The sequence below is a fragment of the Staurois parvus genome, unplaced genomic scaffold (genome assembly GCF_062004578.1).
Source record: "Staurois parvus isolate SC_StPar_1 unplaced genomic scaffold, SC_StPar_1.0 ptg003214l, whole genome shotgun sequence".
In the NCBI taxonomy this organism is placed as follows: domain Eukaryota; kingdom Metazoa; phylum Chordata; class Amphibia; order Anura; family Ranidae; genus Staurois; species Staurois parvus.
In genome coordinates, this window is record NW_028321010.1 from 1 (window position 1) to 104,149 (window position 104,149).

The 104,149-nt window shown below is 51.9% G+C and overlaps 1 protein-coding gene across 3 annotated transcripts; it reads left to right on the forward strand.

Annotated features, from left to right (window-relative positions):
• The first annotated feature begins 2,879 nt into the window (after positions 1-2,879).
• LOC149428474 (serine/threonine-protein kinase LMTK1-like) lies at positions 2,880-75,147 on the forward strand. 3 transcript variants are annotated; one of them, XM_089667363.1, is made up of 11 exons: positions 2,880-2,999; positions 9,726-9,844; positions 13,322-13,409; positions 14,995-15,128; positions 22,715-22,799; positions 25,730-25,851; positions 48,924-49,073; positions 53,606-56,465; positions 61,441-61,546; positions 64,347-64,586; positions 74,402-75,147. In XM_089667363.1, the coding sequence occupies exons 1-11, from the start codon at positions 2,886-2,888 to the stop codon at positions 74,428-74,430; spliced, it is 4,047 nt and encodes a 1,348-aa protein (XP_089523489.1). In that variant the 5' UTR covers positions 2,880-2,885; the 3' UTR covers positions 74,431-75,147. The 3 variants fall into 3 exon arrangements, with proteins under 3 accessions (XP_089523489.1, XP_089523488.1, XP_089523490.1); XM_089667362.1 differs by having other exon boundaries at positions 74,399-75,145; XM_089667364.1 differs by lacking the exons at positions 2,880-2,999; positions 9,726-9,844; positions 13,322-13,409; positions 14,995-15,128 and having other exon boundaries at positions 21,210-22,799; positions 74,399-75,145.
• The last annotated feature ends 29,002 nt before the right edge of the window (positions 75,148-104,149 follow it).

Below are 104,149 nucleotides of genomic sequence, written 5' to 3' on the forward strand. Positions count from 1 at the left end.
GGTGCGGTTCCTGATCACGTGATTGGTAGGGAATGCGGTGCGGTTCCTGATCACATGTGATTGGTAGGGAATGCGGTGCGGTTCCTGATCACATGTGATTCGTAGGGAATGCGGTGCGGTTCCTGATCACATGTGATCGGTAGGGAATGCGGTTCCTGATCACATGTGATCTGCACGGAATGCGGTGCGGTTCCTGATCACATGTGATTGGTAGGGAATGCGGTGCGGTTCCTGATCATATGTGATTGGCAGGGAATGCGGTGCGGTTCCTGTGTGAATCACATGTGATCTGCAGGGAATGTGGTGCGGTTCCTGATCACATGTGATTGGTAGAAAATGCAGTGCGGTTCCTGATCACGTGATTGGCAGGGAATGCGGTGCGGTTCCTAATCACATGTGATTGGCAGGGAATGCGGTGCAGTTCCTGGTCACCTGTGATTGGCAGGGAATGCGGTTCCTGATCACGTGTGATGTGCAGGGAATGCGGTGCGGTTCCTGGTCACGTGTGATTGGCAGGGAATGTGGTGCGGTTCCTGATCACGTGTGATGTGCAGGGAATGCGGTGTGGTTCCTGGTCACGTGTGATTGGCAGGGAATGCGGTGCGGTTCCTGGTCACGTGTGATTGGCAGGGAATGTGGGGCGGTTCCTGTGTGAATCACATGGGATGTGCAGGGAATGTGGTGTGGTTCCTGGTCACGTGTGATTGGCAGGGAATGCGGTGCGGTTCCTGGTCACGTGTGATTGGCAGGGAATGTGGTGCGGTTCCTAATCACGTGTGATGTGCAGGGAATGCGGTGTGGTTCCTGGTCACGTGTGATTGGCAGGGAATGCGGGGCGGTTCCTGTGTGAATCACATGGGATGTGCAGGGAATGTGGTGTGGTTCCTGGTCACGTGTGATTGGCAGGGAATGCGGTGCGGTTCCTGGTCACGTGTGATTGGCAGGGAATGTGGTGCGGTTCCTGGTCACGTGTGATTGGCAGGGAATGCGGTGCGGTTCCTGGTCACGTGTGATTGGCAGGGAATGCGGTGCGGTTCCTGGTCACGTGTGATTGGCAGGGAATGTGGTGCGGTTTCTGTGTGAATCACGTGATCTGCAGGGAATGCGGTGCGGTTCCTGATCACACGTGATATACCGCACTGCATGTATGTGAACACGGGCTGAATGTTTTGTTACAGAAAATCTGCGCTCAGCAAACTTCTGCTCTAATATCTGTGACAATACAAATGTAGAATTGCCGCCATTTTATTCTCCAGGGTCTGGGCTTGCAGAACACAGATCATGTGAGGGGGGGGGGGACAGATCATGTGAGGGGGGGACATATCATGTGGGGGGGGGGACAGATCATGGGGCAGGAGGGACAGATCATGTGGTTGGGGGCAGATCATGGGGGGGGGGACAGATCATGGGGCAGGAGGGACAGATCATGTGGGGGGGGGACAGATCATGGGGCGGGGGGGACAGATCATGGGGCAGGATGAACAGATCATGTGGGGGGGGGCAGATCATGGGGTGGGGGGGGACAGATCATGGGGTGGGGCAGATTGTGGGGCAGGAGGGACAGATCATGTGGGGGGGAACAGATCATGGGGTGGGGGTATAAAGATCATGGGGTGGGGGGGGACAGATCACGTGGGGGGGGAACAGATCATGGGCTGGGGGGAGACAGATCATGTGGGGGGGGGAGACAGATCATGTGTGGGGTTGACAGATCATGGGACAGGGGGGACAGATCATGGGGTGGGGGGGGGGACAGATTATGGGGCAGGAGGGACAGATCATGGGGTGGGGGGGGGACAGATTATGGGGCAGGAGGGACAGATCATGTGGGGGGGACAGATTATGGGGCAGGAGGGACAGATCATGTGGGGGGGACAGATCATGGGGTGGGGGGGGGACAGATTATGGGGCAGGAGGGACAGATCATGTGGGGGGGACAGATCATGGGGTGGGGGGGACAGATCATGTGGGGGGGACAGATCATGGGGTGGGGGGGGACAGATCATGTGGGGGGGACAGATCATGGGGTGGGGGGGGGCAGATTATGGGGCAGGAGGGACAGATCATGTGGGGGGGACAGATTATGGGGCAGGAGGGACAGATCATGGGGTGGGGGGGGACAGATTATGGGGCAGGAGGGACAGATCATGGGGTGGGGGGGGGACAGATTATGGGGCAGGAGGGACAGATTATGTGGGGGGGACAGATTATGGGGCAGGAGGGACAGATCATGTGGGGGGGACAGATCATGGGGTGGGGGGGGGACAGATTATGGGGCAGGAGGGACAGATCATGTGGGGGGGACAGATCATGGGGTGGGGGGGACAGATCATGTGGGGGGGACAGATCATGGGGTGGGGGGGGACAGATCATGTGGGGGGGACAGATCATGGGGTGGGGGGGGGGCAGATTATGGGGCAGGAGGGACAGATCATGTGGGGGGGACAGATTATGGGGCAGGAGGGACAGATCATGTGGGGGGGGACAGATCATGGGGTGGGGGGATACAGATCATGTGGGGGGGTACAGATCATGGGGTGGGGGGGACGGATCATGGGGTGGGGGGATACAGATCATGTGGGGGGGTACAGATCATGGGGTGGGGGGGACGGATCATGGGGCGGGGGGGACTAATTTTCATGCCTAAAATGATTTTTTTTTAAAATGCAAAAATATCTGCGGCAGGGAAAGGGTTGGAGAGTTCCCATGGCATGGAGAAGGGAAGTCCAGAGAAGGGGGTCAGCACAGGAGAAGTCCTGAATGGTGGGAGTGTAGTAAGGTGTATAGAGGGGGGGTAAGGAGATGGGGGGCAGAGACAGTCTGGGGGGCGGAGACAGTCTGGGGGGGAGGGACTGGCGGAGTGTGAGAAGGAGGCGGAGGCAACAATGTATCATCCTTTGTACTTTTCTTTTCCCGCAGTGCAACTTCTTAAATCCACCGACCTGGGAAGACAGAGCCTGCTGTACCTGAAGGAGATTGGCCGGGGCTGGTTTGGCAAGGTGAGTGCGGCGCCTCCCTGCTGGTGATTCACAGTATTGCAGGCAGTTCTGATAAGACCGATACTATTCTCTGTGTTGTAACAAGAGGAAAAGTAAGGTTCCGCCTCATATGTGTCATGTATGTTGTATGTTGTATGGTCCAATGACACTTTCCTGCGATTGTCCCTTTTCATGAAGCGTCCGGCTAAAACGAATCTAAACTGTAATACACAGAAATACAATCATTATTTTATATGTGCGTTTATATTGTTGTAAAAGATACAGGCGGACCTCGGGGTACCAACACCGCGGTGAAACGTCATTACAGGTGGACCTCGGGGTACCAACGCCGCGGTGAAACGTCATTACAGGCAGACCTCGGGGTACCAACACCGCGGTGAAACGTCATTACAGGCGGACCTCGGGGTACCAACGCCTCTATAAACGTCATTACAGGCGGCCCTCGGGGTACCAACGCCTCTATAAACGTCATTACAGGCGGACCTCGGGGTACCAACGCCGCGGTGAAACGTCATTACAGGCGGACCTCGGGGTACCAACGCCTCTATAAACGTCATTACAGGCGGACCTCGGGGTACCAACGCCTCTATAAACGTCATTACAGGCGGACCTCGGGGTACCAACGCCTCTATAAACGTCATTACAGGCGGACCTCGGGGTACCAACGCCTCTATAAACGTCATTACAGGCGGACCTCGGGGTACCAACACCGCGGTGAAACGTCATTACAGGCGGACCTCGGGGTACCAACGCCTCTATAAACGTCATTACAGGCGGCCCTCGGGGTACCAACGCCTCTATAAACGTCATTACAGGCGGACCTCGGGGTACCAACGCCGCGGTGAAACGTCATTACAGGCGGACCTCGGGGTACCAACGCCGCGGTGAAACGTCATTACAGGCGGACCTCGGGGTACCAACGCCTCTATAAACGTCATTACAGGCAGACCTCGGGGTACCAACGCCTCTATAAACGTCATTACAGGCGGACCTCGGGGTACCAACGCCTCTATAAACGTCATTACAGGCGGACCTCGGGGTACCAACGCCTCTATAAACGTCATTACAGGCGGACCTCGGGGTACCAACGCCTCTATAAACGTCATTACAGGCGGACCTCGGGGTACCAACGCCTCTATAAACGTCATTACAGGCGGACCTCGGGGTACCAACGCCGCGGTGAAACGTCATTACAGGCGGACCTCGGGGTACCAACGCCTCTATAAACGTCATTACAGGCGGCCCTCGGGGTACCAACGCCTCTATAAATGTCATTACAGGCGGACCTCGGGGTACCAACGCCTCTATAAACGTCATTACAGGCGGACCTCGGGGTACCAACGCCTCTATAAACGTCATTACAGGCGGACCTCGGGGTACCAACGCCTCTATAAACGTCATTACAGGCGGACCTCGGGGTACCAACGCCTCTATAAACGTCATTACAGGCGGACCTCGGGGTACCAACGCCTCTATAAACGTCATTACAGGCGGACCTCGGGGTACCAACGCCTCTATAAACGTCATTAGAGGCGGACCTCGGGGTACCAACGCCGTGGTGAAACGTCATTACAGGCGGACCTCGGGGTACCAACGCCTCTATAAACATTACAGGTGGACCTCGGGGTACCAACGCCTCTATAAACGTCATTACAGGCGGACCTCGGGGTACCAACGCCTCTATACACATTACAGGTGGACCTCGGGGTACCAACGCCTCTATAAACGTCATTACAGGCGGACCTCGGGGTACCAACGCCTCTATAAACGTCATTACAGGCGGACCTCGGGGTACCAACGCCTCTATAAACGTCATTACAGGCGGACCTCGGGGTACCAACGCCTCTATAAATGTCATTACAGGCGGACCTCGGGGTACCAACGCCTCTATAAACGTCATTAGAGGCGGACCTCGTGGTACCAACGCCTCTATAAATGTCATTACAGGCGGACCTCGGGGTACCAACGCCTCTATAAACGTCATTACAGGCGGACCTCGGGGTACCAACGCCTCTATAAACGTCATTACAGGCGGACCTCGGGGTACCAACGCCTCTATAAACGTCATTACAGGCGGACCTCGGGGTACCAACGCCTCTATAAACGTCATTACAGGCGGACCTCGGGTTACCAACGCCTCTATAAACGTCATTAGAGGCGGACCTCGGGGTACCAACGCCTCTATAAACATTACAGGTGGACCTCGGGGTACCAACGCCTCTATAAACGTCATTAGAGGCGGACCTCGGGGTACCAACGCCTCTATAAACATTACAGGCGGACCTCGGGGTACCAACGCCTCTATACACATTACAGGTGGACCTCGGGGTACCAACGCCTCTATAAACGTCATTACAGGCAGACCTCGGGGTACCAACGCCGCGGTGAAACGTCATTAGAGGCGGACCTCGGGGTACCAACGCCGCGGTGAAACGTCATTACAGGCGGACCTCGGGGTACCAACGCCTCTATAAACGTCATTACAGGCGGACCTCGGGGTACCAACGCCTCTATCAACGTCATTACAGGCGGACCTCGGGGTACCAACGCCTCTATAAACATTACAGGCGGACCTCGGGGTACCAACGCCTCTATAAACGTCATTACAGGCAGACCTCGGGGTACCAACGCCTCTATAAACGTCATTACAGGCGGACCTCGGGGTACCAACGCCTCTATAAACCTCATTACAGGCGGACCTCGGGGTACCAACGCCTCTATAAACCTCATTACAGGCGGACCTCGGGGTACCAACGCCTCTATAAACGTCATTACAGGCGGACCTCAGGGTAATGACGTTTCACTGCGGCGTTGGTACCCCAAGGTCCGCCTGTAATGACGTTTCACCGCGGCGTTGGTACCCCGAGGTCCGCCTGTAATGACGTTTATAGAGGCGTTGGTACCCCGAGGTCCGCCTGTAATGACGTTTATAGAGGCGTTGGTACCCCGCGGTCCGCCTGTAATGATGTTTATAGAGGCGTTGGTACCCCGCGGTAAGCCTGTAATGACGTTTATAGAGGCGTTGGTACCCCGAGGTCCGCCTGTAATGACGTTTATAGAGGCGTTGGTACCCCGAGGGCCGCCTGTAATGACGTTTATAGAGGCGTTGGTACCCCGAGGTCCGCCTGTAATGACGTTTATAGAGGCGTTGGTACCCCGAGGTCCGCCTGTAATGACATTTATAGAGGCGTTGGTACCCCGAGGTCCGCCTGTAATGACGTTTATAGAGGCGTTGGTACCCCGAGGTCCGCCTGTAATGACGTTTATAGAGGCGTTGGTACCCCGCGGTCCGCCTGTAATGATGTTTATAGAGGCGTTGGTACCCCGCGGTAAGCCTGTAATGACGTTTATAGAGGCGTTGGTACCCCGAGGTCCGCCTGTAATGACGTTTATAGAGGCGTTGGTACCCCGAGGTCCGCCTGTAATGACGTTTATAGAGGAGTTGGTACCCCGAGGTCCGCCTGTAATGACGTTTATAGAGGCGTTGGTACCCCGAGGTCCGCCTGTAATGACGTTTATAGAGGCGTTGGTAACCCGAGGTCCGCCTGTAATGACGTTTATAGAGGCGTTGGTACCCCGAGGGCCGCCTGTAATGACGTTTATAGAGGCGTTGGTACCCCGAGGTCCGCCTGTAATGACGTTTCACCGCGGCGTTGGTACCCCGAGGTCCGCCTGTAATGACGTTTATAGAGGCGTTGGTACCCTGAGGTCCGCCTGTAATGACGTTTATAGAGGCGTTGGTACCCCGAGGTCCGCCTGTAATGACGTTTCACTGCGGCGTTGGTACCCTGAGGTCCGCCTGTAATGACGTTTATAGAGGCGTTGGTACCCCGAGGTCCGCCTGTAATGACGTTTATAGAGGCGTTGGTACCCCGAGGTCCGCCTGTAATGACGTTTCACCGCGGCGTTGGTACCCCGAGGTCCGCCTGTAATGACGTTTATAGAGGCGTTGGTACCCCGAGGTGCGCCTGTAATGACGTTTATAGAGGCGTTGGTACCCCGAGGTGCACCTGTAATGACGTTTATAGAGGCGTTGGTACCCCGAGGTGCGCCTGTAATGACGTTTATAGAGGCGTTGGTACCCCGAGGTGCGCCTGTAATGACGTTTATAGAGGCGTTGGTACCCCGAGGTGCACCTGTAATGACGTTTATAGAGGCGTTGGTACCCCGAGGTGCGCCTGTAATGACGTTTATAGAGGCGTTGGTACCCCGAGGTCCGCCTGTAATGACGTTTATAGAGGCGTTGGTACCCCGAGGTCCGCCTGTAATGACGTTTATAGAGGCGTTGGTACCCCGAGGTCCGCCTGTAATGACGTTTATAGAGGCGTTGGTACCCCGAGGTCCGCCTGTAATGACGTTTATAGAGGCGTTGGTACCCCGAGGTCCGCCTCTAATGACGTTTATAGAGGCGTTGGTACCCCGAGGTCTGCCTGTAATGACTTTTCTCCTCCGGATTACAGATCCGGTCTGTTTTGTGGGCCGGCGCTCCCCCGCGCCGAGGAGAAAGCACATCCGCCGCTGTTGTACCCTCACATTAGTATTTGCTGTGACTTTTACCTGCCCAGAAGAAGTCATTTCATCCAATTAAAGGGGCGGCTCCACCAATACTGGCGATTCGGTTATAGGTGGAATCTCAGGAGGGAGGGGCAGAGTCACTTTTTATAGTTTTTTTCTTTTTTTTGGAATTCGGTGAGATCTCCTTATAGGACCTCGTGGACGCCGGACGTTATAAGTCGCCAGTAGCGTTAGTTGTAGAATGCGGCAATAAAAAGGTTTTTTTTAGTGTTTTTTCATTAACCTTTTTCAACATTTTTTTGTGTTTTTCAGCATTTGCATTTATTAGTGAAGTTATACTCCCACAAAATCTTCCGGCTCAAAAAGCTCATGAACTCCGGAGAGCTGCGTTTTTTTGCGTTTATCAGCATTAGAGCATTTTTACAGCTAAAAAACTCCTCTTGAAACTCGCTAGTTCCAGGATTTTCCAGCCAGAAAACGCTGATTAAAGCTCATGTGCGCATGGACACCGAGGAGAACGTGCCGGGGGGGGGGGTTACTGGCTGTAAAAATGTCCCATGTGCATGAGGACTAAGAGTTCTTGTCTATATATACACTATATTACCCCAAGTATTGCCCCTGCCCTCCATATCATGTGATTCAGGTGTTCCAATCCCCTCCATATCATGTGATTCAGGTGTTCCAATCCCCTCCATATCATGTGATTCAGGTGTTCCAATCCCCTCCATATCATGTGATTCAGGTGTTCCAATCCCCTCCATATCATGTGATTCAGGTGTTCCAATCCCCTCCCAATCATGTGATTCCAGTGTTCCAATTCCCTCCATATCATGTGATTCAGGTGCTCCAATCCCCTCCCAATCATGTGATTCAGGTGTTCCAATCCCCGCCATATCATGTGATTCAGGTGTTCCAATCCCCTCCATATCAGGTGATTCAGGTGTTCCAATCCCCTCCATATCATGTGATTCAGGTGTTCCAATCCCCTCCCAATCATGTGATTCAGGTGTTCCAATCCCCTCCCAATCATGTGATTCAGGTGTTCCAATCCCCACCATATCATGTGATTCAGGTGTTCCAATCCCCTCCCAATCATGTGTTTCAGGTGTTCCAATCCCCTCCATATCATGTGATTCAGGTGTTCCAATCCCCTCCCAATCATGTGATTCAGGTGTTCCAATCCCCTCCCAATCATGTGATTCAGGTGTTCCAATCCCCTCCATATCATGTGATTCAGGTGTTCCAATCCCCTCCCAATCATGTGATTCAGATGTTCCAATCCCCTCCCAATCATGTGATTCAGGTGTTCCAATCCCCACCATATCATGTGATTCAGGTGTTCCAATCCCCTCCCAATCATGTGTTTCAGGTGTTCCAATCCCCTCCATATCATGTGATTCAGGTGTTCCAATCCCCTCCCAATCATGTGATTCAGGTGTTCCAATCCCCTCCCAATCATGTGATTCAGGTGTTCCAATCCCCTCCATATCATGTGATTCAGGTGTTCCAATCCCCTCCCAATCATGTGATTCAGGTGTTCCAATCCCCTCCATATCATGTGATTCAGGTGTTCCAATCCCCTCCATGGACACAGGTGTATACAATCAAGCCCCTAGGCATGCAGACGGCTTCTACAAACATTGGTGAAAGAATGGGTCGCTCTCAGGAGCTCAGTGACTCCAAGCGTGGTCCCGTGATAGGTGGCCACCTGGGCAATAAGTCCATCCGTGACATTTCCTGGCTACTAAATATTCCACGCTCAACTGTTAGTGGGATTATAACAAAGTGGAAGCCACTGGGAGTACATTGTACAGGTGCCCCCCCCCCCTTGTTTCTGGGAGTACATTGTACAGGTGCCCCCCCCCCCCTTGTTTCTGGGAGTACATTGTACAGGTGCCCCCCCCCTTGTTTCTGGGAGTACATTGTACAGGTGCCCCCCCCTTGTTTCTGGGAGTACATTGTACAGGTGCCCCCCCCCCCCTTGTTTCTGGGAGTACATTGTACAGGTGTCCCCCCCCCCCTTGTTTCTGGGAGTACATTGTACAGGTGCACCCCTAACCTTTTTAGGTTGAGAGAAGAGGTTCCGATAAGCCCCGCCCACAGACCCCCACAAGCACCAGGCCAGGGTTGTGGGTAGGGGGCCCTTTGGATGACTTCTCTTTCTTTGTAAATCTTTCTGTTGAACCCCTTCTGTGTCTTCCCGCTGCGCAGGTCCTGCTGGGGGAGGTGAATTCGGGGCTCGCCAGCACGCAGGTGGTGGTGAAGGAGCTGAAGGTCAGCGCCAGCGTCCAGGAGCAGATGCTGTTCTTAGAGGAGACTCAGCCCTACCGGTGAGTGCGCTGTAGTTTTTTTCCCCATAATCCCCTGCGGCCTCCTTTTTTTTGGCATCCTCTGACGGCGGCCTGTAGCTGCGTTTGGCCTGACCTGTCTTCTGTAACTCGCTGTAATCTCGTAAAGCCGATTGTGATGATTGAGGAGGCGGTCGGGGCTGGGGCCGGGGTCGGGGCTGGGGTCGGGGCTGGTGTCGGAGTCGGTGTCGGGATCGGGGCTGGTGTCGGGGCTGGGGTCGGGGCTGGTGTCGGTGTCGGGATCGGGGCTGGTGTCGGGGCTGGGGTCGGGGCTGGTGTCGGAGTCGGTGTCGGGATCGGGGCTGGTGTTGGGGCTGGGGCCGGGGTCGGGGCTGGGGTCGGGGCTGGTGTCGGAGTCGGTGTCGGAATCGGGGCTGGTGTCTGGGTCGGAGCTGGTGTCGGGGCTGGGGCGGGGGTCGGGGTCGCTGTCCTGCCTCCTTTTACTCCCAGAAGTCCTCCCAGAAGTCATTTGGGGGTGTTGGGTGGAGTCCTCTCCTCCATATGGACTGCTCTGGCCAGATGGGCTTTTCAGATGAGCTATTGTTGTCACCTCTCCATGTATTCCTGTGCAGGACCTGTAGGGGGCAGCAGGAGTTCTGTGTCAGGAATGGACGTCCTATAGAAATGCGCCGTTGGCTCCATTTACAGAGCTTCAAGGAGAGGTCTGTAACTGGAGCCAATCGTCTCTTTTCACAGCCGTCTTGTGTGGTAACGAGCGTGAAAATTGCGATTGTCACGCCGTCCAACACGCCATACCGCCGGGCCGCGCCATTCATCAGGAGGAGCCTCTAGAGAAAGGAAATGCTTCACTGGCACTTGAGCTGCAGAGAGTCACCCGACTCCTCTCAGCAGCATCAGAACCCCGTCCTACTGCTTTCCTATTTTGATAAAAATTGCCCGGGGCTCCGCCCTGCTGTGAACGGCCAATTAAAATCCGCTTGTAACATTGTAATAAAAATCGCGGTCTCTGTTGCCCACATTTGGGACTTTGGGGCTGCAAGGCGTCTCCAGGTCACATGTCTCTGTGAAGTGCAGCCCCCCCTACACTGCGGGCCCCCCCCCTACACTGCGGGCCCCCCCCCTACACTGTGGGCCCCCCCCCTACACTGCGGGCCCCCCCCTACACTGCGGGCCCCCCCCACTCTACTCATAGAAAAGTCGGCTGTAGACGTCTTGTGATCGCAGGCCACAGGGGCATCCTGGCAAATACATGGTGAAGATATGGAGAAGAAGCTGGTGACAACACTGAGGGCAGAGTGAGGCTGGTGACAACACTGAGGGCAGAGTGAGGCTGGTGACAACACTGAGGGCAGAGTGAGGCTGGTGACAACACTGAGGGCAGAGTGAGGCTGGTGACAACACTGAGGGCAGAGTGAGGCTGGTGACAACACCGAGGGCAGAGTGAGGCTGGTGACAACACCGAGGGCAGAGTGAGGCTGGTGACAACACCGAGGGCAGAGTGAGGCTGGTGACAACACTGAGGGCAGAGTGAGGCTGGTGACAACACTGAGGGCAGAGTGAGGCTGGTGACAACACTGAGGGCAGAGTGAGGCTGGTGACAACACTGAGGGCAGAGTGAGGCTGGTGACAACACTGAGGGCAGAGTGAGGCTGGTGACAACACTGAGGGCAGAGTGAGGCTGGTGACAACACGGAGGGCAGGTTCCTGACACTCCACATAGTTTAGAAGAAAAGCCGCATACCAGACAGCGCGTCGCGTCACCTCCCTCCGCCGCGCCGCCACGTGCTTATAAGGCTGCAGGTTACAGAAATCAGAGACAGGTAAAGGTGGGGATTCCCTTCTCTGATGTGTCACTGACTGGAAACAACAACTGGCAGAGCAACAGGCAGCAAGCACAACCCACCTACCTACTCATTATGAGGGGTTCCCACCATCCCTGTGCAGAGTTCCCGGGTCTGTACACCCACTGTGCCCATTATGAGGGGTTCCCACCATCCCTGTGCAGAGTTCCCGAGTCTGTACACCCACTGTGCCCATTATGAGGGGTTCCCACCATCCCTGTGCAGAGTTCCCGAGTCTGTACCCCCGCTGTGCCCATTATGAGGGGTTCCCACCATCCCTGTGCTGAGTTCCCGGGTCTGTACACCCGCTGTGCCCATTATGAGGGGTTCCCACCATCCCTGTGCTGAGTTCCCGGGTCTGTACACCCACTGTGCCCATTATGAGGGGTTCCCACCATCCCTGTGCAGAGTTCCCGAGTCTGTACCCCCGCTGTGCCCATTATGAGGGGTTCCCACCATCCCTGTGCTGAGTTCCCGGGTCTGTACACCCGCTGTGCCCATTATGAGGGGTTCCCACCATCCCTGTGCAGAGTTCCCGAGTCTGTACCCCCGCTGTGCCCATTATGAGGGGTTCCCACCATCCCTGTGCTGAGTTCCCGGGTCTGTACACCCGCTGTGCCCATTATGAGGGGTTCCCACCATCCCTGTGCTGAGTTCCCGGGTCTGTACACCCACTGTGCCCATTATGAGGGGTTCCCACCATCCCTGTGCAGAGTTCCCGAGTCTGTACCCCCGCTGTGCCCATTATGAGGGGTTCCCATCATCCCTGTGCTGAGTTCCCGGGTCTGTACGCCTGCTGTGCCGATTATGATGGGTTCCCACCATCCCTGTGCTGAGTTCCTGGGTCTGTACGCCTACTGTGCCCATGAGGGGTTCCCATCATCCCTGTGCTGAGTTCCCGGGTCTGTACGCCTGCTGTGCCCATTATGAGGGGTTCCCACCATCCCTGTGCTGAGTTCCTGGGTCTGTACACCCGCTGTGCCCATTATAAGGGGTTCCCACCATCCCTGTGCCCATTATGAGGGGTTCCCACCATCCCTGTGCTGAGTTCCTGGGTCTGTACACCCGCTGTGCCCATTATGAGGGGTTCCCATCATCCCTGTGCTGCGTTCCCGGGTCTGTACACCTGCTGTGCCCATTATAAGGGGTTCCCACCATCCCTGTGCCCATTATGAGGGGTTCCCACCATCCCTGTGCTGAGTTCCTGGGTCTGTACACCCGCTGTGCCCATTATGAGGGGTTCCCACCATCCCTGTGCAGAGTTCCTGGGTCTGTACGCCTGCTGTGTCCATTATGAGGGGTTCCCACCATCCCTGTGCCCATTATGAGGGGTTCCCACCATCCCTGTGCTGAGTTCCCGGGACTCCAGGTAGAGTCAGATGTTGCAGTTGGGAGATCTTGCTGTTGGAGGCTGTGCGGCTCCATCTATAAGATGTCACTTTTGGGGGGAGTTCTCCTTTAATTCCCTGTAGGGGGAGCGGTTCCCACATATCGGTGCGTTTTGCAGCCATTCACATTACAAGTGGTGAATAGATGGGCGCCGTTGGCGTGGCGTGCTCAGCGCTCCGTTGCACAGAGTGGGAGTGGCGTTTGGTGATGTGAATGAGCCCCAATTATTGGTCACATGACATACATTGTATCTTTTCTCCGCCCCCAGAGTCCTCCAGCACCCCAACCTTCTTCAGTGCCTGGCGCAGTGTACGGAGATCACCCCCTACCTCCTGGTCATGGAGTTCTGCCCCCTGGTAAGTGGCGAGCACCCATTGGTGAAGAGACACAGGCGCCAATACATTCACGCCTTCCCCTGAACCCGAGCTCCGCCCACTCGTCTCATATATTGATCGCAGTGCTCCTAGGGTTAGACCCGCCAGTGCTGTGCCTTAAAGGGACAGTAACCCAATTGTTGTCAGGTTGTGGCCATTGATGATGATTTGGCACCATTTTTTATTTTCTGCTCAGAAAGTGGACTGAGCTTCTGAGATCCGGACCCCCGCCATGCCTGACCCTGCAGCTTTCCGATCCCCTGCCCCCGCCATGCTGGACCCTGGAGCTCTCTGATCCCTTGCCCCCGCCGTGCCGGACCCTGCAGCTTTCCGATCCCCTGCCCCCGCCATGCTGGACCCTGGAGCTCTCTGATCCCTTGCCCCCGCCATGCCTGACCCTGCAGCTTTCCGATCCCTTGCCCCCGCCATGCCTGACCCTGCAGCTTTCCGATCCCCTGCCCCCGCCATGTCGGACCCTGGAGCTCTCTGATCCCCTGCCCCCGCCGTGCCGGACCCTGCAGCTCTCTGATCCCCTGCCCCCACTATGCCGGACCCTGCAGCTGTCCGATCCCCTGCCCCCACCATGCCGGACCCTGCAGCTCTCCAATTGCCTGCCCCTGTCATGCCAGACCCTGCAGCTCTCTGATCTCCTGCCCCCGCTGTGCCGGACCCTGTAGCTCTCTGATCGCCTGCCCCCGCCGTGCCGGACCCTGCAGCTCTCTGATCACCTGCCCCTGCCGTGCTGGACCCTGCAGCTCTCCGATAACCTGGACCCTGCAGCTCTCCGATCCCCTGCCCCCGCCATGCCAGACCCTGCAGTTCTCTATTTGCTTGCCCCCCGTCATGCCAGACCCTGCAGCTCTCCGATCCCCTGCTGGACCCTGCAGCTCTCTGATTGCCTGCCCCCGCCGTGCCGGACCTTGCAGCTCTCTGATCGCCTGCCCCTGCCATGCCGGACCCTGCAGCTCTCTGATCGCCTGCCCCTGCCATGCCGGACCCTGCAGCTCTCTGATCCCCTGCCCCCACCGTGCTGAACCCTGCAGCTTTCCAATCCCCTGCCCCCACCGTGCTGAACCCTGCAGCTTTCTGATCCCCTGCCCCTGCCTTGCTGGACACTGCAGCTTTCTTATCCCCTGCCCCCGCCATGCCAGACCCTGCAGCTCTCTGATCACCTGCCCCCGCCATGCCAGACCCTGCGGCTCTCCGATCCCCTGCCCCCGCCGTGCCGGATCCTGCAGCTCTCTGATCACCTGCCCCCGCCATGCCAGACCCTGCGGCTCTCCGATCCCCTGCCCCCGCCGTGCCGGACCCTGCAGCTCTCTGATCGCCTGCCCCCGCTGTGCCGGACCCTGCAGCTCTCTGATCGCCTGCCCCCGCCGTGCCGGACCCTGCAGCTCTCTGATCTCCTGCCCCTGCCGTGCCGGACCCTGCGGCTCTCCGATCCCCTGCCCCCGCCGTGCCGGACCCTGCAGCTCTCTGATTGCCTGCCCCCGCCGTGCCGGACCCTGCAGCTCTCTGATCACCTGCCACACCCTCCATAGACTGATAGCACTGTTCTTATTTCCAGGGGGACCTGAAGGGATATCTGCAGAGCTGCGCGTCCTCCGAGTCCACAGTGCCGGACCCCCTGACCCTGCAGAGGATAGGCTGCGAGGTGTGCTGTGGGCTGCTGCACCTCCACAAGAATAACTACACACACAGGTCAGAGAGGCGATGCGATGCGAGGCGATGCGAGGCTTGGGCCGGGGCAGGAAGAAAATTGTATTTTTATATTAAAAATGATGTTCATGGTTACCTCCACCCCACGGGATTTGATATTGATGCCTTTTTATTACACCTTTTATTTTTTATTTCCTGTGTTTTCTTCTCAATTTTTGCATCTTCCTTTTCTTTTGCCCTTTCCCACTTTTAAGTGTTTTTTTTTACTGTTAATTTTTTTTTGTAAATAATTTTCACATAATGATTATTAGTTTATGCATTTATTATTACTTGGTATTTTTTTCTTCTCCTTTTTTTGCTTTTTTTTTTCCTACCACTGCACTTTTTCAATTATCCCTTCTGTTTCCTCATGTATGTTTTTTTTTATGCCTTTCATACTTTTACAGTAATTCATAATAATTCATTATATTTTCCCCTTTCTCATTTATTTATTTATTTACTTATTTCTTATTTATTGTTTTATATACATAGGGAGGATTCTCTGTATTTTTATTTATTATTTTATATATTATATTTTTTAAATATTGTATAATATATATATATACAGTGGGGATGGAAAGTTTGGGCCCCCCAGCTACAAATGTGTATTAATGTGCATAAAGAAGCCGAGGAAAGATGGAAAAATCTCCAAAAGGCATCAAATTACAGATTAGACATTCTTATAATATGTCAACAAAAGTTAGATTTTATTTCCATCATTTACACTTTCAAAATAACAGAAAACGAAAAAATGGCGTCTGCAAAAGTTTGGGCCCCCTGCAGAGTTAATATCTTGTACTGCCCCCTTTGGCAAGTATCACGGCTTGTAAACGCTTTTTGTAGCCAGCCAAGAGTCTTTCAATTCTTGTTTGAGGTATCTTTGCCCATTCTTCCTTACAAAAGTCTTCCAGTTCTTTGAGATTTCTGGGCTGTCTGTCACGCACGGCTCTTTTAGGGTCTATCCATAGATTTTCAATGATGTTGAGGTCAGGAGATTGTGAAGGCAAAACCTTCAGATTACGCCTCTTGATGTAATCCCCCGTGGATTTCCAGGTGTGTTTAGGATCATTATCCATTTGTAGAAGCCATCCTCTCTTTAACTTCAGCTTTTTCACAGATGGCATCAAGTTACCATCCAAAATTTGCTGAAATTTTATTGAATCCATTTTTCCTTCTACTCGTGAGATGTTCCCTGTGCCACTGGCTGCAACACAACCCCAAAGCATGATTGATCCAACCCCATGCTTAACAGTTGGACAGACGTTCCTTTCATTAAATTCTGTGCTCCTTCTTCTCCAAACGTACCTTTGCTCATTCCGGCCAAAAAGTTCAATTTTAACCTCATCGGTCCACAGAAATTGTTTCCAAAATGCATCAGGCTTGTCTATATGTTCATTTGCAAAGTTCAAACGATGATTTTTGTGGTGAGGACGTAGAAGATGTTTTCTTCTGATGACTCTTCCATGAAGACCATATTTGTACAAGTATCTCTTTATAGTGGAATAGTGACCACAACTCCAGTGTCTGCCAGATCTTTCTGGAGGGATCGTGCCGTCAAACGTGGGTTTGGAATTGTTTTTCTCACAATCCTGCGAGCTGTTCTGTCTGATATTTTTCTTGGTCTTCCAGATCTTGCTTTAACTTCCACTGTTCCTGATGACTGCCATTTCTTAATGACATTCCGAACAGAGGATATTGACATCTGAAAACGCTTTGCTATCTTCTTATAGCCTTCTCCAGCTTTGTGAGCGTCAACTATTTTCAGTTTCAGTTTTCTAGACAACTGCCTAGAAGAAGCCATGGTGCTGATTGTTGGGGCAAGGTCAGATGAGTCGGGGCATTTAAAACCTTTGAGATTGACATCACCTGGTCTTCCCAGACGATGATTGAGAACAATCCATGACACTGGCAGGTCTCAGCTTGGCAAAGGGGGCAGTGCATGCTATAAATTCTGCAGGGGGCCCAAACTTCTGCAGACGCCATTTTTTTGTTTTCTGTTATTTTGAAAGTGTAAATGATGGAAATAAAATCTAACTTTTGTTGACATATTATAAGAATGTCTAATCTGTAATTTGATGCCTTTTGGAGATTTTTCCATCTTTCCTTGGCTTCTTTATGCACATTAATACACATTTTTAGCTGGGGGGCCCAAACTTTCCATCCCCACTGTATATATAAATAAAAAAAAAATTTTCTTATAAGTATAAACAAATACTATTGTTGTTTTTATCATTTATATATAATTTATATAATAATATATGCTTACTATTATATAAAGTATTTGTATATATTTTAATATGTTTATATTTATAATTATATATATATACACATACATACATATTTTTTCTTTTTTTACTTATTAGTATACACAGATACTATGATTATTATTTTATAACTTTTTGAATACAATTATTATTATTTGCTTTAGTTTTTTGCTTGTTAGTACAAAGAAATAGCTTTTTTTTCATACTCCTTTTTTCCTTCGTTTATTCTCTTCTTTCTCCATCCTTTTTAATTCTCCCTTCTTCTTTTTCCTTTTTTTAACTTTTTCATGACTCATGATTTTTTTTTAAAGATTCTTTTGCTTTTACATAACATTTTTTAAAATTGCATTTTTTTTCTTTTACATAACTTCTTTTGCATTACAATGTTTAAATTTTTTTTCCCTTTTATCTTTTTTTTTTTTTTTTTTTATAATTTTTTTTTAATGTTCATGCAATTTATAAAAGATCCCAAACTTTATTTTCTCTTCCGAAACCCAACACCCCTGACCCCTTCCCCGCCGCTATCATAGATCTCTGGTATTGTTGGGTTGCATTGGGATTTGTTTTCCTCTCTTTTCCTTTTCCCCCTCGTTCCCTCGTATATTTCTTCGTGGTATCAGGCACGCTCCCAGGACAGCCGGCGTTCCCCGGCACATCTCTGGACGCCTCTCTCGGTTTGTCCCCTGGAACAATATCCTGATGCTGACTGAGTAGGACATGCAGGCTCCAGCATCAGTGATTTTGTTGCAGGCGGCACTCCTGGCCGCCCGGACCCCGATGTGACTCTTTCTCCTGGCCGCCCGGACCCCGATGTGACTCTTTCTCCTGGCTGCCCGGACCCCGATGAGACTCTTTCTCCTGGCCGCCTGGACCCAATGTGACTCTTTCTCCTGGCCGCCTGGACCCCAATGTGACTCTTTCTCCTGGCTGCCCGGACCCCGATGAGACTCTTTCTCCTGGCCGCCTGGACCCAATGTGACTCTTTCTCCTGGCCGCCTGGACCCCAATGTGACTCTTTCTCCTGGCCGCCTGGACCCCGATGTGACTCTTTCTCCTGGCCGCCTGGACCCCGATGTGACTCTTTCTCCTGGCCGCCTGGACCCTGATGTGACTCTTTCTCCTGGCCGCCTGGACCCCAATGTGACTCTTTCTCCTGGCCGCCCGGACCCCGATGTGACTCTTTCTCCTGGCCGCCTGGACCCCGATGTGACTCTTTCTCCTGGCCGCCTGGACCCTGATGTGACTCTTTCTCCTGGCCGCCTGGACCCTGATGTGACTTTCTCCTGGCCACCCGGACCCCGATGTGACTCTTTCTCTTGGCCGCCCGGACCCCGATGTGACTCTTTCTCCTGGCCGCCCGGACCCCGATGTGACTCTTTCTCCTGGTCTCTATTATTACCGAGTGACATCAGAGTTGTAATCGGCTTATTAGCCCCCGAAGCCCTAATACCTCTTCCACACGGACAGAAGAGCCGCACTTTCATGGAGTAGGAGGAGATATTTTCTGCTGATGAAATAACTCATCAACTCTCGTCATTTCCTCCTCAAAGGGGAGAAGATGGGAAAAGTTATTCTATATGGCAACCAATGTGATGGAGGTCAGAGGTCTCCAGAGAAGGGTCCTGGTAATCCTCCATCACCCAATGACATTGGAGACAATTGAGCTCTTCCAGCCTTGTGGTAACAGTTTGGTGAAGACCCTTTTCTGTTCCCCCATGACTGTCCCCCGTGTACAAAGCCAGCTCCATAAAGACATGGATGACCAGTTTGGTGAAGACCCTTTTCTGTTCCCCCCCATGACTGTCCTCTGTGTACAAAGCCGGCTTCATAAAGACATGGATGACCAGTTTGGTGAAGACCCTTTTCTGTTACCCCATGACTGTCCCCTGTGTACAAAGCCAGCTCCATAAAGACATGGAGGACCAGTTTGGTGAAGACCCTTTTCTGTTCCCCCCCATGACTGTCCTCTGTGTACAAAGCCGGCTCCATAAAGACATGGATGACCAGTTTGGTGAAGACCCTTTTCTGTTCCCCCATGACTGTCCCCTGTGTAGAAAGCCAGCTCCATAAAGACATGGATGACCAGTTTGGTGTGGAGGAACTCCAGTGTCCTGTGCAGAACCCTGACCTCAACCCTACTGAACATTTTTGGGAAGGAACACCGATGGTGAGCCAGGTCTTCACTACCTGACCTCTCAAATGAGCACAATTGCCCACAGACAGCCTCCAATATCTTGCAAAAAAGCCTTCTTAGAAGGGTGGAGGATGTTGGAAGCAAAGGGGGGGGGTGGAGCTTCATATTTATAGCCACACAGGAGTTCAAGTCCATATTAAATGACCATGGGGGATAACTCTGTATTAATGGCCACAAGTGCACAAGTCCATATTAATGGCCATGGTGGACCAAGTCCATATTAATGGCTATAGTAGGCCAGGTCCATGTTAATGGCCATGGTGGGACAGGTCCATGTTAATGGCCATGGTGGGACAGGTCCATGTTAATGGCAATGGAGGACCAGGTCCATGTTAATGGCCATGGTGGGCCAAGTCCATGTTAATGGCCATGGTGGGCCAAGTCCATGTTAAAGGCCATAGTGGGCCAGGTTCATGTTAAAGACCATGGTGGGCCAGGTCCATGTTAATGACCATGGTGGGCAAGGTCCTTGTTAATGACCATGGTGGGCCAGGTCCATATTAATGACCACGGGGGGAGGGGGTCAAGTCCATATTAGTGGCCATGGGGGTCCAAATCCATATTAATGGCCACAGAGAGAGCAGGGCAACTCCATATTACAGGCCCTGTCTTTGGAATAAGATGCCAACAAGCCGAGATACGTGTGATGCCCAAGTATCCACCTACTTTTGGTCTTATAGAGTATATTCTTTTAGCCACTTTGGCGGAATGAGCACAAATTTCCACCAACACCCTCCAAAATCTTCTGGAGATCGTACCGAGAAGAGTGGAGGGCGTTCTAACCACAAAGCGGACATGGGCAGAAGAAATCAGGAGCCAAACAATCAGTTCAGAAGTCCATATATCCTTTATTCTTGGAAATAAAGTCCCAACCACTGGAAAATCAATAGCCAATGCATTTCAGGGGCTACAGAATCCCCCTTCACCAGAACTTGGGTTTGGTTACTGGAATTCCAATATGGACTGTGATTACAAAGAACCTTCTGGATGGATATGTAGAACATGGGCCAATTTGCAGAGTTCAATGGCTGTATTATAGCTTCGCTGGACGTATTTCCTCAAATAGCTAGAAAGTGGTACAAGCCCATGGTTTAGGAATGGGATGGTCAGCAAACCCATATAGGTGTGATGGTCAGCTGTCCACAAACCTCTATCTAAGGTCTTCCATACCTTCTCATCAGGTGGTATCTGAGGGAGCCGTAGCATATTGTGTTTTCTGACTATAGGCACAGCAACGTTGATATGCCCATTCCCTTGAATTCAGTGCAGGTCTATGTCACGGCCAGGGTTCCGTACAGGACACTTGGGTTCCTCAACACCAAACTGGTCCTCCATGTCTTTATGGAGCTGGCTTTGTACACGGGGGACAGTCATGGGGGAACAGAAAAGGGTCTTCACCAAACTGGTCATCCATGTCTTTATGGAGCTGGCTTTGTACACAGAGGACAGTCATGGGGGGACAGAAAAGGGTCTTCACCAAACTGTTACATCAAGGCTGGAAGAGCACAATTGTCTCCAATGTCTGTGCATGATGGAGGATTACCAGGATTCTTCTCTGGAGACACCTGACCTCCATCATTTGGTGGTGGTGGTGGGGGGGGGGGGGGGCTTTTCACATACTTTTGAATGTACAGTTTGTGTGATGTTCAGGTGTTGACCAAATTTTGGCCATATTGTGTATTTGGGGAATTGGGGTTCGCTGGCTTTATCTCGTGCACCGAGCCATCCTCATGCTACATCAACAAAGTCTCCATTGCCCATAAAGCACCCAACAATATGATGGTTACCTCATCCAGCATTTGAGGACCTCATGCGGGCACCTGATGCCAACTGATCTTGGGCAGGAAATTGTGTTCATTCTTTCCTCCTAAGACAAGCCACCAGCAGATATTGGTTTCCTCTTTACCTCTCCATAGCCTAAACATGGAGACACGGCCCAGCCCAGCGTGCATGGTCCTGGAGCCACTGACAGAGATACATCCCAGGGGGAACTGTACCTGTACATCCTTGCACCCTAGACCCTCTGATGGTCCAGTATCTGAAAGCACAGTCCCAGCCTTCCAAGCCCCGCCCTTTGTAATTCTCCTAGAGCCGGGGTCTCCAAACTTTCTAAACAAGGGGCAAGTTTACTGTCCTTCAGACTTTAGGGGGGCTGTACTGTGCCCAGTGGGAGTAAACAATGCCTGATCTTTGGTATTACGGCGAGAAATAGTTGGTGTTAGTGGGAGGAATAGTGCCCCATCATTGGTGTCAGTGGGAGGAATAGTGCCCCATCATTGGTGTCAGTAGGAGGAATAGTGCCCCATCATTGGTATCAGTGGGAGGAATAGTGCCCCATCATTGGTGTCAGTGGGAGGAATAGTGCCCCATCATTGGTGTCAGTAGGAGGAATAGTGCCCCATCATTGGTGTCAGTAGGAGGAATAGTACCCCATCATTGGTGTCAGTGGGAGGAATAGTACCCCATCATTGGTGTCAGTAGGAGGAATAGTGCCCCATCATTGGTGTCAGTAGGAGGAATAGTGCCCCATCATTGGTGTCAGTGGGAGGAATAGTGCCCCATCGTTGGTGTCAGTGGCAGGAATAATACCTCAAGGGCTGGATAAAGGCAAGTAAAGGGCCGCAGTTTGGAGACCAGTGTCCTAGAGTGAGGTTGCACAGTGATGTGATGGAAGCTCCGCCCCCTGGGAGGCACCATGTAAAGCCTGCTGAAGTGCTCAGACTACAAATAGATGGAATGGACTTCACGTATCTATGTAATGCTTCTCAGTGATCTAAAATGGAAAATACAGAACTTTGTCACTAGATGGCGATGCGTATCATAAATAATTCAGATACTTAGCGCCATCTATTGGCCGCCGACATTTTAAATCATTGAAAAACATTCGACCAGCGCAGGGAATAGCAGAAGAGCGTTTGTTTTTCACGCAGACAGAATGAGGGAACGAGACTTTCTCTGGCCAAATCGCTTTGTAGATTTTTCTGTATAAATTCTTCTCTGCGATTTCAGTGGATTTCCGTGAATTGCGTTCACCTGGTTGCCTGCACTGCCTGAGGGTCTCCTGTGTGGCGGGGCATGCGGTGCAGCTCGGTATCAACTTCTCATTGTCTTTTCTTCCTTCCAATACTCAGTGACCTCGCTCTGCGGAACTGCCTGCTGACTGCCGACATGACGGTGAAGATCGGTGACTACGGGGTGGCCCATTCCAAATATCGGGTAAGCAGCAGCCAGCGGTCACCAAGCCAGAGGCAAGTCCAATGCGGCTGCACCGGAGCTAAAGGATGGTGGCTGCTCTGGGTAGTGTGCCTTGCCTCGCTGCCTTAGACCCCGGTCACGACTTGGCATGCGATTTGCATGCCATGCGACTTGAGACACGCACCCTGTTGTCTGCAATTACAGCGGTCGTATCGATGCGATTCTGACTCGGTAGGAGCCGCACCGATTTCTAAAGCAGCGCATGGAACGATCTTCGGTGCGATTTGCACAGATCTCTGTGTCAGACGTCTTGCAAATCTCCCCTGAAATCAGAATCTCCTCCGACTTCACTGTAATGTCAGGATCGATGTGACCGGGGATCGATGTGACCGGGGATCGATGTGATTGGGGATCGATGTGACCGGGGATCGATGTGATTGGGGATCGGTGTGATCGGGGATCGATGTGATTGGGGATCGGTGTGATTGGGGATCGGTGTGATTGGGGATCGATGTGATTGGGGATCGGTGTGATTGGGGATCGATGTGATTGGGGATCGGTGTGATTGGGGATCGGTGTGATCGGGGATCGGTATGACTGGGGATCGGTGTGATTGGGGATTGGTGTGATCGGGGATCGGTGTGACTGGGGATCGGTGTGACTGGGGATCGGTGTGATTGGGGATCGGTGTGATTGGGGATCGGTGTGATTGGGGATCGGTGTGATTGGGGATCGGTGTGATTGGGGATCGGTATGACTGGGGATCGGTGTGATTGGGGATCGGTGTGATCGGGGATCGGTATGACTGGGGATCGGTGTGATTGGGGATTGGTGTGATCGGGGATCGGTGTGACTGGGGATCGGTGTGATTGGGGATCGGTGTGATTGGGGATCGATGTGACCGGGGATCGATGTGACCGGGGATCGGTGTGATTGGGGATCGGTGTGATTGGGGATCGGTGTGATTGGGGATCGGTGTAATTGGGGATCGGTATGACTGGGGATCGGTGTGATTGGGGATCGGTGTGATCGGGGATCGGTATGACTGGGGATCGGTGTGATTGGGGATTGGTGTGATCGGGGATCGGTGTGACTGGGGATCGGTGTGATTGGGGATCGGTGTGATTGGGGATCGATGTGACCGGGGATCGGTGTGACCGGGGATCGGTGTGACCGGGGATCGGTGTGATTGGGGATCGGTGTGATTGGGGATCGGTGTGATTGGGGATCGGTGTGATCGGGGATCGGTGTGACCGGGGATCGATGTGACCGGGGATCGATGTGACCGGGGATCGGTGTGATTGGGGATCGGTGTGATCGGGGATCGGTGTGACCGGGGATCGATGTGACCGGGGATCGATGTGACCGGGGATCGGTGTGATTGGGGATCGGTGTGATTGGGGATCGGTGTGACTGGGGATCGGTATGATCGAGTGATAAACATCGCATGGTTTTGTGTGGATTGGACCTCGCGGCACGGCGCGGTTTTCAGGGATTTTTGACCTTTTTAATCTTGCATTAAGTATCGCGGAATCATTTATTTATTTTCGTGAACCGGACATTTTGTTAGCGCGGGCGGGAATTTCTGCAAATGAGTCATGTGACCGTGTTAGCGCATGTGGTGACCTTTAGTGAATTGACCGCGAAGTGCCCCCAGAAAACGTATAAAAAACAAGTGTAAGGCGGCTTCACACCGAGGAGACAAACAATTCCCTGTGTATGTGAATGTACATCCGTGTATGTGAATGTACATCTGTGTATGTGAATGTACATCCGTGTATGTGAATGTATATCCGTGTATGTGAATGTACATCCGTGTATGTGAATGTGTATCCGTGTATGTGAATGTATATCCGTGTATGTGAATGTATATCCGTGTATGTGAATGTGTATCCGTGTATGTGAATGTGTATCCCTGTATGTGAATGTACATCCGTGTATGTGAATGTATATCCGTGTATGTGAATGTACATCCGTGTATGTGAATGTATATCTCTGTATGTTGTCACACGGAGGCGTTGCGCTTGCGGTGTAAAATCTCCGTCTTGCAGCATCTTTGGAACATGTTTGGGGAGTCAAGAAAATCCCTCTTCCTATGAAATCAATGAGAAGCGTCTGAGAAGCAGTTATGTTGCAATTTTAAGTCACATGTCCTTTAACAAACGCAGTAAAATGCAGTAAAAAGGGCTGTGCGTCTTTACGGCGTCTTTGTGGCGTCTCTGCGGCGTCTTTACGGCGTCTTTGTGGCGTCTCTGCGGCGTCTTTACGGCGGCTCTGTGGCGTCTCTGCGGCGTCTTTACGGCGGCTTTGTGGCGTCTCTGCAGCGTCTTTACGGCGTCTTGTGGCGTCCTTACGGCGTCTTGTGGCGTCTCTGCAGCGTCTTTACGGCGTCTTGTGGCGTCCTTACGGCGTCTTGTGGCGTCTCTGCAGCGTCTTTACGGCGTCTTGTGGCGTCCTTACGGCGTCTTGTGGCGTCTCTGCATTGTCTTTGCAGCGGATGAGTGTGGAAGTAGCCTTAGCGATTTGCAGCCTCAGAGTGCGGTTAGGCCCCTCGCCGTCCTCCCGCAGACAGCCGCACGCGCCCCACCCCGTCGTCAGACGTTCCTGTTTCCATGCCGCACGCCTCTCGTCGTGTTTTCCGTAACCAAACACCCCAGAGCTGCGCCAGCTTGTCCCCGGCTTGTGGCGGCTGAGGCACCAAGCTGGCCATATGAAGGGAGGGGAGGGGATGTTCCATCACAGAGCACGTCTCTGCCCCAAAGGGGAGGAGGGGACTCTGCTGTAACCTCTGTCAGGGTGAGTCAGACGTCGGCTGATCCTCCAGGAGGAGGAGGTTGGTTGGTTGGTGGGGGGGGGGGAGGAGGAGGTTGGTTGGGGGGGGACTGCTGAGTCGGAAGCAGCACAGGAAGGATTGTCGCTCTTGTCTGAGTCCCTGTGTTTGTTCCTTGCAGGAGGACTACCTGGTGACGTCCGACCAACTGTGGGTCCCTCTGCGCTGGATCGCGCCGGAGCTGATTGATGAAGTACATGGGAACCTCCTGGTGGTGGACCAGACCAAGACCAGCAACATCTGGTAGGACGGCCGGCTGCCTTGTTTGTCGCGGGTTCTCCCCATCCATGAGCTGGGTGGAGCCCGGAGACAAGCGTGCTTTTCTGTCCGCGGGCGCCGCCGGCTCGCCTGGCTTTCCGCCCCTTCTGCCTCCGGTATCCGGGGAATTTCAAGGATACGTCCCTGAAATGTTCATTTCACGCTTGATAAATCCCAATCCCAACCAATGTTAGGAAAGTAGAGGGATCTGCTCATGGCGGCCTTCTGCGATTGGCCGGAATCCACGCATTTGTAGCTTTGGTTTACTTGAGGTGATTGTAGCCGTATTGGTGCGCTTGGGACGGAAACAATTCAGTTCTGACGGGATACTTTTTATATTTGCACTAACATGCAATTTTGAGGACAAGCTTTCGGGTTCCCCTTCTTCAGGGTCCCAGCAGGACTTCTTCACAAAGTTTTATGTTAGGGGAGAAAAAAACAGAAAAAAAACAAAACAGAAAGAAACACACAAATGTGCACAACAATGGCCATAAAACTAGAGTTGGACTAGAGGCCAGGGGCGGACTGGCCATATGGAAACTCGGGCGCTGCCCGGGGTCAGTAGGGGGCCCCGTGAGATGCCCCTGGTACCTTTTTCATAGCCTTTTTTGAGTTTGGGCAAGGACACAGGGGCCCCATGATCCCCTATGGCCCGGGGGCCCCATGAGTTGTCAGTCTGCCCCTGGATAAGACACAGCAAAAAAAAGTATCACATCAGTACTCAATTGTTTCTGTAGCTTTCTTTTAGAAACAATGGCGTTCTGTCCGGGATACTTCTTCATACAATTTCCAGGACCATCTTTCAGGGTCTGTCCCCCTCTTCAGGGTCTGTCCCCCTCTTCAGGGTCTGTCCCCTTCTTCAGGGTCTGTCCCCTTCTTCAGGGTCTGTCCCCCTCTTCAGGGTCTGTCCCCCTCTTCAGGGTCTGTCCCCCTCTTCAGGGTCTGTTCCCTTCTTCAGGGTCTGTCCCCTTCTTCAGGGTCTGTCTCCCTCTTCAGGGTCTGTCCCCCTCTTCAGGGTCTGTCCCCCTCTTCAGGGTCTGTTCCCCTCTTCAGGGTCTGTCCCCTTCTTCAGGGTCTGTCCCCCTCTTCAGGGTCTGTGCCCTTCTTCAGGGTCTGTCTCCCTCTTCAGGGTCTGTCCCCTTCTTCAGGGTCTGTCCCCCTCTTCAGGGTCTGTCCCCTTCTTCAGGGTCTGTCCCCTTCTTCAGGGTCTGTCTCCCTCTTCAGGGTCTGTCCCCTTCTTCAGGGTCTGTCCCCCTCTTCAGGGTCTGTCCCCTTCTTCAGGGTCTGTCCCCCTCTTCAGGGTCTGTCCCCCTCTTCAGGGTCTGTCCCCTTCTTCAGGGTCTGTCCCCTTCTTCAGGGTCTGTCTCCCTCTTCAGGGTCTGTCTCCCTCTTCAGGGTCTGTCCCCTTCTTCAGGGTCTGTCCCCCTCTTCAGGGTCTGCCCCCTTCTTCAGGGTCTGTCCCCTTCTTCAGGGTCTGTCTCCCTCTTCAGGGTCTGTCCCCCTCTTCAGGGTCTGTCTCCCTCTTCAGGGTCTGTCCCCCTCTTCAGGGTCTGTCCCCCTCTTCAGGGTCTGTCCCCTTCTTCAGGGTCTGTCCCCCTCTTCAGGGTCTGTCCCCCTCTTCAGGGTCTGTCCCCCTCTTCAGGGTCTGTCCCCTTCTTCAGGGTCTGTCTCCCTCTTCAGGGTCTGTCTCCCTCTTCAGGGTCTGTCCCCTTCTTCAGGGTCTGTCCCCCTCTTCAGAATCTGTCCCCCTCTTCAGGGTCTGTCCCCCTCTTCAGGGTCTGTCCCCCTCTTCAGGGTCTGTCCCCTTCTTCAGGGTCTGTCCCCCTCTTCAGGGTCTGTCCCCCTCTTCAGGGTCTGTCCCCCTCTTCAGGGTCTGTCCCCTTCTTCAGGGTCTGTCCCCCTCTTCAGGGTCTGTCCCCCTCTTCAGGGTCTGTTCCCTTCTTCAGGGTCTGTTCCCTTCTTCAGGGTCTGTTCCCTTCTTCAGGGTCTGTCCCCCTCTTCAGGGTCTGTCCCCTTCTTCAGGGTCTGTCCCCCTCTTCAGGGTCTGTCCCCTTCTTCAGGGTCTGTCCCCCTCTTCAGGGTCTGTCCCCCTCTTCAGGGTGTCCCCCTCTTCAGAATCTGTCCCCCTCTTCAGGGTCTGTCCCCCTCTTCAGGGTCTGTCCCCTTCTTCAGGGTCTGTCCCCCTCTTCAGGGTCTGTCCCCCTCTTCAGGGTCTGTCCCCTTCTTCAGGGTCTGTCCCCTTCTTCAGGGTCTGTCCCCCTTTTCAGGGTCCAAGAAAACAAAACAAGTACCCCGGACCGGACGCCATCATTTCTATCACACTAATGCGGCTATAATCACCTACTTTGTTATTTTGTTTCTACTTTTAAATGTTACTTTTTGTATTGTTTGTTTGTTTGTTTGTTTGTTTGCCAAAACAAAACAAATGTTGCCTGTGGTAAAGGAGCAGCCGATGTTGTTTCAGTGGCCTCCGGTGAGCTCGGGGGTGTCAGAGCCCCCCCGCGGTAGAATAAAAAGGGTTTCGGAATCCGTTTTGGTGAATTTGCCGCCATGTATTGCTGAGATCTGACAGTTTAGGTTCGCGGCGTTCAGCTACAGTGTTGAGTTCTAAGTATCTGTCTGCTGTAGTTGGCAACATGCTAAAACTGTTTCCAGGGACAAATTGCTGCGGAATTGAGGCACCGAAGCAGCGGAGTCTCCGGCGACCGCGACTCGCCACCATCGCGCCGTATTTTACAAAATCGATTACAAGAATATTTTGTTGTGATTCCTTTTCTAGTAGAGCGGAACACAACCGGGTTCAGCCCGGGTTCACATGTATGTGGTGAACATGTGATCCGACTCGGCACATTGCGCCGGGATTTCAGGGAGCCGTTAACTTAAAACACAAAGCCGTTGCGGTTCGCATGAACGGGGTGCGATTATCATGCGGTGCGGAAATCACACAGCAACCGCTGCAAATTCGGCACCACATTGGTGTGATTCCAGGTTTAAAGGGGCAAAGCGCTTTCATCCCGTGTTCACATACATGCGGTGCGGTAAATCCCATGTGATTCAAAAAAGAACTGCACTGCATTCCCTGCATCACATGCGACTTGTGTGCGGTGCAATGGGAGTCGTACATTTTGTATGGCCCTAATCACACTAGAATCGGATCGCACGGGTACTCACACCTATGAGATCCGGGTACTCACACCTATGTGATCCGGGTACTCACACCTATGCGATCCGGGTACTCACACCTATGCGATCCGGGTACTCACACCTATGCGATCCGGGTACTCACACCTTTGTGATCCGGGTACTCACACCTATGAGATCCGGGTACTCACATCTTTGTGATCCGGGTACTCACACCTTTGTGATCGGGGTACTCGCACCTATGAAATCCGGGTACTCACACCTTTGTGATCCGGGTACTCACACCTTTGTGATCCGGGTACTCACACCTATGTGATCCGGGTACTCACACCTATGCGATCCGGGTACTCACACCTATGTGATCCGGGTACTCACACCTATGTGATCCGGGTACTCACACCTATGCGATCCGGGTACTCACACCTATGTGATCCGGGTACTCACACCTTTGAGATCCGGGTACTCACACCTATGAGATCCGGGTACTCACACCTATGCGATCCGGGTACTCACACCTATGCGATCCGGGTACTCACACCTATGCGATCCGGGTACTCACACCTATGCGATCCGGGTACTCACACCTTTGTGATCCGGGTACTCACACCTATGTGATCCGGGTACTCACACCTATGCGATCCGGGTACTCACACCTATGCGATCCGGGTACTCACACCTATGCGATCCGGGTACTCACACCTATGCGATCCGGGTACTCACACCTTTGTGATCCGGGTACTCGCACCTTTGTGATCCGGGTACTCACACCTTTGTGATCCGGGTACTCACACCTATGTGATCCGGGTACTCACACCTTTGTGATCCGGGTACTCACACCTTTGTGATCCGGGTACTCACACCTATGCGATCCGGGTACTCACACCTATGCGATCCGGGTACTCACACCTATGCGATCCGGGTACTCACACCTTTGTGATCCGGGTACTCGCACCTATGTGATCCGGGTACTCGCACCTATGCGATCCGGGTACTCGCACCTATGCGATCCGGGTACTCGCACCTATGCGATCCGGGTACTCACACCTATGCGATCCGGATACTCACACCTATGACATCCGGGTACTCACACCTATGTGATCCGGGTACTCACACCTTTGTGATCCGGGTACTCACACCTTTGTGATCCGGGTACTCACACCTATGCGATCCGGGTACTCACACCTATGAAATCCGGGTACTCACATCTTTGTGATCCGGGTACTCACACCTTTGTGATCGGGGTACTCGCACCTATGAAATCCGGGTACTCACACCTTTGTGATCCGGGTACTCACACCTTTGTGATCCGGGTACTCACACCTATGTGATCCGGGTACTCACACCTATGCGATCCGGGTACTCACACCTATGTGATCCGGGTACTCACACCTTTGAGATCCGGGTACTCACACCTATGAGATCCGGGTACTCACACCTATGCGATCCGGGTACTCACACCTATGCGATCCGGGTACTCACACCTATGCGATCCGGGTACTCACACCTATGCGATCCGGGTACTCACACCTATGCGATCCGGGTACTCACACCTTTGCGATCCGGGTACTCACACCTATGCGATCCGGGTACTCACACCTATGCGATCCGGGTACTCACACCTATGCGATCCGGGTACTCACACCTATGCGATCCGGGTACTCACACCTATGCGATCCGGGTACTCGCACCTATGCGATCCGGGTACTCGCACCTATGCGATCCGGATACTCACACCTATGACATCCGGGTACTCACACCTATGTGATCCGGGTACTCACACCTTTGTGATCCGGGTACTCACACCTTTGTGATCCGGGTACTCACACCTATGCGATCCGGGTACTCACACCTATGAAATCCGGGTACTCACATCTTTGTGATCCGGGTACTCACACCTTTGTGATCGGGGTACTCGCACCTATGAAATCCGGGTACTCACACCTTTGTGATCCGGGTACTCACACCTTTGTGATCCGGGTACTCACACCTATGTGATCCGGGTACTCACACCTATGCGATCCGGGTACTCACACCTATGTGATCCGGGTACTCACACCTTTGAGATCCGGGTACTCACACCTATGAGATCCGGGTACTCACACCTATGCGATCCGGGTACTCACACCTATGCGATCCGGGTACTCACACCTATGCGATCCGAGTACTCACACCTATGCGATCCGGGTACTCACACCTATGCGATCCGGGTACTCACACCTTTGCGATCCGGGTACTCACACCTATGCGATCCGGGTACTCACACCTATGCGATCCGGGTACTCACACCTATGCGATCCGGGTACTCACACCTATGCGATCCGGGTACTCACACCTATGCGATCCGGGTACTCGCACCTATGCGATCCGGGTACTCGCACCTTTGTGATCCGGGTACTCGCACCTTTGTGATCCGGGTACTCACACCTATGTGATCCGGGTACTCACACCTTTGTGATCCGGGTACTCACACCTATGTGATCCGGGTACTCACACCTTTGTGATCCGGGTACTCACACCTTTGTGATCCGGGTACTCACACCTATGTGATCCGGGTACTCACACCTTTGTGATCCGGGTACTCACACCTATGTGATCCGGGTACTCACACCTATGTGATCCGGGTACTCACACCTATGCGATCCGGGTACTCACACCTATGCGATCCGGGTACTCACACCTATGCGATCCGGGTACTCACACCTATGCGATCCGGGTACTCGCACCTTTGTGATCCGGGTACTCGCACCTATGTGATCCGGGTACTCGCACCTATGCGATCCGGGTACTCGCACCTATGCGATCCGGGTACTCGCACCTATGCGATCCGGGTACTCACACCTATGCGATCCGGATACTCACACCTATGACATCCGGGTACTCACACCTATGTGATCCGGGTACTCACACCTTTGTGATCCGGGTACTCACACCTTTGTGATCCGGGTACTCACACCTATGCGATCCGGGTACTCACACCTATGAAATCCGGGTACTCACACCTTTGTGATCCGGGTACTCACACCTTTGTGATCCGGGTACTCACACCTTTGTGATCCGGGTACTCACACCTATGTGATCCGGGTACTCACACCTATGTGATCCGGGTACTCACACCTATGCGATCCGGGTACTCACACCTTTGTGATCCGGGTACTCACACCTATGCGATCCGGGTACTCACATCTATGTGACCGGATTCTGCACATCGCACCCCCTTTTCCAGACCGCTTTCGGGGTGTTGCTAACTTAACATACACACCCGCAGCGGTTCGCATGAACGGGGTGCGATTATGATGTGGTGCGGAATTCGCACAGAAACCACTGCCAATTCTGCACCTCATCAGAGAGAACCCGGGATGAGATCCACCGTCTTCACTTCCAGTGTTGCAGCATTATAAAACGGTTTCCAGAGACACATGGCTGCTGCTAAGAGGCACCAAAGCTGCTCGCTCTCCGATGAACGCGGCTCGCCACCAAATTTACATTTCTGTTGCGATGCGTTTCAGAACTGGACGCACCCGGGATTGGATACGCTGTCAATGTTTCTCTCTTGGTGTAGTATGCAAACAGTTTCCAGAAACACATAACTGCTGAAAAGAGACACCAAAGCTGCAGGTCCTCTGCTATACATACCGATCACTGTCATACCCCCCACACTCCTCTCCTGTACATACCGATCACTGTCATACCCCCCACACTCCTCTCCTGTACATACCGATCACTGTCATACCCCCCACACTCCTCTCCTGTACATACCGATCACTGTCATACCCCCCACACTCCTCTCCTGTACATACCGATCACTGTCATACCCCCCACACTCCTCTCCTGTACATACCGATCATTGTCATACCCCCCACACTCCTCTCCTGTACATACCGATCACTGTCACACCCCCCACACTCCTCTCCTGTACATACCGATCACTGTCATACCTTCACACTCCTCTCCTGTACATACCGATCACTGTCATACCCCCCACACTCCTCTCCTGTACATACCGATCACTGTCACACCCCCCCACACTCCTCTCCTGTACATACCGATCACTGTCATACCCCCCACACTCCTCTCCTGTACATACCGATCACTGTCACACCCCCCACACTCCTCTCCTGTACATACCGATCACTGTCATACCCCCCACACTCCTCTCTTGTACATACCGATCACTGTCACACCCCCCACACTCCTCTCCTGTACATACCGATCACTGTCATACCCCCCACACTCCTCTCCTGTACATACCGATCACTGTCATACCCCCCACACTCCTCTCCTGTACATACCGATCACTGTCATACCCCCCACACTCCTCTCCTGTACATACCGATCACTGTCACCCCCCACACTCCTCTCTTGTACATACCGATCACTGTCACACCCCCCACACTCCTCTCTTGTACATACCGATCACTGTCATACCCCCCACACTCCTCTCTTGTACATACCGATCACTGTCACACCCCCCACACTCCTCTCCTGTACATACCGATCACTGTCATACCCCCCACACTCCTCTCCTGTACATACCGATCACTGTCACACCCCCCACACTCCTCTCCTGTACATACCGATCACTGTCACACCCCCCACACTCCTCTCCTGTACATACCGATCACTGTCATACCCCCCACACTCCTCTCCTGTACATACCGATCACTGTCATACCCCCCACACTCCTCTCCTGTACATACCGATCACTGTCACACCCCCCACACTCCTCTCCTGTACATACCGATCACTGTCACACCTCCACACTCCTCTCCTGTACATACCGATCACTATCATACCTCCACACTCCTCTCCTGTACATACCGATCACTGTCATACCCCCACACTCCTCTCCTGTACATACCGATCACTGTCATACCCCCACACTCCTCTCCTGTACATACCGATCACTGTCATACCTCCACACTCCTCTCCTGTACATACCGATCACTGTCACACCCCCCACACTCCTCTCCTGTACATACCGATCACTGACACACCCCCCACATTCCTCTCCAGTATATACCGATCACTGTCACACCCCCCCAACTCCTCTCCTGTACATACCGATCACTGTCATACCCTCCACACTCCTCTCCTGTACATACCGATCACTGTCATACCTCCACACTCCTCTCCTGTACATACCGATCACTGTCATACCCCCACACTCCTCTCCTGTACATACCGATCACTGTCACACCTCCACACTCCTCTCCTGTACATACCGATCACTGTCACACCCCCCACACTCCTCTCCTGTACATACCGATCACTGTCACACCTCCACACTCCTCTCCTGTACATACCGATCACTGTCACACCCCCCACACTCCTCTCCTGTACATACCGATCACTGTCATACCCCCCACACTCCTCTCCTGTACATACCGATCACTGTCATACCCTCCACACTCCTCTCCTGTACATACCGATCACTGTCATACCTCCACACTCCTCTCCTGTACATACCGATCACTGTCACACCCCCCACACTCCTCTCCTGTACATACCGATCACTGTCACACCCCCCACATTCCTCTCCAGTACATACCGATCACTGTCACACCCCCCCCTCTCCTCTCCTGTACATACCGATCACTGTCATACCCTCCACACTCCTCTCCTGTACATACCGATCACTGCCACACCCCCACATTCCTCTCCAGTACATACCGATCACTGTCATACCCCCCACACTCCTCTTCTGTACATACCGATCACTGTCATACCCTCCTCACTTCTCTCCTGTACATACCGATCACTGTCACACCCCCCACACTCCTCTCCTGTACATACCGATCACTCTCATACCCCAACACTCCTCTCCTGTACATACCGATCACTGTCACACCTCCACAATCCTCTCCTGTACATACCGATCACTGTCATACCCCCCACATTCCTCTCCTGTACATACCGATCACTGTCATACCCCCCACTCTCCTCTCCTGTACATACCGATCACTGTCATACCCCCCACACTCCTCTCCTGTACATACCGATCACTGTCATACCCCCCACACTCCTCTTCTGTACATACCGATCACTGTCATACCTCCACACTCCTCTCCTGTACATACCGATCACTGTCATACCTCCGTACTCCTCTCCTGTACATACCGATCACTGTCACACCTCCACACTCCTCTCCTGTACACACCGATCACTGTCATACCCTCCACACTCCTCTCCTGTACATACCGATCACTGTCATACCCCCCACACTCCTCTCCTGTACATACCGATCACTGTTATACCTCCACACTCCTCTCCTGTACATACCGATCACTGTCATACCCCCCACTCTCCTCTCCTGTACATACCAATCACTGTCACACCTCCACACTCCTCTTCTGTACATACCGATCACTGTCATACCCCCCACTCTCCTCTCCTGTACATACCGATCACTGTCACACCTCCACACTCCTCTCCTGTACATACCGATCACTGTCACACACCCCACACTCCTCTCCTGTACATACCGATCACTGTCATACCCCCCACAATCCTCTCCTGTACATACCGATCACTGTCACACCTCCACACTCCTCTTCTGTACATACCGATCACTGTCACACCCCCCACACTCCTCTCCTGTACATACCGATCACTGTCATACCTCCCACACTCCTCTCCTGTACATACCGATCACTGTCATACCCCCCACACTCCTCTCCTGTACATACCGATCACTGTCATACCCCCCACACTCCTCTCCTGTACATACCGATCACTGTCATACCTCCACACTCCTCTCCTGTACATACCGATCACTGTCATACCCCCCATACTCCTCTCCTGTACATACCGATCACTGTCATACCCCCCATACTCCTCTCCTGTACATACCGATCACTGTCACACCCCCCACACTCCTCTCCTGTACATACCGATCTCTGTCACACCCCCCACACTCCTCTCCTGTACATACCGATCACTGTCATACCTCCACACTCCTCTCCTATACATACCGATCACTGTCACACCTCCACACTCCTCTCCTGTACACACCGATCACTGTCATACCCCCCCCACTCCTCTCCTGTACACACCGATCACTGTCATACCCCCCACACTCCTCTCCTGTACATACCGATCACTGTCACACCCCCCACACCCCTCTCCTGTACATACCGATCACTGTCACACCCTCCACACTCCTCTCCTGTACATACCGATCACTGTCATACCTCCACACTCCTCTCCTGTACATACCGATCACTGTCATACCTCCACACTCCTCTCCTGTACATACCGATCACTGTCATACCTCCACACTCCTCTCCTGTACACACCGATCACTGTCACACCCCCCACACTCCTCTCCTGTACATACCGATCACTATCATACCCCCCACACTCCTCTCCTGTACATACCGATCACTGTTATACCTTCACACTCCTCTCCTGTACATACCGATCACTGTCATACCTCCACACTCCTCTCCTGTACATACCGATCACTGTCATACCTCCACACTCCTCTCCTGTACATACCGATCACTGTCACACACCCCACACTCCTCTCCTGTACATACCGATCACTGTCACACACCCCACACTCCTCTCCTGTACATACCGATCACTGTCACACACCCCACACTCCTCTCCTGTACATACCGATCACTGTCATACCCCCCACACTCCTCTCCTGTACATACCGATCACTGTCATACCCCCCCCAATTCCTCTCCTGTACATACCGATCACTGTCATACCCCCCACACTCCTCTCCTGTACATACCGATCACTGTCATACCTCCACACTCCTCTCCTGTACATACCGATCACTGTCACACACCCCACACTCCTCTCCTGTACATACCGATCACTGTCACACCTCCACACTCCTCTCCTGTACATACCGATCACTGTCACACCTCCACACTCCTCTCCTGTACATACCGATCACTGTCATACCCCCCACACTCCTCTCCTGTACATACCGATCACTGTCATACCTCCACACTCCTCTCCTGTACATACCGATCACTGTCATACCCCCCACACTCCTCTTCTGTACATACCGATCACTGTCATACCCTCCTCACTTCTCTCCTGTACATACCGATCACTGTCACACCCCCCACACTCCTCTCCTGTACATACCGATCACTGTCACACCTCCACAATCCTCTCCTGTACATACCGATCACTGTCATACCCCCCACATTCCTCTCCTGTACATACCGATCACTGTCATACCCCCCACACTCCTCTCCTGTACATACCGATCACTGTCATACCCCCCACACTCCTCTCCTGTACATACCGATCACTGTCATACCTCCACACTCCTCTCCTGTACATACCGATCACTGTCATACCTCCGTACTCCTCTCCTGTACATACCGATCACTGTCATACCCCCCACACTCCTCTCCTGTACATACCGATCACTGTCATACCCCCCACACTCCTCTCCTGTACATACCGATCACTGTCATACCTCCACACTCCTCTCCTGTACATACCGATCACTGTCATACCCCCCACTCTCCTCTCCTGTACATACCGATCACTGTCACACCTCCACACTCCTCTTCTGTACATACCGATCACTGTCATACCCCCCACTCTCCTCTCCTGTACATACCGATCACTGTCACACCTCCACACTCCTCTCCTGTACATACCGATCACTGTCACACACCCCACACTCCTCTCCTGTACATACCGATCACTGTCATACCCCCCACACTCCTCTCCTGTACATACCGATCACTGTCACACCTCCACACTCCTCTTCTGTACATACCGATCACTGTCACACCCCCCACACTCCTCTCCTGTACATACCGATCACTGTCATACCTCCCACACTCCTCTCCTGTACATACCGATCACTGTCATACCCCCCACACTCCTCTCCTGTACATACCGATCACTGTCACACCTCCACACTCCTCTTCTGTACATACCGATCACTGTCACACCCCCCACACTCCTCTCCTGTACATACCGATCACTGTCACACCCCCCACACTCCTCTCCTGTACATACCGATCACTGTCATACCTCCACACTCCTCTCCTATACATACCGATCACTGTCACACCTCCACACTCCTCTCCTGTACACACCGATCACTGTCATACCCCCCCCACTCCTCTCCTGTACACACCGATCACTGTCATACCCCCCACACTCCTCTCCTGTACATACCGATCACTGTCACACCCCCCACACCCCTCTCCTGTACATACCGATCACTGTCACACCCTCCACACTCCTCTCCTGTACATACCGATCACTGTCATACCTCCACACTCCTCTCCTGTACATACCGATCACTGTCATACCTCCACACTCCTCTCCTGTACATACCGATCACTGTCATACCTCCACACTCCTCTCCTGTACACACCGATCACTGTCACACCCCCCACACTCCTCTCCTGTACATACCGATCACTATCATACCCCCCACACTCCTCTCCTGTACATACCGATCACTGTTATACCTTCACACTCCTCTCCTGTACATACCGATCACTGTCATACCTCCACACTCCTCTCCTGTACATACCGATCACTGTCATACCTCCACACTCCTCTCCTGTACATACCGATCACTGTCACACACCCCACACTCCTCTCCTGTACATACCGATCACTGTCACACACCCCACACTCCTCTCCTGTACATACCGATCACTGTCACACACCCCACACTCCTCTCCTGTACATACCGATCACTGTCATACCCCCCACACTCCTCTCCTGTACATACCGATCACTGTCATACCCCCCCCAATTCCTCTCCTGTACATACCGATCACTGTCATACCCCCCACACTCCTCTCCTGTACATACCGATCACTGTCATACCTCCACACTCCTCTCCTGTACATACCGATCACTGTCACACACCCCACACTCCTCTCCTGTACATACCGATCACTGTCACACCTCCACACTCCTCTCCTGTACATACCGATCACTGTCACACCTCCACACTCCTCTCCTGTACATACCGATCACTGTCATACCCCCCACACTCCTCTCCTGTACATACCGATCACTGTCATACCTCCACACTCCTCTCCTGTACATACCGATCACTGTCATACCCCCCACACTCCTCTTCTGTACATACCGATCACTGTCATACCCTCCTCACTTCTCTCCTGTACATACCGATCACTGTCACACCCCCCACACTCCTCTCCTGTACATACCGATCACTGTCACACCTCCACAATCCTCTCCTGTACATACCGATCACTGTCATACCCCCCACATTCCTCTCCTGTACATACCGATCACTGTCATACCCCCCACACTCCTCTCCTGTACATACCGATCACTGTCATACCCCCCACACTCCTCTCCTGTACATACCGATCACTGTCATACCTCCACACTCCTCTCCTGTACATACCGATCACTGTCATACCTCCGTACTCCTCTCCTGTACATACCGATCACTGTCATACCCCCCACACTCCTCTCCTGTACATACCGATCACTGTCATACCCCCCACACTCCTCTCCTGTACATACCGATCACTGTCATACCTCCACACTCCTCTCCTGTACATACCGATCACTGTCATACCCCCCACTCTCCTCTCCTGTACATACCGATCACTGTCACACCTCCACACTCCTCTTCTGTACATACCGATCACTGTCATACCCCCCACTCTCCTCTCCTGTACATACCGATCACTGTCACACCTCCACACTCCTCTCCTGTACATACCGATCACTGTCACACACCCCACACTCCTCTCCTGTACATACCGATCACTGTCATACCCCCCACACTCCTCTCCTGTACATACCGATCACTGTCACACCTCCACACTCCTCTTCTGTACATACCGATCACTGTCACACCCCCCACACTCCTCTCCTGTACATACCGATCACTGTCATACCTCCCACACTCCTCTCCTGTACATACCGATCACTGTCATACCCCCCACACTCCTCTCCTGTACATACCGATCACTGTCACACCTCCACACTCCTCTTCTGTACATACCGATCACTGTCACACCCCCCACACTCCTCTCCTGTACATACCGATCACTGTCATACCCCCCACACTGCTCTCCTGTACATACCGATCACTGTCATACCTCCACACTCCTCTCCTGTACATACCGATCACTGTCATACCTCCACACTCCTCTCCTGTACATACCGATCACTGTCATACCCCCCACACTCCTCTCCTGTACATACCGATCACTGTCATACCTCCACACTCCTCTCCTGTACATACCGATCACTGTCATACCTCCACACTCCTCTCCTGTACAAACTGATCACTGTCATACCTCCACACTCCTCTCCTGTACATACCGATCACTGTCACACCTCCCACACTCCTCTCCTGTACATACCGATCACTGTCACACCCCCCACACTCCTCTCCTGTACATACCGATCACTGTCACACCCTCTTTCTGGTCTATATATGGAGTGGAGAGGAGTGTCCTCTGTGGGTATACGCTCTGTTGTCCAGTTCCTGTTTCCTGCACTCCGTATCGGTTGGGTGGAGGGGGACAATGGACGGCGTTGTGTTGTGGGAGTGGCACGTGGAGCGGGCGCTGGGTGCGGATCCTGGCACCGGCAGTGTCTTCTGGTAATTACAAGTTCTATAGGAGACGGAGAGTCCAGACAAAGGAGCTCAGTGTGCCGGGCTGGGGGGGGCCAGGGGGGGCCGTGCTGGGGGGGCCATGGGACTAGAAGCATTGGTCTTGTTCTGGTCCTTGGGTCATCTGCGTGCATTGTACCGGCCACCAATCAGTAATTTTCAATGCAACAGGGGGGGGGGGGGACATCCAATGAAGGGGTGAAACTAGATGCAGTTGAGATAGATCACCAGATCCCACTGCATCAGTGGTCTCCCTTCCCTTGCTGCACATGCATAGTTACAAAGTTAGTCTGGCTGAAAAAAGAGTCAAAAGTCTATCCAGTGCAACCATTAATACATAAGGGGGGGGGGATATGATCTCCATGTATAATACATAAGGGGGGGGATATGATCTCCATGTATAATACATAAGGGGGGGATATGATCTCCATGTATAATACATAAGGGGGGGATATGATCTCCATGTATAATACATAAGGGGGGATATGATCTCCATGTATAATACATAAGGGGGGGATATGATCTCCATGTATAATACATAAGGGGGGGATATGATCTCCATGTACAATACATAAGGGGGGGGATATGATCTCCATGTATAATACATAAGGGGGGATATGATCTCCATGTACAATACATAAGGGGGGGGATATGATCTCCATGTATAATACATAAGGGGGGATATGATCTCCATGTATAATACATAAGGGGGGGATATGATCTCCATGTATAATACATAAGGGGGGATATGATCTCCATGTATAATACATAAGGGGGGGATATGATCTCCATGTATAATACATAAGGGGGATATGATCTCGATGTATAATACATAAGGGGGGATATGATCTCCATGTATAATACATAAGGGGGGGATATGATCTCCATGTATAATACATAAGGGGGATATGATCTCGATGTATAATACATAAGGGGGGATATGATCTCCATGTATAATACATAAGGGGGGATATGATCTCCATGTATAATACATAAGGGGGATATGATCTCCGTGTATAATACATAAGGGGGGGATATGATCTCCGTGTATAATACATAAGGGGGGGATATGATCTCCATGTATAATACATAAGGGGGGATATGATCTCCGTGTATAATACATAAGGGGGGATATGATCTCCATGTATAATACATAAGGGGGGATATGATCTCCATGTATAATACATAAGGGGGGGATGTGATCTCCATGTATAATACATAAGGGGGGATATGATCTCCATGTATAATACATAAGGGGGGGATATGTTCTCCATGTATAATACATAAGGGGGGGATATGATCTCCATGTATAATACATAAGGGGGGATGTGATCTCCATGTATAATACATAAGGGGGGGTATGATCTCCATGTATAATACATAAGGGGGGATATGATCTCCATGTATAATACATAAGGGGGGATATGATCTCCATGTATAATACATAAGGGGGGGATATGATCTCCATGTATAATACATAAGGGGGGATATGATCTCCATGTATAATACATAAGGGGGGGATATGATCTCCATGTATAATACATAAGGGGGGATATGATCTCCATGTATAATACATAAGGGGGGATATGATCTCCATGTATAATACATAAGGGGGGATATGATCTCCATGTATAATACATAAGGGGGGATATGATCTCCATGTACAATACATAAGGGGGGATATGATCTCCATGTACAATACATAAGGGGGGATATGATCTCCATGTATAATACATAAGGGGGGCGGGTATGATCTCCATGTATAATACATAAGGGGGGATATGATCACCATGTATAATACATAAGGGGGCGGGTATGATCTCCATGTATAATACATAAGGGGGGGATATGATCTCCATGTATAATACATAAGGGGGGATATGATCTCCATGTATAATACATAGAGGGGGATATGATCTTCATGTATAATACATAAGGGGGGGATATGATCTCCATGTATAATACATAAGGGGGGGATATGATCTCGATGTATAATACATAAGGGGGGATATGATCTCCATGTATAATACATAAGGGGGATATGATCTCCGTGTATAATACATAAGGGGGGATATGATCTCCGTGTATAATACATAAGGGGGGATATGATCTTCTTGTATAATACATAAGGGGGATATGATCTCCGTGTATAATACATAAGGGGGGATATGATCACCATGTATAATACATAAGGGGGCGGGTATGATCTCCATGTATAATACATAAGGGGGGGATATGATCTCCATGTATAATACATAAGGGGGGATATGATCTCCATGTATAATACATAGAGGGGGATATGATCTTCATGTATAATACATAAGGGGGGGATATGATCTCCATGTATAATACATAAGGGGGGGATATGATCTCGATGTATAATACATAAGGGGGGATATGATCTCCATGTATAATACATAAGGGGGGATATGATCTCCGTGTATAATACATAAGGGGGGATATGATCTCCGTGTATAATACATAAGGGGGGATATGATCTCCATGTATAATACATAAGGGGGATATGATCTCCGTGTATAATACATAAGGGGGGATATGATCTCCGTGTATAATACATAAGGGGGGATATGATCTCCATGTATAATACATAAGGGGGGATATGATCACCATGTATAATACATAAGGGGGGAAATGATCTCCATGTATAATACATAAGGGGGGATATGATCACCATGTATAATACATAAGGGGGGATGTGATCTCCATGTATAATACATAAGGGGGGATGTGATCTCCATGTATAATACATAAGGGGGGATGTGATCTCCATGTATAATACATAAGGGGGGATATGATCTCCATGTATAATACATAAGGGGGGGATATGATCTCCATGTATAATACATAAGGGGGGATATGATCTCCATGTATAATACATAAGGGGGGATATGATCTCCATGTATAATACATAAGGGGGGATATGATCTCCATGTATAATACATAAGGGGGGATATGATCTCCATGTATAATACATAAGGGGGGATATGATCTCCATGTATAATACATAAGGGGGGATATGATCTCCATGTACAATACATAAGGGGGATATGATCTCCATGTACAATACATAAGGGGGGATATGATCTCCATGTACAATACATAAGGGGGGATATGATCTCCATGTATAATACATAAGGGGGGCGGGTATGATCTCCATGTATAATACATAAGGGGGGATATGATCACCATGTATAATACATAAGGGGGCGGGTATGATCTCCATGTATAATACATAAGGGGGGGATATGATCTCCATGTATAATACATAAGGGGGCGGGTATGATCTCCATGTATAATACATAAGGGGGGATATGATCTCCATGTATAATACATAAGGGGGGATATGATCTCCATGTATAATACATAAGGGGGGATATGATCTCCATGTACAATACATAAGGGGGGATATGATCTCCATGTACAATACATAAGGGGGGATATGATCTCCATGTACAATACATAAGGGGGGATATGATCTCCATGTATAATACATAAGGGGGGCGGGTATGATCTCCATGTATAATACATAAGGGGGGATATGATCACCATGTATAATACATAAGGGGGCGGGTATGATCTCCATGTATAATACATAAGGGGGGGATATGATCTCCATGTATAATACATAAGGGGGGATATGATCTCCATGTACAATACATAAGGGGGATATGATCTCCATGTATAATACATAAGGGGGGATATGATCTCCATGTATAATACATAAGGGGGATATGATCTCCATGTATAATACATAAGGGGGGATATGATCTCCATGTATAATACATAAGGGGGGGGATATGATCACCATGTATAATACATAAGGGGGGATATGATCTCCATGTATAATACATAAGGGGGGGGGGATATGATCACCATGTATAATACATAAAGGGGATATGATCTCCATGTATAATACATAAGGGGGGATATGATCTCCATGTATAATACATAAGGGGGATATGATCTCCATGTATAATACATAAGGGGGGGATATGATCCCCATGTATAATACATAAGGGGGGGTATGATCTCCATGTATAATACATAAGGGGGGGATATGATCTCCATGTATAATACATAAGGGGGGATATGATCTCCATGTATAATACATAAGGGGGGATATGATCTCCATGTATAATACGTAAGGGGGGATATGATCTCCATGTACAATACGTAAGGGGGGATATGATCTCCATGTATAATACGTAAGGGGGGGATATGATCTCCATGTATAATACGTAAGGGGGGGATATGATCACCATGTATAATACATAAGGGGGATATGATCTCCATGTATAATACATAAGGGGGATATGATCTCCATGTATAATACATAAGGGGGGATATGATCTCCATGTATAATACATAAGGGGGGATATGATCACCATGTATAATACATAAGGGGGGATATGATCTCCATGTATAATACATAAGGGGGTGATATGATCACCATGTATAATACATAAGGGGGGATATGATCTCCATGTATAATACATAAGGGGGGATATGATCTCCATGTATAATACATAAGGGGGGATATGATCTCCATGTATAATACATAAGGGGGGATATGATCACCATGTATAATACATAAGGGGGGGATATGATCTCCTTGTATAATACATAAGGGGGGATATGATCTCCATGTATAATACATAAGGGGGGATATGATCTCCATGTATAATACATAAGGGGGGGATATGATCTGCATGTATAATACATGAGGGGGGGATATGATCTCCATGTCTAATACATAAGGGGGGGGGGGATATGATCTCCATGTATAATACATAAGGGGGGGGATATGATCTCCATGTATAATACATAAGAGGGGGATATGATCTCCATGTATAATACATAAGGGGGGGGGGATATGATCTCCATGTATAATACATAAGAGGGGATATGATCTCCATGTATAATACATAAGGGGGATATGATCTCCATGTATAATACATAAGGGGAGATATGATCTCCATGTATAATACATAAGGGGGGGATATGATCTCCATGTATAATACATAAGGGGGGATATGATCTCCATGCATAATACATAAGGGGGGGATATGATCTCCATGTATAATACATAAGGTGGGATATGATCTCCATGTATAATACATAAGGGGGGATATGATCTCCATGTATAATACATAAGGGGGGCTATGATCTCCATGTATAATACATAAAGGGGAGATATGATCTCCATGTATAATACATAAGGGGGGATATGATCTCCATGTATAATACATAAGGGGGGATATGATCTCCATGTATAATACATAAGGGGGGATATGATCTCCATGCATAATACATAAGGGGGGGATATGATCTCCATGCATAATACATAAGGGGGGATATGATCTCCATGCATAATACATAAGGGGGGGATATGATCTCCATGCATAATACATAAGGGGGGATATGATCTCCATGCATAATACATAAGGGGGGATATGATCTCCATGTATAATACATAAGGGGGGATATGATCTCCATGTATAATACATAAGGGGGGATATGATCTCCATGTATAATACATAAGGGGGGATATGATCTCCATGTATAATACATAAGGGGGGGATATGATCTCCATGTATAATACATAAGGGGGGGATATGATCTCCATGTATAATACATAAGGGGGGGATATGATCTCCATGTATAATACATAAAGGGGGGATATGATCTCCATGTATAATACATAAGGGGGGGATATGATCTCCATGTATAATACATAAGGGGGGGACATGATCTCCATGTATAATACATAAGGGGGGATATGATCTCCATGTATAATACATAAGGGGGGGATATGATCTCCATGTATAACACATAAGGGGGTATATGATCTCCATGTATAATACATAAGGGGGGATATGATCTCCATGTATAATACATAAGGGGGGGATATGATCTCCATGTATAATACATAAGGGGGGGATATGATCTCCATGTATAATACATAAGGGTGATATGATCTCCATGTATAATACATAAGGGGGGGATATGATCTCCATGTATAATACATAAGGGGGGACATGATCTCCATGTATAATACATAAGGGGGGGATATGATCTCCATGTATAATACATAAGGGGGGATATGATCTCCATGTATAATACATAAGGGTGATATGATCTCCATGTATAATACATAAGGGGGGATATGATCTCCATGTATAATACATAAGGGGGATATGATCTCCATGTATAATACATAAGGGGGGATATGATCTCCATGTATAATACATAAGGGGGGATATGATCTCCATGTATAATACATAAGGGTGATATGATCTCCATGTATAATACATAAGGGGGGGATATGATCTCCATGTATAATACATAAGGGGGGGATATGATCTCCATGTATAATACATAAGGGGGGGACATGATCTCCATGTATAATACATAAGGTGGGATATGATCTCCATGTATAATACATAAGGGGGGGATATGATCTCCATGTATAACACATAAGGGGGGGATATGATCTCCATGTATAATACATAAGGGGGGATATGATCTCCATGTATAATACATAAGGGGGGATATGATCTCCATGTATAATACATAAGGGGGGGTTGCTGTAGATAAGTCCTGGATCCTTTCTTGGATACACAGAATATAACCGGATAGAACATTTATAGGGAAAGGTGATCCAGGGAATATCCGATTGCCTCTCGGGGGATCAGGAAGGAATGTTTTCCCTGCAGGAGGAGATCGGATCGTGCTTTGCTGGGATTTTTTTTTTACCTTCCTCTGGATCATCTGTGGGTGTCGGATTATAACTTTTATGTTTTTTTATGGTTTAACTGAATAGACTTTTGTCTTTTTTTCAGTCAGACTAATTATGGAACTGAGTAACCACGGCACAGCTTGGTGTCATCTGCAAAGACTGAGATCCCCGACCCCATATTGTATATTTAGATTACAGAGTACGGGTCCCAACACTGAACCTTGGGGTACCCCACTAATAACACTGAACCTTGGGGTACCCCACTAATAACACTGAACCCTGGGGTCCCCCACTAATAACACTGAACCTTGGGGTACACCACTGACACCCCCAGACCATTCAGAGTATGAATCATTAACCACTACTCTCTGAATACCATCTTTTAGCCAGTTTTCTCTCCATTTACATTCAGATTTTTCCAGCCCATCGACTTCACCTTACACATTAGCCATGTGTGGGGAACTGTGTCACCCCTCTGTCCAAGTATACCACGTCCACCGCCACCCCTCTGTCCAAGTATACCACGTCCTCCACCACCCCTCTGTCCAAGTATACCACGTCCACCGCCACCCCTCTGTCCAAGTATACCACGTCCACCGCCACCCCTCTGTCCAAGTATACCACGTCCACCGCCACCCCTCTGTCCAAGTATACCACGTCCTCCACCACCCCTCTGTCCAAGTATACCACGTCCACAGACACCCCTCTGTCCAAGTATGCCACGTCCACCGCAACCTCTCCGTCCGAGTATACCACATCCACCGCCACCCCTCTGTCCAAGTTTACCACGTCCACCAACCCCCTCTGTCCAAGTATACCACATCCACCCCTCTGCCCAAGTATACCACGTCCCCCGCCACCCCTCTGTCCAAGTATACCACGTCCACCCCTCTGTCCAAGTATACCATGTCCCCCGCCACCCCTCTGTCCAAGTATACCACGTCCAGCGCCACCCCTCTGTCCAAGTATACCACGTCCACCCCTCTGTCCAAGTATACCACGTCCCCCGCCACCCCTCTGTCCAAGTATACCACGTCCACCGCCACCCCTCTGTCCAAGTACACTACGTTCTGTTGTTTACAATATTTGTTTCCAGCAAGAACTCCTCTCTGTGGTCTTTTATTAAACTCTCCAGTATCTTCCCAACTATAGAAGTTACATGATTGCTTGAGAGGTTTCTTTTCCGTTGCTGAATCAGGCACCTCAGGAGTGAAACCTCTAATGTAGTAAGTGAAGGGAGACTTCTGATGCAGGTAGGAGTGGGACCTCCCACCAGCCAGGATCTGTCCACATTGCATAGAGAAGCACAGAGGCCCAGTGATGATGTCAATGGGGCTAAAACAAGGCATACAGGTTGTATGTAGTAAAGTCTTTATATTGATGAACGGTAGCCAAGGAAGGCAAATGTATTACTAAAAACCTCCATATATCGTGTGACTCGCAATTCCAAATAGCACTTTATCGATGTTCTGTTGTTTGTCGGACCCCTTAACCCGTCATCTCCCCCTTCAGCCGCTGACTCCGTGTCTTGTTTCCTCCATAAAGGTCCCTGGGAGTGGCACTGTGGGAGCTCTTCGAGTTGGGCCGCCAGCCCTACGACACGTATTCCGACCGCCAGGTCCTCAGCTATGTCATCAAGGAACAGCAACTCAAACTACCGAAGCCACAGCTCAAGCAACTGCAGTCGGATCGCTGGTAAGAGACGCACAATGATGGTGAAATTGTGGGGTCCCCCATACAGTATGCCTGGTGGGGTCCCCCATACAGTATGCCTGGCGGGGTCCCCCATACAGAATGCCTGGCTGGGTCCCCCATACAGAATGCCTGGCTGGGTCCCTCCATACATTGTGCTTGGCCGGGTCCCCCCAGACCGTATGCCTGGCAGGATCCCCCCTACAGTGTGCCTGGTGGGGTCCCATCCTATACAATATGCTTGGCAGGGTCCCCCCATACAGTATTCCTGGTCGGTTCCCCACATACCATATGCCTGGTGGAATCCCCTCCATACCGTATGCTTGGCGGGTCCCCCCGTACAGTTTGCCTGGTGGGGTCCCCCATACAGTATGCCTGGCGGGGTCCCCCCGTACAGTTTGCCTGGTGGGGTCCCCCATACAGTATGCCTGGTGGGGTCCCCCCGTACAGTTTGCCTGGCGGGGTCCCCCATACAGTATGCCTGGCGGGTCCCCCCGTACAGTTTGCCTGGCGGGGTCCCCCATACAGTATGCCTGGCGGGGTCCCCCATACAGTATGCCTGGCGGGGTCCCCCCGTACAGTTTGCCTGGCGGGGTCCCCCATACAGTATGCCTGGCGGGTCCCTCCGTACAGTTTGCCTGGCGGGGTCCCCCATACAGTATGCCTGGCGGGGTCCCCCATACAGAATGCCTGGCTGGGTCCCCCATACAGAATGCCTGGCTGGGTCCCTCCATACATTGTGCTTGGCCGGGTCCCCCCAGACCGTATGCCTGGCAGGATCCCCCCTACAGTGTGCCTGGTGGGGTCCCATCCTATACAATATGCTTGGCAGGGTCCCCCCATACAGTATTCCTGGTCGGTTCCCCACATACCATATGCCTGGTGGAATCCCCTCCATACCGTATGCTTGGCGGGTCCCCCCGTACAGTTTGCCTGGTGGGGTCCCCCATACAGTATGCCTGGCGGGGTCCCCCCGTACAGTTTGCCTGGTGGGGTCCCCCATACAGTATGCCTGGTGGGGTCCCCCCGTACAGTTTGCCTGGCGGGGTCCCCCATACAGTATGCCTGGCGGGTCCCCCCGTACAGTTTGCCTGGCGGGGTCCCCCATACAGTATGCCTGGCGGGTCCCTCCGTACAGTTTGCCTGGCGGGGTCCCCCATACAGTATGCCTGGCGGGGTCCCCCATACAGTATGCCTGGCGGGTCCCCCCGTACAGTATGCCTGGCGGGTCCCCCCGTACAGCCCGCCCCATCAGATTTACATAGAAGAGGCTGAGCTTTCTTTTCATTGTCTGGAGCCGAAGACGGGGAATTATTCCATTAGCACCTGAAAATGAGTAAAAAGTCCCCTCTGTGTCCCTGGCCCCTGCTGCTGAACTGATGGGGCCCGGGAACCTTTACGTAATCACTGGGGGCCACGGGCCTATGGGATTTCTGTGCATGTGCCCAACAGTATTTAACCTTTTTCCGCCCTCATAACTCATACGTGGATGGGCTTTAGTGGCCACATATCACATATACGCGGCACTGGGCGGCTGATGTTTCTGTGCTGAGAGCGCCCACTGCATGCGCCTGGAACAGAAACTGAGCTGTCATAGACAGGTCTCAGTCCCCACTGACTATCATTAGCCACTGGGACCGGCTTCTGATCATGTGACCACTGTGACAGCCAATCACAGTCATCACTTGACCCCGATCCTTCCCGCCCCTGGCGTACAGACCCTATTAAAGGGTGTGTACATACTTCCCCAGTATTGCATTGTTGCTGGCGTCTTTGGGGAATCCATTGATGATGTCACCCCTACAGAATTCCCAGCTCTACCCAACTGCCGTAGTTAGCCAAATGATGGTGTCACCCTCACCCAGTGGAATCTCTAAGTTGTAGGTTGCATAATGGGGGAGACCTATCTGTGTGAGTGACACCAACACTGGGGGAGGGGAGCAGATCTGCCTCAGGGAAATCCCACCATTGCATTATAGAGAGGCCATTAGACTACTATGACATCATTAGATGATATGTATGAACATGGTGTACAGGAAAGTGTTCTTCTGGGATGGTAAGGTCAGTTTCAAAGGCTGAGAAACACGGTATGCACCCAACAGGGAAAACACGAACACGCAGTGAGCATATCATCATGGAAACTTGTAGTCACCAGGGAATTTAGCAGCATGCGGTAGGCATGGATGTGTCACTAGAGGACGGACCTATCCTATTAGGCACTATAGAAACTGGCAGACCTCAGTCAACGTTCTTCCAGATCCACGTCCAAGAATGATGCGGAGTCTCCGATTCTGATAAATAACAGATGTACTCCAAATGTTCAGAGATCTCCCAAAGGATCGGTCCACCCAAATGGGATGGGGATTTCTGGGCTTGGCCACCCAACAGCTGAGGGGGAATCCAATGGTGACAGAGATGGAGTTCTTTGATCTCTTTCTGCTCCCTGAGACAATCTGGGCCTTCTGCCCCCAATGGACCATTGACATGTCTTCTGCCGCCCTCTCCATAATGGTCCAGGAGGAGAGGAGTCCCATTCTAATGGCCATGGAATAATTGGAAAGAAGGAGCGCCCGATGTCCACAAGTTTGATGGTAGATTGGAAGGCATTTACTGAGAGTAGTGACAAGTACATCAAGCCAACGCGGTTCGAGAGAGAAGGCTTTCCCTTCTTCAGGGCTGGTGCTGCACGTTATTGATATCTCACGCCAGTTATACATTTGGGAAGTTCCACTCATAGCTGTCCCTGCAACCTCAGGTGTCACATTGTCAGTCCTTCGTCTGGAATCTCACAAATATATAATCGGCATGACAATCATTCCCATTTAATAACGTTCAGCAACAGCCCTGAAGAAGGGAGAGTCCGTTGTCCCGAAACGCATTGACTTGATGTACTTGTCGCTACTCTTAATAAACGCTTCTTAATATACCTTCAAACTTGCATTCTTTTGGATACTGGGCCGCTCGTTCTACATGTGGAGACGACCTTAAGGTAGTACCAGAAAGGCAGAAATCCAAGTCCTAAGAGGGCTGATCGTCAGTATTCATCATTGGGTACAACCTACTGGAGGGACATCTCTCCACTTAGCCACACAATGGCCCACCCATGACCAGTGATGGATCCAGGCAGTCCAGCGTGGTCTTCAGCACAGACAGGATCATTCTAATGGCCATGACACATCTCAGCGTGGAGGTTGATTGACGACTTAAGAAACCATTAGTCGGCTCACTTTCCCACAGAGACATTGTAGCCCCACTTGGATATAAAGTACATCGCACAGACCCTGATGAGCCAGCGTAGAGTATATTGCTTGTCCCTGGCTGTCCAATTAGCATGGTCTCATGTACAGTATTCAGCTCTAATTGGCCGTTTTGTCATAAACTGAACAACCCCTTTTCCAAAAGTCAGTAGTACCTTGCCTAGCCTCTGGTGATCCGCCATATACTGTGCTATCCAGACTCGGGTCATATTGTCTATATAAACTGGTCGATGGGAACCTAAATGACATTTACTTTGCTTAAACAGTTGCCATATTTATTGAACATCTTTTTTCATTGGTTCTGACATGTCAGCCATGCTAATCTCCTGTGTCCTTTTTGCGGCCACTTTGTCTACATGGACTCCAGCAAAGTCTACATGGCACTTCTTGAGGCTGGTTTTCTGATGGGTACAACCGTGGTCCTTGTCTGTCTATTATGTGTTGAAAAGACCACTTGTAGCCCCCATTGGCAGCCCGTAAGACAGGGCGACAGTACAGTTGGGAGGCACTTGTCACCTTATAACAGGAATTGGCTGGATTGATGGGAATGATTTTACTGAAAGCTGCGGATTTAAAAATTGTGCAAAATTTATGTGAGTAGCCATCAATGGCCAAGTATTCCGAATATTGGCCAATCCGTAGTGGTGCTTTGCTGTTCAGCGTAGAGGATATTGCCCCACCGTCTGCAGGGCGGGGTTAGCAGTCTGTTACTTTGCTGCTGGAAGCCACAGTAAAAGGAGGACCATTATAGGATTAGGATTATGTAGGAGGAGACCCTGCTCATTATTGTACCCACCCAGCCTATCTAGCCCTGAAGGCAACATTTCACTAGCATTACCAACGCTTTGATTGAACCCGCACTCCATATTCAAAGTCTTTAAATAAAAGTCTTGTCAATGTGCAGGTACCACAAGATGTCTCCTATTGCTTTTATTTGCCGAAAAAGCTTCTTCTGGGCCACTCTCTGATTTCATTTCACTTTGTTCATGGGGCTTGACTTCATGGCTAAACCCTATCAACTGTCCTGTCCATTGGGACTTCCTTGGTAACTAATAAATTCACTCTCATGTGACAGGGAGATGGTAGTTGGTGGAACACAGTCATTAACCATCTCGATTGTTGGGTCCCTATAACAAAGTGAAACTCATAGAGGTGCCCAGAAAAGGACTCTGACCTTTAAACTTTTGTACAGGTTTACTTTTGGGTACAACAGGGAAAAAAATGCTTCATTAAATTCCTGATCAATGTCATGCTCATGTTTTTTGTGTTTTCTCTTAGGTACGAGGTGATGCAGTTTTGCTGGCTGCAGCCTGAGCAGAGACCAACAGTGGAAGAGGTCCATCTACTTCTTTCCTACCTGAGTGTGAAGGGATCTGGCGAGCTGGAGGAAGAGTTTGAGAAGCGTTGGAACTCTATGAAACCCAATGGTGGAACAGATGGTGGGCCTCACCATGAGCCTGAGCTGTCTTCTTACCCTCTACTAGAGCACTTTTCTTCGGATGGGTTCCACTCAGATGGAGATGATGTGCTAACAGTGACTCAGACCAGCCAAGGGCTTAACTTTGAATACAAATGGGAACGTGGGCGACATGAGCAATATCCACTGAGCCCCGGGTGCCAGCCTTACCAAGATATGTACTATACAACCAGTGCCAGTGACAGACTCAGTCTTGGCGTGTCACCATCTGGCTACGATGACAAGGAATGCAACCCAAACTCCCGCCCGCTCGAGCTGGTACCTGTTCTGAGTGCTCGTAGCCCTTCAGTGGCAGGAGACTACTATATTCGTATTGAAGAGCCTTTGGGGAGCAACGTCGAGCAGGACTACAGCCCACAGCATGAAGAGCACAGTGTAAAACAAAAGCAAGAACTTTCGACAGAGGACCAACCATGTGGAGATAGTCCTTCCATAAGCCTGTCCATGGAGGCTCTGCTGGAAGTTGTCTGTTCTGCCAGGGATGATAGCCCAGTCAACCAGGCCAAAAACCAATGCTCTAGCCCCTCCTATGGAGGCGAGGCAAAAGAGAACACGCTTGACTGTTCAAAAGAGGACAGTAACGACTCAAGTGTATTTGAGGACCCCCTTGGATCCTCTCCATCTTTTAATCAGCTTGGCCAAAACCATCATGGCCCAGATGAAGCAGAAACGATGGCTACACCTAAAAATGAGGACTGTAGTAACACCTCTAGAGACCCTATCGATCTGGCTGCAGTGAAATGTGAAGGTGAGGATGTAGAGGTGGATCTGCTATCAAAGACCTCTTGTCCTGTTGCATTCTCTCCACACTGGGCATCCAACATCTCCTCAAACAATAATGTCTCTAGTGAACCACAAGAGCAGCCTGGCATTTGGTTAAATCCACGCTCGGAGGACTCGCAGGATGGTGAGGCTGAACCATATGGCCCTGAATCATGGCAGATTGCAGAGTCTGGGGAGGGGGATAATGTCACCTCTTCAACAACAGTAGAGGATCAGTTTTACGATGCTGAGGAGTTTGCAACGCTTGAGCCTTCGGTCACGGTGGAAACGGTTTCCGGCAACTCACACCTCCAGTTCTCTTCTCCAGTGTCAGAAGCATCTGATGTTAAATCCTCAACTTTGCAGCCAAATGAAATCATCCATCCTCTAGCATCCCCAGACAGTGAAGAAGTAACCCCTGAACAAGAAATGGATCCTCTTGGTGTTTGTTTTATAGTACATTCTGAACCTCCTACACACTCGGAACCCACACACGACCTTCACATAACAGAGGAGGACATATCTATAGCTGGATCTCAGGGGGCTTCCCTACAAAGCCTATCAGATGAACACTGTAATCTCTCTCTCAGCAAAGACAGCCCCGAGAAAGTGTATTCCAAAGACTTTTACCAAACTCCCAGTGACAGTGATGATGAAGACACCATGGAGCTGACTTCAGGGGTCTTCACAGACCTGTCTAGTGAGAGAGGAGACACAGCCCCACCTTTCAGATCCCTACAGAAACAGGTAGGGACCCCAGATTCATTAGACTCCCTGGACATGCCATCAACCGCTAGCTCTTGCGATGCCTTCAGCCTTGGAACCTATGCACCTTCTGCACAGCATAAAGCACTGGACAGTGGTTATGACACAGAAAATTATGAGTCTCCAGAGTTTGTGTTAAAAGAACCACAAGAGAGCAGGGAGACTGAGGGTTATTACCAGCTGAGTCAACCCCAAGAACAGAGCCTGGAACCTGGAGATATGCCAATGTCCCGCTCGGTCAGCAGTGACTTACAAGGTCTGGATGCCAAGAACCCCTACAGAGACTCTGCATATTTCTCAGACTATGACTCTTTCAATCGAGAGGAAGAGGAGGAAGGAGACCGAGGTGACGAAAGGGAACAGGAAGGAGCCACAAAGACTTCTCACTGTGTAGATCTAAACTTGGAACCCTCAGCACCTAACTTGGTAGAAAGCACTGAGAGCTTAAATGATGACCAAGGACAATGCACAGCCACTGTAGAGACTGCTAAACCTCCTTCACCCCTGCCTTCATGTCCTCCATCAGAAGACTCACTGCTTCAGCTCCCTCTCATCATAAGAGAAGAGTCAGTAGATGAAGGCTTGGGCTTAGAATGTTCTAAAGACTCTTCTCTTGATAAGCAACCCAACACCAGTTCCACCATAAAGTCCGCCTCGCACAGAACCTTCACCCTGTCCCCTGTCCAGCTTTGTCTCACCAAAGCATGCACTGTAAAGCAGGGCTCAGCGGGAAGCATCACTTTGACCACTGGACTTCAGCCAGAAGAGAAACCGACTTCCAACAGGGAATCAATGGGAGCATGCCACCTGCCCAAATGCCTCTCACCTCCTCTTATCCGAAAGGAGGGCAGAGTGGGCGATTCCACAGATGACGATGAAGAGGATGAAGAAAGTGAGGACAGCGATGAATCTGACGAGGAACTCCGCTGCTACAACATCCAGGAGCACAGTGAAGAGAGCGAAGAGGAACATTCCACTGTCCCCATTGTGATCACTGATAACGCCAGCGCTGGTCACTTGCGAAGTCTTCTAAAGACGCCTAACTTCTTGCCCCAGACTGCCTCAGAGGACTGTGATAGGAAGAAGAAGGCCGTATCTTTCTACGATGATGTTACTGTCTATTTATTTGATCAGGTATGTTGGTGTGGAAGTGCCACCTACCTTGTGAGGGGCTTCCTTTAGACAATGATTGATAGAGGAAGGGAGGATTATAACCCGTCACATTATTGTTTCACCATCTGTGTCTCATGGTGGAGATTTCCCTTCACATCCTGTCCCATAACCTAACAGGAAGTGAGAGGAAATCCCTGGGAATTTCATGGGGACCCCCAAGTCACCAGAAATAGTGCCCCCTAGTTTTCCCATCTATTACTTTATTGGGGACAATCCAAAATTTGGGATTTTCTTTTAACTTTCAATGATAATGTTGATGAGGACAAATAGAGAGGGGGAATCGCCCTAACGGGGACACAGACAGCAATAAAAAGCTGACAGGGGGTCTCATCCCTCCCAACTCCATCCAACACTGACAGGGGGTCTCGTCCCTCCCAACTCCATCCAACACTGACAGGGGGTCTCGTCCCTCCCAACTCCATCCAACACTGACAGGGGGTCTCCCCCTCCATCCAACACTGACAGGGGGTCTCGTCCCTCCCAACTCCATTCAACACTGACAGGGGGTCTCGTCCCTCCCAACTCCATCCAACACTGACTGGGGGTCTCCCCCTCCATCCAACACTGACAGGGGGTCTCGTCCCTCCCAACTCCATCCAACACTGACAGGGGGTCTCATCCCTCTCCACTCCATCCAACACTGACAGGGGGTCTCATCCTCCCCCTCCATCCAACACTGACAGGGGGTCTCACCCCTCCATCCAACACTGACAGGGGGTCTCATCTCTCCCCCTCCATCCAACACTGATAGGGGGTCTCATCCTCCCCCTCCATCCAACACTGACAGGAGGTCTCACCCCTCCCCCTCCATCCAACACCGACAGGGGGTCTCACCCCTCCCCCTCCATCCAACACTGACAGGGGGTCTCACCCCTCCCCCTCCATCCAACACTGACAGGGAGTCTCACCCCTCTCCACTCCAACACTGACAGGGGGTCTCACCCCTCCCCCTCCATCCAACACTGACAGGGGGTCTCCCCCTCCATCCAGCACTGACAGGGGGTCTCATCCCTCCCCCTCCATCCAACACTGACAGGGGGTCTCCCCCTCCCCCTCCATATAGCACTGACAGGGGGTCTCGCCCTTCCCCCTCCATCCATTGTTATGCTTTGTGTCCAGGTTAGCCCAGTTGGGTGTCCCCATTTCCCTGCTACCCAACAAGTCTAGACCTCCCCCATAGGTGCTCGCCTGTAGTCTGGCTTCTTTTCCAATATTTTATCAAAATCCGGATGTACAAACCTTCCATGAGATCCAAAGATGAAATAAGAAACAATAAGTAACAAATGTTCGGCCATTTTCCAAATATATCTCCCAGGAGAACAAAAGTGAAAGCGCTACAATGTGACCAGAGGCCTCAATTCCCATCCATAGGCAGTCCGTTGGGGTAGAGCCCGGCCCAGCCCTGCAGCCTGATGTCTATGAAGCCCGGTGGGGTCATTACCCGCAAACCTGCAGGTTCATCTCGGTGAACAAAAGACTTTGTCCCAAGAACAGGCGATTGTGACCTGTCCTGGGTGCCGCTTGGCACGGGTCCTGAATTCTGTCCTGGGTCCCGCCTGGCACGGGTCCTCCTGGCACGGTCCTGCCTGGCATGGGTCCCAAATTCTGTCCTGGGTGCCGCTTGGCACGGGTCCCGCCTTCTATCCAGGGTCCCTCTTGGCACGGGTCCTGAATTCTGTCCTGGGTGTCGCCTGGCACGGGTCCTCCTGGCACAGTTCCTCCTGGCATGGGTCCCGCCTTCTGTCCTGGGTCCCGCCTGGAACGGTTCCTCCTGGCACGGTCCTGCCTGGCATGGGTCCCGCCTTTTGTCCTGGGTCCCGCCTTCTGTCCTGGGTGCCGCCTGGCACGGTTCCTCCTGGCACGGTCTTGCCTGGCATGGGTCCCGCCTTCTGTCCTGGGTCCCGCCTGGAACGGTTCCTCCTGGCACGGTCCTGCCTGGCATGGGTCCCGCCTTCTGTCCTGGGTCCCGCCTGGAACGGTTCCTCCTGGCACGGTCCTGCCTGGCATGGGTCCCGCCTTCTGTCCTGGGTCCCGCCTGGAACGGTTCCTCTTGGCACGGTCCTGCCTGGCATGGGTCCCGCCTTCTGTCCTGGGTCCCGCCTTCTGTCCTGGGTCCCGCCTTCTGTCCTGGGTCCCGCCTTCTGTCCTGGGTCCCGCCTTCTGTCCTGGGTCCCGCCTGGCACGGTTCCTCCTGGCACGGTCCTGCCTGGCATGGGTCCCGCCTTCTGTCCTGGGTCCCGCCTTCTGTCCTGGGTCCCGCCTTCTGTCCTGGGTCCCGCCTTCTGTCCTGGGTCCCGCCTGGCACGGGTCCATTCATTATATTGGCTCTTTGATTGGTGAGAGATGTATAGACCTTCCCTTGTGATGCCGATTCTGCATGAAATAGAATGAACTGAGTACATTCCGCTGTGAGGCTGCAGCAGACTAGCGAGGTCTTTATTCCATAAATCGAGACCCCGCCGGACCTCACAGACCAGAATTTTAGGGTTTTTCCCGTTCTCTTGGCTGAGGTGATATAATACCGGGTGGTGTGTAATGAGTCAACAGGGAGCCATCTAAAATTCACTTTTCTGTCATTTGTGATGAATATGGATGAACCGATATGGGGGGGCCCTTAATAAGACTTACCCTTAAAGTGGGTGTAACCCTCAGACATGAAATATGAACAAAGCACATCCCTCTGTAGTGTGTACTTGTCTCAGTCCAGAGCACTGAGTGTCATTTTTGTCTGCTGCTTCCTTCCTCTGTTATCAGCATGAGTCACTTCTGACACCAAGAGATAAATGGTGACAAGGAAGGGAGTTCCAGCACACAGCCTGTGATTGACAGCCCCAGTTCTGTTTCTGCAAGCTGTGTGGAGGGGGGTTTTTCTCTTCCCTCCAATCAGCTCTCAGAGCCTTCTTCACTAAACTCTGTAGAGTGTAACTTCAGCTCCCCACCCCCTTTTTTCTGACAGCTCAGACAAGCTGTATAAATTCTGGACTTTGAATGGATGTAGTGATAAGAGAGTGGCAGATAAACAGGTACAACTTATGTAGGAGGATTTGTTTCATCTCCGTGTATCACCTGAGGCCGGCCCCTGCACTGGAGATATGGAGGGTTTACAACCACTTTAAGTAATTTGTTTATGTGGCTAAATCTATTAGCCTCTAATTACGTGTAGATTTATTTATTGGCCACTAGAGGCAGCAACATTCCGTTTGCATTCAGTCTGCCCCCCTTAACTAATGGTGAGATAAGAGATCAGCCACACGGGGAGGGCATTGTTTTTAGTGAGGGGGTCACATCATAGAACTGTGGGAAAGAGCAGTAAAGCACAACCACCGTGTGACATCACAAAGAAGGAACCACAGTCTTTATATACAATGGCCCCATTTGCACAATGACGTCATTACGTCACAATTTGCACAATGACGTCATTACGTCATAATTTGCACAATGACGTCATTACGTCACAAAGCAGCTCATGCATCTTTTTTCTAAGTATTGAGCTTTCAACGCTTCATGGTGGTTGCATTTCCTTACAGAAGTTTAGGATTTCTTGTCCCAGTATCCAGAACCTCCAGAACCGTATTACTCTGATCCAAAATGGATGCGGTGATGAGGTCAACATGAAAGGGGTTTTCTACGTTCAGCAAGGGGTTCAGGAAAATCTTCCACTGTTGTCTCGTGTCCCTTTTTGGACCCCCCGGGGGGTGAGCTGCTCTGCAGCTGTATGAAGGAACCTCTGAACCTGCAGTGCAGGAGCTCGGCCTAATGGGTGGTGCAGATGATTATCTCCAGGCCCCACAAAGGAGCTGACTGGTGGGCCATAGTGTGGGGTGGCCCCGGTCATTCAGGTTTGGACCAGCAGTGCAGGGGGTGGCCCCGGTCATTCAGGTTTGGACCAGCAGTGCAGGGGGTGGCCCCGATCATTCAGGTTTGGACCATCAGTGCAGGGGGTGGCCCCGGTCATTCAGGTTTGGACCATCAGTGCAGGGGGTGGCCCCGGTCATTCAGGTTTGGACCAGCAGTGCAGGGGGTGGCCCCGATCATTCAGGTTTGGACCAGCAGTGCAGGGGGTGGCCCCGGTCATTCAGGTTTGGACCAGCAGTGCAGGGGGTGGCCCCGATCATTCAGGTTTGGACCAGCAGTGCAGGGGGTGGCCCCGGTCATTCAGGTTTGGACCAGCAGTGCAGGGGGTGGCCCCGGTCATTCAGGTTTGGACCAGCAGTGCAGGGGGTGGCCCCGATCATTCAGGTTTGGACCAGCAGTGCAGGGGGTGGCCCCGATCATTCAGGTTTGGACCAGCAGTGCAGGGGGTGGCCCCGGTCATTCAGGTTTGGACCAGCAGTGCAGGGGGTGGCCCCGGTCATTCAGGTTTGGACCAGCAGTGCAGGGGGTGGCCCCGGTCATTCAGGTTTGGACCAGCAGTGCAGGGGGTGGCCCCGATCATTCAGGTTTGGACCAGCAGTGCAGGGGGTGGCCCCGGTCATTCAGGTTTGGACCAGCAGTGCAGGGGGTGGCCCCGATCATTCAGGTTTGGACCAGCAGTGCAGGGGGTGGCCCCGGTCATTCAGGTTTGGACCAGCAGTGCAGGGGGTGGCCCCGGTCATTCAGGTTTGGACCAGCAGTGCAGGGGGTGGCCCCGATCATTCAGGTTTGGACCAGCAGTGCAGGGGGTGGCCCCGATCATTCAGGTTTGGACCAGCAGTGCAGGGGGTGGCCCCGGTCATTCAGGTTTGGACCAGCAGTGCAGGGGGTGGCCCCGGTCATTCAGGTTTGGACCAGCAGTGCAGGGGGTGGCCCCGGTCATTCAGGTTTGGACCAGCAGTGCAGGGGGTGGCCCCGGTCATTCAGGTTTGGACCAGCAGTGCAGGGGGTGGAAAGTCCCTTTAAGTGGTGATATCTCTTTCAATGTATTATGTTTTCAGACTTGTCTTTTTGTGGGTTTTAGGAAAGTCCAACACTGGATGTGGCAGATCAGGAGTTCCCAGAACTGCCATCTGTGCTGCAGGAGGTCCAGCAGATAACCTATAAGGAGTCCTCCAACCACCTCTTAGGTAAAGCATGGGCAATGCCGGCCATTTAACCTGAACTCCAGGCAAACCGCTACATACCCAGACAAAAACGCATATTCATGTCCATCCAATCCTGAGATTTACACAGCTCTGTCACACAGTACAGCCCCATCTAACTAGGGAGGAGACCTGCTTTTCCTGTGCTGCAGGCAGTAGCACTTACAGGTCTTGTCCCTCCCCCAGCCTATGACTGGACAGTGAAAGGAGAAGCTGGTGAGCTCATCCCTGTCACTCCGCTCTCTCCTCCTATCAGCATGCTCAGTGTTATCACACGAGCACTGCAGCACAACTAATTGACTCCTTATGCTGCCCCCCTTCATAGAACATTCTATAAATGATGATAGAGCCGTGTCAATGTGTCTTCATATCTGCCTGGAGTTCAGCTTTAAATGTCAATATTTTTTCCTGGACGGTTAAACTCTTCTAGACAGTGATATGTGTGTGTGGGGGGTCTAGTCCACGGCTCAGTCCACGGCTCAGTCCACGGCTCAGTCCGCGGCTCAGTCCGCGGGTCAGTCCACGGCTCAGTCCACGGGTCAGTCCGCGGCTCAGTCCGCGGCTCAGTCCACGGGTCAGTCCACGGGTCAGTCCACGGCTCAGTCCACGGCTCAGTCCACGGGTCAGTCCACGGCTCAGTCCGCGGCTCAGTCCGCGGCTCAGTCCATGGCTCAGTCCACGGCTCAGTCCGCGGCTCAGTCCACGGGTCAGTCCACGGCTCAGTCCACGGCTCAGTCCATGGTATAGGCTGTATAAATAAACACTTGATGGAGGATTCTTCCCCCTTCAGTGTGTGGGGTGCATGCTGGCCTAGAAAGCCTAGCACTAGTTCTGCATCTGTGGCAGCATAGTACAAGTCTGCACTCCCCCCACCTGGTCCCTTCCAAGGTATTCAGCCGTGTGTGTAATCTGATCTTCACGGCAGTAACATGGCTCTCTTAAACCTTGGATTGCCAGACTCACACTTGCCGCATGCTGGCCGCAAAACAGGAAATCTTGATGTGTAATATTTCATATTTATATAATACATCTGCTGGGGTGATCTATGGAAAGTCACTCTTCATTCCCTTTGAAGATAGAAATAAAGGATCTGCAAAACTTTCCACCTGATGCCTGTCGCCCTCATCCTTACCTATATGAACACAATGTGAGTGATGAAAGCCTAGCACTAGCTCTGCACTTCATGGCGGATCCGCACAGTGGAAGCCTACGCTGTGCTGTCTCTGCCCGGTAAGGAGGGGTGGAGGCGCTCCTGCAGGTTTCATCCGCCCGGCACCCTCATCCTTGCCTATATGAACACAATGTTAGTAATGAAGGAAGTGCAGAGACAGGAAAGCCTAGCACTAGCTCTGCACTTCATGGCGGACCCTGCACAGTGAAAGCCTACGCTGTGCTGTCTCTGCCCGGTGAAGAGGAGGGGTGGAGGCGCTCCTGCAGGTTTCATCCGCCCGGCACCCTCATCCTTGCCTATATGAACACAATGTTAGTAATAAACGAAGTGCGGAGATTGGAAAGCCTAGCACTAGCTCTGCACTTCATGGCGGATCCGCACAGTGGAAGCCTACGCTGTGCTGTCTCTGCCCGGTAAGGAGGGGTGGAGGCGCTCCTGCAGGTTTCATCCGCCCGGCACCCTCATCCTTGCCTATATGAACACAATGTTAGTAATGAACGAAGTGCGGAGATTGGAAAGCCTAGCACTAGCTCTGCACTTCATGGCGGATCCACACAGTGGAAGCCTACGCTGTGCTGTCTCTGCCCGGTAAGGAGGGGTGGAGGGGCTCCTGCAGGTTTCATCCGCCCGGCACCCTCATCCTTGCCTATATGAACACAATGTTAGTAATGAACAAAGTGCGGAGATTGGAAAGCCTAGCACTAGCTCTGCACTTCATGGCGGATCCACACAGTGGAAGCCTACGCTGTGCTGTCTCTGCCCGGTAAGGAGGGGTGGAGGGGCTCCTGCAGGTTTCATCCGCCCGGCACCCTCATCCTTACCTATATGAACACAATGTGAGTGATGAAAGCCTAGCACTAGCTCTGCACTTCATGCCGGATCCGCACAGTGGAAGCCTACGCTGTGCTGTCTCTGCCTGGTGTGGAGGAGGGGAGGTACGCCTGCAGTCTTCATCCGCCCGGCACCCTCATTCTTGCCTATTTTGTCCATAATGTTAGTAATGAACTAGGTGCTGAGACAGGAAAGCCTAGCACTAGCTCTGCACTTCATGGTGGATCCTGCACAGTGGAAGCCTACGCTGTGCTGTCTCTGCCCGGTAAGGAGGGGTGGAGGGGCTCCTGCAGTCTTCATCCGCCCGGCACCCTCATCCTTGCCTATATGAACACAATGTTAGTAATGAACGAAGTGCGGAGATTGGAAAGCCTAGCACTAGTTCTGCACTTCATGGCGGATCCACACAGTGGAAGCCTACGCTGTGCTGTCTCTGCCCGGTAAGGAGGGGTGGAGGCGCTCCTGCAGGTTTCATCCGCCCGGCACCCTCATCCTTACCTATATGAACACAATGTGAGTGATGAAAGCCTAGCACTAGCTCTGCACTTCATGGTGGATCCTGCACAGTGGAAGCCTACACTGTGCTGTCTCTGCCTGGTGTGGAGGAGGGGAGGTACGCCTGCAGTCTTCATCCGCCCGGCACCTTCATCCTTGCCTAGTCTGACCACAATGTGAGTACTAGATGAGGGGTTCTGGTCGATCGTTCTTCGTCATGTGACACCCGCGGACGAATCTTCGCCTGTTCTGTGATCTCCAGCTCACGACATTTTTCCTTCTTGACAGATGGCAGCTTTGAATGGGACGGCGAGATGCCTGTGAAACCTGTGAAAAGCTCCTTCGTCACCTCACTCTCACCAGCGATGCTGAACACGGAAGTGACCACCAGTACCCCGGAGCCCGTACCGCTGCCCGTCCAGAAGCCGGCGCTGCCCGTTCAACTCTCCAGGTTCAGCGTGTCTCCAACTGCCGTGTCCCGGTTCTCCATAACGCAGGTGGCGGACAATGCCGCGGGACCGCTGGAAGGTGAGAGACAACTCTACATGTTCTGGGGTTCTTATAGAACGGGGGTCTCCAAACTGTGACCTGTGGGCTGGGTGCCGCTCTTTGCCTGCCTTTATCCGGCCCTTGGGGCAATATTCCCCCCAATGATACGAGGAAGTGTTCTCCCCACTGACACCAATGATGGGGCACTAATCCCCCACTGACACCAACGATGGGACACCATTCCTCCCACTGACACCAACGATGGGGCACTATTCCTCCCACTGACACCAACGATGGGGCACTATTCCTCCCACTGATACCAACGATGAGGCACTATTCCTCTCACTGACACCAACGATGGGGCACCATTCCTCCCACTGACACCAACGATGGGGCACTATTCCCCCCACTGACACCAATGATGGGTTGCTATTCCTCCCACTGATACCAATGATGAGGCACTATTCCTCTCACTGACACCAATGATGGGGCGCTATTCCTCCCACTGACACCAATGATGGGGCACTATTCCTCCCACTGACACCAATGATGGGGCACTAATCCCCCACTGACACCAATGATGGGACACCATTCCTCCCACTGACACCAATGATGGGACACTATTCCTCCCACTGACACCAATGATGGGACACCATTCCTCCCACTGACACCAATGATGGGGCACCATTCCTCCCACTGACACCAACGATGGGGCACTAATCCCCCACTGACACCAATGATGGGACACCATTCCTCCCACTGACACCAATGATGGGGCACCATTCCTCCCACTGACACCAATGATGGGGCGCTATTCCTCCCACTGATACCAATGATGGGGCACTATTCCTCTCACTGACACCAATGATGGGGCGCTATTCCTCCCACTGAAACCAATGATGGGGCGCTATTCCTCCCACTGACACCAATGATGGGGCGCTATTCCTCCCACTGACACCAATGATGGGGCGCTATTCCTCCCACTGACACCAATGATGGGGCGCTATTCCTCCCACTGACACCAATGATGGGGCGCTATTCCTCCCACTGACACCAATGATGGGTTGCTATTCCTCCCACTGACACCAATGATGGGGCGCTATTCCTCCCACTGACACCAATGATGGGGCACTATTCCTCACACTGATACCAATGATGGGGCACTATTCCCCCCACTGACACCAATGATGGGGCACTATTCCTCCCACTGACACCAATGATGGGGCACTATTCCTCCCACTGACACCAATGATGGAGCACTATTCCTCCCACTGACACCAATGATGGGGCGCTATTCCTCCCACTGACACCAATGATGGGGCGCTATTCCTCCCCCTGACACCAATGATGGGGCACTATTCCTCCCACTGACACCAATGATGGGGCGCTATTCCTCCCACTGACACCAATGATGGGGCGCTATTCCTCCCACTGACACCAATGATGGGGCACTATTCCTCACACTGACACCAATGATGGGGCACTATTCCTCCCACTGACACCAATGATGGGGCACTATTCCTCCCACTGACACCAATGATGGGGCACTATTCCTCCCACTGACACCAATGATGGGGCACTATTCCTCCCACTGACACCAATGACGGGGCACTATTCCTCCCACTGACACCAACGATGGGGCACTATTCCTCCCACTGACACCAATGATGGGGCACTATTCTTCCCACTGACACCAACGATGGGGCACTATTCTTCCCACTGACACCAATGATGGGGCACTGTTCCTCCACATAATACCAAATGTGATGTTTACTCCAACTGATGCCAGGAAAATTTCCACTCTCACTGGCCACAGTCCGGCCCCCCTAAAAAAAACAACTGGCCCTTTGTTTTGAAAGTTTGGAGACCTCTGGTATAGAAGTTTAGGAACACCTATTGTGCCTGCTAGAGGATCCCCTTTCTAAGTCATTGTGTATTTTTCTTGTTAGCAGGAGGGTATGATATTAGAGACATCGGTGGATCTGGGTGTAGGGGCCCATTCATTCTAGATGTGGGTTGGGTGGGCCCTGGGACTCCATGCTGCTGTTGTGTAGACAGGAGGCAGTTGTAATGACTCCATAACGGCTCTCCTGGTTTCCATCATTTCCGGCATGCGGACTTGACATGTCAAGATGTTCTCTGCCTGACCATGGTGGAGAATGATGGACCATGAGAGAGCTGAGGGTGTCGGAGAGGCTGCTCTACACTGCATAGCTCAGCAGTTGTGGATACCTGACCGTCACATCTCTATGAATATGTTGAACATCCAGTTATAAAACCCTTGGGCAATAATATGGAGTTGCCCCCTTTTACGGCTATATCAGCCTTCACTCCTTTGGGAAGGCTTTGAAGGATGCCATATAGGATGAGAAGGTTTGGCTCACCATTGGGACTTTAATCCATCTCAAAGGTGTTCAGTAGGGTCAAGGTCAGTGAAGGACACTGGAGTTCCAACACCCATCAGACCTGTATGAGCTTGTTGGACGTCCCATTGCAAAACCATGGCCATTAATATGGGGTTGGACTTCCTTTGGGGTTATACCCTCCTCCACCCTTCTGGAAAAACTCTCCACAAGATTTTGGAGGGTGTCTGTGGGACTTTGTGTCCACTTGTGAGGTCAGGTACTGATGTTGGATGAGAAGACCTGCCTCACCATCAGAATTCCAATTCATCCCAAAGGTTTGTAGTAGGTTGAGGTCAGAATTCCCGATTCCTCCACTCTTCTACGAGGGATTTCCACTTGTTTGTGGAGTGTATCTATGAGAACTTTCTAGGTTACGTGTTCAGTAGGGTTGAGGTCGGGGCTCTGTACAGGACACTGGAGTTCCTCCACACCAAACTGGTCATCCATGTCTTTATGGAGCTGGCTTTGTACACAGGGGACAGTCATGGGGGAACAGAAAAGGGTCTTCACCAAACTGGTCATCCATGTCTTTATGGAGCTGGCTTTGTACACAGGGGACAGTCATGGGGGAACAGAAAAGGGTCTTCACCAAACTGGTCATCCATGTCTTTATGGAGCTGGCTTTGTACACAGGGGACAGTCATGGGGGGGACAGAAAAGGGTCTTCACCAAACTGTTACCACAAGGCTGGAGGAGCACAATTGTCTCCAATGTCTTTGTATGATGGAGGATTACCAGGACCCGTCACTGGGGACCCCTGAGCTCCAGCATTGGGGGGGTCCATGTACTTTAGGCCGTATAGTGTATAGAGATGGTCCGCACTCGTTGGGGTACAGACGGGGGCATCTTTTATCTTTGATGAACGCATTAAACCTAAAATCAAACATTTCTATATTGCAGCTTACCAATTCTTAGGCATTCCTTTTCCTTTTTAGGTTTTCTTTCTTTTGGCTTCAATGTGTTAGTATATCTAAATCTGCTAGTCCATCTAACACTCCCCTCCCCTCAAGACTGATAATGCTGCTGTCCAAAGGTGCCCCCCTGTGCTCCTTCCTCCAGAGTGGGGGCGCTCTAATACAGGAGGTGTGTTACTGGCCGGATCACCAGGTGAAAACAGAGGGGAAAAGAAAAGGAATGCAGCCGCTGCATCTAATGATCGGTAAGCTGCGATATACAGTCAGGTGCATAAATATTGGGACGTCGACACAATTCTAACATTTTTGGCTCTATACACCACAATGGATTTGAAATGAAAGGAACAAGATGTGCTTTAACTGCAGACTGTCAGCTTTAATTTGAGGGTATTTACATCCAAATCAGGTGAACGGTGTAGGAATGACAACAGTTTGTATATGTGCCTCCCACTTGTTAAGGGACCAAAAGTAATGGGACAGAATAATAATCATAAATCAAACTTTCACTTTTTAATACTTGGTTACAAATCCTTTGCAGTCAATGACAGCCTGAAGTGTGGAACGCATAGACATCACCAGACGCTGGGTGTCATCCCTGGTGATGCTCTGCCAGGCCTTTACTGCAACTGTCTTCAGTTCCTGCTTGTTCTTGGGGCATTTTCCCTTCAGTTTTGTCTTCAGCAAGTGAAATGCTCCATCGGATTCAGGTCAGGTGATTGGCCATTGCAGAACATTCCACTTCTTTGGTGTCTTTTGCAGTCTGCTTTGGGTCATTGTCCATCTGCACTGTGAAGCCTCCAATGAGTTGTGAAGCATTTGGCTGAATATGAGCCGATAATATTCCCGAAACACTTCACAATTCATCCGGCTGCTTCTGTCAGCCGTCACATCATCAATAAATACAAGAGAAGCAGTTCCATTGGCAGCCATACATGCCCACGCCATGACACTACCACCACCATGATCACTGATGAGGTGGTATGCTGAGGACCATGAGCAGTTCCTTCTCCATCCTCTTCTCTTCCCATCACTCTGGTACAAGTTGATGTCGGTCTCATCTGTCCATAGGATGTTGTTCCAGAACTGTGAAGGCTTTTTTACATGTCGTTTGGCAAACTCTAATCTGGCCTTCCTGTGTTTGAGGCTCACCAATGGTTTACATCTTGTGGTGAACCCTCTGTATTCACTCTGGTGAAGTCTTCTCCTGATTGGTGACTTTGACACACATACACCTACCTCCTGGAGAGTGTTCTTGATCCGGCCAACTGTTGTGAAGGGTGTTTTCTTCACCAGGGAAAGAATTCTTCGCTCATCCACCACAGTTGTTTTCTGTGGTCTTCCGGGTCTTTTGGTGTTGCTGGGCTCACCGGTGCGTTCCTTCTTTTTAAGAATGTTCCAAACAGTTGTTTTGGCCACGCCTAATGTTTTTGCTATCTCTCTGATGGGTTTGTTTTGTTTTTTCAGCCTAATGATGGCTTCACTGATAGTGACAGCTCTTTGGGTCTCATCTTGAGAGTTGACAGCAACAGATTCCAAATGCAAATAGCACACTTGACATGAACTCTGGACCTTTTATCTGCTCATTGTAATTGGGATAATGAGGGAATAACACACACCTGGCCATGGAACAGCTGAGAAGCCAATTGTCCCATTACTTTTGGTCCCTTAACAAGTGGGAGGCACATATGCAAACTGTTGTAATTCCTACACCGTTCACCTGATTTGGATGTAAATACCCTCAAATTAAAGATGACAGTCTGCAGTTAAAGCACATCTTGTTCGTTTCATTTCAAATCCATTGTGGTGTATAGAGCCAAAAATGTTAGAATTGTGTAGATGTCCCAATATTTATGGACCTGACTGTATTCTGATTTCCAGTTGAAAGGACAGTTTTAGGTGGAGTCACCCTTTAAGACTCGCCTGTGTTCCCTCTCACCCTCCATGTCAGAGAAGGAATGATCGGCGAGTCCTGCGGCTGAAGTCGGTCAGAATCTGTTTGTTTGCTGTGAGGAAGTGAGAGGAGACTCAGACTGGGCGCGGCTGCGTTTTGTGGTTTTTACGTTTGCAGAAAACAGACTCGCCAGCAGCTCACGCGGAGCGACTGCATCACTGCGGGAGGGGGAGCGGCTCCTCGCCGACGCATCACATGGGGGCCCTACAAACATTCATATCGTGTGAAACTGGAAAAGACACATTTCATGGCATGGCGGCCTTATTATTGTTATCTGCAGCATTGGAGCCGGCCTGGATTCATCAGAATGGGGCCCCCTAGTGCCGCGGAGGAGCCGCTGCAAACTCTGCCTTTCTTCTATAATGCCTGAATTGGATTATCATTCTGTCACAAGTATGACGGCAGCCACACTTCCCAAACAAATCCAGGAACTTTCATATCTCCAGGTCTTCTCAAAAGTACATTTCAATCATTAACCCCCCGGAGATCCCGCCATAACCCCCCCTTGTCCAGGCACTTCCTGTTACATGGTTACAACTCTGTCCTGGTCTGCCAATTGTGCCCCTGTGTTGTCACCCTGTCACAGGGGCATCCAGTGAAGACTAAAGCGCTGGCACTCAATAAATCGGCACCCAGAGAAATGCCAGGCAGCCTTCGTTGTGTGCATGTAGACAGGAAGTGGCTGCAAAGGGGCTGCAGGAGCTCATCAGTGTGAGATATCCATAGTTCCACAGTTACATAGTTAGTCTGTCTGAAAAAAGACAAAAGTCCATCCAGTTCAACCATTAAAAAAAAAAACTTATAATCCGACACCCACAGATGATCCAGAGGAAGGCAAAAAATCCCAGCAAAGCACGATCCAATCTGCTCCTGCAGGAAAAACAATTCCTTCCTGATCCCCCGAGAGGCAATCGGATATTCCCGGGATCAATAATCAGATATTCCCTGGACCAATAATCGGATATTCCCTGGACCAATAATCGAATATTCCCGGGATCAATAATTGGATATTCCCGGGATCAATAAACGGATATTCCCCGGATCAATAATCGGATATTCCAGGGATCAATAATCGGATATTCCTGGGATCAATAATCGGATATTCCCGGGATCAATAATCGGATATTCCCTGGATCAATAATCGGATCTTCCCGGGATCAATAATCGGATATTCCCGGGACCAATAATCGGATATTCCCGGGATCAATAATCGGATATTCCCTGGATCAATAATCGGATATTCCCGGGATCAATAATCGGATATTCCCTGGATCAATAATCGGATATTCCCGGGACCAATAATCGGATATTCCCTGGATCAATAATCGGATATTCCCGGGATCAATAATCGGATATTCCCGGGACCAATAATCGGATCTTCCCTGGATCAATAATCGGATATTCCCTGGATCAATAATCGGATATTCCCTGGATCAATAATCGGATATTCCCTGGATCAATAATCGGATATTCCCGGGACCAATAATCGGATATTCCCTGGATCAATAATCGGATATTCCCGGGATCAATAATCGGATATTCCCTGGATCAATAATCGGATATTCCCGGGACCAATAATCGGATATTCCCTGGATCAATAATCGGATATTCCCTGGATCAATAATCGGATATTCCCTGGATCAATAATCGGATATTCCCGGGACCAATAATCGGATATTCCCTGGATCAATAATCGGATATTCCCGGGATCAATAATCGGATATTCCCGGGATCAATAATCGGATATTCCCGGGACCAATAATCGGATATTCCCGGGATCAATAATCGGATCTTCCCTGGATCAATAATCGGATATTCCCGGGATCAATAATCGGATATTCCCTGGATCAATAATCGGATATTCCCGGGATCAATAATCGGATATTCCCTGGATCACCTTTCCCTATAAATGTTATATCCAGTTATATTCTGTGTATCCAAGAAATGTAACAAAAGGGGATGACATTGTTTCTGGCACTCAGTACTTTTCAGTTCCTGGTGGCTTAGTGGGCAGCAGTTCCACCTTGCAGCACCTGGTGGCTTAGTGGGCAGCAGTTCCACCTTGCAGCACCTGGTGGCTTAGTGGGCAGCAGTTCCACCTTGCAGCACTCGGTGGATTAGTGGGCAGCACTTCCACCTTGCAGCACCCAGGGGCTTAGGGGGCAGCAGTTCCACTTTGCAGCACCCGGTGGCTTAGTGGGCAGCACTTCCACTTTGCAGCACCCAGTGGATTAGTGGGCAGCACTTCCACTTTGCAGCACCCAGTGGATTAGTGGGCAGCACTTCCACCTTGCAGCACCCGGTGGCTTAGTGGGCAGCACTTCCACTTTGCAGCACCCAGTGGATTAGTGGGCAGCACTTCCACCTTGCAGCACCTGGTGGCTTAGGGGGCAGCAGTTCCACCTTGCAGCACCCGGTGGATTAGTGGGCAGCACTTCCACTTTACAGCACCCAGTGGATTAGTGGGCAGCACTTCCACCTTGCAGAACCGGGGTCCTCGGTTCCATAGAATCCATGTGCATGGAGTTTGCATGGTCTCACTGGACTTGGCAGCATTTCCCCCAGGTACTCCTTCCACCTCCCAGAGCCGTGCTGGTTCCCCATTGGTGGGGATGAAACACATACAGTCGTCCTCCATACACGCCACATTTGCTCCGAGAGAATTCCATTGGCCGACCACTCCTGATGAACAATGGAGAGTCAGGAGGAGCAGCTCCGCAGTCATGTGATCGCCAATCAGAACCCGCCCCCGAGCTTCATCTTCTCTGCAGGGAAGAAGATACATTGTTTATTTACTCATTAGAGGAGACATTGGTATTAAGGGGGAGCTCCGCCCAAAAGGGGAAGTTCTGCTCTAAGGATTGCTCCTCCGCTCCACGTTAAGGATTGGCACCTGGAGGGGGGGGGGTGGCACCTGGAGGGGGGGGGAGGGGGTTTTCCAAAATTTGACAGGCAGGTTCCCACTCCCACTTATGCTGCGATCGCCTATGCAATCAGATGTGGAAGTTGTCCTTCCCCCTCCCCCATAGTTTCTAGGTCATGTGAGGGAGAATCCTCAGGAGGGGGAATCCCCAGGAGGGGCAGGGGTTACAGTGCAGAGAAATGTGCGGGCCCCGTGGCAGTGTGAACAAATCACTTGGGGCCAATGTTCCGAATTATTGTGGAAAGTGAATGTCCAGCGAGGTGCCACTACAAACCCAGCAGAACGCAGCCGCCTGTACAGCCACAGAGCGGGTCTCCAGTACAGTGTGTGATGGCATGAAAACCTGAAGTGGAGGAAAGTCCCTCCCCCCGGGGTGATCAATGCACATCGCAGGGATTAGAACAAACGTTTAGCAGATTCCTATCTTTTGTTGCTCTGAAGAAATATCTGTTTGTCTCCCCGTGTCCTGCGCTGTGCGATTCTGAATGGGAGGAGCCAGTTCATTATAATCACCCGGGGCACTCTCGGGGTTCTGATGGGGAACATTGCAAGGTCTGTGTCCCCTCTGATGGGGAACATTGCAGGATCCGCCTCCACTCTGATGGGGAACATTGCAGGGTCTGCCTCCACTCTGATGGGGAACATTGCAGGGTCTGCGTCCCCTCTGATGGGGAACATTGCAGGATCCGCCTCCACTCTGATGGGGAACATTGCAGGGTCCGCCTCCGCTCTGATGGGGAACATTGCAGGGTCTGCCTCCACTCTGATGGGGAACATTGCAGGGTCTGCGTCCCCTCTGATGGGGAACATTGCAGGGTCCGCCTCCGCTCTGATGGGGAACATTGCAGGGTCTGCGTCCCCTCTGATGGGGAACATTGCAGGGTCCGCCTCCACTCTGATGGGGAACATTGCAAGGTCTGCGTCCCCTCTGATGGGGAACATTGCAAGGTCTGCGTCCCCTCTGATGGGGAACATTGCAGGGTCTGCGTCCCCTCTGATGGGGAACATTGCAAGGTCTGCGTCCCCTCTGATGGGGAACGTTGCAGGGTCCGCCTCCGCTCTGATGGGGAACGTTGCAGGGTCCGCCTCCGCTCTGATGGGGAACGTTGCAGGGTCCGCCTCCACTCTGATGGGGAACGTTGCAGGGTCTGCATCCCCTCTGATGGGGAACATTGCTGGGTCTGCGTCCCCTCTGATGGGGAACATTGCAGGGTCCGCCTCCGCTCTGATGGGGAACGTTGCAGGGTCCGCCTCCACTCTGATGGGGAACGTTGCAGGGTCTGCATCCCCTCTGATGGGGAACATTGCAGGGTCTGCATCCCCTCTGATGGGGAACATTGCAAGGTCTGCGTCCCCTCTGATGGGGAACATTGCAGGGTCCGCCTCCACTCTGATGGGGAAGGTTGCAGGGTCCGCCTCCACTCTGATGGGGAAGGTCGCAGGGTCTGCGTCCCCTCTGATGGGGAACATTGCAGGGTCTGCGCCCCTCTGATGAGGAACATTGCAGGGTCTGCGCCCCTCTGATGAGGAACGTTGCAGGGTCTGCGGCCCCTCAGGGAGTGGATGATGCCACTGATCTGACGGACAGGGTGGGGTGGGGTTGTGTGAATTGATTACATTGATTGGCTGATTGATTGACGTGTTTTGTGTTTCTCCAGCAGACGACTCGCAGCCCACAGAGAAGATCTGAAGGTTCTGGAAGGATTTGGGGGATTTCTCAGGACTGGAGGATGGAAGCTGCAGATTTGGAGGTCATGGAGAACCTTTGTACTGTTACTTCTCTGCTGCGGCCCGGACACCCTCCTGATATGAGCGCCGACCGCGAAGCGTGTGCACCGGGCAGGACTGACCCCCTCCGATCCCGGGGGCTCTTTTCTTTTGTGATTTGCACTTGAGACATTTTTGGACTTGACCTGGCGTGTCTACAGGTTTGAGTGTTCTCCTATGTGCGTGTGTTGGCGGGGGCGGTCCTATGTGCGTGTGTTGGCGGGGGCGGTCCTATGTGCGTATGTTGATGGGGGCGGTCCTATGTGCGTGTGTTGGCGGGGGATGTCCTATGTGCGTGTGTTGGCGGGGGACGGTCCCATGTGCGTGTGTTGGTGGGGGCGGTCCCATGTGCGTGTGTTGGCGGGGGATGGTCCTATGTGCGTGTGTTGGTGGGGGCGGTCTTATGTGCGTATGTCCTATGTGCGTATGTTGGCGGGGGACGGTCCTATGTGCGTGTGTTGGTGGGGGCGGTCCTATGTGCGTGTGTTGGCGGGGGATGGTCCTATGTGCGTGTGTTGGCGGGGGATGATCCTATGTGCGTGTGTTGGCGGGGGATGATCCTATGTGCGTGTGTTGGTGGAGGGCGATCCTATGTGCAAATGTTGGCGGGGGGCGGTCCTATGTGCACATGTTGGTGTGGGGGCGGTCCTATGTGCGTATGTTGGTGGGGGGGGCGGTCCTATGTGCGTGTGTTGGCGGTCCTATGTGCGTGTGTTGGCGGGGGGCGGTCCTATGTGCGTGTGTTGGCGGGGGGCGGTCCTATGTGCGTATGTTGGCGGGGGGCGGTCCTATGTGCGCATGTTGGTGGGGGGGCGGTCCTATGTGCGCATGTTGGTGGGGGGGCGGTCCTATGTGCGCATGTTGGTGGGGGGCGGTCCTATGTGCGTATGTTGGTGTGGGGGCGGTCCTATGTGCGTATGTTGGCGGGGGGCGGTCCTATGCGCGTATGTTGGCGGGGGGCGGTCCTATGCGTGTATGTTGGTGTGGGGGCGGTCCTATGTACGTATGTTGGCGGGGGGCGGTCCTATGCGCGTATGTTGGCGGGGGGTGGTCCTATGCGCGTATGTTGGTGTGGGGGCGGTCCTATGTGTGTATGTTGGTGGGGACAGTCCTATGTGTGTATGTTGGTGGGGGGGCGGTCCTATGTGCGCATGTTGGTGGGGGGGCGGTCCTATGTGCGTATGTTGGTGGGGGGCGGTCCTATGCGTGTATGTTGGCGGGGGGCGGTCCTATGTGTGTATGTTGGTGTGGGGGCGGTCCTATGTGTGTATGTTGTCGGTCCTATGTGTGTATGTTGGTGGGGGGCGGTCCTATGCATGTATGTTGGCGGGGGGTGGTCCTATGTGTGTATGTTGGTGTGGGGGCGGTCCTATGTGTGTATGTTGTCGGTCCTATGTGTGTATGTTGGTTGGGGGGTGGTCCTATGTGCGCATGTTGGTGGGGGGGCGGTCCTATGTGCGTATGTTGGTGGGGGGCGGTCCTATGCGTGTATGTTGGCGGGGGGTGGTCCTATGTGTGTATGTTGGTGTGGGGGCGGTCCTATGTGTGTATGTTGTCGGTCCTATGTGTGTATGTTGGTGGGGGGCGGTCCTATGTGTGTATGTTGGCGGGGGGCGGTCCTATGTGTGTATGTTGGCGGGGGGCGGTCCTATGTGTGTATGTTGGTGGGGGGCGGTCCTATGCATGTATGTTGGCGGGGGGCAGTCCTATATGCATGTGGGAACATCCTATGTGCGTGTGTATGTAGACACATCTGTATGCGTGTTCTCTGTATATAGCTCTATATATATATATCCATTTATAAAGGCATTACTCCTAGAGAGGCAGTAAAGTGTACCTGTCAGCAGAGCCGCACTGTGGCCCCCGGGGAATCCCTCACATTTCATGTCTGGGCACTCTGTTACCTCCCCCCCATCATCCTTTTTTTTTTAAGGAATGAGTGGTATGTCAAGGGCTGTGCTGGACCCCTCACATGTGATGGGAGGCCAAGGGCTGTATGAGGCCTGGACCCCCCCACATGTGATAGGAGGCCAAGGGCTGTATGAGGCCTGGACCCCCCACATGTGATAGGAGGCCAAGGGCTGTATGAGGCCTGGACCCCCCACATGTGATGGGAGGCCAAGGGCTGTGTGAGGCCTGGACCCCTCACATGTGATGGGAGGCCAAGGGCTGTATGAGGCCTGGACCCCCCACATGTGATAGGAGGCCAAGGGCTGTATGAGGCCTGGACCCCCCACATGTGATGGGAGGCCAAGGGCTGTATGAGGCCTGGACCCCCCACATGTGATGGGAGGCCAAGGGCTGTATGAGGCCTGGACCCCCCCACATGTGATGGGAGGCCAAGGGCTGTGTGAGGCCTGGACCCCCCACCCTGTAGCTGATGCAGAGCTGTGTAGTAGTTCTGGCCTGGCACAGCCCCCAATGTTCCCCGCAGGGGAGGAGGGGCATGATGATCCCGAATTCTCAGCTCGGTAACTTCTATTGGTGAGCTGTGTGAAGTCCATACACTGAACACGGACTGATGGAGCGGGGGAGGGGAGATGCTGCTATAGAAAGCTGTTCAGTATCAGATATATATATTTATATATATGGGGCTGATCAAAGCTTTTTCTTTTTTCTCTCCCAAAAAACGGCTCCGCCCTCACAAAGCCCTCTTCAGCCAGTAGAAATGAGCTGAGAGCCAAAGAATATTTGTGGGGTTTTTACCTATCTTCCTTGCCTTGGGCCTCAAACCCCTCATATCAGCCCACGCCCACCCCAAGGTCATCCCACGCCCACCCCAATGCCATCCCACGCCCACCCCAGGGTCATCCCACGTCCACCCCAAGGTCATCCCACGCCCACCCCAATGCCATCCCATGCCCACCACAGGGCCATCCCACACCCACCCTAGGGTCATCCCACGCCCACCCCACGCCCATCCCAGGGTCATCCCACGCCCACCCCAGGACCATCCTACCCCAAGGCCATCCCACGCCCACCCCAGGGCCATTCCACGCCCACCCCAAGGCCATCCCACACCCAACCCAGGACCATCCCACGCCCACCCCAGGGCCATCCCACACCCAACCCAGGACCATCCCACGCCCACCCCAAGGTGATCCCACGCCCACCCCAGGGCCATCCCACACCCAACCCAGGACCATCCCACGCCCACCCCTTTGTCCTATTGGTTAAGGGCAAGCAAAGAAAAGACGCCCCTCTCCCCCTAGCCTAGACCTGCGGCGGAGCGAGGGTTCATACCTGTGCACATGTACTTGGCAGTTGGAGGCACACAGTGCTTGCACTCATGACAGGTACACTTTAAATAGCTCCGAGGGGGCGGGTCTTAACCGATGCACTGGCGAAACCTTTCTTTGTTTTTACACTGAAGACAAACCGCTCCTGTTAATCGTCTCGGGGCCGTCTGCCGCTTCTGCTCGACCTGGATGCACCTCTCCTGTACACTGAAGGGCCCAGCCCCCCCCGCGCTTAAGATTTGAGGTGACCCCCGCCTGGCCGTTCATCATGGACAGATTCCTCCAGCATCCGTGGCGTAGATGGCGCTTGCCTCGGACCACCCTCCTGCCGTACGCGGATTTGTGGGACTGGGGACAATCTCCTGCCACTTTGCCCTCGGAGGAAGTCCCTCGGGGGTTGGCAGACACAATGGGACGTCACATGACCTGTGGACAACCATCAGCGCCGTCGCCCTCTACAGGGCTGGATGTATACACACAGGCCTGGTGCAGAGCCGATCTTGGATCATCGAACGTTCGGAGGACATTGTTACTCTCCATATTACCTGCTGATGTATTGCTAGCCGTGTCTATCAGAGTCTATAGAGGTGGATGAGAAATATTTATATTTTGTATCGATAAATGAACTCTTTACCAAGTGTGAGCTGGTGGTGGGTCACTGCCGAGGGCCCCGTGTATGTACACAGCCGTGTCCTGTCCCCGCGGAGGGCCCCGTGTATGTACGTAGCCGTGTCCTGTCCTCGCGGGCACTCTGAGGGCCCCGTGTATGTACGTAGCCGTGTCCTGTCCCCGCGGAGGGCCCCGTGTATGTACACAGCCGTGTCCTGTCCCCGCGGAGGGCCCCGTGTATGTACGTAGCCGTGTCCTGTCCCCGCGGAGGGCCCCGTGTATGTACATAGCCGTGTCCTGTCCCCGCGGGCACTCTGAGGGCCCCGTGTATGTACATAGCCATGTCCTGTCCCCGCAGAGGGCCCCGTGTATGTACGTAGCCGTGTCCTGTCCCCGCGGAGGGCCCCTTGTATGTACATAGCCATGTCCTGTCCCCGCAGAGGGCCCCGTGTATGTACGTAGCCGTGTCCTGTCCCCGCAGAGGGCCCCGTGTATGTACATAGCCGTGTCCTGTCCCCGCAGAGGGCCCCGTGTATGTACATAGCCGTGTCCTGTCCCCGCAGAGGGCCCCGTGTATGTACATATGCCGTGTCCTGTCCCCGCGGGCATTCTGAGGGCCGGCGTATAAATGGTTTATTTTTTATGATAACCGCCATATGATTGGTGCAAGTTGTTTGGTACAAATGTGGGCTATTGAGGTCATGGGGGGAGGAGGGGCATCGAAAACCGTGTTTTAGTTTGGGGCCATTTTTTGAGTGGGGGGAGGTTTGAACCCCCGTCGGGTTCTTATGGGTGGCTGTGTCCCCGCTGGGGAGATTTCCCCCCACTTCCTGTGGAAGAGACACGACAGGAAGTCAGAGGAAGTGGCGGAGCAGGGAAGGGTTGGACCCTCTGGCAGCAGGCAGGCTTTTATAGCTCCATGCTTCTTCCTCATCCCTGTCCAAGTTGTAAAATAATGGGAAGAAAACCGACTTTAAAGCTGAACTCCGGGCCGAACGTTCTCTAAATCCATCGGCCGGGGTCTTCTGGAATCTCTTCCCGTATTTCTGTCAGAGCTGGGCCATCATCCAGGGGAGACCGCTCACTGCTGCCCTCTTTCCTTGTGCAGGGGACTGGTCTTGGGTGGTGGGTGGAGCCTGCCGAGCCCCTCCCACAGGTCTGCTCTCTCTCATTGCACAGGGAACTGGTCTTGGGTGGTGGGTGGAGCCTGCTGAGCCCCTCCCACTGGTCTGCTCTCTCTCCTTGTGCAGGGGAATGGTCTTAGGTGGTGGGTGGAGCCTGCCGAATCCCTCCTACAGGTCTGCTCTCTCTCCTTGTGCAGGGGAATGGTCTTGGGTGGTGGGTGGAGCCTGCTGAGCCCCTCCCACTGGTCTGCTCTCTCTCCTTGTGCAGGGGACTGGTCTTGGGTGGTGGGTGGAGCCTGCCGAGCCCCTCCCACAGGTCTGCTCTCTCTCCTTGTGCAGGGGACTGGTCTTGGGTGGTGGGTGGAGCCTGCCGAGCCCCTCCCACAGGTCTGCTCTCTTTCCTTGTGCAGGGGGCTGGTCTTGGGTGGTGGGTGGAACCTGCTGGGCCCCTGTCACAGGTCTGCTCTCTCTCATTGCACAGGGAACTGGTCTTGGGTGGTGGGTGGAGCCTGCTGAGCCCCTCCCACTGGTCTGCTCTCTCTCCTTGTGCAGGGGAATGGTCTTGGGTGGTGGGTGGAGCCTGCCGAGTCCCTCCTACAGGTCTGCTCTCTCTCCTTGTACAGGGGGACTGGTCTGGTCTCCGTCCACTGCTGGCAGCCTGTAATGGGTGGAGCTTGCTGGGCCCCTCCCACAGGATAAAAAACACTCAAAAGAGTAATAAAAAAAAAAAGCTCATCTGTGAGTGAGAGGGATGAACGTTCCTCAACGTCCTGCAGGCACCACGGGTGGCCTGGGGGATGTATGCTGGGCTGATGGAGATGTGTGAAGCCACAATGGAGGTCCGTCCTGTAGAGTAATGGTGCTGTGAAGCTGATCCAGCCGCGTCCGTACAGGAAGAGACCTACCACCAGCTTGGAGCGCACCGGTGAAAGTGACGTCACCGGGACAGGCGGAGGGTCAGTCCGATCAGGAGGCACAAACATGGGACAAGCAGGCTATGTGCTCTGAGCTCCTTCAATTGGCCAATACAGATGCCGCTGGATCAGCTTCACAGCACCATTACTCTACAGGACGGACCTCCATTGTGGATTCACACATCAGCCCGGCATACATCCTCCAGACCACCCGTGGTGCCTGCAGGACGGTGAGGAACGTTCATCCCTCTCACACACAGATGAGCTTTTCTCTTGTATTACTGTTGTGAGTGTTTTCTATCCTTTACCGTTCACCATGGATATAATGACTGCACTTAGATGGCGCCTCAGGTTTCTTTCCTTTTGTTCTTGCATACAGAGTTGGCTTTGCCGCTAATTTGCGCCAATCTTTGGGCGGAGACTTCCAAAAAGACTTTTCTATTTGTTTATGAACATTATTATTTATTCCATATCATTGCTAGTCCTTGCATCACTCGCTATACATTGTTCACCTCATCTCTGAGGGCCACAATGACCTTCTTATTGGTAGAGGGTGCTGGGCGCACATTTTCACAGGTAGCTCACCACAAAGACAGGACCCCCCCCCCCTCCCCCGAGAGGACATTCATCCAAGTGGAGAAATCCAAGTATAATAGGTTATGAGAAGGCCAAATGACAAATCCTTAGGCATCCAAAGTCTTTATTGGTCTCGGGGTTCCAACAAGCAGGACCAACAAAGGTGCCACGTCTGCTGTGAACTCCAACACCGACTTGGTTATAGCATTCTCTGCTGGCAGGAGACGTTTTGAGCCCATTTACGTTTGTGCCGTTTCTCCCGGCCCTGAAACATGTTGACTGTCTTTTGCACCGCTTGTTGTAACCAGCCAAACAAGAGAGGCAGTCAACATGTCCCCATGCCTCCCTGGGCTGACTGCAGATGGAACAAACTAATCTCCTCCTGCAGGTATCCTCCATCTGCAACCAGGAATGTGTTAAGGACTTGGTGGAACCTGTCCACAGAGACCTTTCTTCCTTGGCCAATCTTTAGAGTTGTGAAGGTCTTTCTGGAACGGTTTCCTGTTCTATATTCGCTCAGGCTTACATGCTTTGCTGTCCTCAGAAGTCTCCTTTCTCAGATCCTGGCTTAGCCCCGTGACGCTTGAACTCAAGTTTAGGTAAGATACATTCTCAGCAGGTTCCTCTCTGGGCTTCTACATGACTGGAGTGTGTCACTTATATCAGGGTTGTAGCCCACCTCACCAGTTTATAGTTGGGTCCTAATGTTCTTCTCCCGGAAGTTGTGCTCCTGATTGAGGTGTTTTTATGCACCTACCGCTTCAGACTGCAGACTTCCTGGGATCGAAGTTTGGGTTCTCTGCTGGATTTAGGAGTCCTTACACCCGGTGCAGGTTGTGGTTTCAGTCAATTTAAGGTTTTGACCAGGTGAGTCTCCTTACCTTGGCAGGTGAATGTCCTGAGCTAGAGCCATTTCTTGACCCTCAAGCAGGCAGATGGGAGCAGTTGGTCTTACCTTATAAGAACTTTTGGGCCACCACCATCCCCCATGTGTCCCTTGTTTGCTGCCTATTCTACCAGAGATTGGGGAGGAAAAAGCACAAAAACATGGCAAGCAAGAGAGGAACCAATGGGATTTTGTTATAGTTCCACCCCTTAGTGGGTTCAGACTGTCCAGCTTTCTTGAATTCTCTTGAGGGACACAGGCCCACTCCACCGTGCTGGGTAAAGAAGCCATTCTCCTGGGCTGGCCTACAAATGCTTTTATTTGGGAGAGTTCAATCCTCCAGCAGGCAGCAGCACAACGTGGCACTACATGACGTGTTCCTCAATGGAGTCCAAAATTCCCGACTGTAGTAGGAAGGAAACCTCACACTTTATTGTGGTCTTTGCCATGTTGTCCCCATGAAAACCGCTTCCCCTACTTTCTGTACCGGTGTCAGACACGTGGACCACAGAACCGTATGAGATCCAAGTGGACCACAGAACCGTATGAGATCCACGTGGACCACAGAACCGTATGAGATCCAAGTGAAGGGCACTAGTAATAGATCATTGGCAAAGTTGTCCTCGTTTTCTCCATCCAGGAGGGCACTGACCACTAGAAAGATGCAGCTTGAGATGTCAAGTGTTCTTCTGACCATCAAGATTTCCCTTTCTGGGGACAGGGGTCCTTCCTAGAAAGAAAGTTCCTGTTTCGGTGACAACTGTCAGTAATAATGACCATCATTGGAAGAGCAAACCCAACATCTAAAAGAGGGGGAATCTCACCCACAGGTGACGGAGGTGCAGAAATTTAATTTCCAGATTTGTACCGTTCACTCGCACAGTCCGATATCCCTCTGTATATCCCATACCTGGCCAATGACCCAGGGAGCTGGAAATCACAGTAGTAGCTGCTGCTACTACTACTGCTACTACTCTGACCTCCGCCAACTGCTGCTGCTACTACTGCTACTACTCTGACCTCCGCCAACTGCTGCTACTGCTACTACTCTGACCTCCACCAACTGCTACTGCTACTGCTACTACTACTACTACTACTACTACACTGACCTCCGCCAGCTGCTGCTGCTGCTACTACTACTACTACTACTACTACTACACTAACCTCCGCCAGCTGCTGCTGCTACTACTACTACTACTACTACTACTACACTAACCTCCGCCAGCTGCTGCTGCTGCTGCTGCTGCTACTACTACTACTACTACTACTACTACTACACTAACCTCCGCCAGCTGCTACTACTACTACACTGACCTCCACAAGCTGCTGCTGCTGCTACTACTAATACTACTACGACACTGATCTCCGCCAGCTGCTGCTACTACTACTACTACGACACTAACCTCCACTAGCTGCTGCTGCTGCTACTACTACTACTACTACTACTACTACTACTACTACGACGACGCTGACCTCTGCCAGCTGCCGCTACGATGCTGACCTCCACTAGCTGCCGCTACGACGCTGACCTCCACTAGCTGCCGCTACGACGCTGACCTCCACTAGCTGCCGCTACGACGCTGACCTCCACTAGCTGCCGCTACGACGCTGACCTCCACCGACTGCCGCTATTACGCTGACCTCCGCCAGCTGCCGCTACAACGCTGACCTCCACTAGCTGCTGCTGCAGCTACTACACTGACCTCCGCCGGCTGCCGCTATGACGCTGACCTCCGCCAGCTGCCGCTAAGACACTGACCTCCACTAGCTGCTGCTACTACTACACTGACCTCCACTAGCTGTTGGGTCTCCTCCAGCTCTTCGGACGCCCGATGCCGAGATCTCCAGGAAGTCTCCTCCAGCTCTTCGGTTGCCCGATGCCGAGATCTCCAGGAAGTCTCCTCCAGCTCTTCAGACACCTGATGCAGAGATCTCCAGGAAGTCTCCTCCAGCTTGGTGGACGTCCGATGCCGAGATCTCCAGGAAGTCTCCTCCAGCTCTTCGGACGCCCGATGCCGAGATCTCCAGGAAGTCTCCTCCAGCTCTTCGGACGCCCAATGCCGAGATCTCCAGGAAGTCTCCTCCAGCTCTTCGGTTGCCCGATGCCGAGATCTCCAGGAAGTCTCCTCCAGCTCTTCGGACGCCCAATGCCGAGATCTCCAGGAAGTCTCCTCCAGCTCTTCGGACGCCCGATGCCGAGATCTCCAGGAAGTCTCCTCCACCTCTTCAGTTGCCCGATGCCGAGATCTCCAGGAATTTTCCTCCAGCTCTTCAGACACCTGATGCAGAGATCTCCAGGAAGTCTCCTCCAGCTTGGTGGACGTCCGATGCCGAGATCTCCAGGAAGTCTCCTCCAGCTCTTCAGACACCCGATGCCGAGATCTCCAGGAAGTCTCCTCCAGCTCTTCAGACTCCCGATGCCGAGATCTCCAGGAAGTCTCCTCCAGCTCTTCAGACACCCGATGCCGAGATCTCCAGGAAGTCTCCTCCAGCTCTTCAGACGCCCGATGCCGAGATCTCCAGGAAGTCTCCTCCAGCTCTTCAGACTCCCGATGCCGAGATCTCCAGGAAGTCTCCTCCAGCTCTTCAGACACCCGATGCCGAGATCTCCAGGAAGTCTCCTCCAGCTCTTCAGACGCCCGATGCTGAGATCTCCAGGAATTTTCCTCCACCTCTTCGGACGCCCGATGCCGAGATCTCCAGGAATTCTAGTTTTCCCCAGCGGCCTCAGCCAATACAAAGCTCTATGTTAGCGTGATGACCTCCAATGTGCCCCTACGGGGGCGGAGTAGGGACAAAACCTACCACCAGGAAATCTCAGCAGAGGGAGATTTACTACCTACCCAGAGCCGGCCTTCAGACCTGGAAGTGAAGTCCAGAAATACTTATTCTTGTGGTGATAAATAAACAAACAACCTTCTGATACATTAAGATAATTTATTTATAATTTACAATATACATAAAATATTCACCGATTCAATCCAGGAAAGCGGTGGAGCTGCCGCCCCCCGTTGGGGCCTATCTGGCGCTCCGACAGCTTTCAGTTTACAGACAAGCAGTGTGCAGGTTTAGATATTTGGCAGTTACAGCTGACACCTGGAAGCAGCAGAACAATCCTAACATTCTACAGAAAATGTATCAGAATATAAATGGCGACAACATGGCCAGAGGCTCCTGCATGGATTCTGGGGGCCAGAGGCTCCTGCATGGATTCTGGGGGCCAGAGGAGACCAGCAGCCACATTCAGGAAGATCTGGGTAGGAGTTCTATCCCCCCTGACAGAGCTGGGAGAGGGATACAGCAAAGGGGTTCCCTACAGCCAAGCCCAAACCTTTTCATTCTGTATAACGCGATGACGTGTGAAGAGGCTCTGTCATTTGTATTGCGGTCGGTGTCCATTTTGGGTCGATCTTCCTTCTCTCCAGCAGGGACACATTGTTAGTATTGTGAGATTGTGTTGGATCCCTTAAACACTGCATCTCCCATACAGGAGACTTCCCTGATTTCCTGTCCTTGTGACATTTGTATCCGGCGTAATTGTTGGAGGTTTATATATTAAAAAATAAATAAATCAGAGCAGTCTGTCCCGTACACATGGGGGAAAGAAGATATAAGGCCATTCTCTCTTCAAGTCAAATGTTATTCCTCAAGACAGAATAGAGTGCATCAGGAAAATACCACATTATGGCCACTAGATGGAGCTGAGGATCCTAAGACATATACTGCATGAGTATTTACTCTGTCAGCTCCATCTAGTGGCCATAATGTGGTATTTTCCTGATGCACTCTGCGCTGTATGAGGGAAGAACATTCAACCTGGAGGAGAAATAGCCAAACAAGATTAGATTTTGGCTCCATTTGCACAGAATGAATGAACACAGTCCTAGAGGACGAGCAGCTCTGCAACTATTCGTCTAAACACACCTCGAGGTCTCTGGGACAGGAAGGGACGGCAAACCAGCAAAGAGGAATTAAACGTCTGAGAGGGGGACTTTGTATGACAGAAGGGACTGCCTGTCTTTATGGTCACATGATTCTTCCCCCGCCCGCCATCCATTGTTCTTCCTGTAACAGTGCAGTGAGCCACGCATGCACCTCACAGAATATCGGCACCATTCTGCTCCGGGTCCAAGTACCTCCCCTGTGCATGTGTAGGAGACACGTCCTCCCGGACAATGGAGATGGCCAGAGACTACAAGCCCAGAAGGCAACTGGGAAAAGGTGGAAATGCCAGCAATAGAGGGGAGCGTGGACCCTGCAGTGGGGGAGGGGAGGAGCGTGGACCCTGCAGTGGGGGAGGGGAGGAGCGTGGACACTGCAGCGGGGGAGGAGCGCGGACCCTACAGTGGGGGAGGGGAGGAGCGTGGACACTGCAGTAATGGAGGGGAGGAGCATGGACACTGCAGCGGGGGAGGAGCATGGACCCTGCAGCGGGGGAGGGGAGGAGCGTGGACACTGCAACGGGGGAGGAACATGGACCCTGCAGCGGTGGAGGGGAGGAGCGTGGACCCTGCAGCGGTGGAGGGGAGGAGCATGGGCAGGTAGGCCTTAAACACCAAGTTCACCTTACATATAAAATAAATACAACGAACTTTGCAGGTAAGAAACGTGCGATTATTATTTCTGTAAAGGTGGACTTGGCCTTTAAAGCCTTACCCCGGGTCCATTTCACTTTAAATCGGTTATTTGGACCACGCTGACCCAAACGGCCCCCGGCTCTGCATAGTATACGGCCCCGGCTCCAGATCTCAAAGTAGATTTGGTCAGAGAGCTACTCATCCATTCACAGGAAGCTTTGTGTTTTATGACTGAATACAAGGCTTCCTCTGATTGGCTAGGGTGGAGCAGCACTTTGGCAGCATTGAATAGTAAAAGAAATCATTTGTCCAGTCGGGGCTGTCTGTACTGTATACGGCCCCGGGTGCGCACGGTACGCGGCCCCGGGTGCGCACGGTACGCGGCCCCGGCTGCGCACGGTACACGGCCCCGGCTGCGCACGGTACACGGCCCCGGCTGCGCACGGTACACGGCCCCGGCTGCGCACGGTACACGGCCCCGGCTGCGCACGGTACACGGCCCCGGCTGCGCACGGTACACGGCCCCGGCTGCGCACGGTACACGGCCCCGGGTGCGCACGGTATACGGCCCCGGCTGCCGGCAGCAGTACAGGATCTTCCCATCCAGTTCCCAGAACAAAGCCGGCAATGTGCTGCTCATCCATTCACAGGGAATTCCACCCCCATCACAGGCCCAATTCTATTCCCCTTGTACAAGGAAAGTACTTACCTCTTCTGAAGTCGCTCCGGTCACATGATCTCCCCAGCGGCCGGCTTCAGAGTAGAGGAGAGATCACCAACGACGTCTGCAGAGCCGGAGCGATGATGTCACCCCCAGACTTACCATGATTTGGGGGGGGGGGTGCAGGTCAGTTTCTGAATTACCTTCTACTTGGGTGCAAATGTGAGCGCTGGCGGTGACCACGGCCCGGCCTTTTCTACAATGTATGTCAGTTAGGGGGGGCCACCAAAACACATCGGCCGAAAATAGCCCCATCGGCCAATAGGAAAGGTTTAGCCGAGGGGACTGTGTGTACTGTAGATGGGGGGGGGGGGGAGGGGGCAGAGAAAGGCAGGAGAGGAGTAGTGCATACAGAGAGGCTCCCTCATTGGCTGTCACTATAGGTCGTCCCCCCCCCCCCGCTAAAAGAAACAATGTTTCCTTTAGCTCCATGGAAAGTGACAGCTAATTCTGTAAGCTATAGTGAAGAGAAAAAAAAGCCGGCAACTGCATTTAAAAACCGGCGCTGACTTAAAGTGACAGCCAATGAGGCAGCCTATGTGATAGCAAAAAAAATCAGAAGTTTAAAAAAAAAATATGCATGAAAGTAGAAAACAAAAATAAAAATGTGAGCTCCCCCCCCCCCCACATACGCAGACATTTTGGTTTTCGGCCACATGCATTCAGAATTTTCAGTATCGGTTTCGGCACCAGAATTTTCATTTCGGTGCACCACTAATGTCAATGGGCAAAAATACACAGCGGAGGCTCCACGGGGCCACAACAGCGGAGGCTCCAGGGGGCCACAACAAGAAGTGTATTTTGCGCCATGTGCAAGAGCCCTAGAGCCAAAGTTTGACTCTTGGTAAGTTTCCGGGCACATAGGATACAAGTGGTCACCAGGACAGGAAGTGAGGGGACATCTGACCAATAGGGCCACAGGCAGAAATGAGGCTCTAATCCTCCCCCCATTGAATAAAAGGAAGATCTGAATGGACTTTGGCTGTAACCCCCCTGCTGGACCCGGGTGAACATCGTCCAGAGGACTTCCCCGGCGGTTCTGGGTCCGGACTGAACCAATATCTGCAGATACGTACGACATGCCAATCATGAATGGCCGCCGAATACTTAATACAGCCACAAGTCGCGTTCTCGCTCCAATCTGCTCCGTGCGCTCAAAGACGCCAGAGCCGCCCGCAATCATTTCTGAACAAAGGTTTCTGCTCCGGCTTTCACAAGGTTATTACATTTGGCGGAACGGGTTTTTGTTTAATAAAAAAAAAAGTGTCTGAAGGAAGATGAAGTATGGAGCCCGAGGTGTCCAGAGTCTTCGATTCCTCCTCCCAATACGCTCCAGGAAGGCGGGGCAGGGGCGGGCCCCTACAGGCGCCAATAGCGGCTCTTCCTACAGACACCTGCAGATAAATATCAATTCTATTTATGAAAAAACTTCAACAAAAGATGAGAGACTAAGCAACCCCCTTATTATTCCGCAGGGCCGGCCCCTAGAAAAGAGGGGGAGGGGTCAACGGTTTTACCCAAAACCAGACATTCAGAATATGCTGCAATGTGTAGCCGCCTCGGGTCATGATGCGATCGCTCTTCCCATTCCTCCCCCACGCCAATATTTGCATTAAATAGATTTATTTACACATTTATCAGAAAATAAACATTTTCTCTTATAAATTAAAAAGTGTGAAGATTGGAGGAGGACCTGTTCTACCAGACTAGGGGGGTTCCTCCTGTCTAGTACATCCACTTGGAGGGCGTGTCCACGTGACATCATTAGTGATGTCATCCATTACCGATGAAGGATTGGCCAGCCCAGAATGCACGATGGCCACAACTAGCCAATGATGCCATTTTATGTTCTCAGCAGGCAGATTTTACAATTTTCAGCAAAAAAAAAACAAAAAATAAAAATGGCAGCAGCTGAAGGTAAAATACATAATAAAACCCCATCAACAGATCTTGGAATATTCCAGCATTTGTACCCGGGGGAGGGGCAGAAGCAAGCTGGGGAAATCAATAAAAGCCTTTAGATTGTGTGTGGGTTTAGGAACCAGCTTTTCCCCTCCAGGGCGGGGCAGAGAAATGATTGGCTGCTCTTCACAGCTCTTCCAGCCACAAAGCCCACACAGCGAGGAACAATGAGGTGCGCAAAAGCAGCCAATCTGCATTCAGTAGGGTAACCGTGGGAAGACTTGCTGATTGGTTGTAGGGATTTCTACACTACGTTCCTTAATAAGAGATCGACATTTCTGAGGAAAACTAATCGATTGGATGAACTGATATGTGAAGGCATGAAGGTACAAGAAGATCATCTGTAGATACAATTCATAAAGAGGAGATTGGGTTGTCACTCTTCAAACCCATCCCAGCTGCCTGCGCAGAGCTAAACAAGTGGATTCACAGGCTGTATAGCGCCTGCATAAGCTGTGGGGAGAAGAGACGGGGAAAGTTCACTCATCTCTCAGCTCTCCCGGCTTTGTTCGCCGGCGTACAAGGGCACAGAGGCAAGGATTGGAGGCTCCTGCGGAGGGTAGTCAGCGTCAGTTCATGTGGGGAGCCGATCGGTCATCTGTCACCGTTGGCCTCAATCGGATTTCCAGAAAGGGGTTCCTGTTGGGGAAATAAGAGGCAAGTTGTACTTTTACCAACAATATTGTATAAAAACAATAAAAACTTGTCATCCCAAAGGGCCAGCTGACCCAAAAAGTGACATTTCACGTGTAGCTGGAGTCCAGCAGGCTGTGGTCCCTGCTAGCAGCCCTAGAGCCCCAACAGTGGGATCTCCCCATCACACAACCATCACCCGCCATCACTCAACCATCACCCCGCCATCACTCAACCATCACCCCGCCATCACTCAACCATCACCACATCACTCAACCATCACCCCGCCATCACCCCGCCATCACTCAACCATCACCACATCACTCAACCATCACCACATCACTCAACCATCACCACATCACTCAACCATCACCCCGCCATCGCTCAACCATCACCCCGCCATCACTCAACCATCACCACATCACTCAACCATCACCACATCACTCAACCATCACCCCGCCATCGCTCAACCATCACCCCGCCATCGCTCAACCATCACCCCGCCATCGCTCAACCATCACCCCGCCATCACTCAACCATCACCCCGCCATCACTCAACCATCACCCCGCCATCACTCAACCATCACCCCGCCATCACCACATCACTCAACCATCACCCCGCCATCACTCAACCATCACCACATCACTCAACCATCACCCCGCCATCACTCAACCATCACCCCGCCATCACAACATCACTCAACCATCACCACGCCATCACTCAACCATCACCACATCACTCAACCATCACCCTGCCATCACTCAACCATCACCCCGCCATCACTCAACCATCACCACATCACTCAACCATCACCCCGCCATCACTCAACCATCACCACATCACTCAACCATCACCCCGCCATCACTCAACCATCACCCCGCCATCACCACATCACTCAACCATCACCCCGCCATCACTCAACCATCACCCCGCCATCACCACATCACTCAACCATCACCCCGCCATCACTCAACCATCACCCCGCCATCACTCAACCATCACCACATCACTCAACCATCACCCCGCCATCACTCAACCATCACCCCGCCATCACCACATCACTCAACCATCACCCCGCCATCACTCAACCATCACATCACTCAACCATCACCCCGCCATCACTAAACCATCAACCCCGACATCACCCCATCACTCAACCATCACCCCGCCATCACTCAACCATCACCCCGCCATCACTCAACCATCACCCCGCCATCACTTAACCATCACATCACTCAACCATCACCCCGACATCACTCAACCATCAACCCCGCCATCACTCCATCACTCAACCATCACCCCGCCATCACTCCACCATCACCCTATCACTCAACCATCACCCCGCCATCACTCAACCATCACCCCATCACTCAACCATCACCCTGCCCTCACCCCATCACTCAACCATTACCCCGCCATCACTCAACCATCACCCCGCCATCACTCAACCATCACCAGATCACTCAACGATCACCCCGCCATCACTTAACCATCACATCACTCAACCATCACCCCGCCATCACTCAACCATCAAGCCATCACTCAACCATCACCCCATCACTCAACCATCACCCCGCCATCACTCAACCATCACCCATCACTCAACCATCACCCGCCATCACTCAACCATCACCCCGCCATCACTCAACCATCACCCCGCCATCACTCAACCATCACCCCGCCATCACCCCATCACTCAACCATCACCCCGCCATCACTCAACCATCACTCAACCATCATCCCGCCATCACTCAACCATCACCCTGCCCTCACCCCATCACTCAACCATCACCAGATCACTCAACCATCACCCCACCATCACCCAACCATCACTCAACCATCACCCCGCCATCACTCAACCATCACCCCGCCATCACCCCATCACTCAACCATCACCCCGCCATCACTCAACCATCACTCAACCATCATCCCGCCATCACTCAACCATCACCCCGTCATCACTCAACCATCACTCAACCATCATCCCGCCATCACTCAACCATCACCCTGCCCTCACCCCATCACTCAACCATCACCAGATCACTCAACCATCACCCCACCATCACCCAACCATCACCAGATCACTCAACCATCACCCCGCCATCACTCAACCATCACCCCGCCATCACCCAACCATCACCAGATCACTCAACCATCACCCCACCATCACCCAACCATCACCAGATCACTCAACCATCACCCCACCATCACCCAACCATCACCAGATCACTCAACCATCACCCCGCCATCACTCAACCATCACCCCGCCATCACTCAACCATCACCAGATCACTCAACGATCACCCCGCCATCACTTAACCATCACATCACTCAACCATCACCCTGCCATCACTCAACCATCAAGCCATCACTCAACCATCACCCCGCCATCACTCAACCATCACCCCATCACTCAACCATCACCCCATCACCACCATCACCCCGCCATCACTCACCATCACCCCGCCATCACCCCATCACTCAACCATCACCCCACCATCACTCAACCATCACCCCATCACTCAACCATCACCCCGCCCTCACCCCATCACTCAACCATCACCAGATCACTCAACCATCACCCCACCATCACCCAACCATCACCAGGTCACTCAACCATCACCCCGCCATCACTCAACCATCACCCCATCACTCAACCATCATCAGATCACTCAACCATCACCCCACCATCACCCAACCATCACCAGGTCACTCAACCATCACCCCGCCATCACTCAACCATCACCCCGCCATCACTCAACCATCACCCCATCACTCAACCATCACCCCATCACTCAACCATCACCCCCCCATCACTCAACCATCACCCCCCCATCACTCAACCATCACCCCCCCATCACTCAGCCATCACTCCACCAGCCACAAGAAGGGTGCTCCAGCTTGGTGTGATGCGACTTCTATCATATCAAATACATTCCGTTCTTACCGCCACAGAGGCTCTAAAGCCACGGAACAGAGAAAAGTGCGGGGTATGGGAACACGGGGACAAGGACCGCTATGCTGGCCACTGGCGGTGCTCAAGACAGATTTATTTCCTTCCATAATAGAGTGACGACTGGCGGAGGGGGGGGGGGGTAAAATGGGCTCCCAAGTGCCACGTCCTAACACAACTAATGTAGTTTAACCAAAGAAAAAGAGGCCAGAAAACGTAGCTTAGAGGCACGGCAACAATATTCATTAACATCAGTCCTTTGGATACATACCCGTGTCCTGGTAAAGGTGTCAGAGAACATGAATCCGGTGTCACTGATCACAATTACTCAACATGTTTCGGCTGCAAATTCTGAAGGTAATCGTTTCTCCAGCCGTCCTACAATACCGAGTTGGTCAGATTGGTTATTTGCCCCGTGATCTAGCTATGCTCGTGGGGGTGGGGCAAGTACTGGGACCTCCGGCTCATTTGGTGCACACTGAGGGCTGGGCAGGGCAGAGCACAGTATACGTGATTTGGGTCATACCATCTTCTACATTTTGCTTCAAATTCCTTTATAATTAGTCTGTCATGGAGACCGAGCAGTCCAACAAAAGTGACAGCGATGGGAAAGGGGGACAAACCACAAAAGTGACAGGAAAGGGGGACACAACCATAAAAGTGACAGGAAAGGGGGACACAACCATAAAAGTGACAGCGACGGGAAAAGGGGACAAACCATAAAAGTGACGGCGAAAGGAAAAGGGGACAAAACCATAAAAGTGACAGCGACAGGAAAGGGGGACAAACCATAAAAGTGACGGCGATAGGAAAGGGGGACAAACCATAAAAGTGACGGCGACAGGAAAAGGGGACAAACCATAAAAGTGACAGCGATAGGAAAGGGGGACAAACCATAAAAGTGACGGCGACAGGAAAAGCGGACAAACCATAAAAGTGACGGCGACAGGAAAAGGGGACAAACCATAAAAGTGACGGCGACAGGAAAAGGGGACAAACCATAAAAGTGACAGCGATGGGAAAGGGGGACAAACCATAAAAGTGACGGCGACAGGAAAAGGGGACAAACCATAAAAGTGACAGCGATAGGAAAGGGGGACAAACCATAAAAGTGACGGCGATGGGAAAGGGGGACAAACCATAAAAGTATCAGCGATGGGAAAGGGGGACAAACCATAAAAGTGACGGCGACAGGAAAAGGGGACAAACCATAAAAGTGACAGCGATAGGAAAGGGGGACAAACCATAAAAGTGACGGCGACAGGAAAAGGGGACAAACCATAAAAGTGACGGCGACAGGAAAAGGGGACAAACCATAAAAGTGACAGCGATGGGAAAGGGGGACAAACCATAAAAGTGACAGCGATGGGAAAAGGGGACAAACCATAAAAGTGACGGCGACAGGAAAAGGGGACAAAACCACAAAAGTGTCAGCGACAGGAAAAGGGGACAAAACCACAAAAGTGTCAGCGACGGGAAAAGGGGACAAACCATAAAAGTGACAGCGACAGGAAAAGGGGACAAACCATAAAAGTGACGGCGACAGGAAAAGGGGACAAACCATAAAAGTGACGGCGACAGGAAAAGGGGACAAACCATAAAAGTGACAGCGATGGGAAAAGGGGACAAACCATAAAAGTGACAGCGACAGGAAAAGGGGACAAAACCATAAAAGTGACGATGATGGGAAAGGGGGACAAACCATAAAAGTGACGATGATGGGAAAGGGGGACAAAACCATAAAAGTGACGATGATGGGAAAGGGGGACAAAACCATAAAAGTGACGGCAACAGGAAAAGGGGACAAACCATAAAAGTGTCAGCGACAGGAAAAGGGGACAAAACCACAAAAGTGTCAGCGACAGGAAAAGGGGGACAAAACCATAAAAGTGACAGCGATGGGAAAGGGGGACAAACCATAAAAGTGACGATGATGGGAAAGGGGGACAAACCATAAAAGTGACGGCGACAGGAAAAGGGGACAAACCATAAAAGTGACGGCGACAGGAAAAGGGGACAAACCATAAAAGTGACAGCGACAGGAAAAGGGGACAAAACCACAAAAGTGTCAGCGACAGGAAAAGGGGGACAAACCATAAAAGTGACAGCGATGGGAAAGGGGGACAAACCATAAAAGTGACGATGATGGGAAAGGGGGACAAACCATAAAAGTGACGGCGACAGGAAAAGGGGACAAACCATAAAAGTGACGGCGACAGGAAAAGGGGACAAAACCACAAAAGTGTCAGCGACAGGAAAAGGGGACAAACCATAAAAGTGACAGCGACAGGAAAAGGGGACAAAACCACAAAAGTGTCAGCGACAGGAAAAGGGGGACAAACCATAAAAGTGACAGCGATGGGAAAGGGGGACAAACCATAAAAGTGACGGCGACAGGAAAAGGGGACAAACCATAAAAGTGTCAGCGACAGGAAAAGGGGACAAAACCACAAAAGTGTCAGCGACAGGAAAAGGGACAAACCATAAAAGTGACGGCGATGGGAAAGGGGGACAAACCATAAAAGTGTCAGCGATGGGAAAGGGGGACAAACCATAAAAGTGACGGCGATGGGAAAGGGGGACAAACCATAAAAGTGACGGCGACAGGAAAAACAGACAAACCATAAAAGTGACGGCGACAGGAAAAGGGGACAAACCATAAAAGTGACGGTGACAGGAAAAGGGGACAAACCATAAAAGTGTCAGCGACAGGAAAAGGGACAAAACCATAAGACTGGGGGGGTGCAGAAGGCAACATTTCAAAACATATACACCAGGTCATAAACGTGATGGTTGTAGCACCCCCCGGAGGAGTTCTATGGTTTGGTCCATCCACCACCTCTGTCATTCTGGTTGGGTCTGCAGCGAAATATGGAGGAGAGTATAAAAGGACGGCCTGCGATAAACGCACAGAAGAAGTTGCAGCATTCCAGGGATTACCTGAACAGGTTAGAACAATATTTTTGCAGCGGCCCTTCCTTGTGTGGACGGGAGGATGGGGTCGATCTATATCACATGTACTTCCAGTGAGGTGGGTGGAAGCGCCATGGACGGACCTACCTGGACTTGGCATGTTCCCCATGGCAGCCACTTTCAGATTACAAGTCTAGTTCAGCAGAAGCAGAAAGATGAGCTTCAGCTATCAGCAGGACTTCCATAAGGACCATCAACCAATCAGAATCACTATGGGGAAGCTCTAGATGGAACATCTGTAATGTGTTCGACCACAAAATCCCCAACAGTGCAACCTCAGAAATCCTCCCACAGGGGCAGTTATTGTAGGAAACCAGAAGACTCAGAAATCCATATATTGTGGGTTGCAGATCGATCGCTCATTGATTGGATGCGATCTAGCATGCTGGAGTACATGTGAGTGAACACGCAACAAGGTCCGCAGGGGACACATCAGGTTGCACAAGCAGACGGTTTGGTATATTTTTTCCCTTAAATTTCTGCACTCATAAGAACGGAGTGAAGCGAGCGATTAGCAGAACGACTTATGTGCCCACACAACGCATGTCTATATTTACACTTCACACCTCAGCCCCAAGGCATGCGCCTCCAGGCCTCCGCTCAGCCCAAGGCATGCGCCTCCAGGCCTCCGCTCAGCCCAACGCATGCACCTCCAGGCCTCCGCTCAGCCCAAGGCATGCGCCTCCAGGCCTCCGCTCAGCCCAAGGCATGCGCCTCCAGGCCTCCGCTCAGCCCAAGGCATGCGCCTCCAGGCCTCCGCTCAGCCCAAGGCATGCGCCTCCAGGCCTCCGCTCAGCCCAAGGCATGCGCCTCCAGGCCTCCGCTCAGCCCAAGGCATGCGCCTCCAGGCCTCCGCTCAGCCCGAACACACGCACCTCCAAGCCTCCGCTCAGCCCCAAGGCATGCACCTCCAGGCCTCCGCTCAGCCCAAGGCATGCACCTCCAGACCTCCGCTCAGCCCAAGGCATGCACCTCCAGGCCTCCGCTCAGCCCAAGGCATGCACCTCCAGGCCTCCGCTCAGCCCGAACACACGCACCTCCAAGCCTCCGCTCAGCCCCAAGGCATGCACCTCCAGGCCTCCGCTCAGCCCCATGGCATGCATCTCCAGGCCTCCGCTCAGCCCCAAAGCATGCACCCTCAGATCTCCGCTCAGCCCCAACGCATGCACCCTAAGGCCTCCACTCAGCCTCAACGCATGCACCCTCAGGCCTCTGCTCAGCCCCAACGCATGCACCCTTAGGCCTCTGCTCAGCCCCAACGCACGCACCCTCAGGCCTCTGCTCAGCCCCAACGCACGCACCCTCAGGCCTCTGCTCAGCCCCAACGCACGCACCCTCAGGCCTCTGCTCAGCCCCAACGCACGCACCCTCAGGCCTCCGCACGAAGATTACTTTTGGATGTCTGGACTGAATCCTCTGGGAATGTTTTTGCAGCCATAAGCACTCTTACAGCCCCTGGACCTGGACCAGCAGGGTAGTCCCATGAATGCAGGATGGAACTCATTGCTTAAATATAGACGCTTCAAGATCGGCGGACTACTGTAGATCAGATGGTAATAGGGGTCTCAGGCACACTTGGAGATGGAAGCCCCATTGAGTCAGCATTAGACTCTGCAGTGGATGGTCCCGGGGTGCGTTCACAGTCTCTGAAAGGCACCTTCAGTGGATATCAAAAATCACCCCTAGAAGCAGTAGAGGATGGGAAGGACTTACCTGTTGCAGGACTGTCCTCTGAACATAGTGTTGCACTATGACGTCACATCCCAAAGTAAGGCAAGGCCCTGCTTACTCACAAACCAAAATGGCTGGTGCTGATGAGAGCTGTAGGTGTTGAAGTTACAACAGGTGGGTATTGGAACGAGACTAAACGATCCACAAGGTGCTTCGGGAGCAGGGCAGCAGCAGGATGGAGATTCCTATAGGCCGAATGGCAGGAGAAAGCACAGAATAGATGCATGCCCACCTAGTAAGGGACGTCAGTGCTAGTTCCCTATTCCTGCAGTAATACGGCGGTGCTGGGAATTTCCAAATGGATCCAAACGGTACCAGCCGTGAGGTAGATCCTGATGCTTCAGCCCAACTGGCCTTACTAATTACATGAGCCTTCAGAGTCTGGGTCACACCAGAGGTTGTCACCACTGGAGAGCCAACAATACACCAAAGTCTGGAAAGTGGCACAATGCAGAGTCCAGCGCCTAAAGGTCCCATTCCAGGCTGTACCCATGACCTTTGCTCCAGTGGGGTCCATGTTTGGCCTCTGAATCTATCGCCAAGGATATGCAAGTCTGGATGTCTGCTGTCTGGAGACAAGTGTAAGCAGCATTTTAGAAGTCCCCAAAGACTGGCGTATCAAGTATCTGGGCCCAAGGAAAAAAAATTAAAATACATAAATAAATAAAATGGAAAGAAAAAAGAAAATTCCAGCAGAGCTGAGGAAAATGCATCCAACCTCCGAGGGCAACAGCAAGAAACTGAAGCGTGACAGATGGAGGTGGGGTAACCTTGGGAGGGGGTAATGTGGGGCTTAACATTTTTTAGTTTTCCAGTGCCCTCACCTCCTGTTGGCAGCAGTATGATCCAATTGTTGAAGAATTCCTAACATTCCTGTGTCCCTCAATGGATAATAAAGACAACTGCAACTCAGCAAGTCTATGGATAGGTATATTGGAGCTGCCACTAGGCACGGCGTGGGGGGGGGGGGGGGGGGGGTCATCACTTCAGACTGTTTCAGTACAAAGCCACCAACCTAAAGAAAAATTGAAGGACGGGAGGCTTTTTTGGACTTCACTGGCTACCTGCTTGTTTCTGGTTAATCACTCACCAGGAAACTAGGCCGGGTCAGGGCAGCCTTGGAATGAATACATCTAAAAATCAGGCCAGCATCAGCAGCTCCCATATTTCTGTCCCTGAGGGTTCCTTTTATATCTCCAGTCTAGAAGTGTCCAGTACAGATCTTCAAGTAACTTGAAGCAAAACGTTTCTTACTTGTAGACATTGTGGAGGAAAAGGACATCCTTTGTCAGGTGGTGCTTCCCTCACTTCCTTTCACTGTCACCAAGTGCAGGTGATGGTGAGGGAACTTCTTCATTGGGGGTGGAAGCCAAAATAAAATCCTGAAGTCACATTCTGAATCCATCAATGGAGCTCCATTACAAAGGGAGTTCTGTCTGCACCCTTCAACCTGGTAAAAGCTACAACCACAGCAAGCCAAGGTCTGTACTGAACGCTTCCAGGGTGGGGAGAGCTTCCAGGATGGGGAGAGCTTCCAGGATGGGGAGAGCTTCCAGGATGGGGAGAGCTTCCAGGATGGGGAGAGCTTCAGGGTGGATAGAGCTTCCAGGGTGGGGAGAACTTCCAGAATGGGGAGAGCTTCCAGGGTGTATAGAGCTTTCAGGGTGGGGAGAGCTTCCAGGGTGGGGAGAGCTTCCAGGGTGGGGAGAGCTTCAGGGTGGATAGAGCTTCCAGGATGGGGAGAGCTTCCAGGGTGGAGAGAGCTTTCAGGGTGGGGAGAGCTTCCAGGGTGGGGAGAGCTTCCAGGGTGGGGAGAGCTTCCAGGATGGGGAGAGCTTCCAGGGTGGATAGAGCTTCCAGGGTGGGGAGAGCTTCCAGGGTGGGGAGAGCTTCCAGGGTGGGGAGAGCTTTCAGGATGGGGAAACTTCCAGGGTGGGGAGAGCTTCCAGGGTGGATAGAGCTTCCAGGGTGGGGAGAGCTTCAGGATGGGGAGAGCTTTCAGGATGGGGAGAGCTTCAGGATGGGGAGAGCTTACAGGATGGGGAGAGCTTCCAGGGTGGATAGAGCTTACAGGGTGGATAGAGCTTCCAGGGTGGGGAGAGCTTACAGGATGGGGAAAGCTTACAGGATGGGGAAAGCTTACAGGATGGGGAAAGCTTTCAGGGTGGGGAGAGTTTCCAGGGTGGGGAGAGCTTCCAGGGGGTGGAGAGCTTCAGGATGGGGAGAGCTTCCAGGGTGGGGAAAGCTTCCAGGGTGGGGAAAGCTTCCAGGGTGGATAGAGCTTACAGGATGGGGAAAGCTTTCAGGGTGGGGAGAGTTTCCAGGGTGGGGAGAGCTTTCAGGGTGGGGAGAGCTTTCAGGATGGGGAGAGCATTCAGGATGGGGAGAGCTTCCAGGATGGGGAGAGCTTCCAGGGTGGGGAGAGCTTCCAGGGTGGGGAGAGCTTCCAGGGTGGGGAGAGCTTCCAGGGTGGGGAGAGCTTTCAGGGTGGGGAGAGCTTTCAGGGTGGGGAGAGCTTCCAGGGTGGGGAGAGCTTCCAGGGTGGGGAGAGCTTCCAAGGTGGGGAGAGCTTCCAAGGTGGGGAGAGCTTCCAGGGTGGGGAGAGCTTCCAAGGTGGGGAGAGCTTCCAGGGTGGGGAAAGCTTCCAGGGTGGGGAGAGCTTCCAGGGTGGGGAAAGCTTTCAGGGTGGGGAGAGCTTCCAGGGTGGGGAAAGCTTTCAGGGTGGGGAGAGCTTCCAGGGTGGGGAGAGCTTCCAAGGTGGGGAAAGCTTCCAAGGTGGGGAGAGCTTCCAAGGTGGGGAGAGCTTCAACACAGCTTCTCGATTTGTAAACATTTTTTGACTCTGATCCCAGACAGGGTTTTACGGTCCGAGGACAATCACATGTATGAGGCTTTACTAAGAAAATCTTCTTGTGTGCAACTACCTTAAAGGGCAACACCACAAAAGTAGGACTGTCTATAGTGGAAGGAGGTCCCTGCTGTCTAGTATTTCAGTGGTGAGGACACGCCTCGGTCCATGAAAGGTTGGGGAAGGGGAAGATAGGCAGTCCCCAGGAAATGATGCATTTTACAACGTTGTCACGTGTTCCCAAACGGTCCTCCAACGGCCTACACTGCCGGCGTCTGGTCAGTAGGTTTGGCTTTTCTCCAGAGGCCAACCAGCCCGAGAGATCTCCACAGAAGACCTGAAGGTCACAGTGGCCCCGCTAAAACAAAGGGCAATGGCACCACGGCTCCGACGCCAGCACTAGGGGGTCAGTAGCATGTATTGCAGAAATGTATATGTATGGAACCCCAACAAACATACAATACAGCATGAAATGCCGGCACCTCAGGGCACCACAAGATGCAGAACTAAACCATCCATGTGTCCTGCAGGTACATTCCTCTGTAGACCACCAGACCATTAAAATGTGAATGGGCCCCAAAGGGGGAGGAGCCTTTCATGCAGTTTTCACCAGTCACTGGATATTAAATATATGATATGTAGACACAACGTGTAGAGAGGTATCGGGGTAAGTGGTCAACACAAGAGTTCATCATGAGGCAGAAAATGATATCAGAGCTGTGATGACCATTGAGAACGTATTCCTGCGAATGATCAGCTTCTGGGATCAGTCCACCAAACGTGGTTCCATTACAGGTGCAGTCTGGGGAGCCAGTGCAGCCTTGTGCCATAATACCTGACCCTGACCACCTATGAGAGGGACTCCCATCATCCCTGTGCTGAGTTCCTGGGTCTGTACGCCTGCTGTGCCCATTATGAGGGGTTCCCCCCATCCCTGTGCCGAGTTCCCGGGTCTGTACACCCGCTGTGCCCATTATGAGGAGTTCCCACCATCCCTGTGCCGAGTTCCCGGGTCTGTACACCCGCTGTGCCCATTATGAGGAGTTCCCACCATCCCTGTGCCGAGTTCCCGGGTCTGTACACCCGCTGTGCCCATTATGAGGGGTTCCCACCATCCCTGTGCCGAGTTCCCGGGTCTGTACACCCGCTGTGCCCATTATGAGGGGTTCCCACCATCCCTGTGCCAAGTTCCCGGGTCTGTACACCAGCTGTGCCCATTATGAGGGGTTCCCACCATCCCTGTGCCGAGTTCCCAGGTCTGTACACCCGCTGTGCCCATTATGAGGGGTTCCCACCATCCCTGTGCCGAGTTCCCAGGTCTGTACACCCGCTGTGCCCATTATTAGGGGTTCCCACCATCCTTGTGCCGGGTTCCCGGGTCTGTAATCCTTCAAACACACAGCCACATGGTAAGAAATGCTTCCTGCGCAGTAGAGGAGGATGGTGTCGGTGTCAAGTAAAACACATTACATTCATTAAATAAATGACAATAAATTCAGCCAATACAAGAAAACAGGAAACGTAAAGATTGAAGACAGGTGAGGAAGAGCCGGAGACCCGGCGTGATGCCAGACACGGAGCCACCATCCGTCCTCAGAATGGAGAGTACTGACGGGTCCATGGGATCATGGTGGGGGGGGACCAGCAGCACAGCAGTTAGTCAGCCATTTTGTTGTAGACAAGGACCAGAGAGGAGGGTGAGGTGTTAGTGTGACAGCTCTTGCCCAAGAAAAGATAAAGCAGCAAAAAAGACGCCCCCAGAGGTGGGATGATAGCATTGCGGTGAGTGTTCTGTGCTCCGCTATTACCTTCGCAGGACATCATCATACTGCAGGTATACGGGGGGGAGGAATACCTGCGCAGGACATCATCATACTGCAGGTATACGGGGGGGAGGAATACCTGCGCAGGACATCATCATACTGCAGGTATACGGGGGGGGGGGGATACCTGCGCAGGACATCATACTGCAGGTATACGGGGGGGAGGAATACCTGCGCAGGACATCGTCATACTGCAGGTATACGGGGGGGGGAGGAATACCTGCGCAGGACATCGTCATACTGCAGGTATACGGGGGGGGGGGGGATACCTGCGCAGGACATCATACTGCAGGTATACGGGGGGGAGGAATACCTGCGCAGGACATCGTCATACTGCAGGTATACGGGGGGGGAGGAATACCTGCGCAGGACATCGTCATACTGCAGGTATACGGGGGGGAGGAATACCTTCGCAGGACATCATACTGCAGGTATACGGGGGGGAGGAATACCTGCGCAGGACATCATACTGCAGGTATACGGGGGGGGAGGAATACCTGCGCAGGACATCATACTGCAGGTATACGGGGGGGGAGGAATACCTGCGCAGGACATCGTCATACTGCAGGTATACGGGGGGGGAGGAATACCTGCGCAGGACATCGTCATACTGCAGGTATACGGGGGGGAGGAATACCTTCGCAGGACATCATACTGCAGGTATACGGGGGGGAGGAATACCTGCGCAGGACATCATACTGCAGGTATACGGGGGGGGAGGAATACCTGCGCAGGACATCATACTGCAGGTATACGGGGGGGAGGAATACCTGCGCAGGACATCATCATACTGCAGGTATACGGGGGGGGGGAATACCTGTGCAGGACATCATACTGCAGGTATACGGGGGGGGGGGAATACCTGTGCAGGACATCATACTGCAGGTATACGGGGGGGGGGGGAATACCTGTGCAGGACATCATACTGCAGGTATACGGGGGGGGAGGAATACCTGCGCAGGACATCATACTGCAGGTATACGGGGGGGAGGAATACCTGCGCAGGACATCATACTGCAGGTATACGGGGGGGAGGAATACCTGCGCAGGACATCATCATACTGCAGGTATACGGGGGGGGGGAATACCTGTGCAGGACATCATACTGCAGGTATACGGGGGGGGAGGAATACCTGCGCAGGACATCATACTGCAGGTATACGGGGGGTGTATACATAGCGACTCATCACCTCCATCAGTCCTGTCGGAGTATCAGGCGATGGTTTCTGCTGGTGGAATGTTAATAAAAGAGAGAAGATGACATTGTGAGCAGACGGGGCCCAGATCCCGGAGATTCCTGGCGGCTAAAAGACAGATTCTCCAGTTGAGTTGAAATGATTCTTTTTGCCATTTCCGTGCCGAATCTCTCAGTGAGCTGCGGAGATTCCGCTCTTTGCTGATCGATGTTCTTATATTTACTCATTTCTGTTATATTTACTCATTTCTGTTATATTTATTCATTTCTGTTATATTTACTCATTTCTGTTATATTCACTCATTTTTGTTATATTTACTCATTTTTGTTATATTTACTCATTTCTGTTATTTCTCATTTCTGTTATTTCTCATTTCTGTTATTTCTCATTTCTGTTATTTCTCATTTCTGTTATTTCTCATTTCTGTTATATTCATTCATTTTTGTTATATTTACTCATTTCTGTTATTTCTCATGTGTCGGGGAGTTTGTATTCTCCACGTTTTGTGCAGATAAGCTTTTCTTATGTGCAGACTCCTCTCATTGCGCAGCTTTTGTATAATATATATATATAGACGCACCTCTGTATACAAACGCCTCAGTTAATGGAAATTTCGGTTTATAAAAAAAAATCCACTGAAAATAACGCCTCTGTTTACGAATTTATTTCACAATACGAGCAGAGTAATTGGTTTTCGATGCATTTATGAATTGTTTGTTAATCACGTCCCTGGACAGTATTTATGCTTTTAATGTGTACTTTATAAAGAGTTTTGAACAGACGAGACTTTTTTTTTTTTTTTACTTTTTTCTGACCTCCGGAACGGATTAATTGGTTTCCAATGCATTCCTATAGGAAACCGCGTTTCAGTTTACA

Bases quoted from the DNA above. Each gene is read 5' to 3' on its own strand.
- LOC149428474 (XM_089667362.1), top strand. From the start codon at position 2,886: ATGTATCATCCTTTGTACTTTTCTTTTCCCGCAGTGCAACTTCTTAAA. The intron at 3,000-9,725 runs GTGAGTGCGGCG...CCCGCTGCGCAG, and splicing joins GCCGGGGCTGGTTTGGCAAG to GTCCTGCTGGGGGAGGTGAA. The intron at 15,129-22,714 runs GTCAGAGAGGCG...TCCAATACTCAG, and splicing joins AAGAATAACTACACACACAG to TGACCTCGCTCTGCGGAACT.